The sequence below is a fragment of the Trachemys scripta genome, chromosome 8, assembly GCF_013100865.1.
Source record: "Trachemys scripta elegans isolate TJP31775 chromosome 8, CAS_Tse_1.0, whole genome shotgun sequence".
Classification (NCBI taxonomy): Eukaryota; Metazoa; Chordata; order Testudines; family Emydidae; genus Trachemys; species Trachemys scripta.
This window is the reverse complement of record NC_048305.1, coordinates 57,913,099-58,057,277: the sequence shown is the minus strand read 5'-3', so window position 1 is coordinate 58,057,277 and position 144,179 is coordinate 57,913,099. Positions and strand designations below refer to the sequence as shown.

At 42.4% G+C, this 144,179-nt stretch overlaps 2 pseudogenes; one reads left to right on the top strand and one right to left on the bottom strand.

Moving 5' to 3' along the window:
• Positions 1-62,121: 62,121 nt before the first annotated feature.
• On the bottom strand, positions 62,122-63,111 carry LOC117882087 (annotated as a pseudogene).
• A 6,739-nt stretch (positions 63,112-69,850) lies between these two features.
• On the top strand, positions 69,851-138,538 carry LOC117882086 (annotated as a pseudogene).
• Positions 138,539-144,179: the final 5,641 nt, after the last annotated feature.

The following is a 144,179-nucleotide window of genomic DNA, read 5'->3' as shown; positions in this document are numbered from 1 at the left end:
TAGAATTAATAACCAGGCCTATCACAGTTAATTTTGTTTCTAGTTCATCTATCTGTAAGGTTAACATGTTTAGCTTTATTACACAGGTCTGTGGCTAAGGGCATGTCAACATTGCAGCTGGGAGGTGTGACGCCCAATGTCGATAGACAGATTTACACTAGCTCATATCAAGCTAGTCTGCTAAAAATAGTAATGTGGACATTGAGGCACTGGCAGTATCTTTGGCTAGCCACCTAAGCCCATGCCTGACCAACCTCTTGGCTCTGAGCCCAGGTGGCTAACCTGAGCCACCACCAATGCTGGAATATACACATGGCTATTTGTAATGTGCTAGAGTGAGCTCAGCTAACATGGGTCTTTCTACCTGCACTGGGAACCACACCTCCCAGCTGGAGTGTAGATATACCCACAGTGGCCTACTGTCTCACCATGCAGCTTGTTTCCTATAAAGAATAGGTCTTTCCCAAATTACACTTTTGCCTGCATCACAGTATTCCTAATGGTTCTAAAATGACATTGTCTAGTAGTTTTAAGTCCCTCATATGCTCCCCCTGGAAGGATTGTAGATCACCATTGCCTTTATGTCTGCCACATATCACAAAGTGGAAATCTCACACCCTCCGATTTCTTTGTAATACCACATGATTCCAGGAAAGCTGGGAATTGCTACAACCCCCTCCTCCAATTCTCTGCCAGGTTCTCTTCCGAAATGAGAGATTCAAAAGTTTTCATTTGTCAAAGATTTAGTTTACTTCTTACACCATGTAATAAAAGCAAGACACACATGGGGTATTGGTAAGGGACAGATTGATTTTAATTTCCTGATCATACTCAAATGGCATGGGTCAGGGTTACCAAATGTTTATAACTTTATCTCATGACGATGGTCCATATCCAAAAAGTTATTACAGAGTTGGCTTTCTCCATTGGAAAAGATCAGAAAACTTGGCTCTGTTCATCATAAATTTGAAAGCTAACTGCTGGTCATTTGTATTCCTCTGATTTCATTTTATTTTCTTATTTCATTGAAATACTTAGAATTTGCTTTTGTTACGTGTTTCAAACAGTGAAATTAGGCAGAGGCAAGCTTTTTTCACAGTAAATATATAAGCCAGTGTCTGGGTAGCTCTGATATAATGTTGAGACAATGAAGCAGAAAATGAACAATGTGGAGAGTACTTCAATGTTAATATTTTGCCTGAGAGCAAAAGGCCTATATTAACCAATATTTCATAATAGAGTTTAATTTCATATTTATAGTACCTATAATTTTTGCCTGATCCATGACGTTGTCAGGGTTCCCCAGGACTCTTCCATCTCAGTTAACCAAGAACTCAGTTTGATTCCAGTTCCATTGCTCAGGTTCCTTTATTGGCACACAATCAAACTATATTTGAGTTGTTAGGGCTCAAATGTAGGGGGTGGGTACAGAGCATACCACACATGCAAAATTATACAGCAACCTCTTCCTTTATATACACTAATACATTACAATGCATTTACTATACATTGCATCACACATTTTGGAGTTTGCTTGGTAACTTTGGCACCTTAGAGACTAACAAATTTATTTGAGCATAAACTTTCGTGGGCTACAGCCCACTTCTTCGGATGCATAGAATGGAACATATATTAAGGAGATATATATACACATATTGAGAGCATGAAAAGGTGGGAGATGTCTTACCAACTCTGAGAGGCCAATTAAGTAAGAGAAAAGAAATTTTGAAGTGATAATCAAGATAGCCCAGTACAGACATTTTGATAAGAAGTGTGAGAATACTTACAAGGGGAGATAGATTCAATGTTTGTAATGGCTCAGCCATTCCCAGTCCCTATTCAAGCCTAAGTTGATTGTATCTAGTTTGCATATCAATTCCAGCTCAGCAGTTTCTCGTTGGAGTCTGTTTTTGATGCTTTTCTGTTGCAAAATTGCCACCCGCAGGTTATTGAATGAGCAGACAGGTTGAAGTGTTCTCCTACTGGTTTTTGAGTGTTATGATTCCTGATGTCCTATTTGTGTCCATTAATTCTTTTGCATAGAATGGACACAAATCTGACATCAGGTAAACAAACCGGCCCGGACCGCCAGGGGCTTTCCCTGCACAAGTGGCGGAACAAGTTTGGGAACCACTGCTGTATGTGTATCAATGCACTGTCAATGTAGGACTTACTCTTACTCATCTTTATGTTCCCTATTTACCTCATCCATTGTTCTTAGATAATGGTTCCCCAGGTGTTTCCCCTCCTAGCTAAAAGGCAGAATGTCTGAGCTAGGTAAGATTACTGTCCCATTTACTTAGCATAAATATTTTTTTTCAGCCTGCTGATCTAGTTACCTCCCTAATCCTGTTGTCCAAGAAACGAACCCCCCTCCCGCCCCCCCCCCACACATTTAATGACTTATGTCAAGACAGGCCTACAGATGGTTAGGCCTGACAAAAGGAAAATTTGTTAACTTATCTCCTTTATAATGCTCACTATAGTCAGGCGCAATTATCTTCCTCATTGTCCCAATATAAGGCCAAAGCAATCTTGCAATGATATGGAAGTTGATGCTTGCCATTTAATTTCTTAATGGCTTAACTTTTGCCACAATTCATGCAGAAATACATTCAAATCTAACTTCAGAAAGGAACACATTTCATCAAATATTATTGCTATACACCAACTTAATTCATTCATTTTTGGCAATTTTGTGCAGTTAATCTGATAAGTGTCCATTTTGTCATTCTTTTTCAAAAGATTATTATTATTATTATTTGGGTTTAGGGATCTTTTAGGTGATGGTAAATAGTGGCATGACGAATAATATAAAAACCCACACAGTCCTACCTTTTAGCATTAAATTTGTGTACACAATATGTATGTACACATGCATGATATTTTAGATACAATGTATGTGATTTTTTTCTGGAATACAAATATCAGCAATGTAGGTTGTGTTTGATATATCACATAGATCAAATTCAGCAGTGGTGTAGCTCTTCTGACTTCAATGGAATGGCTACAAGGATGAATTTGGCATTAAGGCCAGACCCTCAGCTGGCAGAGATTGGCATCACTTCTTTGATTTAATTGGAGCTAAACTGATTTATACAAGCTGATGTCCCTTTGTTTTAATACAAACAATTATAACATATACTATATATGTCTCTATCCATATACACTTTTTATATAGTGTTTGCATAGTACTATCAGTATTGTTTTACATGGGAAAATACAGGTATTATATTGGGGGCGGGTGTAATTGATTGCATTGAAATTTGCAGCAAAGCCTGGATTCAGGTCCAATAATTTCTGATTACTCTAGTTGGATATACTCCCCCTATTTCACACACTGAAACCAGGGCCGACTCTGGCTTTTTTGCTGCCCTAGGAAAAAAAGCCACCCGCCGCCCTCCCTTCCCCCACCCCCGCCGCGCGGCAGGGGAGGGCGCCGAGCCCGGCCGCTGGCCCGCAATCCCCGACTGGGCCGAAGCGCTGGGGGGAGGGCGGTGAGCCCAGCCGGGGCTCTCCGCTCTCCCCGGCGGCCAGAGCGCCGGGAGCAGGGCGGAGAGCCCGGCCAGGGCTCCGCTGTCCCCGGCAGCCAGAGCGTCGGGAGGAGCGGCGAGCCTGGCCGGGGCTCTCCGCTCTCCTTGGTGGCCAGAGTGCCGGGGGGAGGGCGGCGAGCCCGGCCGGGGCCCCGCTCTCCCCGAGCGCCTGGGGGGAGGGCGGCGAGCCTGCTGCAGCTCCGCTCTCCCCGGTGGCCGGAGCGTCGCAGGGAGGGCGGTGAGCCCAGTCGCAGTCCTGCTCTTGGGCCGGAGCGCCCCGCCGCGCCACCCCCCTCCAGGCGCCGCCCCAAGCACATGCTTGGTGGGCTGGTGCCTGGAGCCGGCCCTGACTGAAACCACACATTTTCAACACAGTTCAGCTTCTTTTGCTCAGTACAATTCCCTATGAAATACTACTGTTGTTTAAACAAGTGCACATACCAATAATCTAAACAGTAGGAAACCAAGACAACCAGATAGGTCGACCCTTACTCTTTCCACATGACATATTCATCTCACCTTGCCTTTCTCCCACACTAAACCCCTTTATCATGTAAGCCCTTTTCCCCAAATTCAAATAGCAGTTGTGCAACCCTTTGCTTCCACCCCATATACAATCAAGAACCTCTGTCAAATTCATTTCAACACCATTCTTTCTCCACACATGCAACGGAACTTGTATACATAATCCACATAATATTGTATTGTGTGTCCATATTGGCAGTTCTACTTAGGGTTAGTTGGCCTGTCTAGAACAATAGTTCTACACCCCATACGTATTTCTATATTGATATTTGCTTTATAAATCTTGCAGCTTCTTCCTAGGGGAACACTAACATGTATAATAGAAAAAATGTTAGCTTTGACATACTGGCTTGTTAACTACATCAAACTGTCAAAACTGAGAAAATAATGTCTGCTTACAGCAGCAACATTTGTTAGTGTGTTTCTTTCTGAATCTTCATTGATATATACACTGAGGATGCATGTGTGCATAAATTTGTTGTTCTAGGAAAAGGTTGAATACTATTAATTAGAATAACTGCTCCTAAAGATTCAGTGCTCATGTTGTTAATAGTCTTAAAAGATTACTTTTAAAGTCTGAGAATAATATAAATGTTCTATTGTCTAACTAAAGTTTAAAAGGTTTTAAACATTGATAATAGTGGTCAAAATATGAGCTGTATAAAATATCAGGGATAGTGCATCTGTGAATTAGAACTGTTCATACGGCAACTTGACTGGCTTTCAAAATATGATGGAAATGTTTCTTTCCTTTCATTTATGTTGCAAGCAGTTGTGTTGCTAGCTGTACTTTTAGTCAAATATTAATATCCTTCAATATAACATAAAAATCAATGTGAGGAAAAATCCCCCTATTTTTAGAAATATGAAATTCGGGCAGAAAATTGCTTGATCTACTGTATAAGCAATTTAGGCCAGATTCTGCACTGTGATAAACATGGTTGGACCGCTGAGCCAATATGGAGCTGCACTGATTTAATTGACCAGTGGGCATCCTGGAAACCTATACACTGAAATTGATATGTTTCTCAGATAAACTTATATACATTCTTGAGATATCACTGCATTTTTTGTTCTTCTTTTGCATTTTTGGACAGTAGTTTGAATGTAATATTTTTTCTCTTTCATAATAATTGGCAAACCTTTTTGAAAGAAGAACTAGTACAAAAATGGCCTTCCTTTGAAAAGGAAATTATTTATTTTTTTTTATTCTCAATTTTTAACACTTGAGTTAGGTAACGTAATAATGACCCCAGCTGAAGTGTAGACAAAGATGAGGTGTGTTCAGAATCCTGTCAGTAAGTCAAAGGCAAATCTTGGTCCCAGTATGGTGCGAACTACGGCTAGCCAAGCAAGACTCTTCCTTGTCTACACTCAGCACCTATCAGCTTATCATCTGACTCCTCTTTAAACATGATTCACTTTACCAGTGAAGACAAGACCCTAGAAGTACATTTTAAATATTGTCCATAAATCACTACATGTGTTAGAGGAAGCTGAAAAATGTGGATATAGATTTTGTTTTCCTGTCTCTGTCCCACCAAGCCCTGTGGTTCTGGCATGATCAGATTTTTGGGATTGATTAAAGCTTGTGGTATCTCACTATGCTTCACCATTATAACCAAGCTTTGACCATCCTTGTGACCTGTGTACATATGGGCTATGGACAAAGCTGCAAGTTAGAGTTGCCAGAGTCTACTTTATACTTTTTTTTTTCATTTCACTTTTATTTTCCATTATAAATACAGGGCTAGGTTGTGATTTGGCTATGTACCTGCACTAGGGAGTAAGAGAAAATTAGAACTCCCTTTATGCCTTAATATGGGCTACCTGGAAGCTGGATCTAAGCCTATAGTAGTAAGTGGAAGTACTCTTCTTAGTCCTTCTCTAGAGCAAGTGTCCAGGGAGTGCGTGGTGCCTTGGCTCCATCCCTGGCTATTCACTTGCTGGAGTTGATGAGCCAGTGTGGAGTGAGTAGCAATTTGCTGAAGTAAGCTGTTTCCCCCTTTTCCCTGAGAGGCAGCAGAGAAGGAATTGTTTTTCAGAATTGTGCCTATAAGCCACAATGGAAAATGGAGGGGTCTTACACCATACCACCCAGAATCAACAAACCAGCACTCTCAACCCATCCTACCATTGATGGTCATTCACTCTTCTAATGAAATGCTCACAAGATACATAAATCTACTTCTGGTTTTATGTTGTGGTCTGATACGTATCTTCTCCTTGTTCTGAATTCACCCTGACGTTGCTGGTTTTATTTGTTATTTTCCCCAAGTTAATACTATTGAAAACCCTGTGGCTACTTTCTGAGGTGACTGCTGACAGGCCCACCCAAATCTGAGCAGGGGATGTAGTGCTGCCCCTGCCCAGCCCAGTCACGGGCCTGGGCGCCTGGCCTGGCTCCCCTCCAGCTCCAGTGCTAGTCCTGCCCCCATGAAACCAGGGCAGCAGCACACAATTCTGGGAAGCACACAGCCGGGCGGTTGCCAGGCGGGTGGAGAGGAGTTCAAAAGAGAGATAGCAACCTGGCGTGGGGTGGTGGGACAGTGCACACTGGATAGAGGAGTCTCCTCCCAGAGCTGAGGGTTCAGGCGATCCCTGGCCAGAGCTTCCATCACCCCCTCGCAAGGCCAGATGCTGAGCCCCACTTGCCTCCAGTAAAGGACGGAGGGAGGTGATGGGAAGAGGTCACTCCATGATCCCTCCTGCACATCCTGTCATTGCCCGCCATCCTGAAAGTCAGGGCCCACCCAAATTTGCAATCCTAGCTACACCACTGTCACAAGCTCCACAGGCCCCCCTCGGGGGAAATCAGACTGTAAAAGATTTTTTTAAGGGAAGCCTCTAGGTCTTTTCCTTGCAAAGATAGCCTTGAAAGTTTAAAATGATATGAACTGATCACTAGTGTTAAAAGGAAAAAGCTGCAAGCTTCTACTTCTTTGGTGGTTGGCTGGAGGAGGAGCTACGCATCCTTGCTAGCAATGTGTTTTATGTAAAATGAGTTACTAATGTATTCCAATGAATCATCCTCCTAACCTGTTCTAAAGTACTCAGGCCATCTCAATGCATACTGGTGAAAGCAGTGTAAATGAAACTGATAATGGGTTCTTTTGGGTATCCTTTGTTTGTTTGGTTTGGGGCGGGGGGTTGGAGAAAGGAGGAGACATTTTGTTTTGCCTGCCCCCACAAATGCATTAAAGCCACTTCTGGTCATAAGTTCAATTCCTGATTCTGACTTGTTGTGTGACCTTGGGCAAGTCGATTAATGACTCAGTTCTTCAGTTTCCCTTTATGTAAAACAGAGTTAATAATGTGCCATTGTAAAATGTTTAGAGATCTATGGGTGAAAAATGTTTTATAAATTTAAAAAATAGTATATATATCATCAAAGCTTCTTTCTGAAAACTAGATTGGAAATCTCACAAGTACTTGCTGAATGTCAGCAGACTAGAAATATTCAGAAAATAACCTTTTTTATGACATTTTAGTATTTGCACTTCTGATCCCAACTGAAGCCAGAAAATTCACAGGGATATGAACATTAATAAATAGAGATATAAATTGAGAGTGTTTAACAACTCAAAATAGTAGCGTGCATTTTATTTTGGATTAAGTTCTCTTTATTTCTTCTCCTATCCGAACCATTTCTTTCTGTTTATTTACCGTTTTTATGTGCCCATCAAGATTTTCTTGGCAAGTTTACATGTCATGTGTTTTGTTTTAAAATTATATAGAGACCTATGGTTTCTTGAAGCAGGCAGCCTAAGCTAAATCAACCACATTTTCAACCTTTGCACCTCAGGCCCCAACCCAGCAAAGTATTTAAACTCTAAAGTTAAGCACATGATTCGGTGCTTTGGTGGATTGGGGGCTTCAATCAAACACAAAGGAAAACAGAAATGGTTTGACACTATGCCATCAAAATCAACAAACCCACACACTGTCAGACCATCCTAAATTTATGGTCATTCATTCTTAAAGTGCAATACTCACGAGGCAAATAAACCTGTTTCTGGTTTTATGCTGGTCTAGCAAATATCTTCTCTTGTTCTGAATTCACGTTGACATTGCTTGTTTTATTTGTCATTTTTCCCAAGTCAATACACCTGAAAATTCTATTACATGTATGATTCTTTTCATATAAAAGTATAATACCTGTTTTTGATACTCCTATCATCAGCTAGGCCGGCAACACAATGTAGATAATTATATCTATTGATATGAAAACATCAAAAGTTCGGTGTTTCAAAACCAGAATTGAGAGAGATGGTGCTGAACAAAAACACCACTGGCATAAGAGCTAACGTGTACCCCATAGGTAACCCGGAGCCAAATGATAACATAGGATTATTAGAAATATATCCCCAAGAACAACAGAAGGACTAAAGTAAGCAATTGTCACAAGATGACTTCCATCTGTATTTTGTCGGTATTAGTATAATATGCAAAAAGAATAATAAAGGAACTGTGGGATATAAACATTTTATGTTAAGGAAATAAGATTCAGCCAATTCAAAGATAAACTCCCACCTGAATGCATACAGAGTGTTTTGTTAAAATATCACATGGAGAACATGTTTCTGAATAGGAGGGTGAATCAAAGAGAATGCCTTTGAAGAAGAAACAAATACATAGCAGGCAAAATCTCAGCTACCACCAACCAATGAAAACAAGCCTAAGCCACAGGTCATAAAGTAAATATGGAACCTGGAAAAGCTACCAACTGGGTAAAACCTGAATTTGAATGAGAGATTTATGTCAAAGCATATCTGAGATGAGTAGCATGCTGAACAAAACCAATTATGCACAACCATAGGAGTTTCTCATGTTCTACTGTGGCCAATGCCCAGCAAAAGTTTTCCAGTGTGTTTTGAACTGGTTTCTTTCAAAGTCATTTCCACTTAGGTTCAATAGAATGCCATGATGATTCAAGGAGCTTATATGTGAGTCAGGTGCCTACTGTAGGTAGCCTTACAATAGCCAAAGGAAATAAGGAAGTTAGAGAAAACAATTTGCCAGTTTAGTCCTCTGTGTTCAGCTACGTTACAAGATGTTTCCCACAGAACACTTGCTGGATTTATTTTTTTATGCATTTGTTAGCCACAGATTTCCATTTTATATTTGCAAGGACTCTAATCTTATGCAACCATTGTAGATCTTCAAAGAATGCCAACCACTAAAAGAAATATGGTTCATTGGGCTACCAACATAATTATGACTACAGTAGGAATACACTGGTACTAAGTTACTGTAACGCCTATCAGATCTGTCAAGCAAATCAGAGCTCCCCAGTCAAAGTGATAATATACAGTATCTGTGTTAGAAGACACAAAGTATCCCTCCATGTATGTTCCAGTCCTCCAAGTTAGGAATTTTTCAGTAGCTGCATATCATATGCAACTCTGGACTAAAGTGTGGGAGAAAGGTTGAGGTTGGTCCCTAAAAATATTTAATTTAATTTAATATTATTTTGCCTCATTGTTTTCAGCTTCAAAATCTGGTTGAAAGGTAGGCAGTATCAGCTGCAAAGGATAATTCACTCATGATGATATTTACACAGTAGGCAGATAGCTTTGCTTCTAAAGACTTGGTGAAGCAGATTGTCATTTCAATGGATTATTAATCTTACAGTGAATTATACATGCAGGGCACTTGGGATATGTGGCAAGTGGCAAGTTGGAAGACTATTTCCAGAAAACATTGCTCTCTCTGAGTACTGGAGGCTTTTCGTTTCCAGATGTAAGGTGTAAATTGCCTTTGATCCTATAGTACTTACTGAACCTATTGAAAAAGGCAGTAGTGCCTAGGGAAGGAGCCCGTCATCTATATCCAGATACAAAACCTCTGTTCCACATCAGCTATAGCCCAGAACTATGCATGTTGAAGACCATAACCTTCTGTGGTTTATCCAAGTTTAGTCTGAACAGTTCCACAGGCTGTGAAAACCACAGCAATAATATTTCTTAGCTTCTCAGGGACAATATGGCAAACATTATTCTGAGAAATAAAGACTTTGGAGACATTATATCACTGAAAGTTTCAATGGGCTGGATTCTTCTTGTGTAAAAGTGTAAATCAAGAATATCCAATGAAGTCAATGGTCCTGCACCTGATCAATTTATCTTCCCCACATACCACTACCACCGAATGGCCCAGTACTGAGATGGGATCAGCTCATGGATGAAGCTGATTGAAATGAAATCTGAACAAGAGTGTGTGTATGTTGAAAAGGAAAGCACCTCTGAAGAATTTGCAGCCACATCGCTGTCCCTTTGGCTGAAGGCACACACCCACAATTGGTCAATTCAGTCCATAATTTAAGAGAGCTCTTGAACTTCTTCCTGATGCTAAGCTCTCACATAGCATCATCCATGAATAATGTTTTCTATTGTCTCCACTTGGCTAGGAGATTCCATCCCATCCTGAAAGACAGTGACCTGACTTCAGTTACACATACTCTTGTCACCTCTTGTCTGGATTTCAGCAATGCAATATACACTTGAATGAAGCCATTCGCCTTCAGGAAACTCCATGTAGCACATCTCCTCAGAAGTACCCTTGACATCTGCATGGCTGTGTGGTTTACATTCACTTACACAGTCTTTACATGAGTGTAAATGACCACAGGATATCCAAGATAGCGGAGAATGAGAAATATTGACCATTTTATGGTGACCATTCCATCATAAAAATGCTTATGATATTGACATAAAGTTATGAGGCCAGGTGGCCTAGAAAATAGGGCCCTGGAGTGGGACTCAGATTTTGGTTCTATTCCTAGCTCTGCCTCTGGCCTCCTGGGTGACCAAATCTATTCACTTCTCTGTACCTCAGTTTCCCCATCTGTAAAATAGGTATAATGATATGTATCTGCTTTGTAAAGCTCTATAAGATCCACTGAAGAAAAGAGCTATTATAAGAGTTCGGCATTACTATTATAAGAGTTCGGCATTATTATTAACATCCCAGTTTCCCACATTGTGGTAGTAAATGCTTTGAACTGAACCAATCTGCTGCACATTCTAAATGAAGTGATTTAATGGAAGTCCTGGATGGAAACAGCCATAACTATCAGTAGGATCAGTAACTCAGTAGTGAACATTATTCACTTTCAATGAGACTAAACTCCTAAATCACTTAGGGACAGATTTTTTAAAGGTATTTTTTAAAAAGTGCAAATAAGTGGGGAGTGCCTAGGCACTTCTGAAAACTCTTACTAGATGTCTCCCCCGGAGTCCGACCTATACCTCATCACGGTGGAGAGGTGTAACATCTGAAGTAGGGGATCTCTCATTGAGTTATGCCATCAGCGATGAAGGCTTGTCCGAAATATCACCTTGGGCATTATGCAAGGTGGATAGGTCCAACAAGAATCCTGAAAATGATGGCTAACACAGGTGGCGAAGATGCAGTGCAGCAGCTGCATCTAGCTACCCGAGGTGAAGGAAGTTGCTGAGAAAGACTCAATGGCTCGGGTCACATAGCATGAAGCCAGTACTGGTAGACCAGGAAGAGGGTTGTGTTGCTGTGCCTCCATCTCATCTCAGTGGGACTAGGTATTTTTTTGGAACAATCGTTTGCTCTTGCTTTTGACCATGAATAACTTAGCACTCTGCACCAGGGTTAAAGCCCCTGCCTTATTCTCAGATGTAGATGCCTTGCCAGTGCCAACTTCCCTCAGCACAAATATGATGGGCTCGTGCCATAGATACTCTAGGGATGCGCATCCTCTGATGTTGGCAGGCATGTCTGCAGTATACTGTATACGATGACAATGCATCCAATTGTATCTGGGATCTCCACCTGTCCATCAAAATTGCAACCTGGAATGTTGAAACTCTTCACAGGCGTGGTCATCAGGTCACTTTCTCATGTGAAATGGACTGTCTTGGCATATCAATCACAGGCCTAACAGAAGCAAGGCTGATAGATCACGGACGTCATAAGGTGGAAGATTCCTCACTTCTGTATTCTGGCAATCTCAACCACTGACATGGGGTAGCTCTGCTATTGTGAGGCAAGGCCAAGTCCTCGTTGATAACCTGAATGCCCATGTCTTCTCGATTAGACATTGGCACGGTTACCTCGCTATCATACTAGTCTATGCACTGACACAGGAATCTGTTGATTCAGTTAAAGATCATTTTTATGATCAAGATCAAATGGAATCTCTAGTATGCACAGTCCCTCCATATGATAATCTCATGATCCTGGGCGACCTAAATGCAGTTACTGGCTCCCTGTGAATTGGGTTTGAAGAGGTCATTGGTCATTATGGTTCAGGTATACCCAATGATAACTCTTGCTGCTTGCTCACATTCTGTGCCTCTCAGAATCTTTCCATTCTTGGGCCATGGTTCAAGCGGTGACGCGTACATCAGATGTCATTGATCGCTCACAATCGCGTCACTCAGATGGAGTTGGACCATATCATCACACGTGACAGGCGTCTCTTCACCTTCTGTAGAGTATATTGTTGTGCAGAATGTGCAGCAAACACAGATCACCACCTACTGGTTGTCCATATGGTGTTGATGCTCCAACGAGGAAGTAAACCCTCTGCAATGATGAAGAAGTTTGACATTGATGCACTTCGCATGCCAGGTTTAGCTAACGGGTTTTGTATCGATGTCAGCAATAGATTCTCGGCTCTAGCCAACCTGCCGAATGACACGGACGTTGCCTGGTCTCTTTTCACTTCCATGCTCCACCAATCCATTGAGCAGACAATTGACTATAGGCGTCCAGCACGCTGACCCTTGCTATCGGAGGAGGCCTTCCAGATAATTAAATTGAAGGCCACAGTCCACCAGCATGGCAATAAGAGCACTCACAAGCAGCTGAAGTGAAAATTTTACACCTTGGCATTCCGTGATCGCGAGGAATATTATAACCAAGTGGTGGACAATGTTGAATTTGGCTTAGCCAGGGGCAACTTAAAACCAGAATTTTGCACAATCCGTAACCTCAGCGGTCAAAAGGTAGTCACTATGAATGGCATCCTGGTCGACAGCTAAGGCCATCCATGTAAATTGAACAAAGACATCCTCTCATGCTGGGTGGAACATTATCATAGTGTCTTGAACTACTCTCCAGCTGCTGCTTGCTCAGAGCGGAATAATCTGGCAACCACTGTGGTTCCGAACCCAGACACTTGTACTGATGCACCAACACTGGATGAAGTGAAGCACGTCATCTATAAACTGAACAATGGTCACGCAGCCAGTGCTGATGGCTTCCCCCCCGAGTTGTTAAAATGTGCTGTTGACCTATAGCAGAATCACTTCTGGGCATTTTTCATCTGGGGTGGAGAACTGGAACTTTGTCAGCCACCTGGAAGGATGGTATTGTGATCTCACCTTCTAAGGGCAAGGGACCGCACAGTGAATGTAAGAGCTATAGGCCAATCACCTTGCTGTCCATTCCAGGGAAGGTATTTGCACATGTTCTGCTGTGTGCTTGGAGCCTCTGTTATATCAGAAGCATCGCCCTCAACAGTCAGGCTTTACAAGGAACAGGTGCACCTTTTGGCGCTCCGTTTGTTGTCGGAGACACACCGTGAGTTCAGGAAGCCCTTGCATGTAGTGAACATTGATCTTAAGGCTGCATTTGATTCAGTTGACTATGTCATGCTATGAAGGCTGTCATAAACAAATAGTTAAGGGTTAATGCATCTTTTACCTGTAAACGGTTAAGAAGTTCACTAGCCTAGCTGACACCTGACCAGATGAACCAATGGGGGGACAAGGTGGTTCAAAAGGAAGGGGGGAAGTTCCCTTTGTTTAGTTTCAGTTTAAGTTTTGACCGGAGTGGGAAAGCTCCAGAATTCAGCCTCTTATCAAGTAGTGAGTATTAGTGAAGGAAATAAATAGGTTTATATTTGTTTCTTTGTAACTTGTCTTGGGCATTAGGGAATAATCAAATTGGGTATTTTTTGTGGAACTAAATTTTTGCCCGGGGGACATCCTCTGTGTTTTGAATCTTCTGTCTGTGAGAGTAGCTAGTATGCTAATCTCTCCCAGAGGGTTTTCTTTTACCTTTCTTTTCTTTAATTAAAAGCCTTCTTTTTAAGAACCTGATTGATTTTTCCTTGTTTTAAGATCCAAGGGGGTTGGATCTGGGCTCACCAGGAATTGGTGGGGGAAAGGAGGGGGGATGGTTAAATTCTCCTTGCATTAAGGTCCAAGGGTTTGGATCGGTGTTCACCAGGAAATTGGTGAAGAAGTCTCTCAAGGCTACCCAGGGAAAGGAGTTAGAACTTGGGAGTGGTGGCAGCAAAACCAGATCTAAGTTGGTAATTCAGTTTAGAGGTTCACATGCAGGTCCCCATATCTGTACTCTAAAGTCCAGAGTGGGGGTAAAACCTATAACAAAGGCCTTAAAGAGCATAGGTGTCCCTACCACACTGCTGGACTTCATTAGAGAGCTGTATAATGGAACCACTGACCATGTAAGGCTGGGGAATCAGATGTCAGCACACTTAAAATCTGTATCTGGTGTCAGGCAAGGCTCCGTCTTGGCCCCTCCACTTTTTTGTCAGGCAATGGATTTCATAATGCAGCATTCCGTCAAGTCCATAGGCATTAAGATTGGTGATTTCTCGCTCTCAAACTTTTACTACGCAGATGACATTGTTAGTTTATACACAGCCCTGACGGGTTTCACGAGGCACTCCAGGAAATGGGTTCAAGAAGTCTGTTCGGATGTTGGACTCTTGTGGGCCATCAAGTCCTTGCAACTGCGCAGGAATGGACCAAATGGCGAATGATCGCTACGTCCGACTGTTCGGCTAAGTGTTGAAGATGACTAGATGCCTGTCTGTGTCTTTAGGCACCAAAATACCCTAAAAAAAATCCAACCCTTGGGTCTTGCAACACCAAGACAAGCAACACCTAAATCTCATTTAAAATTTCTGAGCCTTAGGTGCTTTTGAAAACTCCACCAGAAATCTGCAGAAGGCACCACATCTCAGCACACATGCACAGCAGACTAGTTGCCTATAAGAGCAGGTTTGTGAATTTCATCTCTATGATGCCCAAGCACACATCTTACTATCCCTAAACTTTGTCTGGCATTGATATTGTGGGTCTGTGTGAAGCAAAGGTCAACACTGAGAACTTGTTTGATAATTAAATCATAACCTAATCAGAATGAGGTGTTCTGAATCTTTTCCTATAACATCTTACTTTATATGAGGTTTAAAAAAAAAAAAGTGCTACAAAAAAGGGATATTTTATTGCAACCTTTAAATTAGCACCATGGATTACACCCAACAAAGCAGTATATGGTGATACTATTACTAAAACAAAAAGGTGCCAAATTCACGATGAAAGGAATGCAAGGATTTAATATGTGTACAAGGCAATTTGAAACAAATTGCTCTAATGGACATTACTGAATAAAAGAAAGGGTGATTTCACCTTCTGTGCAGCATAGCTTTAGCACTTACATACCCCTTTGACTGACACAGTTGAAATGTTTTATTATTTTAGTTACATTTGTGCCCATCAGTCATAATAAATATATAATTTTTAAGGTGATGTTTTTGTAAGTCCTTAGGAACTCTGGTATGATTATACTTTAAGGAATTTTGAAAAAGAAAATTAAAAACATCCATTATTAAAGTAAATGCTGAAGCTATATATGTAGTAATAATAATGTACATATTCTTATATAGCCCTTTTCATCAGTAGATCTCAAAGAAAATAATCATCATCTACATTTTAAAGATGGGGAAACTGAGGCATAGAACAGTGAAGTGACTTGCCCAAGATCACACAGCAGCTCTGTAGCTAAGCCCAGAATAGAACCCAGATCCTCCAGTCTGTTATCCCAGTGTGTTATCCACTAAACCCCACTGCTTAACTACAGGGAGAAAATTTCAAAAGCTTCTAAGGGATTTCAAAGTACAAGTCCCAATGACATTCTACAGGACTAGATATTTTGGAAAACCTACCTCATAACTGGTATTAGAGTCTATTACCATTCCATCAATACCATTGTTTCAAACAGAGATTTGCCAGATGCAACCAGGTTTGCATAGCTCCTGATATGGAATGCCACTGAGGGTTACAACGTTACATTAGCTAGGTTGTAAGAAGGCATTGTGACTCTGGCCTGGTCTACACTACGGGTTTAGGTCGACTTTAACAGCGTTAAACCGAATTAAGCCTGGACACGTCCACACAACAAAGCCCTTTCTTTCGACTTAAAGGGTCCTTTAAACCGGTTTCTTTACACCACCTCCGACGAGGGGATTAGCGATAAAACCGGCCTTTGCGGGTCGGAATTGGGGTAGTGTGGACGGAATTCGACGTTATTGGCCTCCGGGAGCTATCCCACAGTGCTTCATTGTGACCGCTCTGGACAGCACTCTCAACTCAGATGCACTGACCAGGTAGACAGGAAAAGACCCGCGAATGTTTGAATTTCATTTCCTTTTTGCTCAGCGTGGAGAGCACAGGTAACCACGCAGAGCTCATCAGCACAGGTAACCGTGATGGAGTCCCAGGATCGCAAAAGAGCTCCAGCATGGACCGAACGGGAGGTACAGGATCTGCTCGCCATATGGGGAGATGAAGCAGTGATAGCTGAACTCCGTAGCAGTAAAAGAAAGGGAAAAGTATTAGAAAAGATCTTCAAGGCCATGAAGGACCGAGGCCATAACAGGGACACACAGCAGTGCCGCGTGAAAATTAAGGAGCTACGGCAAGCTTACCACAAAGCCAGAGAAGCAAAAGGAAGGTCCGGGGCAGAGCCGCAAACTTGCCACTACTACGCGGAGCTGCATGCGATCCTAGGGGGTGCAGCCACCACTACCCCAACCGTGTGCTATGACTCTCTCACTGGAGAAACACACAGGGAAGACGGTTCGGGGAACAAGGAAGATGAGGATGGAGGTACTGTAGGTAGCTCACAGCAGCAAGGAAGCAGAGAAACCGGTTTCCCCAACAGCCAGGATATGTTTGTGACCCTGGACCTGGAACCAGTAACCCCCGAACTCACCCAAGACCCTCAGGGCACACAGGAGACCTCTGGTGAGTGTACCTTTGTAAATATTTGTAAACATTACACATGGTTTAAAAGCAAGCGTGTTTAATGATTAATTTGCCCTGGCAATCGCGGCCAGTACATCTACTGGAAAAGTCTGTTAACGTGTATGGGGATGGAGCGGAAATCCTCCAGGGACATCTCCAGAAAGCTCTCCTTTATGTACTCCCAAAGCGTTTGCAAAAGGTTTCTGGGGAGGGCTGCCTTATCCCGTCCGCCATGGTAGGACACTTTACCACGCCAGGCCAGTAGCACGTAGTCTGGAATAATTGCATAACAAAGCATGGCAGTGTATGGTCCCGGTGTTTGCTGGCATGCAGACAATATCCATTCCTTATCTCTCTTTGTTATCCTCAGGAGAGTGATATCATTCACGGTCACCTGGCTGAAATGGGGTGATTTTATTAAGGGGACATTCAGAGGAGCCCGTTCCTGCTCTTCTGAACAGAAATGTTCCCCGCTGTTAACCACGCGGTGGAGGGGAGGGGTGAAGTGATCATCCCAGAGAATCGTGTGTGTGGGGGGGGTGGTTTACTTGTTTGTGCCGCATGTTAACCGGGAAACCGCAGCCTCTGGTTTTATATTGAAAACCCATTTTAAATGTACAACCCAATTCATCCTTGATATGGGAAATGCGCTGCTGTTTGCAACCTTTCCTGCATGTTAAGAAGGTTAAAAAAGCCAAAACACTGTGGCCTACCATGGCTGCCTGCAAGCCGAAATATGTGACCTTGTAATGAAAGAGTGTACCCATTGTTCTCTAAAATGTGTCTTTCTTAACCACCTCTCCCTTCTCCTCCACCAGCTGCAAATGTTTCTCCTTCGCAGAGGCTAGTGAACATTAGAAAGAGAAAACGCAGGACGAGGGACGATATGTTCACGGAGCTGCAGATGTCCTCCCACGCTGATAGAGCACAGCAGAATGCGTGGAGGCAGTCAATGTCGGACATGAGAAAAGCACAATATGAACGAGAGGAGAGGTGGCGGGCTGAATGGCGGGATGAAAAGAGCAAGTGGCGGGCTGAAGACGATAGGTGCGTCAGCTTGCAGACAGATGGCAAGAGTCAATGCTCCGTCTGCTGGAGCATCAAACTGATATGCTCGAGCGTATGGTTGAGCTGCAGGAAAGGCAGCAGGAGCAGAGACCGCCGCTACAGCCCCTGTGTAACCAACAGCCCTCCTCCCCAAGTTCCATAGCCTCCTCACCCAGACGCCCAAGAACACAGGGGGGGCCTCCGGCCACCCAGTCACTCCACCCCAGATGATCGCCCAAGCATCAGAAGGCTAGCCTTCAATAAGAGTTAAAGTTTTAAAATGCAGTGTGTCCTTTTCCATCCCTCCTCCCCCACCCATCCCAGGCTACCTTGGCAATTATCCCCCTACTTCTGTGAGGAACTAATAAAGAATGCATGAATGTGAAAAAACAATGACTTTACTGCCTCTGCAAGCGGGAGGGGAGGGTGAGGTGGGGTGGTTGGTTTACAGGGAAGTAGAGTGAACTGGGTCGGGGGGTGGGTTGGAGGGTTCATCAAGGAGAAACAAACAGAAGTTTCACACAGTAGCCTGGCCACTCACAAAACTCGTTTTCAAAGCTTCTCTGATGCGCACCGCGCCCTGCTGTGCTCCTCTAACCGCCCTGGTGTCTGGCTGCGCGTAATCAGCGGCCAGGCGAGTTGCCTCAACCTCCCACCCCACCATAAAGGTCTCCCCCTTACTCTCACAGATATTGTGGAGCGCAGAGCAAGCAGCAATAACAATGGGGATATTCTTTTCGCTGAGGTCTGAGCGAGTCAGTAAGCTGCGCCAGCGCGCTTTTAAACATCCAAATGCACATTCCACCACCATTCGGCACTTGCTCAGCCTGTAGTTGAACAGGTCCTGACTACTGTCCAGGCTGCCTGTGTACGGCTTCATGAGCCATGGCATTAAGGAGTAGGCTGGGTCCCCAAGGATCACGATAGGCATTTCAACATCCCCAACGGTCACTTTCTGGTCCGGGAAGAAAGTCCCTTCCTCCAGCTTTCGAAACAGAGCAGAGTTCCTGAAGACGCGAGCATCATGTACCTTTCCTGGCCATCCCACGTTGATGTTGGTGAAACGTCCCTTGTGATCCACCAGGGCTTGCAGCAGCATTGAAAAGTACCCCTTGCAGTTTACGAAGTCGGTGGCTTGGTGCTCCGGTGACAAGATAGGGATATGGGTTCCGTCTATGGCCCCGCCACAGTTTGGGAATCCCATTTCAGCAAAACCATCCACTATTGACTGCACGTTGCCCAGAGTCACTACCCTTGCTATCACCAGGTCTTTCATTGCCCTGGCAAATTGGATCACAGCAGCCCCCACCATAGATTTGCCCACTCCAAATTGATTCCCGACTGACCGGTAGCTGTCTGGCGTTGCAAGCTTCCACAGGGCTATCGCCACTCGCTTCTCAACTGTGAGGGCTGCTCTCATCTTGGTATCCTGGCGTTTCAGGGCAGGGGAAAGCAAATCACAAAGTTCCATGAAAGTGCCCTTACGCATGCGAAAGTTTCGCAGCCACTGGGAATCGTCCCATACCTGCAGCACGATGCGATCCCACCAGTCTGTGCTTGTTTCCCTGGCCCAGAATCAGCGTTCCACGGCATGAACCTGCCCCAGTGACACCATGATTTTCACATTGCTGGGGCCTGTGCCTTGTGAGAGGTCTATGTCCATGTCAATTTCCTCATCACTCTCTTCGCCGCACTGCAATCGCCTCCTCAGCTGGTCCGGGTTTCGCCTTGGCATGTCCTGGCTCTGCATATACTCCAGGACAATGTGCGTGGTGTTCATAGTGCTCAGAATTGCCGCGGTGATCTGAGCGGGCTCCATGATCCCAGTGCTAGCTATGGCGCCTGGTCAGAAAAAAGGCGCGAAAGTAGTATCTGATGGACCAGGAGAAGGAGGGAGGGCGTGAGGGAGGGAGGGCCGAGTGACGACATGGCGTACTGGTACAGGAACAGGGAATTAAAATCAAGAAAGGTGGCTGTGCATCAGGGAGAAACACAAACAACTGTCACACAGAATAGTCCCCCCAAAGATTAAACTGAAAACCCTGGGCTTAGCAGGCCGTTGATTTCACGGAGGAAGGGGAAGCAAATGAATACAGAACAAATCTATTTTTTACATCTTAAGCTGGCAGCCGACGGTGCAGCATGAGTGATAGCCTCTCCAGTATGATGATGACGGATACCAGTCATAATATACCATCATCTGCCAAAAGGCAAGGGGCTGCTGCTGTGTAGCAATGCAGCCCCACGTCTGCCAGCCCCACGTCCGCCAGCACCCAGCATCGCCCTCGGCCTCTTCTGGGTGCTTAGCAGACAATACTGGGCAATTGGCAGAAAATAGTATATTACGGTTGGTAGCCATCATCATCGAAACAGTAGCATGTCTGCCCAGGTGGCCATGATTGACAGCCACTCCAGTACGACGACGATGGGTACCAATCATAATATACTATCGCCTACCAAAGGGCAAGGGGCTGGTGCAATGCAGCCCTACGGCTGCCAGCCCCACGGCTATCACTCATGCTACACCGTCTACCGCCAAAAGGCAGTTAGCAGCTGCTGCTGTGTAGCAATGCAGTCCCACGTCTGCCGGCACCCAGAGGACATATGGTGACGGTGAGCTCAGCTGAGCTGAGCGGGCTCCATGTTGTCTGCACAGGTAACCCAGGTAAAAAGGCGTGAATCTATTGTCTGCCGTTGCTGTTACGGGTGGGGGAGGGGCCTGACGACATGTACCCAGAACCTCCCGCGACACTGTTTTGCATCATCCGGGCATTGGGATCTCAACCCAGAATTCCAAGGGGCGGCCGAGACTGCGGGAACTGTGGGATAGCTGTGGGATAGCTACCCATAGTGCAATGCTCCGGAAGTCGACGCTAGCCTCGTACTGTGGACGCGGTCCGCCGACTAGAACACCTCGAGCATTTTATGTGTGGACACACACAATTGGCTGTATACAACCGATTTCAATAAAACCGGCTTCTATAAATTCGAACTAATTTCGTAGTGTAGACATACCCTCTGATATATGCTCCTCAGAGGCTTAGCTAGTCTGACCAACAGGCGGAGGCTTAGGTAGTCTGTCCAGCATTTTTTTTTCCCAACTGAAATTGGTTTTTTGACTAAATTAATATTTTTACAGAAAGCATCTACTTTTGTTGAATTTTAAATTTGTCAGAAGACAACAAAAAACATTTTTCTGTTGCTGAAAAAAACAAATAAAAATAGTTTACTAGCCAAAAAAAAGGAAGAAATATATATGTTATATTTCTGCCCTATATAAATTTGAGTGAATTAGCAAATTTGGAGACAACATCACTAAGTGAACAACAGGGCAAAGGTAATAATTATGGACAATTTTTTTTAAGCTGCTCATTCGAATATGAGCACTTAGAGCTGGTTAGAAAATGGAAGTTACATTCCACAGGAAATTCCAACATTTCAAAATTTGTTTTTGTTACAAATGAGTATAAAAAGAAAGTTCAGGTATGATTAATGTTCAGCCAGGCAGAATGCATTTCTTTCTCCATTAGTTTCTTGCCTTGTTGCTCTTTGATCAACTTCTACAAGTATTTTAGCTGTGAAGAAGGAAATCAGGGCCAACGAGTCAAAATGGCATCAATGATTGATTTTTAATGGTGCTCTCAACCTGCCGTGGGGAGCAATTTTGAATGATGGAACTGACAAAGAATAGGTCAGATTGTAGTGGGAAATCTGAAGAATGATGCTTGAAGAAAAGAATGAGCTAGGGAAGCAAAGTTATGCAGAGGTCCCCAATTCAGCAAAGCAGTTACTACATCCTTAACTCCTATTGACTTCAGTGAATAAACAGGTTGGGAAAGAAGAGGAGGACTGAAAGAAAGAAACAAGTCACATAGCAAAGAATATCTATAAACAGCCAAAGCCTAAAAGGATTTCAAATACAGAGGCCTGGCAACTCTAAGATTTTGTGTTTGTTTCTTTCTTTTATTTACGCCATGTGACACAAAGTACTCTGTTTTAGTTCTACAACATCTGTTTCACTGCATTTTTAGTACTTTGCAGCCCAATAAAAACAATGATTTCATTTTAAAACATGTTTTGTTTTCCGGGATGCATTTAGTCTACCTTAATACTTAGAAGCTTTTAAGTTTTTCCTACTTTCCTCCCCACAAGAAATAAAGCAATGTGAATACCTAGGAGAAAACTCATCTGGTGGCCCTCATTTTCCTCTTACTTACACTAGGGGAAGCTAGGTGTAATTAGATAAAACCACTGTAAATTAAAGGACAATTGGCCTTATGTTGTGTGGAGCATGTTATATTATTCACCTGTTTTGTGCATGCTGCCACTTTAAGGGTTAGCCTACAATGGCAACGCAGCAGCGCTTTAACGTGGCAACGCAGCAGCACTTTATCGTGGCTTGTGTAGTCACAGCAGAGCACTGGGAGAGCTCCACGAGGGGCATGGCCTACACTGGTGCTTTACAGTGCTGAAACTTGCTGCACTGAAGTGGTGTTTTGTCACTGAAGCCAGTTGCTATTTTGTGTTCAGCAAGGCTGTCGCTGGACAGGGGAGATTGGCCAGAACAGTCTAGGGTTACCATACGTCCGGATTTTCCTGGACATGTCCGGCTTTTTGGGCTCCAAATCCCCGTCCGGGGGGAAATCCCAAAAAGCCGGACATGTCTGGGAAAATCGGGATATGCGGTGCCGGGCCGGCGGAGCGGGGCCGGGCCGGGGGCTCCGGGGCCGGGCCGGCGGTGCGGTGCCGGGGGCTCGGGGGCTCCGGAGTCCGGGGGCTCGGGGGACAGGCCGGGGGCCGGGCTGGGGACCGGCGGTGCGGTGCCGGGGGTGGGCCACACCTCCTCCCCCCATGCTCCCCCTTACCTGCTTCAGGCTTCCCGCGACTCAAATGTTCGCGGGAAGCAGGGGAGGGGGCGGAGACTTTGGGAAGGGGGCGGAGTTGGGGCGGGGGCGGGGCTGGGGGTGGGGCCGGGGCCCCGTGGAGTGTCCTCCTTTTGGAGGCACTAAATATGGTAACCCTAGAACAGTCATCCCAGGACCTGGTTTGGAGGGGGATCAAGAGCAGGTCTGTGGCTCAGAGCATCTGCGGCAGCAGAAGCAGTTCTGATTGGCTTCTAATACTGTTGAGAGCGGTCAAATGAGTTCCCCATACCAGGAGATGTGCTGAAGATTCCCCCAACATCCACCCACTCACACTCACACATGGGGAATTGTCAGGAAACCAGTCATGCCTGAGAGAGGCAGATACAAACAGCTGGGCTGAACTAGGCGAATTAAATGTGTTCCATAGTTAAACAATAAAAACATTGAAAGATTGCACCAAAAAGATTGCCGAAAACTGTGGGGTTTTGCTCTGTATGCAAGTATTTTTAATTTCCAAAGTTATAAAATCTCAGAGAATGGGAAGCAAGATACTAACATCACAAATGACACTTTTAAGTGTTTTTATTCAATATGTATTCAAAACTTCATGTATGTCATAGAATGTGCACATGCATTCTGACTTTGGAGCTGGGGATACTCCTGCCTGCCACTTTCCCCGGACAACCCCTCACTTTAAAGCAGGGCAGAGCAACAAGGCAGCACACTTTACTATTGCTGCTACCTCTGCCAAGGAGCAGTAGATGTCAGGGCCTTCAGATCAACCTCCTGCTGGAGGAAAAATCTTACTGTAGTCCATTACATTATGTACACCAGTCCTTAAACAGATGTGGTTACAAACAGCATGCAGACAAACCTGGCTTTTAGAAATCTCAGCCAAAACACAAATACCTCATTCCCAGTGTTGATAAATTGTTTAGTCAGTTTCTTGACCACACTTTGATTCATTATGAAATATATTCAAAAGGCCAAATAACCAATGTCAGTCAGGTTTATTGCTCTAAGCCAATACTATAGTACCAAAAAAAAAAATAAATAAAAAGGTTCTATATATTACCAGTCTCCAGGAAGCATCTTGTGCAGCGATGTTACATTCACCTTATGCAGAACCTTATGTGCTCCCCAAAGTTATATACCTAAAGACATCTTTTTATACCCTACCTGTTCACAAGTAAAAGGTACTGTAAATGTCATTTGAAACTAGGTTTAACCAATCAGCTTTCTACCTTATTTTTCTGGTACCATGGTGTACTCCTTATGTCTTTATTCTGGATACATGCATTTCAGATACCAAAAGGCATGACAACACCTTCTAGGTTTGTGCTAGGATAGAACAATCATGTGTCTTGTCCTCTTTCTTTGGATTATTCCGGTACAGACCTGTGAAAGTAACTTCCTTTCTGTTGCTATAGTAAAAGCACTAAGCACTCATCTGTCCTGATCTTGACAGCTTGCCTATTTGCTCAAGCCAAAACTTACTTCAGTAAATGCCTAGGGGTTATGGGATACTTAACATAAGTGATCAGGGTTATACAAAAATCAGACCAATTTAGGCTATATTATATCTATATCTATATGGTGTGGATAATACATATTAATACGCTATGTATATATGCTAGCCAGCATATAGAGTCAACATCAGGAAGCAACTCTATACCAAGAAATTGACTAGTAAGGCAGAGAAAGAGCAAACTTTCTTGCTGTTTTAAGAAGCCACAGCACAAAACACAAACAATACAGCATTTCTTCAAGGACTGTACACTACTTGCATGCTAAGAAAAAGAATTTACAAGCCTTTGTGTAACACAGCCACTTGTTGATTCCTGCCATAACAATGCAATGCAGTCAGAGGAGCTTCCATGAAACGGGGGAAAGTGGTGCATGGCAAAGAGGTGCAATTCTCCTGGGTCCTCTCCACACAAATATATGGAGGGAAACATGAGGGTCTAATTAAACTAAATGGTAACTACTGGAATAGTAAACACCTGTGTCTTAACCAGTTCTTCAAGTTGCAGAGGATATGTAACAACTAGCAAACAACTCATGGTCACTTTACAGAAACAAATTCTATTGTCCCGTAGCTAACTCAGTGCCAATAAATCCAAGTATGATATGGACCTTTGGCAAGGTGTCCAGATATCCCCTTTATTTTCTTTTTACACTGGCACCCAATCTTCCGCATGCCTCAGTGGGATGTTAAAACACTGTAGCTTAGCTCTGACAGCAATACCCTTTTCTTTATTGCCAGCTGTTAATTTACACAAAAGTAAATGCAGGAAAGGTTGAGTTGACCTCTGAAATGATTGACTGTCATGATGGGAAATTCCCTGACACAGAGAATCTTTATGGGACAATATTTTAATTATTTAGACAGAAATCTCAGCTGAGCATACTGTGTAGCACATGTTCTCAGTCTAGCTTTAGACAGAAATGTTCCTCGACTTAGCTTGCTGGATTATGTAAGTGTACAATGGATTTTTTAAAAAAAGCACTGCTCTAGGGGGGTCAATCAACTGGAGATAGAATACAAAACTTCTGGCATAAACTCAATATGTTTTTTTCTTTTTTTCCCTCTTACCTGACACTGAGAATCCAAATTTGATTTGTTATCGTTCAAATCGTCCATGAAATTGCTCAGTAAAGATCACAGTAATGGAGATAAGTGAAACAGGCCCTAATACTTGGAACACTTGTTTAATATGGTATCTCCCCCCCCCCCCAAAAAAAAGGTTACTTTCTAAAAACAGGCTGTGGAACAAATACATTATATTTGCAAAGACTGATGATGATGCTGACCAATAAACAAAGACTGAACAAGGAAGAAGCTTATAAATTACATTGTAACAATATTGTGGGAGGCAGTGTGTCTATTCCTGACTCTCAGGCTAGCTTTATGCAAGTTATGAATCCTCCGTGTCTCAGTTTCCCTATCTACAAACTGGAAATAATAATCCCCATCTCCTGCTGTGAGTAGAACTGATCTGAACTTTAAACAACATTTGTTTCCAATGCATATGTTTGGAATATAGAAAACACCTGTGAAATTGGAGATTTTGGCAAAAACAATTTTGTTTACTTACAAGTTGTTTTGAAGGGAACATTGGAACCATTCTCTTTCTAACCTAACTTGTCTCCCAGGACTAAAACTCCCTGAGTTCACTCATGAACCTTCTGGGCTGACTAAACATGCCTCACAATCACTATTGGGGAAGAGGAACAGCTCCTGCTGCATCTGTGTTGGTCCTATACGGCCCCCATCTCTGAAGTATTGGAGTGCCTCCCAGCAGCAAAATGTAACAAAATAATGTATGTCTCCTGCCACTGGGCACACTTAGGCACCTGTTTAGAAAATGCTGGGCTTTGAGGCAAGTCAAGTGGGATGTCTTTCCTTAAACAAGAGAGCAAGCAGAAGGTTGGGTGACTCTCAGATTTCTGGACGATGGGATAATAGGGACAAAATGGATCTAGTCCTTTCCTGGAGGGGACATTGCAGCATGTTCTTCTCTAAGGGTACGTCTACAGTACAAAATTAACTCAAACTTATTCTATTCAAATTTTCAGAAGCGATTTTATACATTCGGTGATGTGTGTCCCCGCTAAAGTGCATGAATTCGGCGGAGTGCATCCACAGTACCGAGGCTAGCATCGAATGTCGGAGCGGTACACTGTGGGAAGCTATCCCACAGTTCCTACAGTCCCCACCACCCATTGGAATTCTGGGTTAAGCTCCCAGTGCATGATGGGGCAAAAACATTCTCGCGAGTGTTTCTGGGTGTGTGCTGTCACTCACTCCTCCCTCTGTGAAAGCTACGGTGGATGCTATACTGCCAGCAAATGGTGCACCACCTGTCTCCTGATACTATGAATCCACCCCACATGTCCTCTCGTCTTTCTATCTACTCTTTTATCTAACCATTTCCCGCCTTTTTTCGGCTACCGTGAACCAACCAGCACAGCTTCCGCCGCAAACTCTGCTCTTCTGCTCTTGCATCGCTAGCTATTTTTTCCATATTGTCGGTCCTGGGATCCCGTGGAAGCTACAGAAGACAACCATTTCCCGCCTTTTATTGGCCATCTTGAACCAAATGGTTCTCCGACGTTTCGCACCCTTTTTCCAGGATTACCCATGCAGGCGCCATAGCGCAGCAAGCATGGAGCCCACTCAGATCTCCGCTGCAGTTTTGACCATTATAAATACCTCATGCATTATCCAGCAGTATGTGCAGTACTTGCAAAACTGGGTGAGGAAGCACAACAGTGCGATTACTATACTGATGAGGACATGGACCCAGACATTCCTAGAAGCACGGCATGTGGCAATTGGGAAATCATGGTGGCATTGGGCCAGATTCATGCCGTGCAATACCGATTCTGGGCCCGGGAAACAAGCACAGACTGGTGGGACCGCATAGTGTTGCAGGTCTGGGATGATTCCCAGTGTCTGCGAAACTTTCGTATGCATAGGGTCTCTTTCATAGAACTTTGTGACTTCTGTCCCCTGCCCTGAAGCGCAAAGACACCAAAATGAGAGCAGCCCTCACAGTTGAGAAGCGAGTGGCCATAGCACTGTGGAAGCTTGCAATGCCCAACAGCTACTGGTCAGTCGGGAATTAGTTTGGAGTGGGAAAATCTACTGTAGGGGCTGCTGTGCTGCAAGTAGCCAACACGATCATTGACCAGCTGCTATCAAGGGTAGTGACTTTGGGAAATGTCCAGACCATTGTGGATGGCTTTATTGCGCTGGGGTTCCCTAAATTTCGGTGGGGCGATAGACGGAATGCATATCCCTATCTTGGCCCTGGCACACCAGGGTGGCCAGTACATAAACCGCAAGGGGTACTTTTCCATGATGCTGCAAGCACTGGTGGATCACAAGGGATGTTTCACCGACATCAACGTGGGATGTCCGGGAAAGGTGCATGACACTCGCATCTTCAGGAACTCTGGTCTGTTTGAACAGCTGCAGGAAGGGACTTACTTCCCAGACCAGAACATTACTGTTGGGGATGTTGAAATGCCTATAGTTATCCTCGGGGACCCAGCCTACCCCTTAATGCCATGTTTCATGAAGCCGTATACAGGCACCCTGGACAGTAGTAAGGAGCAGTTCAACTATAGGCTAAGCAAGTGCAGAATGGTAGTAGAATGTGCTTTTGGACGTTTGAAAGTGCGCTGGCACAGTTTACTGACTCAGTTAGATCTCAGCACAACCAATATTCCAATTGTAATTGCTGCTTGTTGTGTGCTCCACAATATCTGTGAGAGTAAGGGGGAGACGTTTATGGCGGGGTGGGAGGTTGAGGCAACTCACCTGGTGGCCAATTTCACTCAGCCAGACAACAGGGCAATTAGAAGAGCACAGCAGGGCGCGTTGTGCATCAGAGAAGCTTTGAAAGCCAGTTTCATGATTGGCCAGGGTACGGTGTGACAGTTGTGTTTGTTTCTCTTGAAGTTACCCACCCCCTATATATATGAAAGGAAATAAAGTCAAAATTGTTTAAAAACTGTTCTTTATTATTTGTTGCACAACACATTGAGAGAAATCAGAAAATAGACCGGGGGCGGGAGGTGGGCGGTATTGGGTTAGGACAAGTCCAGAAACCAAATCATAAGTTCGCATATGCCAGCTTTCTGCTGCTTGGGCGATCCTCTGGGGTTGAGTGTGTGGGTCCCCGTAGCCTCCCCGCTCATGTTCTTGGGCATCTGGGTGAGGAGGCTATGGAACTTGGGGAGGAGGGACGGTGATTATACAGGCATTGCAGCGGCAGTCTGTGGTCTTTCTGCCTTTCCCGCATTAGATCCACCATACAGCAGAGCATGTCAGTTTGCTCCCCCATAAGCTTGACCATAGCGTCCTGCCTGTTCTCATTGCATGCGTCCCTCCTCTCTTAGTGTTCCTGTAATGCTTTACGGGACTCCGCAATTGTTTGCCTCCACGCATTCAGCTGGGCCCTATCAGTGCGGGAGGACTGCATGAGCTCAGGCCTAAGAGAAAGCAGGTTTCCTCACTGCAGGGCACAAAAAGCATGCACTGCAGATGCATGAGCAGGCATAGCTAGCAGGAAATTGAGATCCCTGCTCAGCCAGTCAAATCCTCTCTCTCTACTTCACGGTCACCAGAAATATGGGGAGAGCTGTGATCATTTGGGGAAATGTAAATAATCTACAGCTAAGTATTGAGTTAAGATTTTCAAAAAACAGTAGTGGTTTGGGGTGCCCTAATTTTTGACTGGCCAGTTAGAGATATCTCAAAGAAGACTGTTTTTTCAGAAGGCTGGCACTCAAAACTTTTAAAAACGCAGGCCTCTTTAAGACATCTCAAATTGGGCACCCAAATATGGAGACAAAAATAACTAGCCATGTTTAAAAACTTGAACCTTTGAGTGTTTATCTGGACTGAACTTCCAAAGCTCTGATGAGTTTATTAATTTTGACAGAGACTGCATTAATTATTTAACTCTATAGCAAATGAATTAATATCTATATCAATAAATATCGTGAAAAGGAAGGAAAGACTGCTAACTAAAAGTGTATAGTGCTGGCCTAGGAATGGGTCCATCATTTTTTCTGAGGAATTACATTATCTAAACTAAAAGGAAAATATACTTTATACTGCCTTCCCCTCCCCTTTCCCCTGAATTTCTGGTAAATTGTCAATCATGTCAGTGGTTTTATGACCTTTTATGCTGCTTTGGTAGCATTTTCTATACTTAACATCATCACGTCCTATAATTTTACTGCAGTAACATCAATCTAAAATGATCTTATTGCCATAAAACAAGGAATTGTCATTAAGACATCTTTTCAAATCATAAAATTGTTTAAGTAGGGGAAGCGGGCCAAAAAGATAAGTTCCCTCAACACTAAAAGACCTTCACAAAGACAACATAAGGGCTTTGGAAAACTCCAAACTGTTTTCATATGAAGGATAGGTAAAGGATGAAAATTTGAGAGAAGAACCTCTTGCTTCTCTTGTTGTTCCTTCTTTTCTTCTTTCCCAGTCTCATTCTTTTAGTGTTCCAAATACTCAGGACATCTATTTTCACTATGCTTAGTCAGCATTTCAGAAGCAATGCCTTCTACTCAATGCCTCTTTAACCCATAAAGAACATTTGCCTCATTCACCATCACATGCCAAAAACCAAATGGTGGGAGGAAAAGTGCAGTGAAAACCTTGGCATGTTGTGGAGGATCTGGCAAACTCCCATCAGCCTGGATCACTGGAGGCAAGCATGCAGCAGGTCACCCTCTCAACAATAATTCACATGATACAGCCAAAAGATCTAAGCCCTTTAAACTTGTGTCAGTCCTTGGATTGTATGGGAAGACACTCCTGCCACTTCTGGGGGAGAAAAAGCAATCCCCGCCCCTCCTGCATCATACAAGAATTGGAAGGAAACTGCAAGTGAAATTTTATGAGGATTCCCCCGCACAAGGGGTCATGTTAAATAACAGGATGTTACATATGACTTTGCAGTCGGTATAGACAGAGACAAGATATGTTTTACTGAATGTTGTGCCAGCTGGTGGTGGTTAAACCTATGATTCCAGTAGGATATACGGTATGTCTGCAATGCAAAAAAACCAACCACACAGCAGCAAGTCTCAGAACCTGGATCAATAGACTCAGGCTCTGAGACATGCCACTGTGGGGCTTCTTTTGCAGTGTTAGATGCATCATTAACCACAATCAGCTGGCATGATGTTAAACACAGCTTGTCCCTGTTCCCACTAACTGCAAAGTTGTGTTTAGAATGGGTAATGTTGTCAAATTAATTTGATTTGTTTTTACCTAGAATATAATATGTAAATAATAATGGACTGTCTTCCTGGGTCTAGGTGGCCACTCTAGGGATCTAGGATAAGGAAAAACAGCCTGAGCCTGAACACAACTCAAGTTCCCAAGTGAAGATAAAACTCTATATGGGAATTTAACTTGGGCAGGGGAGAATCTGGCCTTCAGGGCCAAGATATAGTCAGCATAGTATATAGTGATGTACTACTGCTCGGTTAACCTAGTCTTTGCAGAAAACATCTCCAGTCAAACAACGCTATCTGTGAGAAGCAAATAGCCCAAAATGGAAGAGTGATTTTTCCCCCCATGGTAACATCTTCACTTCAGAACTCTGTGCTTCTAGCATGATTGGCATCTACCCCACCCCTGTACTCCCTCTAAGAAGGGATATTGTGCAGGTGTAGTGATAAGATGAAATTGGAGCAATGCTCTTAAGGGTGCCATGGTCAGGTGCAGAGAATCAAGCAGTATTATGGAGGGGTTGGCACACACTGAGGCTGGAGCTTTATCTTCCTAGAGAGCCACAAAGACTTTTGAAGGCTGCACTCCCTATCGGCTGTGTGATCCCTTACACTCCTTCACCCACAAGAGAAGGGCAGTGACATTCTCCAGTGTATTTCCAGCATTATCTTACCATGGAAGAGTATAAATAGTATCCCAGGCCCAGTTCTTTGGCATTTCCTGGAAGATGCCGAGTATCCTAAGGTCCCAGTGGTGTCAACAGGAACTGAAGAGAATCAGCACTTCACAGGATCAGGCTGTTAGTCATTCACCAAAGATTTATAGCATGAGGTACAGCAGTTAAATTATCAAAGTAGATAATTCTGCTTCTCATAAACTAAATCAAATTTGGCTTTTAAAGAACTGATCTTTTTAATTGACTACATCTCTGGTCTTGTAAAATTTCAGTTTTCCCAGCAACAGAATCAATAGGCTATTATATCTAGAATCTGTTGAATTATTTAAATGTGCCAAATTATTTGTGCAAATCATTTTAAAAGGCAGATAACTGCACAATCCCTGGTCACAGAAGTTCACAATGTCAGCACAGCTTCCTCTCCAGTTACAGAGTTTTTCCATCGGAGATATGGAAACATTATGATATTGTCAACAAAACAACAGTTGTGTGGGAAATTATTGCATACCAAGCCTATCTGTTACTGAAGTGTACACCTAAAAGAACCATTATTCCATCCAGGAAGAGACAGGAAATATAATCTCACTGAAATGATTTTTAATACAGTGAGGCAGTCTTGGGCATGTATGAATGACCATTATTATTTGCAATTAAATACACTGAATGATGTATTCATAGCAACTTGTATTACAACAAGCACATAAGTACAAATCCTTTTGCATTGAACTGTCCATTCACACTGCATAATATATTTAGCAGTAAACTGTGTGGAGTGCAATGATTTTTTTAGTAGCTTTACTGCAATTCAATTCCATTTTAATTTGATACAATGTATCTTGAAATGTTTGATAGAGAAAACTATGAAAACACTTTTTTGAGCCAGGAGCCACTATTCCCATTTTACAACAGCAAGGCAAATGATGTATGAACATGGCTAGACTAAAAAGAAAATTAATGTGTTTTACATCAGGAATAATAAAACATTCTAATTCTTCTGTTGACATTCCGCATTCCATCGTTAAATGTTTCTGCAAAGAGAATTTATAAAAAAATCATTTCAGAAAGGTGCATACCATTTGACCCAGATCAGGAAATGTGTTTTCTTTGTGGGTTTATTGTTATGAAGTTCATTATTTTGGCAGTAGTTTCACCCTGGTTGAGATATTGAAAGAAAGGCTGGCAAGTGATTGGTTAATTCCCTAGTAGCAGGATTTCTATCCCCCATCTTTTGTCAGTGGAGGATGTCAGAACATATTACTTGAATGAGTTAGAAATTCTAGAGATTTGCAACTTGGAAAGGGGAAAGTATAATAATGTATTTTGTGGTATAACAGGCTCTCTCTTGACCTTTGTTATTGCATTGCACAACAGTGGTGCCACCCCAGAAGGAGCTGCTGGAGGAATTGTGTTTCAAGGAGGTGTAAAACCAGAGCTTCAGAGCATACAGAAGAAATACAGAAACTATGGGTATTTGGTTTTGATTCAGAGCACCAGCCTGGGAGCTAGAAGGTGGAGAGAGTGAGGGAAATGTGGCAGAGAGAGGAGAAGCATTAGAACTATGTCTGCTCCGGCTCAGTGGTTCTCAAACTTCATTGCACTGCGACCCCGTTCTGACAACAAAAATTATTATACAACCCCAGGAGGTGGGACCAAAGCCTGAACCCGCTTGAGCCCCACTATCCCAGGCATGGGGGGCCGAAGCCCAAGGGCTTCAGACCTGGGGCACAGGGCCTTGTAACCTGAGTCGTGCCACCCAGGGCTCAAGTGGAAGCCTGAGCCCCATCACTCTGGGCTGAAACCCTTGGGCTTTGGCCCCAGGCAGCGGGGCTTGGTCTTCGGCTTTAGCCCTAGGCCCCAGCAAGTCTAAAACCAGCCCTGGCAACCCCATTAAAATGGGGTTGCAACCCACTTTGGGAACCCAACCCACAGTTTGAGAACACCTGCTCTAGCTCAACCACATGTTATTGGGCTTGATTCAGGAATCATGGGATGAATTTCTATCATGTGTCATTCAGGAGGTCAAACTAAATGATCATAATAGTCTGCTTCAATTCTGTCAAATCTATGAAGCATGGGGAAGAGATATCCAATTGTAGCATTAACCATAAATATAACACCACCACACACATTCAGATTTCAGTTCTGAAACTTCTACATGAAAATTACAATTATATCAATAATTAATTGTTATAGCAATAACACCACAGACCACTCAACCTCAGAACTTTTCCTAGCTATTAAAAGAAAAAACCCTCAATTCACACCTTTCTGACTTCTACAAACCAATACAAAAGCACATATATGTAATTTCTGAGACATATTTCTGAGAATTTCTGACAGCCACACCAGCACTATGTTAAAATACATGAACTTTATAAATACAGATAGTTTGAAATTTAATATTTTAATTTTAATGTATTTTTATTATTTTGCCAGAAAATGCCAGTTTATCAAAACTTAAACTGTTAATGGGAAAGGGGTCAATTTTGACAAATTTCTTGTTTCTAAATAATCTTGGGGGAAAAGTTTCAAAAGTGTTGAAATGTCACATTTTGACATTTTCAAAATGAAAAATGCTGTTTTTTTTTTGTAATTAAAGCTAATTACAGTAAAATGTTTGAAATAAAGTTGAAATGAAAACTAAACATTACACAATTTTTTTAAAGTTGCAATTGACCCAAACTCCCCCATGCTACCATCACCCCCAGATTGTCTGCTCATGACAATTTTCAGGATTTCAACTTTTCACCCTGAGTCAACATGAACATTTTTTGAAATCTTAAATTTTTTCCTGGGATGGGAAAATCATTCGCTGCTTAACTCTGCTTATAACCAATATACTGGCAGGAAATAAGGCTGCACTTTGGTTGTTGAAAATCGGGATGGAGATACATATGGAAGAGAGGAGTAGCTGACATTGAGAAGTGGAGTATAATGTGATGTCAAATGAGAACTTCTCATTTCCTTTGATCTTATGACATTTGTTAGTGCATTTTAATCACAAGGCTTGAGATATTTTGGATTTTCTTAAATCCATGTGAGACATTCAGCTATCACATTTTTAAAAAATAAATGTCTAGTCTTCATGGTTGCCGAGAAAAGGTTATAAGGGCAAAGCTTGATGGTTCAAAGCTCAGTAGGAAAATAAAATTAACTTAAAAAAATAATTATATAAAGAAAATCTCCTACCCATCGGCAGCTAGCTGGGCGAGGGTGGGTGGAGAAAACCTCTTTGTCAGGCATGGTGGAATTGCATAGCCAGAAACCAAGGGCTGCAGCAGTAGCTATGGCAGCAAGCCATTGCAAGCAAATAGGTCACCTTTATGCAAACAAAGAACCTCCCCCCATTTCCAGTAAGTTCAGGCTTATCCACGGATCCAAAAATATACCAGTCAGTAGGTCTATGGATATCTTGAGACATTTCTGGTCATGCAGTAGTCCACCGACATTATCTCAACCATCTCCTAAAAACAAGGTAAAAATGCAAATATAGCAAAAAGCTGGAACTGAAATCAGGACTACACCAAGCAGACATTCACTCAGTTATGTTCAGAGACAGAGCTCTGTTTTACAGATAGATCTTCCCTTTACATATTGGTACTCAGCAGTCAAGCTGGGCACCCTTTTTTGGGGGCGGGGGACAAATAGTAAATTGACCAAAAAATGCATTTGTGTGCGGGGAGGACATTGTAACTAGTCAGGAATTTGGTTTGAATTTGACAGTTTTTTGGCCAAAAAAAAAAAAAAACCAAATCAAATCACATAAAATCTTTAGAAAACTTTGAAACAAAATGTTTCAATATTTGCAATCAACTATTTTGACATTGTTTTAAAGTGACATTTTCCAATCAAAATGTCATTTCAAATTGTTTTGTTTGACCGAAATGGATTTTTTTCAAGTTTTTGGTTCACAGTAAAACCAAACCAAAAATCAGTTTTGGGGTTTGAAAGATTTTTTTTCCCCTGGATTTTTTGATTCAGCCACTGAACTGAAAAATCAGTTATTCACTCAGCTCTGCTCAGCTGCTCAAATTTGGACAGCATATTTTTGATGCACAAAATCTGGGAGAAAGGTGATACTTTTATTCAATCAAAGGGAAAAAAATCCTCCCTTATTCACAATTTTGGGGCTAAATTTTTACATGCAGTCCTATCTACTTCACCTCAGTTACGCAGCATTAACTGAATTAATCGGATATAACACCATAAATAAGGCCGCTTCTATTACTTTATTAAATGTTATAGCACTCCCTTTTGAAAACAGTGCTCTGAAATATCTTCTTCTGTTAACAAAGGAAACATGATAACTGCAAAGGGAATTCTTGGAAATAATATCTGTTTGGATATTCTATTTAAACAAAAATGTAACCAAAATATACTCAAAGCCTTTTACAAAGGTGGACTGCTGTAAAGCTGGGGATCCAGTCTGTTTTGCAGACCGTTCTGAAAATGTGGGTGTTTGTTTTGAATCAGAATGAAACCAAATTTTGAAATGTCAAAATCCTCCAACACACACAGTTACTATTCTTTTATCCAACTCGAACATGATATCATCTCCCTCATTTTCAGCTATTGATGGGCAAGCCTGTTAAGTGTTTTCAGTGGCAACAAGCCAGAAGCAGAACTTTAAACCTTGACCTTGTCCAATGTCAGTGTGTCTGAGGAGAGTCTGTTAATTCAGATGTAAATAATCTGGAAGTATAATCCTCATTTTCTTTAATATTTATTTTATTTACCGATATTTCCAAGGTGTGCATTACCATAACACATGAATACCTCAATAATTAAAGGTAAACCAAAATTACCTCTAGAAGACAGTTTTTTTCCTTTTAATCCAGTGCTCTGCAGTGTTGACTAATTCTGTTGCAATTCATTACTATATGATTGTCTGGGGAAATACTTTTTCTCCCCTAAATGATACTTCAAGTGCATATGAGAAATGGATGCAGTTACCTTGCAGCAGTGTAGGAATGGTTGGCCAACTGGCATGAATGACTGAGAGCAGCATAGATTACAAGAACTTTCTGACTGACCATTTGACAATTATTCAGTTAATTACTTGCCCTACTATTGATAAGAATCACTTTTCCTATTTTAATAAGAGGCAGGAACATGACTGAGGGGAAAGAAAAGGTAGCTACTTTTGTTTAAGCTTAGGAAACATTTTGTAGAGAGTGAAAGCTTAGCTGAATTCTTTTTGCTCTGACCAGTAAAAGGGGGAGAATGCCTAATCTGTGTAAACATAATATCAAACTTTTGAATAAGGGGATGTCAAAGCTGATTCCCCACTCTGGCACTTCAAGTGCAGAAGGTGGGGGCCCGCAAGGATTTTAAAAATTAATACTGGCCACTCCAGGCTGGTATTAAACTCCCAAGGTCACAGCTTCTCTCTGACCTTGGATCAGTAGATGCTGCCACCACCCAAATGCAAAAAATCAACACCTTTGAACCAGAAAGTCACACTTGGGAATGCCTTCCTGTGGGGTACCCTCAAGCCCTCTCCCCCCCGCCCAGGGAAGAGCTGAGAAAGAAAAACAGAGGAAATCAGCTGTTGCCACCAGCTAATTAAACATATGCACAAACCTCTTAGGACACCAATAATCCAATCCTGTTCTTAAAAAAAGGTAAATTTTATTTAAAAAGAAAATAAAATACATCTGGAACTTGTTGCCAGATTTTAAAAAAAACACTTACAAAATTTAAACATCAAGAATAACCTTGAGGTCCAGCTTAAAGGTTACAAGCAAAACAAAAGCATTTGGGATTAGCACAGAGGAGTCCACTAGCCAATAAAAAAATAAAAGAAATAACTCTAATTGCGTCTTCCTAGACATTCCATAATTTACTTACATTTCTGAGGTTTCAGATAAGCAATCTTTAGGTATGATCTGACAGTTTTTCATACCTGGCTTAAAGCTTCTTACAGCATAATTGCTCCCTATTACCCTCTTTCCTGGAGAACCACAACACATAGACAAAGGGAAGCTTGTTCCCAATTTTAAAAAAGTTCTAGCCCTCCTTTCCTTTGGGGAAAAGGAAATTGTATCTATCCATCCAAGTATTTATGTTGCCCTCATCATCATACCTTTTCCCCCTCCTTTCTTCATACCAAAACAAAGCCTTCCTGCAAAAAGTAAATGCATTCCATACAGCAAAGTGGACCCTGGCAAACGCATGACATTGCTGAATTGTCTCTTGGATGTTCCCAATTTTGCATATTCTTTATAATGATATTTATTGTGGCAGAAACCTGCTATATTTCTTCATGTTTGTTTATACTAGCTGTTAACATGACCCTCAAACACTCTTGGTAGTTTGGACCCCAATTCTTTTTACACATTGCTGGTGTACTAAAGATTTTTGGCTCTTTCAACTTTATTAATAATTTATTATTTGTATTGCAGTAGAATGTAGGAGCCCTAGTCATGGACCAGGACCCCATTGTGCTAGGCACTGTACAAAATGTATGCACCTCAGAAGAATTTGCTTCTTCCAACTTTCTTCCTTCTTTTTTTCACTCCCACTTCCTCCAACCCATCTTCCCTACTGGAGCTCCAGCTTAAATGAAACCATTTGTATATGGTTTCCCTGCCACACATATTGAAAATCCAACATATACGAGAGGCTAGATTTATAGCCGTGGTAATTTAGCTTTAATGCTGGAAGAATTTACCCCTGGATCTCATTATTATATACATTAAATTAATGATCACAATGACCTGAGGCTACTTTCTGTTCCTGTTTGAGAAATTCATTAAAAGATTGAAAACTGGGACTGTCATCTGTCAGATAGTTAAACCAATTTTAGCTGTTTCACACAACCATATTTTGTGTACTACATAGCCACAAAGACCAGTCATGCTGAAGCAGATCACCTACTTTAAGAACAAAACAAACAAAAAAAAAAGAGTTAGAGGATGCTTTATAAAAGGAATCATTTGATGTGTTCAGGTAGACACAAAGATGCTCTTGGAGGATCTATAAAAGGTCAGTTTTAAGGTCTGTCAATCAGTTTTGAGGATTATAAAATAGCTAAGGAAGATAGGATCATGCTATGTAAGCAAGCTGGATGGTTTACTTAGAAAAAGCATACAGGGCTGAATTCTCTGCTGGCATAATGCCAGTGTGATCTAATTGGATTCACTGGAGATACTCTTCAGCATGAGCAAGGTTATTAGAGGTCATGGCAATACACTAGCAAAGAATTTGACCATACAACTCCAGTACTGAGGAACCTTTTTTTCATATGCACTAAGGCCACTCTATAGCACTCTGGTCATATAAAGGCTCCTCAAAGTGGCAATAATTTTCATTTAAGTTCACTTTAAGGCCCTTTTACACTGCCAGTGTGGTGTAATGGAACCCTTATGTGAATGAAAATCAGGCCCAGTGTGTCCATTTCACAGCTGACATGATTGGTCTCTCAGCTTCATGGCAATGACTAAGCTTCAAGTCAGTTCAGATTTTAGACAATCAGTTCCCGGCTTTGTTTTATGACATTTTAGGGAGTATCTGTGCTTGCACTTCAGGCTGTTAAAGAATTCCACTTTTCTCATGTTTGAGCATATATCTGAAGCATTTGTCATCAGTTTCTTTATAAAACTTGTTTGAAACTCTTGCATTTTCTTTGACATATATCAGATCTAAAAAAAGACAGGAAGAGGAAAAAGAAGCAGCAGCAACAAATCAGAACTCTGTGGTTAACACAATCAGTGTTTTTTCTACACAAACTTTAGCTTCTCTTGACAATACAGAAGCTGGATCTAGCTCTAGAATATGGATGTTGATCCAGTGTCAGAGAGAAAAAGAAAGATTTTTGAAAAAACAAACAAAAAAACAGAAGGCTTTTTCAAGATTGGAAGAAATGTTACTCATGCTATTGTACGGTTGAAAAAGCTCCCCCAATCTCCAAATTGTTACGGAAAAAGCACAGTATCACACCATGATAACACATAAAACACTAGTCTAATTTTAATTCTACCCAGCCGTGAGCCATCCGCTGTTCTATACAAGATAAATGAATCACACTCTAATTGCCTTTCACATGCCTCACTCTATTCGGAGTCTGAAAGTTATGAGAATCTAATGTCAAAGCACTTTTGGCCAAATCTTAGGCAACTAGACCCATCAAATATAGTAATACTTTGGGAGGAATATTAATTATGCAGGATATGAAGACTTCAATCTGTTCTCTGGTTTAAGTAGCATACAATGCTTAACCATCAATTTGAGCAACATAAATCATGAACAAGGTAGGTCAGCATGATGTTAACTCTTCCCTGTGTGAAAGCAGTGTGATCGCACACTAAATAGTCGAATCAGTTCATACTTTACATAAATCACCTATCTTCAGCAGACAGGCCTCTAGCACACTATTGTAGAAGCTCAGTGTGCTGCATCCCTGCATGCACTCTATTTCAGAGGATCTCTTTATCAGGTTGGATTAAACTCAATTACTTTGCTACCATTAACCATTAAACTGGAGCAGCCTCTCCTGCATAGGATTACAATTTAGAGACGGCAATATTCCGCTCAAGGTCCAAATGCTCAATTGCTAATTGAGAAAGGAGGATGCATCTGGTACATCTCCTGACTGCCCTGCAGAAGCAGAGTTCAGATGATATTTTTTCTAGTGGACTTGGTTTGTTTTTATTGCAAATTCATATCCTCTCTGAAGAATCTATAGGGCCAGATCCTGGAATGTGGGGTGACGGCGTTAGATTCATAGATTCATAGATTATAGGACTGGAAGGGACCTCGAGAGGTCATCGAGTCCAGTCCCCTGCCCGCATGGCAGGACCAAATACTGTCTAGACCATCCCTGATAGACATTTATCTAACCTACTCTTAAATATCTCCAGAGACGGAGATTCCACAACCTCCCTAGGCAATTTGTTCCAGTGTTTAACCACCCTGACAGTTAGGAACTTTTTCCTAATGTCCAACCTAGACCTCCCTTGCTGCAGTTTAAACCCATTGTTTCTGGTTCTATCCTTAGAGGCTAAGGTGAACAAGTTCTCTCCCTCCTCCTTATGACACCCTTTTAGATACCTGAAAACTGCCATCATGTCCCCTCTCAGTCTTCTCTTTTCCAAACTAAACAAACCCAGTTCTTTCAGCCTTCCTTCATAGGTCATGTTCTCAAATACTAGGCAATACTATCTGCAGATTTTGGCTGTAGAGAGCCTGCACAGATGTATTTATGTTCCTCCCTCTACTGCTGGTGCGGAGGTATGGCTAGAGGAAAGAGGGAATGGCTTCAATGTCTACACTGCACTGATCCCAGCACACAATACCTCATGCCTGTTAACAGTCAGTTTAAATTAATACCGCCCTTAGCTGCTCCAATTTACATCCAGAGACCCCTATGTCCACAGGATTGGCAAAGTGCAAAGCTGAACTTTGTCACATTTGCACACACGTGCATACATACGCAGAGTGCATTGAATTTTTCTGGTCTTTTGCTGTAGATATGGTCATAGAGTTATGTTTAAGAAGTGTAAAGCAACAACTCCTTGTTGTTTTTCCAATGAAACAGGATGCTTCTTTCAATATTTTGTCTATACTATATGTATGATCATATATTGTGGAATAGCTACATTTTAGCAGGTCTACTTTGTCATATAGGTAAATGCAGTAGAATATTAAAAAAAAGTGCTTGACAGTATGTGCTATATTGATTGTATTAATTTGACCAGAAGGACTCCAGAGAGTGAATTGCACTGCCTGTTCATGATTAATTTACTGTACTTCTGCTAGCAAGTAGCATGTGAGAAGCCCCTTAAAGAAGTAATGATAAATGGAACTCAAGCTTCAGAAGATTCACTTCTGTCTGGAAGTTTGAGAATCTCTGTCTTCAAGTGAAGTCAAAATTTCCCCAAATAAGTTGCTACTTTCCATATATTGAGGTACTTTTAAATATTTTGCAAGATCTACAAGGCAATGAACATGTCTCACACTCTAAAGGACTGTAAGTTTACAGTGGTGCTAATGATTTTTGGTTATATGGTCATTCCTCTTTTAGTACAGTGTTTTTAACTGGAGAAGAACTGCAATATTCATTTGAATGAATGCAAGATAAGATTTTTAACACTGGAGGGACTGAAAGTCATGGTAGTGACCTCAAAACAAATTAGAGAAAGACCACACAATTGCTAGAGATACATGATGGAAAACCTGTGGATTTCCCTTTCATCACCAAGCATTTAGACTGCGATTTCAGAGAGTTTTAAGAGAATTAGGAACCCAAATCACATTGAAAGTGAATGAGTCAGATGCATAAATCACTTAAGTTCCTTTGAAAATCTGAGTCTTATTTGCCCCTTGATTTTTAGAAGATCTGTATGGAGTTATAGTGATATGATACATGCAGTTCTCTGGGAAGAGGGTTAATAGCTAAGCTAAAGAAGACATGTGTGGGTTTACTTGTCACCTCTGTACCAGTTCAGAGCTCCCTAGGAAAATTTCATAAAAAACTGAAAATAGACTTTTGGGGTGAAATATTTATATTTAATGATTTACATTTTTGGATTAAAAACAGTAAAACCGTTAATGAGAATAAGTGTTGGTCAGGTCTAGCCTTGACTTTTTTTCTCTTTTGTTTATTTAGAGTTATTTTAAGGACATGTTTCCCTCTATTTTTTTTAAAAAGTTGCAATTATTCTGCATCCCAAGTGCAAAGCTGAGCAACTGCCACTTTTCATTGCTCTTGAATTGAATCAAGCAGCATTTTCTATTCAGCTATTATAGGTGAAAACTTTAGATTTAAAAATGTAAATATAGGATATTTGTGTGCTCTTTGGACAGGATCTTCCATCCTGGGCACTATCTTAATGTGAAATTAATAATCAGGAAAAGCTCTTGGGCACAAGGAAGGATTAAATTAAAGGCTCTCTAGCACTGTGCATAGGGAACCAGATCCTGCAGCCATGTGGTAAAACTTCAGCTTTCCATGAATATAAAAAAGGCTTGAAAATATGACCCAGGTGTAGCCACTGCCTACTTCAGGCTGCAGCCTAAAATCAATAGTTCCAAGAGATTTGAACTGCCCCAAACATCTTCCCTCAGAAATCTACCGCCACTCCAAGGAGACCATTGTGACCGCTCTGGACAGCAATCTGAACTTGGATGCACTGGCCAGTAGAAAGGAAAAGCCCCGTGAACTTCTGAATTTCATTTCCTGTTTGCCCAGTGTGGAGAGCACAGGTGACCACACAGAGCTCATCAGCACAGGTAACCATGCAGTCCGAGAATCGAAAAAGAGCACCATCGTGGACCGTATGGGAGGTACTGGATCTGATCGCTGTATTGGGAGATGATTCCGTGCTATCAGAACTATATTCCAAAAGACGAAATGCCAATACATTTGAAAAAATCTCCAAGGGCATGATGGAGAGAGGTCACAATAGAAACTCACTACAGTGCCGCGTGAAAGTTAAGGAGCCCAGACAAGCGTACCAGAAAACCAAAGAAGCAAACGGAAGGTCCGGGGCAGAGCCGCAGACATGCCGCTTCTACACTGAGCTGCATGCAATTCTAGGGGGAGCCGTCACCACTACCCCACCCTTGACCGTGGATTCCGAGGAGGGGGTAATCTCAGCCATGCCTGAGGATTCTGTGGACAGGGAATTTGAGGAGGAGGAGGACAAGCTTGCAGAGAGCACACAGCACTCTGTTCTCCCCAACAGCCAGGAGCTTTTTCTGACTGAAGTAGCCTCCCAACCTTCCCAAGGTGGTATCCCAGACCATGAAGCCATGGAAGGGACCTCTGGTGAGTGTACCTTTGTAAATATAAAACATGGTTTAAAAGCAAGTGTTTTTTAATGATTAATCTGCCCTGAGGACTTGTGATGCGTTCGCGGCCAGTACAGCTACTGGAAAAGTCTGTTAACGTGTCTGGGGATGAAGCGGAAATCCTCCAGGGACATCTTCATGAAGCTCTCCTGGAGGTACTCCAAAAGCCTTTGCAGAAGGTTTCTGGGCAGTGCAGCCTTATTCCATATTCCATGGTAGGACACTTTACCATGCCATGCTAGTAGCAAGTAATCTGGTATCATTGCCTGACAAAGCCTGGCAGCATATGGTCCCGGTGTTTGCTGGCATTCAAGCAACATCCGTTCTTTATCTCGCTGTGTTATCCTCAGGAGAGATATCGTTCATGGTAACCTGGTTGAAATACGGGAATTTAATTAAGGGGACAGAGGTGGCCGTTCCTACTGGGCTGTTTGCCAGTGGCTGAAAAGAAATCCTTCCCTGCAGTTAGCCAAGCCATGGGAGGGGGAGGGGGAAATCATTGGCACTGAGCTTTTTGCGTTTGGCTAGCAGGGATCTTCCCTGATACCAGTCATGCAGTTGGGGGAGGGATAAAGCGATCATCCCAGAGAATTGGATGTCGGGGGGGGGGAGGGGTTAGTTTGGTTTCTGCTGCTGCACGTTAACAGAAAAAACGTAGCACTCAATGGGCTTTGGTTGGTATGTGGGAAAGAAGGGCGCTGCTTTTATGAAGGTTGCAGAAGCCGAAAGACTATGGCTTACCATGGCTGCATGCAAGCCAAATTCTGTTGCCCAGACCTGCGTCTGTGATCTCTAACGCCAAAGCCGCAGGCACTCAATATAAAATGCAAAATGCAACCTTGTACCGAAATCACATGTGCTATGTAATGTGATTGTAATGTAGTGTTGTTCACTGTGAAAGAGTATAAGCATTGTTCTGTAAAATGTATTTTTTCCCTCCCGCAGCTGCAAATTTTTCAAGCCTCCCTCCTCCGTCCCGAAGGAGATCTCAGATAAGGTGGTGAAAAAAAATACACTAAACAAAATGTTCTCTGAAATCATGGAATCGACCCGCAGTGAAAGAGCTCATCTGAATGAGTGGAAGGACACAGTATCACAGTACAGGAAAGCTGCCAGTGAATATGAGGCCAGGAGGGATGAACATGAGGCCAGAAGGGGGACGCTCGAGATGAGAGGTGGCGGGATGCAATGCTAGGGCTGCTGCATGATCAAACAGACATGCTCCGGCGTCTAGTGGAGCTTCAGGAACGGCAGCAGGATCACAGAGTGCCACTGCAGCCGCTATATAACCTCCCTCCCCCCTCACCATATTCCATATCCTCCTCACCCAGACATATAAGAACGCGGGGGGGGGGGGGAGAGGGAGGCTCCGTGCACCCTGCCACTCCACCCCAGTGGACAGCCCAAGCAAAAGGCTGTCATTATTTTGAACTTTTGAAGTGGCCTTTTCCTTCCCTCCTCCCAAACCCCACCCGGGCTACCTTGTCACTTCTCTCCCTCTTTTTATAATTAACAAATAATACATGATTTTTAAATGATAGTGACTTTACTTCCTTTGAAAGCAAGCTATGATCGAAGTGGGCGGGTGGGTTGCTTACAGGGAATGAGTCAATCAATGGGGCGGGTTTTCATCAAGGAGAAACAAACAGAACTTTCACACCGTAGCCTGGCCAGTCATGAAACTGGTTTTCAAAGCTTCTCTGATGCGCAGCGCTTCCTGGTGTGCTCTTCTAATCGCCCTGGTGTCTGGCTGCACGTAATCTGTGGCCTGGCGATTTGCCTCAGCCTCCCACCCTGCCATAAAGGTGCCTCCCTCTTACTCTCATAGAGATTGTGGAGCACACAGCAAGCAGCAATAACAATGGAAATATTGATTTGGCTGAGGTCTGAACGAGTCAGTAAAGTGTGCCAGTGACCCTTTGCACTTGCTCAGCCTTTAGTTGAACAGCTCCTGACTACTATCCAGGCTGCCTGTGTATGGCTTCATGAGCCATGGCATTAAGGGGTAGGCTGGGCCCCCAAGGATAACTATAGGCATTTCAACATCCCCAATGGTTATTTTCTGGTCTGGGAAGTAAATCCCTTGCTGCAGCCATTTAAACAGATTAGTGTTCCTGAAGACGTGAGCGTCATGAACCCTTCCCGGCCATCCCACGTTGATGTTGGTGAAATGTCCCTTGTGATCCACCAGTGCTTGCAGCACCATTGAAAAGTACCCCTAGCGGTTTATGTACTCGCTGCCCTGGTGCTCCGGTGCCAAGATAGGGATATGGGTTCCATCTATCGCCCCACCACAGTTAGGGAATCCCATTGCAGCAAAGTCATCCACTATGACTGCACATTTCCAAGAGTGACTACCTTTGGTAGCAGCAGCTCAGTGATTGTTTTGGCTACTTGCAGCACAGCAGCCCCCACAGTAGATTTGCCCACTGCAAATTGATTCCCGACTAACCGGTAGCTGTCTGGGGTTGCAAGCTTCCACAGGGCTATCGCCACTCACTTCTCAACTGTGAAGGCTGCTCTTATCTTAGTATTCTGGCACTTCAGGGCAGGGGAAAGCAAGTCACAAAGTTCCATGAAAGTGCCCTTACGCATGCGAAAGTTTCGCAGCCACTGGGAATCATCCCAGACCTGCAACACTATGCGGTCCCACCAGTCTGTGCTTGTTTCCCGGGCCTAGAATCAGCATTCCACAGCTATAACCTGCCCCATTAACACATGATCTCCAAAGCCCCGGGGCCCGCGGTTTGAGAGAATTCTGTGTCCATGTCCTCATTACTCTCGTCACTGTGCTGCTGTCGCAGCCTCCTCCTCGCTTGGTTTTTCAGGTTCTGGTTCAGCATAAACTGCACGATAATGCGCGAGGTGTTTACAATGTTCATGACTGCTGCGTTGAGCTGAGCGGGCTCCATGCTTGCCGTGGTATGGCATCTGCACAGTTCACCCAGGAAAAAAGGCACGAAACAGTTGTCTGCCGTTGCTTTCACGGAGGGAGGGGTGAGGCTGTACCCAGAACCACCAGCAACAATGTTTTTTGCCCCATCAGGCATTGGGATCTCAACCCAGAATTCCAATGGGTCGGGGAGACTGCGGGAACTATGGGATAGCTACCCACAGTGCAACACTCTGGAAGTCGACGCTAGCCTCGGTACATGGATGCACACCACAGAATTAATGTGCTTAGTGTGGCCGCATGCACTCGACTTTATACAATCGGTTGCCCAAAATCGAATTCTGTAAATTCGGAGTAATCCCGTAGTGTAGACATACCCTTTGTCTTCACACACACACACACACACCCTGCCAGCTCCTTTCCCACCCTTTGTTACACTCTAGTCTAGTATAGCATGGATGTAAGCTCAGAAGGCTGTTCTAATTTATACTAGTTGCCAATGACCCTCCTTAACTGCTCACTATGCTTCCCTATATATAGTCCCTCTCACCAGTTTCTGTTCAAATATCTTCCTACTCTTTGTGCAGCACCTGTCAGAATTGGGGCCTAATCCAGACTGGAGCCTCAATGTATTACTATAATACAACTATTGAATGACTCACTGGAAATAATAGAACTAACTCAGTGATAGGAGTAAACCTTACAAGGTATGAGAGTCATTTATTGGATATCTGATTGCCTTTTATCACTATCATGGTTATCAAAGCCTTTCATTATTACAGCCTTGATTTTGACATGAATCTAAAACATTGGTGAGGAGTTCCAAAAAAAAAAAAAAATCACTAACTAGAGGAGCCTCACAGAAGGAGGCATGAAAGCTAGAACTCAGATGTTCTATGGCTTCCTGAGAGAGCTGCGTATTTAGGAATCCCATCTTTAGTCCAGTCGTGAGGTCCACATTTGCAGTAGGGACCAACACATCCTCATTGCTCCTGGGTGAATTTTGTGCCATTGTTCATGCACATAATGTGCCACACATATTTTAATTGTTTTTTTGTTGTTGTTGTTGTTTGTTGTTTTTTTGCAGCAAATAGCTTTGGCTGGAGAGTTACTGCAGTTCCACCTTTTGCCCATCAGAGAGCACTGTGGGGCTAGAACAGAGCAGCCACTCGAGCTAGGGAAGAGAAAGAGCATGCAGTGCCTCCTTCATAGCACCTGCCAGGCCAGGTCACGAGACGGGGGTCTGGGGAGACAGATAGTGTGGGACTGCTGGGTGTCAGATAGGGGCTCATAAGGGCTAGTGGTGAAGGTCAGATTGGGGCAGGGGATGCAAGTCCACATGAGGGAAGGGGGATGGCTGAGTGGGAGCATAGAGGCACACAAGGGCAGGGGAGGGGGTGCAGGGACACATTGGGATGAGGTGAGGGTGCTGGCTGAGGGGGTGCAGGCCTACATGGGGGGGAAGACAGATGGCTGGGTGGGGGCTCAGAGACATAGGGAGAGGGGAAGGGAGTACAGGGACACATACAGACAGGGTATGTGGGTGGAGGGACACAGGGGGACGGGGTGCAAGGACACATGGGGCTGCATGGATACATGGGGATGGGGGCAGATATGCCTGACTAAATGGGAGAGGGTAAGGGTCAGCCAAGGTCTACATGGAAAAAGCTCCTTAACAATCCCTCTCCCCAAAAACAAACAAACAAAAACCACAATGTTCCATACTTTTCCACCCATACTCAACAACCCTCCAACCTCACACTCAGGCTCCTTCCCAGCGTTACTTCCCTTTCCCTTAGTGCCTCTGTTACCCTGACTCCCCCAACCCTTTGCACTGCTTCTGAGGGGTGCAGGAAATACGTTGCTGTATTGTAGTTTAAATGAATTATTACAGAACTGAGTATTAATATGCCTAGTAAGGAATATATTTGTCAAAAAACATTTCCTGAATCTTTTTTGTTGTCTGTATTGTTACAGACATACTTGCTGACATTTATTCTGAAATAAATTACCAAAATAACTGAAACTGGTATGGTTATATTGTGTTATAAATAAAATATGCAGAATTTTAAAATATTGTGCATATAATTTTTAGGTGCAGAATTCCCCCAGGATTACCTCATGAAGTTGATTGTTGAGCAGTTTGCGGCAGCAGCAAGATTAGATAAACCTACTCTAGGCTAGAAACACTTGCCAAACCTTCACAAGCATCCACTGGGTTGAGACATGCAAACTCATCTGATTTTAAACCCAAGGCTCTGTGGGGAGAAGATGATTGTAAATCTTTCACATGGCTCTATTCATGAATATTTAAGCTTAGTCGATTACCTTGCTAAGTGTTAGGCAGTGTAACCAATGAGAAAATGCATTCTGTGCTGTTTGCATGTAGTAAATGTTTAGCTGTTGAGGAGAATGCCTTCTTTATTAACCATTAATTGTAATGAACACAGTAAATACAAGCCACATTTAGAAACAGAAACGGTATAATTAAATCCTTTTCCCTTCTGGATGCCATTTAATATTTAAGAGAAAACAGCACATTTGTGAGTCCCCTTCTGAATGGCAGCAGATTTAAAATTTCTTGGGAAGCCACTTTACTGAGTTATCTAAAGCCACATCTGAATTATATTAATGAATATCGAAGCAGATAGTATGTGGTATACTTTAAGGTGCTGCAGTATTCTCAAAAGTGTAATCAGTGATCACAGCAATCCCCAGGTTTGTTTCTCCCACTGTTGATTCTTGTATTACAGTATAGCTATTTATCACAGTAAGCATAAGAAAATGAACTCTACATCTAGATCAGTCTGACACTGTTTTAAATGAAAATGATGTCTTCTTATTATAATCTCTTAGGATCATAATGTAAAGGTAATGGCATATAAATCTGAAGGAAACAAGAGTTGTTAGATTCAACAACCATTTAAAACATCAGACATGTTATAAACAGGCTTCATTACTCTCTGATCAATAAGGCCAAAATTAATGAACTCATTTTCCTCAGTGATATCAGGTTTGGTTTCATAGAAGCAGTGCTGTAGATTTATGCTGCTGGAAAGACAGACAACATTCCTTCTTGAACATGAACTTTTAGCAAGTAATCATGACATATTGAAAGATCACTTTATTTCTTTTATAAAAGATTTTGAAACAATCTTGCTTAGATGTAAATCTATTATTTTTATATATATGAAAACAAAGTTTGCTAGTCAGTTTTGTAAATATATTTAAATGTTCTTTAGAGATATCAGACATTAACAAACTAGCCTAAAATTCAATGACATTTTCTGTTTTGTTCATTTAGAGATTTTATTTTATGTAGGAATTCTTTCCAGGTTCTTTCACACTGTAGGTTAGAGTAAAAATATACTAAAACTGGGATTTTCCAAAGGGTCTAAGAGAGTTAGGTTTCTAACACCCATTGGCTTTAAATAGGATTTTGGGACTATCACAGGGCATCCCTTTATGCACCCTATGAATACTGCCACCTAGTTTGTTCTCATAATCTCCTTGTCACAAACACAGAGAGACCGTTTCTTTTTTCCCTATGTGTGCTTTTAATCTTCAGTTTCAACCCATAAGAAGGATATATTTGGGAGGGATACAGCAAGAGGAAACTTCCATACAGGTTCCTCTCTAGTCCCGTGCTCCCTCTCTGAGGCCCCTCTTATTTTGCTGCTCCTCCCAAATATATCCTCCCAATTACTAAGCTAATTGCCTCATAGCCCAGCAATTGCCACCAACTGTCACTAATCCCCAACAAGCTGGTTAATTAACTTCAGTTGTGTCTGCAACCTTTCCAGTGCTGCAGCAACCTCAGTGCCCAAAATGCTACAAATAGTGCCTTGAGACAGGCACCTAATTCCACTGGGTTCTTCTGAAAATCCCAACCCAAAGTCCCTGAATTCTGGTAGCATTAGTGCTCATTTACAAATATTGTGCTTCCTATTTAATGCACCTGAATAATTTTACCTAAGTCTAGATGGAAAATCCGTCCCCCCATAGTTTGGGTCTGTGTATTCCTCTCCATCCCACTGTGCACTAATACGTTACGGAACAAATCAATGGAGTAAAAACTAAAAGGCTGTTTTATTTGGGTAGATTTTCAAAAGCATTTACATGATTTAGGAGCATAAGTCCTACTAGCATTCAAAGTGGACTTTTGCTTGTAATAGAGATGCTTTTAAAGCCATGATAGCGATTAAAAATAAGACTTTCAAAAAGTCTTTCATTATTATGGTCTTGATTTATACATGAACCTAATCACTGCTGGGTGTCACTGCAGCAGAACAAAATGTTGTTCATTTGAAATGTCAACATTCCACAGCAGACATATCTGGTATATAAGGGACTGCTGATGCGTATTTTGCCCCCACAGGGAGCTTTAGCAATACTTAAGGAGATAATTTGTATTGAATATACTAAATAGTGTATATTTTACAGTGTAAATGGACAGTGCCATCAGATGGAGGAGTAGGAAGCAGAAAGAAAATGCAAGCAAGGGTGAGACTTTTTCAACTTAAGCAAGATAGAAATCAAAGAACATAATGTTCAAACTGGAGTCCCTGAAGCGAGGCATGTAAATATTTAAGTGTATAAATAAGGAACTGATTTGATCTTCAGAGTGGTGATCACCTGGTGCTTCTATTGATTTCATTGGGAGCTGCAATCATAGCTCAAATCCTGATCTGTGCCCTAGAAGCACTCAGCATAGTTCAGGAGGAGGTAGATTTAAGGCATCTCTGTGCTCATCTGTCCTTGGGCATCCAGGTGCTGGTCTGGTTCCAAACACAAATTAGAACAGCCTACAAATGATAGCAACCAAAAGGCTGTCCTGATTTATGCCAGTTGTCAGTGATCCTCCCTAACAACTCCATTTACTCCCCGCTGGAGTCCCCCTGACCCTCTCACAGGCTTCTGTTAAACTTAAGGAGCTTTTAGTTTGTGTGCCTTTGGCTATTTGCTTTTCAAATTCCCTTATAGCCCAGCTAATTTCCATCTAATGTTTTAGATGACATAGTTTATATTCTTTTAAAGTATCTTCATTAGGTTTGTACTTCTGACTTTTGAAGGATTTTCAAAATATTAACATTGATAGGTAAAATAATGCATCCATTTGCTTGGTCAAGAAACTTTCCCATGGGGGGAACAACAGTATTTAATGTGGTACGCAGAACTATTTCATTAATATATAAAAGATAGATAATAGCCTTTAAATTGTTTCAAAATAGCAAATGTTCTTTCTACATGAATATTGGCACTATTTTTAAGAGTGTAGAATAATTGGATGCCTGGGTGAAATCAGAACCCAGACAACTGTAATAGAGTATAGGGTATATATATAAAAAAAATAGCTTTTATGTGGGTTGTAAAAATCTGCTACCATCGAGTGTCACTTTATCATGGAACCATTAAAGCAATTAAATGCTACTCTGAGATGTGCAGAAATGGGTAAGGATAAACTAAACAGTGTGTGAAATTATATTTCCCAGTAATTTTCATTAATGTTCATTAAAGCTATTTTCAAGTATAATGGAAGAAATTCTTCTCTGAAGTGCATGGATTTTACAGTTAGCAACTGCCTAACTATACACACACTTTTATAGCTTTGGGCTATGTCAATGCACACAATTATGTGTGTGTGCAAGTAAAATAATTATAAGATTGGCAAATGATTATGGTTTGGATGAGTCTGTTCTGAAATATTGTGCTTCCTATTTAATGCAATACAATTTGTTGTAGTTAATATATAATGTGTGTGTGTTTGTGTGTGAGAGATATAGATATATATATCTATATCTCACACATGAGATATAGATATATATATCTATATCTCACACACACAAACAATAAGTCTGTACTGGTAAGAACATAAAAGTCGAGAAATGGACACAGTAAAGTTGTATGGACAATCTTAACTCTAACCTCCTTCTACACTAACATTGTGTAGTAAACACACCCCCACCCACCAAGAAATGTCCGTGTTAAATTTACATGTAGAGCTGGGTGAATTAATGATTTTTCAGTTCACTGGCTAAAATGGAAAAAAAAAAAAACATATTGAAAACAAACAAAAAAATCAAATTTTTCAGTGAACTGAAAAAAGTAAAAGATTCATTTTGGGTCGCATTTGGGTCATTATTACCTCTTTAAAAAAATTGAAGGAAGTGTCAAAAACAGACCGTTTAGGGGTGGGGAGGAGGAAGAAGGGAGGGACTGAAACAATTTGGTAAATTCAACATAAACTCACAAAATATTTCAATTGACCCAAATCTGCATTTTTTAGCTGAAATAAAGTTCTGGACAAAAGAAAAAAATGCCCAGCTGTATTTGCATGTACATCCACTGTACACCATAAGACCACTGCCATACACTAATACCAGGATCCTTTAAGGTGCTGAAAGCCTTCAACTACCATTTAAACAAAGCAGGGGGTTAAACTCAAGTACATGTGGAAGTTATTTTCCAAACTGGAACACATATGTGGAAGGGGCTTGTAACAGGACACAGGTGGGCCCCTCTATCTTCAGCCACTTCTGCATCCACAAACCAGCCAGAGTACCTCTGCTTTGGTACAATCAGTCGTGCTCTTTATTTACTATACAAGTTCCCACCACCTTGTAGCTAGACAGCATCAGGCTCACAGCCTCAGGGACTGCTAGCTTCTGCAGCCAGCAGGGGAGAGTAGTCTCTAACTCCCTGGCTCCTTTTGTTCTTCTACCCTGACTTCCTTCCTGCCAGCCTTTATGTAGCCCCTGGCTAACAAGGCTGGCAGCTGTTCCCTGTTTGCCACTTATGCTTGGGCTTACTCAGCCAGCTCCAATACACCTTTTCTGATTGGAGCGGGCATGAGAAAGATCTGGCCCTGGATTTCCTAATGAGCACCCTGTCACACACCTCCCCCCCTTATGAGCCTCCAGGTTCGTGCTTCCTCAGCCTCTCTGCCCCTGTTCAGTGGGTTTCTTCCAGGGAAACCTCACCCCGTCTTTCAGGAGATTACCTGCATCATCTCCTGGGGGTTCCTTCATCCCCCACCGGCAAAAAATACACAGGTTGGGGAGTGGATGTCTCCATAGCTCTGCTGCCACCCACAGGTCCTCACACATATTGCACCCCTTGGGCATCCTTTCCACTTTATCCCCTTTCCCTCCGGTAAGGGGTCGAGGTCAATCCTGACCTCCTGCTGGACACCCCGGACCTCGGGTTCTCCCAATCCACTAAGCAGGCTCCCCGTTTCTTCTCTGGGAGGTGCGTTGTGGAGAGTTCCAGTTGCCCCTTTTCTCCCTTTAAGGGGCTTGGGCTGGCCATCTACCCCATACCTCCTTCCCTCTGTCTACCCTATCCGGGCTCTGTTGTCTAAGGTTCTAATGTTCATTACCCCGAGAACCTTGCTCCTCTTCTTCCCCCAGGGGCTTCTCAGAATAAGGGTCCCCACACCCTTCTTCAGGAACCATTCCTTCTCCCTCAAGGGCGGGGGTGGGGGATAGTCTGTACCTAACACAGTGGGGTATGGTAACCCCTCTACCACCCCAACCTGCTTCCATTTAAAGCTGTCCCACACTTCTAGGGGCACCTGGGCCACCAGGCAGTATCTACTATCCCTCTGGATATACTCCAGGGCCATCCGTGCACCTGGAATTATCCAGTGCGGTTTTATCAGCCACCTCTGGACGAGCAAGCAGGCTGAAGCCATATCCACCAAGCCCCTATGGCGTTTCCTCCCCCTTCCACCCTCCCACTGGGATGGCAGACAGCCTCTGCCTCCTTGTCCACCCTCCAGCATTAGTCCAGCCACAAAATTCAGCCGACCCACATTCCATATCTGGAAGTCCCTCTTTTTATGTCCAGGCTTCCCACGCTGCCAGCAAACAATAACACCTGCTCTACTGGGAGCTCCTTGGGGTTCATCCTTCCACTTGGGGCCTTTCCCAGGGAGGGGTTCCTTCAGCTTCTTCCCCAACTCTGTCTTTATAGGGTCAGCCCTCCCTTCGGGGGAAAATCTGCCACTGCATACTCCTCGGTCAGCTTGACTGCTGCATCGACCATACTTGGCTGATGTAACCTAACCCAGACTCTGATATTCAAGGGGAGGCTCTGTAGCAATTGTTGTAGGACAAAGACATCCATTATCTCCCCTACCATTTGCATCTCGGGCCTCAGCCAATGGGTGGCCCAGTCTATAAGGCTCTGGGCAAATGCCCAGGGCCACACAGCCCCCATCCATTGGGCTGATGGGAACTTTTAGCAGTATTTCTCTGCCGACAGGCCTGCCCAGTCTAGGATGGCCACCTTCACCGTCTCATAATTCCAAGCCTGTTCCTCACTGAAGGCAATGTAGGCCACTTGAGCATCTCCCACCAGGTAGGGAGCCAACCATAGGGCCCAGGTTGCCCTATCCCATCCAGCACCTATGGCTACATGCTCAAACCTACCAAAAAAGACATCTGGCTCATCTGCCAGGATCATTTTACAGAGTCCCAAGCCTGGTGGTGAGGTGCCATCCCCTACTGCAGGACTCACCATTCATTGCAGGAGTTGCTGCTGCACACTGGCCTGCTCTCTTACAAAGTCCTGTAGGCTTCTCTGCTGGTCTGCTTACTAGGTTAGCAAGGCCAGTCTCTCAGCCTGGTGGGACTGCTGGAAGCCTTGCAGCGCCTTCTGCATCTGCTCCTGATGTTTGATGAGCCATTGCAGGGTCTCGTCCATCTCTGGGCTGCCAACCATGTCTGTTGGCTCAGAATACCAGACAAGCCCCCACATGTAACAGGGTGCAGGTGGGCACCCCTCTATGTTTGGCCACTTCTGCACCCACAATCCAGCCAGAGACCTCTGCTTTGGTGCAATAACGCATGCTCTTTATTTACAGTACAAGTTCCCACCATTCTCTCAGGGACTGAGAGCGTCTGCAGCCAGCAGGAGAGAGCAGCCTCTAACTCCCTAGTGCCTCCCTTTCCTCTCCTAGTGGCTTCCTTCCTACCAGCCTTTATGTAGCCCTGGCTAACGAGGTCAGAAGCTGTTCCCCATTTACCACTTAGGCCTGGGCTTACTCATCCAGCTCCAATAACCCTTTTCTGATTGGAGCTGTCCTGATAGAGGTTTGGCTCAGGCTTTTCTAGCCAGCACTCTGTCACATCCGGCAGCTCCTTTGTCTCCATCCAAGAGGTCTTCAGCGAGACCTCTCCAGGCTGCTGATCTTCTACCAGGACCTCCCCTGAAAACTGTTCTCAGCGACTAGGTCCGTGGCGGCCACCGTGAGGGCAGATCTCCTCATGGAGCCCCTACTACACAACCCCCAGCTACGTGTGCAGGTGGCGGAGTCCCCCTCAGTGTGCCAGAGGTTGGTCCTGGCAGAAGTCACCAGAATTGGAGACCTCCTGTACTACGACCGGGAGACTGGCTGGACCCCCTGACGCTCGCTTGGCGCATGGGGCTCTCCAGGCCTTGTACTCCCCGGCACGTACTCCAGGAGGTCAGGGCCGCTTTACCACCCGCTGCTCGAGTCTACCTCGATGGGATTCTGTGAGAGGGCATGCCCAGTCCACCCTCCACCCTGGACCCTCCGGACCTTTTCATCAGGCCCTTCCCCATGGACCCAACCAGCCTCCCCATCGTCCCTTCACCATGAGCCAGCTGCACGATTTGCAGCCGGTTCGTTTCCAGACCGTGCCAAGGAAACATCTATACACGCTCGTGCTCCACACCCTCCACTTCCTCACCATCGCGTCCCACCCCGACACAAAGTAGTGGGACCTCCTGCCACCTTTGAAGGGTGCTTAGCCCCGGTGGGCCAGCCTATATTCCACCCTAGTCCCGAATCCCACCAGAGATATCAGTTGGCAGCTCCTTCATGGAACCGTGAGCACGGGCGTGTACTTGGTGCGGTTCACCCCCGTCCCGGACACCTGCCCCTTCTGTGGCATGAGGGAAGACCGTGGCGCATGTTTACATGGAGTGCACCAGGTTGCAGGCCCTATTCCGGCTCCTTTCGGATATCTGTTTATGGTTTTGGTTGCACTTTTCCCCCTCACCTTCTTCTCTATGCACTCCCCATCCGTGGCTCCACAAAGTCACAAGACCTCCTGGTCAACCTCCTCCTAGCTCTGGCTAAAATGGCTATCTATATAACCAGGGAGAGGAGGTTGGCCGATGGGGGTCTCCTGTGACGCCGAGGCCTGAGCAGGGGGCGGGGCTTGGCTGATCAAGGGGCCCATAAAAGCGGCCGCCCAGCCAGGCAGCGGTACAGCTGCGAGCAGCGGCAGCCAACAGGGGAGTTTGAGAGGGAGTTCTCATTGGAGGAGAAGGTACCTGTATTTGCATCTGTCCTGGGTGTTCCTGGGTGTTCTTGTGTGTTTGTTTGTTTTGGTTTGTAGGGGCCGGCAGGGGCTGGGTGCTGGGACGGACGCCGAGGCCTGAGCAGGGGGCGGGGCTTGGCTGATCAAGGGGCCCATAAAAGCGGCCGCCCAGCCAGGCAGCGGTACAGCTGCGAGCAGCGGCAGCCAACAGGGGAGTTTGAGAGGGAGTTTGCAGGGGGAGGCAGGAGGGCGGGGCGTGTCGTGTGCTCCGTGGCCCCAGGTGCTGTGGGCAGAAACTGCAGCAGCCATGAGCCAAGCAGCAGCAGCAGACAGAATGCAGATGGCTGCATGTGGAAGCTGTGGTATGTATATAGTCCTAGCAGGAGACCCGGAACAAAGGTATGTGTGTATGAAGTGTCGCCTTATAGTGTTACTGGAGGAAAAAATTAAGGGGCTGGAGATGCAGGTAGAGACCCTGGTGGAGTTTAGGCGGGGGTTTGAGCAGCTGATGGAGGATGGGCAAGGCGGGGCTGAAGAGGAAGGCTCTAGGGTGCAGGAGGAGGCAGTAGTAGATGACAGCGAGAGGGGAATGGAAGGAGGAGATCCAGGGAAGTGGAGGCATGTGACTGTGAGAAGTAGGCCAAGGAAAAGGAGGGCCAGTGAGGGGGGAATAGAACTCAGGAATAGGTTTGAGTGTTTGGAGAACGAGGTAGAGGGGCAGCAGGTGATGACTGAAGGTGGGAGGGTGAGGAAGAAGAGAAGAGCGGCTAGTCCGAGAGAGAGGGGGGAGGAGTTGATGGAGACAGCACCAATTATGGGCCACCAGAGGATACAGGAAGGCATAAGGGGGAGCATAAGGGAAGATAGGAGCAGACACAGGTCAGGACTAGAGGGATCGGAGACTAGATTACTAGATCGCACTGTTGCCAGGCGACGGCAGGTGTATGTAATTGGAGACTCTTTACTGAGGAGATTGGACAGGCCTGTGACCAGGGCGGACCCGGAGAACAGAAGGGTGTGCTGTCTACCGGGTGCAAAGATACGCGATGTGGACCTGCGGTTGAAAAGGATCCTGAAAGGAGCAGGTAAGAACCCCTTGATAATCCTTCATGTGGGAACGAATGACACGGCTAGGTTCTCGTTAGAGAGAATCAAGGGAGATTATGCCAGGCTGGGGAAGACTCTCAAGGAGATAGAGGCTCAGGTTATCTTTAGTGGGATTCTGCCTGTTCCGAGGGAAGGGCACCAAAGGGCTGATAGGATTGCGAGGATAAATAGTTGGCTAAGGGAGTGGTGCTATAAGGAGGGCTTTGGGATGTATGGCCACTGGGAGGCTTTCGGGGACAGACACCTGTTCTCGCGGGATGGGCTTCACCTGAGTAGGGAAGGAAATAGACTTCTGGGAGGGAGGCTGGCTCATCTTATCAAAAGAGCTTTAAACTAGGAAGTTTGGGGAGATGGTTGGGAGATGCACAGTTAATCTCCACGCCAGTTTCCGGTATTGAAAAGCTGAGTGTAATAAGAGGAGACATAGCCGGGGAAATGAGATTGGACATAGGAGGGACAGGGGGGACGAACACAAAGAGGAGCGCAACATACAGTGCTAGTAATGGGAGACAGGCTAAACGACATATATTAGGCTGTTTGTACACCAATGCGAGAAGCCTAGGTAATAAAATGGAGGAATTGTAGCTCTTGGTCCGAGAATTGAAACCGGATATCGTAGGAATAACTGAAACATGGTGGAATGGCAGTCACGACTGGAACACAGGTATGGAGGGGTATGCGCTGTTTAGGAAAGACCGGGATAAAGGTAAAGGGGGGGGGGGGGTGGCATTGTATGTCAATAGTGAAATAAGCTGTAAAGAAATAATAGTGGATGGAATAGATAATACAGAGTCCGTCTGGGCAATACTCAAGCTGGGTAAAAGTACTACTAGAGCCTCTCCGGGGATAGTGCTTGGGGTGTGCTATAGACCGCCGGGATCGACCCAGGATATGGATAAGGAATTGTTTAATGTATTAAGGGAGGTAAATACTAATAGAAACTGTGTAATTATGGGGGACTTTAACTTCCCGGATATAGATTGGGGAACAAACGCTAGTAGCAATAATAGGGCTCAGATGTTCCTAGATGTGCTTGCGGATCAATTCCTTTATCAAGTGGTAGCTGAGCCGACGAGGGGGGAGGCCATTTTAGATTTGATTCTGGTAAGTAGTGAGGACCTTGTTGAGGAAGTGGTAGTGGGGGACAACTTGGGCTCCAGTGATCATGAGCTAATTCGCTTTAAACTAAATGGAAAGAGTACCAGAATTAAGTCAAAGACTAGGGTTTATAATTTTAAAAAGGCCAATTTTAACAAATTAAGGGGACTGGTAAGGGAAGTGGATTGGGCAAACGTATTAAGGGACCTAAAGGCAGAAGAAGCCTGGGATTACTTTAAGTTAAAGATGCAAGAGCTGTCAGAGGCCTGTATCCCCAAAAAGGGAAAAAGATTACTAAGCAAGAGACTTAGACCGAGCTGGATGAGCGACCGGCTGAAAGGGGCGATTAGGAAAAAACAGAAAGCGTACAAAGAGTGGAAGAGGGGAGGGATCAGTAAGGAAACTTACCTTAGCGAAGTCAGAGAATGTAGAGATAGAGTGAGAAAGGCCAAAGGCCGGGAAGAGTTGGACTTAGCGAGGGGAATTAAAAGTAATAGTAAGAGGTTTTACAGCCATATAAATAGGAAGAAAGCAAAGAAAGAAGAAGTGGGACCGCTGAAGACTATAGCCGGAGAGGAGATTAAAGATAATCTAGGCATGGCGCAATATCTCAATGAATATTTTGCATCGGTGTTTAATGAGGCCAATGAAGGTATTAGGGATACTAGCACCGTTACAGAGGGGCATACGGGATGGGGGATTACCGCATCCGAGGTAGAAACAAAACTAGAACGCCTTAATGGGACTAAGTCGGGTGGACCAGACGATCTTCATCCGAGAATATTGAAGGAATTGGCGCGGGAAACAGCAGGCCCATTAGCGACTATATTTAATGAATCTGTAAACTCGGGGGTAGTCCCGTTAGACTGGAGAATAGCCAATGTGGTTCCTATTTTCAAGAAAGGGAAAAAAAGTGACCCGGGTAACTATAGGCCTGTTAGTTTAACATCAGTAGTGTGCAAGGTGCTGGAGAAGATTCTGAAAGAGAAACTAGTTGAGGACCTTGAGGTTAATGGCAAATGCGATAAATTACAGCATGGTTTTACGAAGGGCAGATCGTGCCAAACGAATCTGATCTCCTTCTTTGAGAAAGTAACGGACTTATTAGATAAGGGAAATGCGGTGGACCTAATTTACCTGGATTTCAGTAAAGCATTTGATACAGTACCCCATGAGGAACTATTGGTTAAAATGAAAAACATGGGGATCGATATGAAAATCCAGAGGTGGATAGGGAATTGGTTAATGGGGAGAATGCAGCGGGTCGTATTAAAGGGTGAATTGTCGGGTTGGAGGGAGGTTACTAGTGGAGTGCCTCAAGGTTCGGTTTTGGGACCCATCTTATTTAATCTATTTATAACTGACCTCGGGACAGATTGCAAGAGTGGGCTGATAAAGTTTGCGGATGATACGAAGGTGGGAGGAGTTGCAAACTCGGAGGAGGATAGGGATACTCTGCAGGGAGACTTGAATGAGCTTGTGAATTGGAGTATTAGAAATAGGATGAAATTTAATAGTAAAAAGTGTAAGGTTATGCACTTGGGGACGAATAATAACAATTTTAGTTACAAGATGGGGACGCATTGGTTAGAAGTAACGGAAGAGGAGAAGGACCTAGGGGTCCTTGTGGACCGCAGGATGACTATGAGTCGGCAATGTGACGTGGCGGTGAAAAAAGCCAATGCGGTCTTGGGATGTATTAGGCGAGGTATATCTAGTAGAGATAGGGAGGTCCTGCTTCCGTTGTATAAGGCACTGGTGAGACCTCATTTGGAGTACTGTGTGCAGTTCTGGTCTCCAATGTTTAAAAAAGATGAACTCAAACTGGAACGGGTGCAGAGAAGGGCGACTAAGATGATCAGAGGAATGGAAAACCTGTCGTATGAAAAGAGATTAGAGGAGCTTGGGTTGTTTAGTCTGACAAAGCGAAGGCTGAGGGGGGATATGATTGCTATCTTTAAATATATCAGAGGGGTTAATACAAGGGAGGGAGAGGAATTATTCCAGTTTAGTACTAATGTGGACACGAGAACGAATGGATACAAACTGGCCGGGGGGAAGTTTAGGCTAGAAATTAGACGAAGGTTTCTGACCGTCAGAGGGGTGAAATATTGGAACGGCCTTCCGAGGGAAACGGTGGGGGCGACGGACCTGTCTGGTTTTAAGATTAAGTTGGATAAGTTTATGGAGGGAATGGTTTAATGATAAAACATAGTAGTCAAGGAAAACCAAGCAATGGTACATGAACAACATAATGGCCAACAAGGGTCAGGCTAGAGACTCTTGCCTATATGCTCGGGGTATTACTGATCGCCATATTTGGGGTCGGGAAGGAATTTTCCTCCAGGGTAGATTGGCCGAGCCTCTGGAGGTTTTTCGCCTTCCTCCGCAGCATGGGGCAGGGATCACTAGCAGGAGGGTCTCAGCCGATTGAAGTCACTAAAACACAGGACTGGGGACTTCAACGGTAGAGTACAGGGAAGGGTCTTGCGGCCTGCGGCATGCAGGGGGTCAGACCAGATGATCATAATGGTCCCTTCTGACCTTAATGTCTATGAGTCTATGACTGTAGGGCCTATTTCCAATCCTCCATCCGCTCATGCATCCGGGCAGAGTTCCTCTGGGCGGTGTCTGCTGGCTCCCTTGATGCCTTTAAGGAGAAGTGGGTGCTGTCCGGGGTTCTCTGCTCGGTGTCCCCATCAGGTTCCCTTCGTTTGACCCTTTGACCTCACTCCCGTCCCTGTTATCTCATTAGTTGTCCCCCGGAATCATTTGGTTTTCAGTCCTGTGGATCTTCCCCTTAGGCTGGGGGAGGTCCTTTAGTAGCACTTCCTGGCTACCAATAGGAGCACCCTGTCACGTGGCTCTTAACTTCATGGAGGACAATGCTGAACTCATATAAAGACATGGTATTATGGCAGCCTCCTCAGGCCACTGTAGGGCCACACCGCTACCTGGAACCTTCACGCTGCTGCTGTTTTGTTGTGTTTTTTTGACCATAGATTGTTCAGTATCTATTAATGCATAACATATGCAACAAAACTGATCTGCAATTTCTTGCATAAACATTCAGGCTGAGGCAAAACACTTTGCAATACAGTCCTTTTCTGTACAAAATTTTAGGCAAAACTACACATTTACTCTATGAAATTCAGCCCTTCCAACATTTGAAACCCCAGGATTTTCTTTGCTGAAAATTGTCACATCAGAACTCAGTAATTGCTTCCCTCACCCATTCACGTCATATGAAATCAAGACAGGAGAGTAGTCTGTGCTGAAATAAGCTGAAGAAGAGGTTCCAATAATTTGAGCATGACAACAGTGGTTTAATACATTTGGAACAGTGGAATATTGTGAGTATCTTATGTGCATATCCTATAGCTTCATTTATTAGTGCACTGGTTCCCATCCCTAAAGTCATTGCACAGCAAATTTAAATGGAATGAGAGAGCAAGCTTTATAGTCTCACACATTAAATTTAGGCTCTGGCTGATTTCTTCTCTGGCAGTTCTTTCTTAGGATCCTATTTCAACTTGTAATCTGTCAAGGCAACGTTGATTTCATCTTTTGCCAGCATAGAGCAGAGTAGTTTAACTGGAGAACTGCAGAGTTCTTTAGCAATATCAAAATTTCTGATAGTCAAGTCTTTACCAACAGTTTTTCCTTTAATCCACTCCATGGCCAGTGAGCTTGAGGCAGTTGTCTATCCACAGCCAAATGTTTTGAATCTTGTATCAAATTTTTTTCCATTTTTGTCCACTTCAGCCTGTAGTTTCATCACATCTCCCCAGGCAGGAGCACCCACTTATCAAGTACCAAAGATTCTTACCAGTCTTATCAAGGGAGCCCATATTTCTAGGATTCCCCTAGAGATCCACTACTTCCTCATGATACCCCATTGTAGAACCTGCCAGCTCTAGAGGTGCCAACCCACTCCAGTGCTCAGCGCCACCATCTTGTTTCGGAGGAGCCAGTGTGCTGTTTTGCAGCCTCACCCTTCACCCGCCTCTCCTTCACCCGGTCTCCAGCATACCCCCTACACCAGGACTGTGAGGGGGGTCCTTAGGAGGCAGCTTTATGGCTATCTTCTACAGTGACTGCCAGGGAGATCTTCCTACACCTGGATACAGGGCTTTCAGGACCCCTTTACATTGCTCTGACCCTTTTCCTTGGCATATGGGGACAGGATCAGAGTCTTACCCAGTCTACCTGTCCTATAGATCTTAGGGTAATGAGTTTACAGGTGGCGAAAGTTTACAGGCCTAAGAGACACAAAGAGTCTTCAGATAAACTTTCAAACTTGTGCGTCCTTATCCAAACCTGAACTCCTTTTGAGGTTAAGTCATGATTATTCACCATGGACCTATCCAAAGCCTACTAAAGTCAATGTAAAGACTCCCTCTGACTTCAATGGGCTTTGTATCAGGCCCTGTACAATTAAATCCAACATGACATCAATTACAAGCATAGCCATGGAGAGCAAACCTTTCTGTCTTCATTTGTCTTTCCCTAATGTTATCTGTTCCATATTGCAATACTTCAGGTCATTGATCCCCATTCTGTAGGCTTCAATGGAATGTGTGATATAGCATCTCGCAGTGAATTGGTTCCTCTTGATTAAAAAAAAAAAAAGTTAACACTTTTTAAATGTCTGGTAGTTTTACCTTTATTACTTGTTTGGTTCAAACCCTGGTACAAGCACATTGAAGTGATATTTTTTGTCTTAGCTGGCCTACACAGTAAGTTATTTGTATGTTCAGGATACAAAAATCAAAAGAAAAAAATGTAGTCCTTTCACTGTAGCTATTTAAAACACCCCCAAGCAGAGAGTTAAATAATGATCTGACCATATATGATGGATGTTACATTAGTATAGAAATCTGAGTTTCAGCTATAGTCCTACTCTCTATCATTTTTTAAAAACTCCCTGTGGCAATCTCTTTGAAAGTGGCTGACAAGTTTTTGTTCTTTATAGATCTCATATTAGCACAGAATTAGACAACTATGAGCCTGTGTCTGCCACTCTTACCCTGAGTTGGTATGAGTACAACATGAGTACACTTTCCCACCTCCAACCCCTCATGAAAAATGTCTGCTTTCTACAGAGGATTTTACCTTCTCACCAACAAACATCAAACTCAGAAAATAAAAAGTTTAACCAGAAATTGAAAACAATTTCACTCAAATTTTTCAATCAAAAGTTAAGGAAAAAAATATTCTGAATAGCTCTAAAACATTAACGATTATGAAGTGCTCAGATGCTAGCTTGATTATCACTTCAAAAGTTTTTTTTCTCTTAATTAATTGGCCTCTCAGAGTTGGTAAGACAACTCCCACCTGTTTATGCTCTCTGTATGTGTGTATATAGATCTCCTCATTATATGTTCCATTCTATATGCATCCGAAGAAGTGGGCTGTAGTCCACGAAAGCTTATGCTCTAATAAATTTGTTAGTCTCTAAGGTGCCACAAGTACTCCTGTTCTTCTTTTTGCGGATACAGACTAACACGGCTGTTACTCTGAAACTTGTCAGATGTAATGGTGGAGACAGAGGGGGGTTCATAGAAGTACTTAGATAGGGGTGTGTGTGTGTGTGTGTGTGTGTATATATATACACACACCTATGATACAGTACATGCGCCCTGTTCTACTTTTGCTTGGGCAATGGCTGCATTCGGTTATGTTCCTCTCCTATATCAGTGGTAGAGTAGATTTAGGGCTCTGGAATCAAGAAAGCCAACTTCCGGCATGTTTTCAAACAGGCTTTCTGGTATGCACCTCTGGGTATAACCAGTCAGAATTTGACCCATTGAGTATAATACAGTAGTTTTCTGTACCTTTATATTTGGTAATGGGTTTCACACTTCAGATGTATCCGAAACAAAGTGGAAAGGCTGGTTTCTTTCTACTATATTCCTTCCCCCCGCCCCATAGCTGTTTGGGTTACCTGGGAAACAGCTGCAAAATGAAATTGAATTGGTTGTCAGATTGACAGCAGTAGGTAGAATTTTTAAGACACAAGATGCACAAAAAGGGAATACATGTCAATGAAATTATTGTAATATTTTATTTGAAATATGAAACAAACGGTACTCAATCTTAGGTAGGCTATACTTTTGAAAAGTTTCCAGCCAATTGATCCTGTTGTAGTAGCATGTTAATTTTTGTTGAATTGGGGAAACAGTTTCAATTGCTTTAGAGTTGTTGTTTTTTAAAAGAAGAGATTTAGGTTGAGCATATTGTATAAATACATTTTTACCATTGTCAAAAATAAACTTCAGTACATAAAAGCTGTTGCTGTTTTATCATCTCCTGCAGTGTATGTATTTGTTCATATATAAATGCATTTGGCTTGCATTTGTAAAGTAAATGAAAGAAAGAAAGAAAGCTTCCAGTTACTTAACAAAAAGGGTACAAGTGCTAGATACCATTAGCATTTTTCTAAAAGAATCTATATTCCTACAATAGAAGCTAACAGCAAAGATGCACAGACTAAAGCAACTAACAACACACTCCTGAAGCCCAGTGGTAAAAATGAGATGTCTGAGTAGAACTTTTTATTAAAGGAATAAAAAAATAAAACTTGAAGAAAATACTCAAAACAACTTGGGGAAAATGTTTTAAACTCCACTGATTCTGGGTTTTTGTTTTTGTATTTATTTTTGTTCACCTGAAAGTATCTTTTGTGACCTTTCTAAGGTAAAATTGAGTACCCAAGTCTCATTGAAATTCTAGGGGATTCTCTGGTTATGATATGCAATATGAGTCAAAGAATTTCTTCAGTGATCTTGTTTTCTATACAGTTAATGATAGTTAATATTTAGCTTCTCCCAAAGAAGACATTACTCAAGCATTCTGGTGTCATCTTGACAATACCAAATACGTATATACAGAACACATTTCCAAAAGCTGGCTGTAAAGTAATTGACAGAAATTACTATGCCCTCTGGAAATATTCAGAATGACAGGTGATGATCATTTCCCCATACATGTTTAAAACATGAACAATGCAATGAAAGCTATTAATATGAACTTACCACTACTAATACAGGAGATAGAATGTGAGTTCAGAATGTTTATCTGATTTATATTCTTTATAGTAATACTCTGGTTTCTCTTCAAATCATATAATTTTTTCCCTGGGATTTGCAATCATCCATGCAGGGGCGGGGGGAATCATCTTATTCAAGATGAGCCACACAGTGTGGTTTGACTCTCCTGTTTTGATGTATTACTTCTATTGATCCTTCCTGATGTAGAGAAGGGCAGAGCTGGGGGTTGACTATTTCAGAACAGTCTACCAAGAAAGCAGTTGTTTTTTTGCTCATCAAGAGTAGAGTGGGGTGGGAGAAAGCACATTTTAGCCTCAGAGAATCCAAAGCAGTAACTCCCCTTCTGCATAAAGTAGCTATTTTTCCAAGCTTTCAAACGGGTGTGCTTTCATTTATTTAATATGAAGGAATCTTAATATATACCTTGTGACTGAAGCCAGTGAATCAAAAAACAGAATCAAAAATACCATCAACCAATCTCACCCTCACCACATTTTTATACAACAAAAAGCAGAATAAGTTGGAGCTTGAAAATTCACCATTATATCCTCTCTCCCATCTGATTCGTCCATGGTCTATGTTCATTTCTAATGATAAGGCCAAGTTACAAAGTTTGAATCAGATCGAAAGTCTCCCAAAGTTCAGGAGTGTTTGATTTAGGGGCAGTGGTTCAAGCCATGATGCAGAACAGTTAACTGAGAAGTTTGGATCCTGATCTGAACTTCCTCAATATGTGGTGGCATTGAGATTCAGGGGGTTGGTTCATGTCCATCACTAGCTGTTACATGTCATAGCTGAAGAGCTAAAAGGACTTTACTAGGTGATTGTATCAGAAAGTGATGGCCATGACAGAAATTGTCAATTTCTGACTATTTATTCAATCACATTCTCATTCCCTCTCTGCAACAGTCGCCTGTCTGCTTTATTTACTGAATTCATACACCTAATATTTATAGTAAAAGATGGTTACTCACCTTTGTAACTGTTGTTCTTCGAGATGTGTTGCTCATATCCATCCCAATTAGGTGTGCGCGCGCCGCGTGCACGATCGTCGGAAGATTTTTACCCTAGCAACTCTCGGTGGGTTGGCTGAGGCGCCCCCTGGAATGGTGCCCTTATGGGGCTGGATATATGCCCCTGCCGACCCACCGCCCCCTCAGTTCCTTCTTGCCGGCTACTCCAACAGTGGGGAAGGAGGGTGGGTTTGGAATGGATATGAGCAACACATCTCGAAGAACAACAGTTACAAAGGTGAGTAACCATCTTTTCTTCTTCGAGTGCTTGCTCATATTGATTCCAATTAGGTGACTTACAAGCCTTACCTAGGCAGTGGGGTCGGAGTTAGATGTCGCAGAGTGAAGGACCGCTGAACCAAATGCTGCATCATCCCTGGACTGCTGCACTATGGCATAGTGGGAAGCGAAGGTATGCACAGATGACCAAGTTGCTGTCCTGCAGATCTCCTATATAGGCACATGAGCCAGAAAGGCGGAGGATGAAGCTTGAGCCCGAGTGGAATGGGCAGTGAGTCGTGTAGCTGGGACACCAGCCAAGTCATAACATGCACGGATGCATGAGGTAATCCAAGACGAGATTCGCTGCGAAGAGACCAGGAGGCCTTTCATCCAGTCTGCCACTGCTACGAACAGTCGGGACGTCTTTCTGAACGGCTTCGTTCGTTCAATGTAAAAGGCAAGAGCCCTGCGGACATCTAGGGAATGTAGCTATTGTTCCCGTCGCGAAGCGTGTGACTTCGGGAAGAAGACCGGGAGGAAGATGTCTTGGTTGACATGGAAGGCAGACACCACCTTAGGGAGGAAGGCGGGGTGTAGTCGCAGCTGTACCTTGTCCTTATGGAACACTGTATACGGTGGGTCCAATGTGAGGGCCCAAAGTTCCGAGTCTTGCCGATGTGATAGCGATGAGGAAAGCTGTTTTCCAGGACAGGTACAGAAGTGAGCAGGTGGCCATCGGTTCGAAAGGGGCACCCATGAGTCTAAATAGGACTAGGTTGAGGTCAAACATAGGGGCCGGATGACGAATTTGCGGGTACAGGCATTCCAAACCCTTGAGGAACCTGCTGACCATGGGACTGGAGAAGACCGAGCGCCCGTTCTCACCCAGGTGGAAGGCTGAAATCGCTGCTAGGTGTACTCTGATAGATGAGACAGCTAGGCCTTGCTGTTTCAGGGACCACAGATAGTCTAGGATGGTAGTTACTGGCACCTCCAGAGGGATAGTATTACTCAGAGCACACCAGCGGGGAGAAGCGCTTCCATTTGGCCAGGTATGTGGACCTAGTGGAGGGCTTTCTGCTCCCCAAAAGCACTTGCTGCACGGAACTGGAGCAACGCCATTCAGATTGAGTCAGCAATGCAGCATCCACGCTGTGAGGTGGAGGAACTGCAGGTCCGAATGACATAACCTGCCGTATTCCTGAGCGATCAGGTCTGGCCACAATGGTAGAGGAATTGGTTCAGTCACCGACAGATCGAGGAATGTGGTGTACCGGTGTTGTCTGGGCCACGCTGGAGCGATCAAGATTAAGCGGGCCTTGTCTCTGCGTAACTTCAGAAGGACCTTGTGGACCAATGGAAATGGAGGGAAGGCATAGAGCAGGTGGTCTTCCCACGGCATCAGGAAGGCGTCCGACAGGGAGCCCGGGGAGCAACCCTGGAGAGAACAGAACATCTGGCACTTCCGATTCTCGTGAGAGGCGAAAAGGTCTATGTGAGGAAATCCCCACCTCCAGAAAACAGAATGGATAATGTCCAGACGTAACAACCACTCGTGAGCCAGGCAGGACCTGCTGAGGCGATCTGCCAAGGTGTTCTGGACTCCTGGGAGAAACGACGCCACCAGGTCGATTGAGTGGGCTATACAAAATTCCCAGAGATGTAAGGCTTCCTGACAGAGAAGGGTCGACTGCGCTCTGCCTTGCTTGTTGATGTAAAACATAGCCGTTGCATTGTCTGTAAAGATCATGACAACAGCCCTGCAGATGTTCGCGAAATACCTGACATGCCAGTCGAACTGCTCTCAGCTCTCTGATGTTGATGTGCAGGGTTATTTCTTGCACAGACCAAAGACCTTGAGTGCGAAGGTCCGCAAGGTGAGCACCCCAGCCAAGAGATGATGCGTCCGTGGTGAGGACTAGAGAGGGCTGTGGGGCATGGAATGGCATTTCCCCGCAAACAAGGCTGGGGTTTAGCCACCAACCCAGAGAGAATAAGATCTCCGTCGGTATCGTGAGAACTGTGTCGAAACTGTCCCGGCCTGGACGGTACACTGACGAGAGTCAGGTCTGAAACGGGCGGAGGCATAGTCTGGCATGTCTGGTCATGAAGGTGCACGAGGGCATGTGGACGACTGAGGCACGTGCGTGCTGTCGAGGTCGGGAAGCTTTGGAGGCCGTGGATAATGGTCATCATGGACTGGAAGCGGGTCTGCGGTAGGCACGCCCTGGCAAGATTCAAGTCCAGGACTGCCCCAATGAAGTCTATTCTTTGGGTTGGCTCCAAAGTGGACTTTTCGCCGTTGAGCAGCAGGCCCAGTTGCCTGAAGCAGTTCATGACGAACCAAACATGAGACCTGTAGCTTGGACCGACCCCGAATGAGCCAGTCGTCGAGGTACGGAAACACTTGGATTTGATGTTTGCGGAGCCAGGCCGCTATGACAGCCATACACTTTGTGAAGACCCTTGGTGCTGTGGACAGGCCGAAGGGAAGGACGGTAAATTGGAAATGCTGCTGGTTGACCACAAAGCGAAGGAATCACCTGTGTGGCGGGTAAATTGCTATGTGGAAGTACGCGTCCTTCATGTCGAGGGTGGCGTACCAGTCTCCAGGATCCAGGGAAGGGATAATGGTCCCCAGGGAAATCATGCGGAACTTCAACTTTACCATGAATTTGTTGAGTCCGCGCAGGTCCAGGATGGGCCGTAGTCCCCCCTTTGCCTTGCGAATTAGAAAGTAATGGGAGTAAAACCCCTGCCCCTCAAATCCTTTGGGATCTCTTCCACTGCTCCGATAGACAGGAGTGCCTGTACCTCCTATAAGAGGAGTTGCTCGTGAGAGTGGTCCCTGAAGAGAGACGGGGAGGGTGGGTGGGAAGGGGGGGGTGAAATAAACTGGAGATGCTATCCAGTTTCCACCATGCGTAGGACCCAGCGGTCCGACATTATGCAGGACCACGCAGGGATGAAAGAGGAGAGGCAGTTGGAGAAAGGTAGGGAAGGATCCTGGGAGGAGACTGGTGCTCCGTCCTCGAGCGCAGCTTCAAAAGTTTTGTCTGGGCCCCACTGATGGTCTAGGGGGCCCTTGATTCTGGCCTGCTTGCGGACCAGATTGTTGCCGCCTATTGCCATGACCACGCCTTCTTGAGAAGTCCTGTCGTGGTCGAGGGTTAGGGTAAGTGCACTGTGGCTGGGGTCAGAAGGGCCTGCATTGTGTTACCGGGGTATGCATGCCCAAAGAGTGCATGGTGGCCCGGCTATCCTTCAGACTTTGCAGTCTGGGATCAGTTTTATCTGAAAAGAGCCCTTGGCCCTCAAAAGGTATGTCCTGAATAGTTTGCTGCAGTTCTGGTGGAAGGCCAGACATTTGCAGCCAGGAGATGCGTTGCATAGCTACTTCCGAGGCTAGAGTTCTAGCTGCCAAGTCAGCTGCATCTAAAGACACCTGCAGGGATGTCCTTGCCACCTTCTTGCCCTCTTCAAGCAAGGCCCCAAACTCATCCCTGGACTCCTGGGGAACCAACTCCTTGAATTTCCCCATTGAGTTCCAGGTGTTATAGTTATAACGACTCAGGAGAGCCTGCTGATTAGCTACCCTGAGCTATAGGCCACCAGTTGAGTAGACTTTACGCCCGAAGAGATCCAGGCGCCTAGCGTCCTTGGACTTAGGGGCGGGGGCTTGTTGGCCATGCCTCTCCGTCTCGTTTACGGACTGTACAACGAGGGAGCAAGGTTGGGGGTGCACATACAAGTACTCATAATCTTTAGAGGGCACCATGTATTTCCTTTCCACCCCTCTGGATGTTGGAGGGATGGACGCTGGGGACTGCCAGATAGTGTTGGCATTAGACTGAATGGTCTTGATGAAGGGCAAAGCTACCCGCATGGGGGCATCAGCCAACAAGACGTCCACCACCGGGTCCTCAACTTCCGCTACCTCCTCCACCTGCAGATTCATATTCTGTGCCGCCCTACGAAGTAGGTCCTGGTGAGCATGAAGATCTATAGGTGGAGGGCCGGAGTAGGACGTGCCTGCCACTGCCTCGTCAGGCGAGGATGAGGAGGACAATCCCTGGACTAGTGGGTCCTGAGGAAGGTCAGGTTGAGGAGGGTCCAATTGCCCTAGGTCTACATCCGTAGGGGCATCAGCCTGTTGAGGCGGTAGGGTGGTTGTCTCAGAGGGTATTGGGGGAGAACAGCTAACAGTTGCCTCAGGCACCCGAGGCTCCGAATGAGCCGAGCGAGAAGCTCCTGAGGGGCCACCTTGGGCTTGGTGGTATGCCCAGGGGGTCCAGAAGGACCATTGTGGGGGACCCTGGTCGGGATCCTGGCCTTCATCCGGTCCCTGGCTAGCGACATCCGCATCCTGGCCATGGACCTCATAGGCACTCGCCACTTAGGATGACGCCGAATTCTGACGAGAAGTCCAAGGCTGTGCCGAATGCACTTGTTGCGTCGAAGCGTCGCGGTCTACTGGTCCGCGCCTGGGAACTGGGGACCAGTGCCGGTGTCCGAGCGGTACCACAATAGGGATCAGGACCGACAGTCATAATGGTGCCGGGAGGTTGATCTAGATCTAGACGAGGACCAATGGTGGAGGCAGTGCCGTGACCGGCTGCGCGACGAGCGGTGCCGGGATTGGTGCCGGGAGGTGGGTCAGTACCGATCGTACCGGGAATGAGACCTTCGGGAGGTGGAACGGTGCCGCGAGTACGACCGGCGCCGAGATGGAGATCGGTGCCAGGACTGAGAGCGGCGCCTCGACCAGGACCATCTGCAGGACCGAGACTGTGACCGAGACCGGGATTGAGAGCGGTGCCGAGTTGTTTCACCCTGCGATGGAGGTCGCATGAAGGTGAGCTTCCCTATGGATGGGACAGTCCGCACCGGCGGTGCCGGAGGGTGAAATGGTCCAGGTTCACTCAGAGCTATCAAGTCGCGAGCAGTGGAGAAGGTATCTGGAGTGGACAGTAGGCCCAGCTCAACCATGGTGTGCACTGGGGAGCTCATCTGCACCGGACTCAACAGCGCTTGGGGCACTCGAATCAACGGTGCCAGAGTTGGCACCTTCATATGGTCCAGCATGGACCATTGCTCCACTGAGGCCACAGACGGTACTTGCAACTGCGAAGGAGCAGCAGGTGGTTTGTGCTGCTTCTTGGGCCGTGGGGACAGCGAGCGGTGCCGTGTCTGTATCGGTGCTGGAGACGTCCGGTGCCGAGGGACCTTGCTGGTGCTGGGTCGCTCTGGTGCCGGAGGCACGCTTCGGACCGACGGTGCCTAGTCTGCGCGCGGTGCTGAGGGCACTGGACTAAGTGCTGCCTCCATCAGGAGCTGTTTTAGACGGAAGTCCCCCTCCTTTTTTGTCCGAGGCTTGAAAGCCTTGCAAATGCGGCACTTATCAGGCTGATGAGATTCCCCTAGGCACTTCAAACAGGAGTCGTGGGGATCTCCAATAGGCATCGGCTTGAGACTGGCCGAGCAAGGTTTGTAACCCGGAGACTTGGGCGTGAGCCCTGGTATCGGGGGAAGGAATGGGGATAAACCCCGTTTCCTCAACTTATATATACTATATACACTATATCTCCAAAAACTGATAAACTACACTAAAGAACTATCTATACTACAACGAGTAAGCTAGGGATGTGGAGGTCAGCTATGCCGCTCCCACAGTTCCAATGACTGTCACGGACGGTAAGAGGGAACTGAGGAGGCGCTGGGTCGGCAGGGGCATATATCCGGCGCCATAAGGGCGCCACTCCAGGGGGCGCCTCAGCCGACCCACCGACAGTTGCTAGGGTAAAAATCTTCCGACGATTGTGCATGCAGCGCGCGCACACCTAATTGGAATCGATATGAGCAAGCACTCGAAGAAGAATAGCAATTTTCAATAGCGTCTAATCTTTATTTACACAGACCACATTGTACAATCTTAGAATGCCAGGTCCTGTAGGGTTGTTAACAAATTACATCATTTTGTAAAGAGGAACAACAGAATAAACCGAAGTCTTAACTACAGAAGTATTCTCTTCCTTAGAGATTGATTCCTCATGCTTGGATCCTTATCTGTGTTCTACTACCTACGTGTAAATGTACAGCTCATGGGCCCAACATTCTTGGCAATGGTTCTGATGCCAGTGGCAGATTATATAGTTTGAAATTATTTTAAGCAATGTTCACTAAGCAATGTTTATACCTGCATACTATCAAGCAATTGCAAAAAGCTCTTTATCAAAGGCTGGTGAGCATTCTATTCCACACTGATTGTGAAACTGTGCCATTAGTATCTCAGCTTTTCTCCAGTGAACAGAAAAGGTCTGTACAAGAAAGAATTCAAAGGATATACCCTTCACAGTTAGACTATGAAATGGTGAGTATCTGAAAGAGTTCTGTGTAAATCACCCGCACTACAAGAGGAGTATCTATGGGACCATGGGTTCATATCCCATTCTACTACCAGAATATGCAAGCATGGAAATAACACAGTCTTACCTTCTGATTAACACCAAGATTTTCTTATCAGATGAAGAGCTTACATACAGGAGACAGTCATCCAGCAAGCACAGGAGTTGAATTTTTGTGTGTGTGTGTGTGTGTTGAAAAGCAAAAGACAGGTTGCCTGATACACCACTCCCTTATTCCAATATAGCTCCAGTGACTTCAGTGAGCTACATCACTGTAAAACCTTTGTAACAGAGTAAAGGATCAGGTCCAGGATCTAAAAGTGCTATGAGTAGTTCCTTTCTCTCTCTTTTATGTTACTGGCAAGATATCACTGGACTGTTCTCTCTCCTAAATGTTAGTACCTGTAGCATCCACTCCTAGTAAATCTTCCATTGCTAGAAATGCTTCCCCCTCCCCCGCTTTAAAATTATCATCCTTCATGTGCACTATCAGCCAGGTGGATTCTCAAAAGATCTCAGCTTCCATTTCAGCACCAAAATAAGTGACCAGATTTTCAATAGATTTAAGGATATTGGATGCTGAACTCCTTTGAAAAATCTGGCTGTTAAGTGTCACAATGGGAGCTGCTGAATGCGGAGTTATTTGGGGAAAAATGGTCCTTATTAAAGTTTACTAAATAAAAGGTGAATTCTTTTGAAATTTTGGCCCCAGTTGTAGATGCTAAGCATTTGAAAACCTGGCCTTTTGAAACCAAATTGTCACATATATAATTTACATCTAAAATCCCCAGTCCAACAGCTAATATATCATACTTATCTATAAAAGATACGGAAAAATCCAAGGTGTTCCTAACTATCATGCAAGTGAAATAGGTCATATCATTAGTGGATTTCCAAACTGTTTAGGCAGTTTACTTTTTGTCATTAGGGTGTTAACTATGAACCAGAAATCATGCTTTGTAATTGCCTGTAGAGCTCAAGTATCTATGGATGGGAAAGATTTAACTGATTCAGAAGCAATCCATAAAATAGGAGATATGAAGTATACAAATAGATCATTGGTTTCAGAGTAGCAGACGTATTAGTCTGTATCCGCCAAAAGAACAGGAGTACTTGTGGCACCTTAGAGACTAACACATTTATTTGAGCATAAGCTTTCGTGGGCTACAGCCTACTTCATCGGATGCATAGAATGGAACATATAGTAAGGATATATATATATATATATATATAGTGTGTATATATATATATATATATATATATACACACACATACATACACACACACACACACACACACACACACAGAGAACATGCGAAGGTGGGAGTTGTTCTACCAACTCTACGAGGCTAATTAATTAAGATGAGCAATTACCAACAGGAGAAAAAAAAACAAAAAACTTTCGTAGTGATAATCAAGATGACCCATTTCAGACAGTTTGACAAGAAGGTGTGAGGATACTTAACATGGGGAAATAGATTCAATGTGTGTAATAGCTCAGCCATTCCCAGTCTCTATTCAAGCCTAAATTGATGGTATCTAGTTTGCATATTAATTCAAGTTTTTTTTCCTCCTGCTGATAATTGCTCAGCTTAATTAATTAGCCTCTTAGAGTTGGTAGGGCAACTCCCACCTTTTCATGTTCTCTGTGTGTGTATATATATCTCCTCACTATATGTTCCATTCTATGCATCCGATGAAGTAGGCTGTAGCCCACAAAAGCTTATGCTCAAATACATTTGTTAGTCTCTAAGGTGCCATAAGTACTCCTGTTTTTTATATAGATCATTGCTGTCTAGGGAATCGTGAAGTAAAGTGCTGCCAATAGAAAACTTTACAGGGTTGGAGGGAAGTTTTTCTTTCTTTCTGAATTAACTGATGTAGGTCCCTTTGAATTACAGGTTCTCATAGCTAGCAGGAATTCCAGCTTGGAAAGGTTGTTCATATCTTGAGGATGCATTGCTAAATGGAGGTTTCTTTGTAAAAGGATTGCTATGGGGGAGGGAGGAAGGCATGTATAGAACTCTTTTGCAACAGGGCCCTAGCACTACTTCCTCACCAGTGGAAGCAGGAGGTATGATGATCCCCTGACTGACTGCTCTTGTGAGATCTCATTGCTAAGTTTGTAAGCTCCTGGCATTCAGATAGGCATCCAAACTTTTGAGGACATCTCCAGGCGTGGCAAGTGTTATGCAAATCACATGACACATGCATCTGTTTCCTTTAGCCCTGATATTGCACATCCCCACCAGAATCTTGCAGGCATCAGGGATACAGTGAAGTGATGGGCTTTCCCCTGTAAATTGTCCACTAGACAGCCAGGAAGCCAACTGCCTCTCCTCTCCGCAATGGAGCCATTGTGGGGAAGAAGAGAGAGAGAGAGAGAGAGAGAGAGCGCGCGCAATATAGAAATTTTGGGAGTGAGGCAGGGGACTCTATGGAAGAAAACCTCTAAACTTGGGAGAAAAATTTTGGGTACAGCCAGGTGTAAAGGTGAGATGGATGAAAGACAACACTAAGACAAGTTGAAGAGGAATTACAGTCAGGGAGGAAGATTTTTGGCCAATTCTGGGAGGGCCAATACAGAGGAAGAGCTGAAGGGTCCCTATGTACATCAGAGTTAGGCACAAGAAAGTGTTTGTGTGTGAAAGAGGATTCCTGTGAAAGGAAATAGACCAGCTGGGGATTGCTGGAGGGCATGCCCCCAGCTGACCACTTGATCACTCACATCCATGAAGAGTTTCACAATGGGAAGTACACTGTTCTTTGCAATTCTGTGCATCTAAGCCTGTGAGTTTTCCCTACAAATCTTGAGGTGGGAAAATTAACAGCTCCTGTGTTAAATTATCAGGAAACTGTGAGCAACATATGTGCAACAAGGGCCCTGTGCTTTGGGGTTCATTTTACCTCACTGGTCCAACAAAATTCAAGTTTGTTGATTTTTAAGCACGCTGCAAGGTCTGTCCATTCAGAGGCTTTTGCTTGGGGTAGGGTTTGGGATTCTTTTCTGGGATGAAGATTTAGAGCCCTTTCATTGATTGAGTCAGTTCTCTTTTATTTAATTAATCTATTCATAGCCTTAATACACACTTTTAGCATTTCATCAGCACATTTTATAAGTAAATCATTTACTTATTATATACTATGTTTCCTGCAAGAAAATCTTAAACTAAAGTCCTGAATATTCTCCAATTCAGCAAAGGTTGAAGCAAATACTGGAAGTAAAAAGCAGCCAAACCCTCAGCTAGAGGAAATGAATTACTTCAAAGCTAATCAGACAATAGAAGGCTGGGATTTATTTGAGAGATTGAGATTACAATAATTGATTGTACTAAAAATCAAGCCCCTTAAGTAAAGTTCACAAAAGGGTTTTCTTTAGTTTAAACTTTATAACGTTATCATTATATTGCAAACACTTGGTTTTATATATTCTGATCATTATAGAAATTCAAATTCTAAATATCTGCAGTGCCCTGAGCACTGACTTTGCATAACAAGAAAATAATAATAAAACAATTATACATATGCTGGAGTTCTTGCTCAGTTCACATTAGTCCATTTTATACATACCTCAGATTATCATGTTTTGCAGGATCATCATATGTCAGATTATTAAACTGCAGATAATGCACTCATAGTTCAACCTCCTTTTAAAAACATTTAAATCTATTTGAAAATAGCAGACACACATCTAAAAATTCTGACATGTCTCCATGCCTCAAACTCTTCTAGAAAAGATACTGGAATTCTTGGGAATTTAGTACAATAGTATCAAAGACCTGGTCTCAGTTCCCAGCTTTTCCATAGAGTTCCTTCTACTTATACCTTTAAAAACCGATGTCCTCTGTGATCATGGGCAAGTTACTTGGGCCAGATTTTTCAATGGTTATCACTTGAGACCCCCACCCCCTTGGGTCTGATTTAAAGAACTCTAGATCACCTATTTGGTGATACGTGATTAGTGTGGAAAATGCATATTGTGCTGTAAGACCTGATTCTGCCATCTTGGCTTTCAGAAGTACTGAGCACCTACTATTTCCCTTGATTCCAATNAGCATGTATACCACCATTATCAGTGTACGGTGTGTGCTTACTTGGTGATACGTGATTAGTGTGGAAAATGCATATTGTGCTGTAAGACCTGATTCTGCCATCTTGGCTTTCAGAAGTACTGAGCACCTACTATTTCCCTTGATTCCAATTAGAATCAAGGGAAATAGTAGGTGCTCAGTACTTCTGAAAGCCAAGATGGCAGAATCAGGTCTTACAGCACAATATGCATTTTCCACACTAATCACGTATCACCAAGTAAGCACACACCGTACACTGATAATGGTGGTATACATGCTTAGATATTGTATAGAGGTATGACATCCAGGAGTGCTAGTAAGAAACTGGTATTTTCTGACCCCAGTCACACAAAATGGTTCAAGTTTACAAAAGAGTACATCTTCTATTATATGTTTGCAGGCCTTTTTTGCTCACTTATAATATAAAAATAAAAATAAATCCCAAAATTAAAAATCAAAACATTTCATTCTGAAACTATCAAAATGGAATGCTTTAGCATTGTCAGAACATTTTCCTAATTTTCTTCTGAACAAAATTCCAGTGAAAATCAACTCAATCTTAAGTGTTTTAATTTAGATAGAAATTCATATTCCAACAGAAAACAGTTCCATAGAAATTTCTTCACCGAGCTCTAAATCCAATTTCCCAATACAGACCCAAATCCTGTTTTTTATTGATAAAATAAAATAGTTGAGTATATCATTTTAATAAATTAGTGCCTAATATTTAATGATATTTTAATTGCACTTTAGACAATCCTTTTCAGTGAACAAGCCATTTTTAAAGAAGTTTTTTTTAACTTAAATGTTACAAGTGTAAGGGCAAGGATTAAAGCTTTTAAGAACAGTCCTAATTAATGCATTAGGATTTGTGAACAATTTCTAGGTTTAAGGGGAAATACACATTGCAATAGAGAAATCAATACAGCATTTAAAATAAATTTCCTATTGCTGAACTTCAATGAAGCCTGATATTGATTCTGCATTATTTATATGAATTCTCTTATACATTAAAATATGAAACAAACAATGTACAGTAAAAAACCCAGAGAATAAGGATATTTGGTAGAACTTTTATGACCTAATTCCAGTAGTTGCACTGCAACAGTTGAACTACTTGAGCATTTAAAGTTAAGCATATGCTGTATTGGATTCTACACCAGTGTGTTGATTTGAGGCCAGATCCAGGAACCTTTGCTCATGCAAATAGCCCCATGACTCCCTGTGAAATAAATGGGCTGCTCATGTGAGTACAGAATGTGTATGTGTATGTGCACGTGAGCGTATGCGCAAAATTGGGCCCCTGTATTTTAGGATGGAGACAAAATGGATAAAACTATTTAAAGGAAGGCTCTAGGAGGATGAGATGTGTGACAGAATCCCCAGGGTGCAGACTGGGACTGTGGGACTGCTGTACCCCCTTAACTCTCTCCAGCCTGGGCTGTCTCTCACAATGCCTTGCTAGTGACCAGCAGCAAACCCCTCCAGGCGCTGTTATCACTCAGCACAACTGCATGTGGAGCTCCACACCCAGATAGACTGCATGAATGCTCCCAGAGCCACTCAGGAATCACACAGGGAAAGGCACCAGACAAATCCCCCCAGCTACCAGCCTTGCACCTCATGAATATACAGTCTTACACTGCTCAAGATGAGCAATGCAGATTCATTAATTGGTTCACCACTTCATCAATTGAAAGTGGATATACACCAGCCTTTGCAAGACCTGAACAGATTTACCACACACTTCAAGCAAGCTCACTGGTAAAGATAAACAGATAAACAATTTTATTGACTACAAATGATAGATTTTAAGTGATATTAAGCAATTGACTTTTTGCCTGAGTTAGTTACCAAAAAGAAAATATAAGCATGCAGTCTAAATTCTCAACCCTATTAAACTGGGCAATATCTAGAGTGAGCAGTTTTTCTCACCTCACTGGATATTGCAGTTCATAGTGCATCAATTTCATCCTTGTAATCTGGGCCAATCCCCTCAGTTGGAGTCTTCAGAGTGTCCTTGTTGCCTGAAGTGTAGGTGGGTGAAGGAGAAAAGCCCAGCATGTGGCCACTGTATCGGTTTTATATTCTCAGTCCTATGTGCCTGGGGAGCATAAGTCCAGGCATGTCTGGGGGCATTACTGAGTCTCCAGGCAAGGTCAAGCAATTCTCCTGGTGTGGCCTCATGCAGGTGAGTCACTGAATTGTAGCTCCCTTGCTGGACAATGGTTGTTGATGGGTTGTTTGACACCCCGCCTGGGTGTTGGTTACTTTCCTTGCTGCTGCCTCTTGGGAGCTAATATCTGGCTGATCCCCCAACTTACAGCATGTTTCAGTGACCATCATACAGCACAATTCTCATAACTTCATATGCATTAATGATATACATATATGTACAGAGAAATGGCTTTTAGCAGAGCATAACCTTTTCCCTGGTACATATAAAGCATGCCTTGTAAGGTAAGATCACAATTATATTAAAAAATGAGGAATATAGAGGTTACAAGACATTCCCCCAAGGTATAGTATGTCACAGGATGATTCAAGGAACTGGATGAAATGTTGATATCTCACCTCCATATAACCAAATCCAGTGCTGACTGTTTAGTAGTCTCAGTCCAGTTCTAAAGATACTTCTGGCACAAACTTGCTTATACCTCAGTGTCTCTGAGCTTGACAGGAATCAGACAGATAAATACTACTTAACTGTGGATCTATATGTAGAGAGTATAGAACTATACGTCATGAGTGACATTCAGACTCCACTGAAATCAACAGGAGCTTTGCTACTGATATCAGTGGGACCAGGACTTCAATCCCAAGGCTGTTAGGTTCTGTACTTGGCTCTCCATTCACTCACACACTGGCCTTGGACACATCACTTAGGAACAGATTTTAAAAGGTTTAGGCATCCACTCAATGTGCAGCGGCAGTCAAAAAGAATGTTGGGAATCATTAAGAAAGGGATAGATAAGACAGAAAAGATCATATTGCTTATGTAAATCCATGGTACGCTAACATCTTGAATACTGGATGCAGATGTGGTCACACCATCCCCCCAAAAATATATGTTGGAACTGGAAAAGGCTCAGAAAATGGCAACAAAAATGATTAGGGGTATGGAACAGCTTCCGTATGAGGAGAGACTAATAAGACTGGGACTTTTCAGGTTGGAAAAAGAGATGACTAAGGGGGAATATGATACAGGTCTATAAAATCATGACTGGTGTGGAGAAAGTAAATAAGGAAGTGTTATTTACTCATTCTCATCACACAAGAACTAGGGGTCACCAAATGAAATTAATAGGTAGCAGCTTTAAAACAAACAAAAGGAAGTATTTCTTCACACAGCGCACAGGGAACCCGTGAAACTCCTCGCCAGAGGATATTGTGAAGGTCAAGACTATAAGAGATCTCAAAAGGGAACTAGATAAATTCATGGAGGATAGGTCCAGGAATGGCGTCCCCAGCCTCTGTTTGCCAGAAGCTGGGAATGAGCAACATGGAATGGGTCACTTGACGATTACCCTTTGGGGCACCTGGCATTGGCCACTGTCAGAAGACAGGATACTAGGCTAGATAGGCTTTTGGTCTCACACAGTATGGCTGTTCTTATCTTCTTATGCTGCAATCAGTGTTTCAATGGCTAACTGATAAGGAGCCTAAATTTAATTTCAAAGAAGATTTAGGCACTTGAGACAAAATCCCATTGGGATTTAGGCTTCTAAGTGCCCAGATAACTTCTGAAAATGAGGCTTAGTCTCCTAAATCAGTTAGGTGTTGCAACACTGAGCACATCAATGCCTTAATCTTTTTATTCCGCACTTACACATCCATAGTGCATATAATAATGTTTACCATTAAGAAGTCAACATTTACCCAGTTTCCATACTTCTAGATTTATGGTTTTAAACTGATGAACACCATACATTTCCCAGCAGAATGTTGTAAGTTCATTTAGTGTATTTAAAGTGCTTTGAGAGCCTGGGATGAAAAGCTGTATTGGGGTAAGTCTTGGCCAAGAAGGGGAAAATATATTTGTATATTTGGATTTAAATTGTAGAATTTGCACAATTCAAATATAGCTGATATTATAAACTTAATATTTGGCTTCCATATTGAAGTCTTCACTTGACAAAGGAGAAACTCTTTAAGTTTGAAGAAAATCTGTTTAGTGTTCTAACGTTGGAATTTACATTGTTTGCACAGCCCTCTTTGAATATTCTCTCACTCTCACCCCTCCTCCAGAACATTTTACTCTATTGATCATGAACGGGTGTCACTTATTTATTGTACTATTCAGATTCAGAAAACAAATATGCCCAGAAGTTGAGAAATTCAAAGCCAGCTTCTGTGGAGTTACATCCAGTTAGTGTGGGCTAAATATGCTGGTGCCCAGTCTACAATAATGTTAACTTATACATGTTGACTGTAAAGTGTAACCTTATGTGGTACTTTCTATTCCTGCTTTCCTTGTATAATATATCTTTAGCATATTCATTTGTGCTGTTAAATGTATGCAGAAAATTTACATAGTTTGATTTAATATTTCCATAGAAATCTTAGCTTTTTTAGGAATTTCCTGTATTTTTATGCTTAATTTTCTAACCTTAATTCTACACTGAATTTGGATTTTGAATTGAGTTATAACCACTTAATGCATTGATTTCTAATTATCATATATATCTTGGTAATAATGAGCTGTATGTTATTGGAATGACACAATATTGACCATTTGTGGATTTTTCTTGGCTTTATTTTTCTTCCCATTGTAGAAGAATATTTGCAATACCTAGGCAATCATCTGTGAGCAGAGAGCAAAGCAGAAATCTTCCTTATGAATGTTCTCTCTTTCCTGAGTTTAAATCCTTTAACATTACTTTAACATAGTTTGTGTGTACGTTAATCATATCATTAATGTAATGACTGACAGATAGAAGTTAGTTTAATGGAGAGTTCAGGGTTCTTAAATCAAGACAGGCCTTTGGGTTCTCATGATTAATAGACCAATACCCAAGCCACATATGCTCTAACTAAAAAGCAAGAAGGCTAATGAGTTCATGCATCCGTTAAAAGAATTTTAAAATATGTGATGGCTTCCATTACAACGATCGCACACTAAGCTAGAATTAATATATGACAATGTGTTCATATTCAACATTCAAGAAAAAAAGCAGAGTCTAAGCAGGGATAGTCACAATTCAGTCTTTAGGGCATCCAAAAAGTTCAAGGAGATCTTAAAAAAAAAAAAAAAAAGAGTGGGGGGAAGGGAAGGGACCAGAAGCTTAATTTGGATCCCTGCTCAGAATCTCAGACATGAAAGACTGTTTTTGGGTACTCAACAAAAAACTATGGTCCAGTATGGAAACTAGCAAAGTATAACTATTCTCATATGGAAAGCGGAAAAGCTATACCAGCCTAAAGCACATTTATACCAATATAACTGTGTCCATACATTATATTAGTTTAAAAAATTTCAGACCCCAGACCAAAATAAGATATGCCAGCCAGTACAAAACAACAACAACAACAACAACACACTACTTCAGCAACACTATTTATGTGGGTTAAGTTAGACACATTCATCAGGTTTGTAGGATCAAAAGTTAAGGAGTGGAGTTAGGAACCTAACTAGCTTTATGAACCCCCTGTACAGTCTACAAATTCTAAGAATGGAGAGGAATTTTGGATGACACAAGAATGTTTAATTAACAGTAACAAGATGAGATTGACAGAGCAAATGTTGGCTGAATATCAGGAAGATTTTCCTGATAATGAACCCCAGGAAAATTGTGAAAGTGCCATAATCTATCTTTATATATTGAATTATAAAATTGGCAATAGGAAAGGGAACAACTGATTAGCTGATACAGTTTCAGCTGATAGTAGCTAGGGTTACCATATTTAAAAAATAAAAAAGAGGACACTCCATGGGGCCCTGGCCCCGCCCCTTTCCCATCCCGGCCCCGCCCCAACTCCGCCCCTTCCCTGCCCAACTCCGCCCCTTCCCCATAGTCACGCTCTAACTCCCCCTCCTCCCTCCCAGCCACGCGAAAAGGGCTGCCCCCTCCTACTGGCTTCACGGTTTGCCAGGCAGCCCCCAGACCCTGCGCCCCCGGCCGGTGCTTCCCCAGTGCAGCTGAAGCCCGGGAGGGGAAGCGCCCAGCCAGGGGCACAGAGTCTGGAGGCTGCCCGGCAAACCATGAAGCCAGTAGCGCTCAGGCTTCGGGCAGCCCCCATGCCTCCGGACCCTGTGCCCCCGGCCGGGCACTTCCCCTCCCGGGCTCCGGGGGCTGTGCTCCTCCCCTGACTCTTCGGCTCTGTTTAAGAGCTGAGCTGCCCGAGTGCTACCGGCTTTGGGCAGCCCCCATGCCTCTGGACCCTGCGCCCCCCAGAGTCCGGGAGGGGAAGTGCCCAGCCAGCGGCTCAGGGTCTGGATACATGGGGTGCTGCCCGAAGCCGGTAGTGCTCGGGCAGCTCAGCTCTTAAACAGAGCCGAAGAGTCAGGGGAGGAGCACAGCAGCCGCGGGAGGGGAAGTGCCCGGCCGGTGGTATTTTTCTTGGACATGTTCGGCTTTTTGGCAATTCCCCCCGGATGGAGGTTTGATTACCAAAAAGCCGGACATGTCCGGGAAAAAACGGACGTATGGTAACCCTAAGAGTAACTAACCACAAACCTTTTTCCATTACCTTGTTATGTTTTATTGTTTGCTTGTTTATTGAAATATAGTCCAATTCCAGATTTTACTAGGTTCATAATTATGTAATAAATGTCAATATTAGGACTCCATTGGCAGTTACAAAAAGAAATTCTAGCTGCCAGGAGATTAAATGAATAAGGGCAAAAGCGTAAAACAGAAATTACTTAAAATTCAACCCTGATTCAAGAAAGTATCTTTTTTCAGGAAAACATTTAGGTATTTGCTTAACTTTAAGCATATGCTTAACTCCCATAGAAGTTGAATATGACTTAAGCATGTCCTTAAAATTAAGGTCACGCATATGTGCTTTTCTGAATTAGGACATATTAAAGAGAGGGAGGAGAATATTATACTATCTATCAAATATTTAGGTATTTACTTAAAATCTTTTTTAAATAAATCAGGAGAATTATAATAGAAAGAAATTACTCCACATTAATTGGTAAGAAATAAACGCTGTTTATTCCACACCACATTAGATTTATTCAAACAAATGTTTCATGTTGCAAAGAAAAAAAAAATCAAGTATCAAACCTCAATCTTTGCAACAAATATTGAGAACAATTACTCTTTGTGCAAAACTAGCAAAGTGTATAAATTAATTTACTGCACCAATGCCTGTAATTAATGTTTTCTCACTCCTCTCAGATTATATATATAGTACATTACACCTGTAATTTTCCCAGCGGTCATTTGTAATACATTACTGCAGTGATACTAGAAATGCACATGTTCTTATATTTGCTTCCTCTAAAAGAAAAGATTGTTTGTGCAATCTCAGGACTTGTTTCCCTGGTGGGGAGGGGGGAAGAGGGAAGATATATTCTTCAAAGTCTGTATGGACTTGGTAAAGAATTAACCAAACAAATACAAAAATGAAAGGGAGTGAGGAGTGTATTAGAAGGACATTCGCTACCTTCCCCACACTGCCAGGTAGATCCTGAGAGCCAACAAACTCAAAAGATGACAAGCATGTGGGAGGACCCTACAACCTTCTTGTAATCATTAGTCTTAGCAGATGCATACATGTCCCCTTGTGCAGTTCTCAGTGCAGGGTGAAAGCCAAAAACTTTAACTGGGGGATAAAATATGTTACTGGTTTGGCTAATGCAGTTTTAAAAATTGATTGGAGCTGTTGTGTAGACTGGGTTCAGGCAGCCATTTTAAAATAATCAGTTACAATACCATCTTAAGGTCTATTCCAGCCAGTTTTAAAACTCAATTGATTATTAAAAAAACAATTATAATTTGGGAAATTTCCTTAGTGTAGACAGGCCTCGTGAGTCCTTATAATGGCTTTATACCTCATCACGATCCACACTACCTTCTTGATCTGAACGATCACTTCATTCTTTATGTTCAGATTCCTCTTTGATATACATGGGTGCTCTCTCTCATGCATGCACACAGCCACACTTTCACACCCTGAAAAAATAAAAAGGCTAAATAGCCTGGGAGGTCTCCCAGCTAAGAAAAACAAAAGACAAGAACAAGTGAAAGAAAAGTCAGAGGCATAAGATAATAGGGAGATTGCAAACTCTTCAGCTCTCACCATCTTCTGTATTCTTGCAGAGCAGGAGCTGGCCCTGCAGTCAGGGAGCCAGATGGTGATGTTCTGCTGGCACACGATTTCTTGCTGGCAGGCTCCCTTCGGGTGCAAGGTAAGGCTGATGAAAATGGCCTGATGGTTGGCCACTCCCCAATGAGATCAGGCTTGGAGCTTTCAAAACACCAGTCTTCTTCCCTAAGGTGGCTTTTTAATCCAAAAACGAGGCTTCTCAGCCTTGTCCTTGATTCTTTTGGTTTGCAAATTTTTCTTACTATGTCTTGCAGTGTCTCCCTCCAAGGCTTTCATACAAATCAAATGTGAGGCCTACCTTGAAGTCATTCAATTTGGTTCAATCCGGTTTGAGTTAAATCACCCTTAGCTAGTACCAATTTTGAGAAAAGTCCCATTAAAAACAGCAGTTTCAAAGTACTAGTATTCAGTATTTTACATACCACAGAGACTATAAGATTGTGACCTTTTTCCACATACCCTTCCAAAAATAAAAATAATAAAGTAGACACTAGACCACTTTTGAGGAAGGTGACATTAGTCTGGGTGAGAAGTTTTTGCAATGACATCATTTTGCCAGTTTACGGAAAATTCCATAATAATAATCTATAAAAATATCTGATTGCTAGGGTTCTCTTTCAACAGCCAGTCACTCTGCATTCTTCCATCAGCAAGATTAAAAATAAGTTCAAACTTATCAATTTAATCACTTCAAGTTTCTTCTCTGCTTAGGGTGACCAGATATCCCGTTTTTAAAGGGACAGTCCCGTTAGGGTGACCAGATGTCCCGATTTTATAGGGACAGTCCCGATTTTGGGGTCTTTTTCTTATATAGGCGCCTATTACCCCTCCCCCCGTCCTGATTTCTCACATTTGCTGTCTGGTCACGCTAAGTCCCGTATTTAAGCCCTCCTGCAGGTATCCTGACTTTTTCCTTTAAAATAGGCAAATTGTCCCATATTTCCTATCCCTTCCCCCCATACCCCATCAGTACTGGTAGGTCCTGCTGCTGGCTGGATCCCTGCTCACCAGCTGCCCACCCACCAGTGGTGGCGAGGCAGTCCAGTGGCCGATGATGGGGGTGGGTGTGACAGACAGGTGAAGGGGCAAAGATGCAGTGTGTGAGGATGGCTAATCCCCCTGCTGGTCTGTCAGTGCAGCCCCTGCCGCATGCTGGCTCTCAGCCAGCTGGGCTCTGCTCCTCGTCCCATTTACAGCCAGTGGTGGCTGCACACTGTGGTGGCTGGTGAGTGTGGGCAGGCGCCAGTCAGTGGCCAGTTATGTGTCGCCTCTGCTACCCACCCATCGGCCCTTTACGTGCTCTTGGGATAGGGGTTTAGCACCCTCTTCACACCCCTGCCCTGGGTCCTGCCCCCAGGAAGCGTGGGGCTGCTCCATCCCCAAGGCACCCTCCCCTGCTGAGAAACCTCTGGCCGGGTTCCTGGAAGCCTGTGCAATCAGGTTCCCTGGGCCCTGGTGCACAGTGCATCCTTAGGGCTAAACCCCTTCCTACCCACACTGTAGCTGGAGGCAGCTGGGTTATGTGGGTGGCCAGTAGGAGCTTGGAGGTGTTAGCTGCTTTTTGACACTGTGCAGGAAGGCAGGGACAAGCTGCTTCCAGACACACAGGGGATAGCGGGGTGGCAGGAAGCTCTGCTAAGTCATGGGCCAGGTCATCCCTTCTCCCCCCGCCCGCCCCTCCTCTGTGGCTGGAAGCAGGGCCGGCTCCAAGCAAAGCACATGCTTGGGGCGGCACCTGGTAAGGGGCGGCGGGGGGAGCGCGGCGCGGCATTCGGGGGGGTGCTCCGGCGGCACGGCGCTGGGGGGGGGGGTTCGGCGGGGCGCGGGGGGGGGGGGGGGGCCCGGGGGGGGGGGGTGGCGCGGCATGGTGCTCGGCGGGGGCTTGGGGGCGGGCGGCACTTTTTTTTGCTGCTTGGGGCAGCAAAAAAGTTAGAGCCGGCCCTGGCTGGAAGTAGCTCCGTCCCTTCCCTCCTGCACAGTACTGAAAGGCTGCTGCTGGCCACATTCTGATGTGAACCCTGGCAGAAACCTGGGGAGGCGGACCTTGTGACCCTGTTAATCCCCCTTCAGCCCCCCCACATGTTGCTTCTGGCACCACGTACTAGAAGAGCTGGTTTGTCCCGGGGGCCCATCCAGAGAGCACCAGGTAGGTCAGTCACCAGTCACCCCCCACTGTGTGTGTGTGTATGTATGTATGTATGTGTGTGAAGGTAAATAAAAAGAATCCAACTATGCAGTATTTCTTTTTAACAGGGGCTCAGTCAACTTGATGTTAATTTGGATGTTTGTACTGCATAGTTCTGATTGATTGCCATTGAACTTGCTGAAATATGAGTATTTTTTACCAGGTGTCCTGTATTCAGCATAGGAAATATGGTCACTCTATCTCTACTAATCCAAAAACAGACAAATGGTCTTTCTGAATCTAGGCCATAGGTCAAACAGCTTCTGGAATCTTTATCTTGCTAGAAAAAAGGTTACTTAGAAACCTATCAGAATGAAACCCCTCTAAAACATGCTCCCTCCCATTCCTCCCCCGCAGTTTTATATAAAGTTTGCAATCCCATAAAAGTTATGGACCTCACAGAAAGCACTTTCTGAAACCCAGGTCTCACACTTCATCTATTCCATGAAACCACAACTTACCTCACAACTAAAATTCCACAATTTCATCTCAGGTTATTGCTGAGATATTGCCTTTTCAATTTTTGACCTATACAGTTAGATGTCAAGCATTCAATTATATCCTCACATCACAAAGTTCTCCCAGGGATTGATTGAATTATTCTGAAGTGAATTTTTGCTGAGACACACCAAAATCTCTTATAAAGCTATTTCAGGTTGCACTGTATAACACCATTTCACAAAATCTACCTATTAAATGCAGCTGGCTGTAAAACAAACAGGTTAGCTTCCAAAAATGACCTTAGAGAGAGATTGTTTGAATACTGAACTCTCTCTGTATTTTATTTCTATAGGTTCCAGGAATATGCTAGTCTGTATTTTTATTATGGCAGAAGTTCTATAAAGTTTATGGAACGAATAACTTTGTTGAATTTTTATGCCAGTTTATAGAAGGTTGAGGCTATTATTCCATAGAACACGGGATAGGTTTCAGAGTAATTTGTACAGAACCCAATTGGTGTCATCACTATTACATTCCATAGACTGTATCGGCAACACAGAAGGCACTCTGTACTGGTCTGTCTATATAAAATCCCAATCATTCATAATATCTGAGATGTTTAAAAGTTAGTTCAGAAGAGACACTATACTACTCAAATGGAATTTGAATGCTAGGAAATAAGGGATGCTCCTAAATGATGTGAACACTGTGAGAGCTTTTATCTTGATTCACCATGTTGCAGGTTTCGCCAAAAACAAACAAAAAATACATACATATTATTTTTATTTATTTATTTCCAGAGACTTAGGTTGAGCACAATGAACAAATATTAAAAGCATATTCAAGAATTTGTAGTGAAAACATTTCCCCCCTCTTATTAAGATGCATGGAATATGCTTATAATCTAGTGACTGGTTTTGGTTACATAATAGAAACAAAACCTTGGATTTTTTTTAATTTTTTTTAATTAAGGTTAAGCACACACATCAGGAAATGCAAATGTTAATTTTGAATAGATAACCTTAACTCTGTCCACTCTACATAGGGATTATGATAAAGTGTTACTTACGTAGTCAATACACTTTCTCAAATAATCTTTTCCTTTCCACTGTAGTTGCACATGTGTATTTAAGTGAACCTCTGATCACTCTTTCTTGATGAGACTAGCACCACCACACCATTCTCTATTCTGCCAGCTAAGTATATGGCATAATCCTGAAATCCCTGGGTAAATTCTGCAGTACTCACGCAAGAAAAAAATCATTTTTAAAGTCAATAGAAATTTTGCATAAGAACTGCAAAATGTTGTCCTCTGCTTTTAGGGAGATCAGTTTCTCTCAACCCTTGCTAGACAAAATGTTAAAGATGTTTCCTTTGAAAATGATTTGGCCTAAGCAATCTGCACATTTCTCATTCCTAGCTATCAGCTCTGATTCTTCAGTGAATGTCAGGTTGCAATTTCACTCTAATAGCTGCCTTCTACAGCTTTGTTCTGTGCTGGGTAGGAATGGTTATCATTGACCTTTGCTCAGGTTTGTATGCAAATTTTCATTAGACAGCGAAAACAAAAGACTTACACAAAGAATGAAATACTTGATCACACTCTAATGTTTTCTTTGCCTTTTCTTTTTTTACAGCCTAGAAAACTACATTGTTTGGGGAACAGCTTGACAGAGTGGAAGCAGATCATAAGTTTGAGCTTTGCTGCCCTCAGCAAAACACAGGATTCACTGAAATTGGATGCTTGGAGATGTGAATGGTGTACACACACAAACCCACCACACCATACAAGATACATATGACTTTTTCATTCCCCAGTACAGAGGACTACTTTATTTTGTCTAAGAGGGTTATTTGGAAAGTCTGGGGGACAGCTAGCTCATGGGGGAGGGATAGCTCAGTGGTTTGAGCATTGGCCTGCTAAATCTAGGGTTAAGAGTTCAATCCTTGAGGGGGCCATTAAAGGATTGGGGCAAAATCAGTACTTGGTCTTGCTAGTAAAGGCAGGGGGCTGGACTCAATGACCTTTTGGGGTCCCTTCTAGTTCTAGGAGACAGGATATCTCCATATATTATTATTATGAGACCAATGTGCTTCTCCCCCACCTACTACTAGCTGATGATCACAGTTTCTCCTATCCAAGAAGTAAGGTAGTTATAAAGTCACTCTGGCTCATAATGGATAGTCTACAATAGCCATTTATCATAACAGGCTAGTATTTTTTTTAATTAACCGTAAAAATTAAAGACATCATCTTTTGTTTTAAATACTATATCAAAATATGTTTTTATTTATTTATTCCAAAGAAATCCATATAGCCCGGACGAATCCTCTCTGGATTTCAGAATGGCAGACAGTTTCTGCTCCAAGCACTTCCAGCAATTGTTGGCATCTTTTTGAGGTTGTCTGGATAGAATTTATTAACATATGCAACCAAAGCTCTCTCCTTATTGAAAGACCATAAAACACACATTCCTTGACAGATTAAAGAAAGCTGTATCATACATTGTGCAGATTGAGCCCCTCTTACCCGGCTTATCCTAATCATACCTCTGCCATTTGCTTCTCATGACAGGATAAAAATAAAAGTCCCATAAAACTAAAACAAAATAGACAGTCTGCCATTCCTCCCTTACAAAACATTTGTCAGAATCCCTTCAAAAATAATTGGAAAGAAAATGTGCTGAATTCTATAATCCATTGAGTCATTTTTAAAGCTCGTCTGGGGATATGTTAAAAGGCGGTATTCTTTATGATCAGCCAGCTTGGGAAGGGATGTATTTTACATTGTCAAAGGCCTTTCACAGTTTGAGCTTTTTTTTTTTTTTAAACAATACATTTTCACTGACTTCAAACTTATATATTTATACAGCGAGCAAAGAATTTAGGTTCACTTACTGTTCAGCATATATAACCCTCAATGTTCTAAGCCATTCTTATTCCTGTAAATTTTTACAGCATTATGATTTATATTTTCTGCTTTTGAACTTTATGCTGTTTAATAAATGCGCTATTGAAAAGCCACATTTTGCCATATATGAGAAGCAGCTCACCAGTATGTCCCCCAACCCCATCCTCAAATCCTATGGCTAATAAAGGACCAAATCAAACTAGAATGTTTGTGGTGCTGCATATGGAAAGAGCTGATGTTGGCATCTTAGGTGAGGACTGTAGCTTCTCTCTCTTTCAAAGGCAGCTCCTTGGTAGCGAGAAGATGGGCTACATTTCCAAAAGAGCAAATTTGCAGGTGCACTTACATATGCAGAGGCCAACATGTGGGGGTGCACTGATGTACCATCAACTTAGAGAAAGGCAAAAATGTTTGAAAACAAGTCGCACCTTCCAGACAGTGTGGTGGCAGATTACACACACAAGTGGAAGTGAATGTTTCTTTCCTCTGCAATGAACTGTGCAAGTGTCATTTTCAAACACACCCCTTCTAACAAGATAGTATGAGACAAGTTCAGTTATTGGCTGCAGATTTCTGCAGAATGGTGAGGATGAACTCACTATGGAACGCCTGGCCACACTAGCTCTAAGCAACAGCTGCTGTAACATACTTCTCATTGCCACCAGAACGGAAACGTTCAATATAGCACAATATAGCGACAAAGTAAACACCCTGGGAAGGAAAGATCAGGGAACACTCCGCTAAGACAAATACCTGGGAATGCTTATTGAAAGGAACACCCCAGGGAGCAGATGGGCACTACACTGTCTAATGAACTCACACAGAAAAATTATAAAAGACAAAAAACACGCTACTGCCTGTAGATGGACACTTTTCATCAAACAATCGTTCTATATCTGACCTCTCAGTCCTCTGTCCTGAAAGGAAGCCTGCACAACACCTTCAAAAGGGCCTGGGAGCTTAAATTCATAACTTTGCTAGATTAAAAAAACCATAAAGACATTAGATTTATGGCTTATCACAACAATCTGTAACCCATTATCCCTCCCCCCCCCCTTTTTGTCCTATTACCACAAAGGTCACTTCACTTTGAAGTGTCTCTGACAATATGTGTTAACTACTTACCTTAGACAATCTGTTCCATCTTGTATTTAACTAGGTCATTCTGAGTACCTGTCACAGACCTGAAGAAGAGCTCTGTGTAGCTCAAAAGCTTGTCTCTCTCACCAACAGAAAGTTGGGCCCATAAAAGATACTACCTCTCTGTAATGGAGTCACACTCACCTCTAGCAAATGCCCCCTGGCCAAATGCATATGCCTGCACTCGCTCTCTGTTTGTGGTAGGTCTTCAGTGACTCAGCCCTCTGACCAAGTCATACACAGTCTGTCTATGAAATAAAAGCAAAGCATACCTCTTTCGGGGTACAAGTCCAAAAGAGGCCTCTCTCTCAGTGCAGCTCTATAATGTCTCCCTCAAGTTTTCCCTGGTCCGGAATAGAGCAGTGTCCCAGGGCTCCTTCCCTGGAGGCAATGTCTTCGCCCTCTCAGGGAATTTTTAGTCCCAGCTCTTCAGCTAGGCTACTACAGTTCATTTCCCCTCCTGGGGTACCACAAAGTCCAGGCCACTTTCCCAGTTGCTGGTGGGGGAAGGGAAGGACCCAGGCCCAGCCTCTACTCCAGGTCCCAGCCCAGGGACCCCATAGTTAGCAGCCATCTGCAATGTCCCTTTAAATAAACTATGTTGCTGCTCTAATTCCCTAGGCCACTTCCCTGTGGCTCCAGCACATTTTTTGTCCTTACTTCACCCAGCAGCCAGCCCAGAGCACCAGCCGTTCTCCTCCAGCTCACGCAAGGAACTGACACTCTCACCCTGCAGCTCTTCTGATACTCATCTGCTGGGCCCTGATTGGCTGCTTCCCACACTGCTGCTCTAGGTAGCTTGGAGGACCTCTCTACTGCCCTTTTCTGGGGTGGGGTAAGGTAGAACCACAAGGCCTCCAACAGAGGGCCTAGTCCACCCCAGCACACTCACCCACTTTATCTCTCTAAATAAGTATCAAGAAGTTTCAGCAGAGGCAGAAGTATCCCCCACCAGCGCTGCCCCCTGCATAGGTTCCAGCTTCAGCCCTCAATGGAATCCTCTGTAATAGAGATCTTCAGGTAGATACCCAGAACCCAGAAATCCATAGATTCACAGGTTTCATTGATTTGTGACTATTACCACCAGAAGGCACTATTATGATCATCTAGCCTGACCTCCTGCATAACTCAGGACACAGAATTTCATCTACTGATTCATAAGAATGGCCATACTGGTTCAGACCAATGGTCTGTCTAGCTCAGTATCCTGTCTTCCAACAGCACCCAGTGCCAGATGCTTCAGAAGGAATAAACAGAATAGGATAATTTATTGAGTGATTCTGTTGTTCAGTCCCAGCTTCTAACAATCAGAGGTTTAGAAACACACAAAGCTTGTGTTTGCATCCCTGACTATCTTGGGTAATAGCCACTGATGGACCTAGCCTCCATGAATTTATCTAATTATTTTTTGAACCCAGTTATACTATTGGCCTTCACAATATCCCCTGGCAGTGAGTTTCATAAGTTGACTGTGAGTTGTGTAAAGAAGTACTTCCTTATGTTTGTTTTAATTTCAGCGAGTAACCTGGCTAAGCCTCATTCTTGTGTTTAAAACCATTCATCATTTTATAGACCTCTATTGTATCAGCCCATGGACATCTCTTTTCCAAGCTGAAAAGTCCCAGTCTTGTTCATCTCTCCTCATATGGAAGCTGTTCTGTACCCCTAATCATTTGTTGCCCTTCTCTGTATTTTTTCCCCAATTTTAATATATCTTTTTTGAGATGGGGTGACAAGAACTGCACACAATATTCAAGGTATGCGCATACCATGGATTTGTTGGGGTTACTATGCCTGCCTGAGAGTTCTTCCATGTTTAAACTGTCCTTCCATGTTTAACTCTGATCGACCTTAACAGCCAAGGACAGGAATTGGAATGTGTAAACAGCTAGTTAGCAATTACGACCTTGTTCATTTTAGGTACCAAACAATAATGATGAGGTTTGCATGTTTCTAGCTGGGGAAGGGGTAATAAACTAAGGGTAAACAGGACCAAATAACTGTTTAGAGAGAAGTTACTAACAAGCTAGATTTATAACCCTAGAATGATTTAGTTGCTTAAATGTATAAACATGCCTTTGGTAGAGAGGGGAGGGGGAGTAGAGGGGGGGTGGTAGGAAGGGGGAGAGAGGGGGGGCTTAGTTGTAAAATGTATAAAGAAGAGAGAAACTGTTTTTGCTGGTGTGCTCTATTTGAGACTTGCCTGTCTCCTTGCACCACTTTGAGATCTCAAATAAACTTTGATTGTTTCTCCACCCCGGTATGTTTATTGGCGCGAAGCACTCCGGGCAACGAACCTCACTGTTGCTGTCCTCGGGCCCCTGTGCCGGCAACAGATTTATATAGTGGCATTATATTTTTTCTTACTATCTATCCCTTTATTAATGGTTCCTACAAAATATCTTGTATAAATCCCACATTGATTGAATTAGAGTGTATCTTTTAGAAATATATATTAATCCTGATTTAAAGATTTCAGAGAATGGAGAATCCACCATATCTTTTGGCAAATTATTCCAGTATTAAATATCCTCAATGTTTAAAAAAACTGCACCTTATTTCTTGTTTGCATTTGTCAAGCTTAAACTTGTAGGCATTTGTTTGTATGCCTTTATCTGCAAGTTTAAAGAATCCTCTGCTAACAGAAATGTTCTCCCCAGATACAAAATAAACACTCAATAGTATATATAGGAAAATACAAGAGATAAATGGCAACAAAATAGAAATAGAAAAGAGTGTATGAAGTTTTTGCAAATATTTCTATTTTTAAAAGTCACACAACTGTAGAAGTACAGATTTTTTGCAGGTGCATGCAAATCAGAAGGGAACATCTAGTTGAGTGAAGTTATTGTCATAGACTTTAAGGTCAGAAGGGACCATCGTGATCATCTATTCTGACCTCCTGCATATTGAAGGCCACAGAACCTCACCCACACACTCCTAAAATAAATGCCTAACCTGGGGCTCAGTTACAGGTGTCCTCAAATCATGGCTTAAAGACTTCAAGTTACAGAGAATTCACCATTTACACTAGTTTGAACCTGCAAATGGCCCATGCCCCATGCTGCAAAGGAAGGTGAAAAAAAAACCCAGGGTCTCTGCCAATCTGACCTGGGGGAAAATTCCTTCCCAACTCCAAATATGGCAGTCAGTTAGACCCTGAGCTTGTGGGCATTCAGATACCTGGGAAGAATTCTCTGTATTAACTCAGCCCTCCCCATCTAGTGTACCATCTCTGGCCATTGGACATTTTTGCTACTGGCAGTTGTCGATGGGCCACATGCTATTGTAGGCAGTCCCATCATACCATCCCCTCCATGAACTTATCAAGCTCAGTCTTGAAGCCAGTTAAGTTTTTTGTCCTGACTGTTCTCCTTTGAAGGCTGTTCCTGAGCTTCACTCCTCTGATGGTTAGAAATCTTCACCTAATTTCAAGCCTAAACTTGTTGATGGCCAGTTTATAGCCATTTGTTCTTGTGTCCACATTGGTGCTTAACTTAAATAACTCATCTCCCTCCCTGGTATTTATCCCTCTGATATATTTATAGAGAGCAATCTTATCTCCCCTGATCCTTCTTTTGGTTAGGCTAAACAAGTCAAGCTCTTTGAGGATCCTATCATAAGGCATGTTTTCCATTCCTCAGATCATCCTAGTAGCCCTTTTCTGCACCTGTTCCAGTTTGAATTCACCTTTTTTAAACATGGGAGATCAGAATTGAATACAGTATTCCAGATGAGGTCTCACCAGTGCCACGTATAATGGAACTAACACTTCTCTGTCTCTACTGGAAATACCTTACCTGATGCATGCTAGGACGGCATCACATTGATGGCTCATAGTCATCCTGTGATCAACCAATACATGCAAGTCTTTGTCCTCCTCTCTTGGTTCCAACTGATAAGTCCCCATCTTATAGCAAAAATTCTTGTTAGTCCCTAAATGCATGACTTTTCATTTTGCACTACTAAATTTCATCCCATTTCTATTACTCTAGTTTACAAGGTTACAATTCTAGTGCCTGGCTTTTCAAATGTTGGCCTTCTTTGTCAACTGAGTTACACTTTGGGTTTGGTTTACTCTGGGCTACATTCAGGCCTTGAGGGACTCAGATTTCATCAAAGAGGCCATTACCATGTAACCACTAACATAGGATTGTTTCCAGTATTCACTCAACTAAGGTTACACTGTATATGAATACCAACAATATGGTCTTGTGTGTGTGTGTATATATTATATATATATATAATATCTTGGTAAATTAAGAGAAAGTCCTCAGATCCTTGAAATCCAGATCATAGCCTGGAAAAAGCCTTCCAATTTGCAGCAGCTGATCCACAGATGATGATTATCAGTATGCTGCCAGTGCAATGTGCAGGATCTAATGTGCAGAAGAGTAGAAGGACATTATGTGCCTTAATGACACTTTCAGGTTATATCACCTGATGTTTTTGACACACCTGAAGGAAAAGTTTCAGAACAGGAAGGTAAAATATTAGGATTCATACTGCCTATGGCTCAAGGAATTTGACCAGCAGGGGCTTCATACATAAACACAAGCTCCCCTTTCCCATAATACAGGTCAAATCCTCTGTCGTGTCTATGTGATGCTCTGGGTCTTTGACCAATAAGTGTAGAGTGGGCAAGGGAAAGGTATATTTCCAACTGTATCTGACCCCCGCCATCAGGAAGGTGATACGGGAAAGGTAGAAAGCTGTTGGTTTGGCTCTCCAGGCCATAGTGAAATAGTTGATCAGGGAGGGTGTTGCCTCTGGAATGTGTGCTCCTGAAGGATAAGATATCAGCTACATCGAAAGAGAGTGGAGTTTCTGGCATGTCTGATAAATTATTCACTAGGACTATTTGTATACAGTATGCAGTTGGAATAGTGGGATCCAAATGCAGATGGATGTCAGCAGTATCTAGCCTGTATCTGGGGAATGGGCAGATTTAAAGCTAGTGTTGATTTGCTTAAGCGGGAAAACATCAATAGAAGACTGAGGATTAGAACTTTGAAAATTCCAGGCATCCTGCCTAAACTCAGTCCTTTAGTCCACCCTACCATGTTCTGGTTGTTTTGCTCTCCTACAGTCTCTTCCTCCTTTTCAGTCCGTGCAGAGTTTTTGACTTTTGAAAGATTAAAGCCTACATCTTTAATAGTTATATAGCTCACTGAAAATGTGGAACATTGTGGAAATTGAGACTCTTTCTATAATTACTGTGTGGTATTTTATGTATTCAAATCCTATCATATTTATGTTCAAATATTTCAGTTCCTCTGTTCATGACTTCCACTGCATGTGAACATATTGCATATCTATAGAAGAAAATGTCACTAGTTTCATTCCCCTGAAACTGTTTAATGCAAACCAAGTTCAAGTACTATTAGAGCTCCACAAAATCAGCAAAGTAATTGCAGCAGAAAGCAATAAAGCCAGTCTTAATGGTATAGTGTTTCAGTCGGATTTGTCATATCTGATTGGATTAATGTCCCAGTCAATAGCTACAGGCAAGTCAGGTAATTTTAAATGTACATCAATTACGAGATAAAAGGATATCATGCTTGACATACACAAAAACAGTGACAGAATAGGCTTGGATTATAACTACATAGGCTTTTTATTGTGCATCAGAAATTGCAGACGTTACCCAATGACTAAGAAACCAAAGAGATCAAAGACCTGAACCTGGAAGGTGCTGTGTTCCATGAGTACAAAATTGACACCTCCAGTCACCTCTGGTTTCATGAAAAAGACATGATATGCTCAAGTTATAATTTTTTTTTTTACAGCTATAAAATACTAAGACTGTTTATCCCCAGCATTACTCCTCTTTTAAAACCAATGTAACTACTAAAATCAGAAGAGTGACACCATCATAAAACTGGATTCCTGCTCCATTACTCCAGGCCCACTCCATTACTCCAGGCTGCTTGCTGGTCTGGGAGCCCATTCAGACAGACCGACAGACACACACAGACAGACACGCTGCATTTTAATTTCTAATTCTTGTAGTCAACTATGTACATGAGACAGAAAGGGCAAACAAAGAATATGGCTTCTAATAAAAAACAAAATTATATTCAGTGTGTTTATATTCAGTGTCTATTGTAGCATATTAATATATCACAGATTTAGTTCCATAATAATATTCATTGACACACTATGGAGAGCAGGTGTGATTACTCTTCTCAAAAGCATTATCTCAATGGAATTCTATTAAAGCACAAAGTTAGCAATTCAGCCATAAGCTTAAGATATATGTGCCATTGAATTATAATGGACCTCTCCAGAGTTTCCTATGATTGCACTGTTCCCTTTGACAGGCAAGTAAAACCATGCTTATAGGGAAAGTACAGAATATAACAAGGAAGACAAATTTCACATTGGAGTAGCAGAGGCAAGCAGACTCCATTTGCTTATTATGCTGCAGTTTCAATTGAGTCATTCTGAACCTGCCTCAAATAATCAGTTCTTGGCAATGTACCACTTTCTTTTTCTATGGCAGAATTAAGTGCATGATAAGAGTTGTGTGTTCATTGAATTAGTGAAGGGTAAATTTCAGATATAAAGATGGGCTTGAGCTTCAAAGTCCAGATTTAGAGCCAAAAGTTCCTCAGGTTTCAGACCCAGTGTTTTGGTTTGGTCCATTACTGAGACCAGTGCTAGCTCAGAAGTTAGGAATTTGTATCTGGAATTGAACTTCTGCATTTAGGTGGATGCTCCAATATGGTTGGGGTTTGTGTCCTAATATGTTAATGTTCCCCTGAACTGTAGCCCACCATGTTTGTTTTGAACTAGGAATTTCAATGGAGATCATAATTTTTCCTAAGATCTCTGCTTCCTCCTTTCACTTGGCTGAAAAGAATTGCAAGAGCAACAAGATAGAGTGGGTAAAGGTAACAAGTTCCTCAAACTGTAAGAAAATGCTTAGGTTCAGTTTGGTTAAAGTAGGGTGACAAGATGTCCCGATTTTATAGGGACAGTCCCAAATGTGGGGTCTTTCTCTTATATAGACTTCTATTACCCCCCACCCCCGTCCCGATTTTTCACACTTGGCTGTCTGGTCACCCTAGGTTAAAGGCCCAGGTCATTTTCAACTAAAAAAATATCCTCTAGTGGCCCAGTGCACAGGGGTGAAGAGGTATATGCAGCATGCATTATCTGAATGCAGTTGATCCAGGCTATAAAAAGGATCAGTTCTTGAACCACTTTGAGCACAGAGAATTTAACTGTGAAAAGCCTTTTCATGAGCCGTGGAAGTGGGAGAAGTTCTTTGTCCACACACTTCATATACACAACCTCCACAGAAGGGTCCATGACACTCAGTTCCTAAGCATGAAAGAATGGCTGATATGCTTTCAAAATTCAGGACCAGGAAATATGCAGAGATAGGAAGGGCTTTATCCTACCATGTGCTGAGTACTCTTGTGAAGTGTTGAGTCCTCTCACCCCCTACTAAAGTCAACAATTTGAGGGCACTCAGCCTCTGGACAGCCCATATGGGTTCAGTTTTCGATATTTAGAACACATGTATGTCACATGGTTCAGTTTCACATCGTCATAGAGCAGAAGGAGATTTTTTCAAAATGTAATTCAGGAGTGGTAATGAATATTAAATATGAAGTGTAATCTGTGGAATTAGCAAGGAAAGGAAAGGAAATAAAGTCAGTACTTATGATGGATTATACAGTAGTTATTAATTTAACAGAGGGTACTTTAACCACAGCAAATTTAATTCTCAACCGCTAACAATGGAACTTCTTGAAAATCATAATGACAAATATGAAACTGCTTAGATTTAGTACTTTGGAAGGCTTCATATAGTTTTGCTCTGTAATCTTCTACCCATATAAATCCCATTGATTACTAAAGTAAATTACAGACAGAACAGCAATATCATCTGAAATTAGAATATAAACTAAAATTACTTTGGAATCATTTGATTTTTCCTAAATGAGTCAGAGATCAACTGAGCATCATGTTTTAGTGTATCAGATACAGTGTGTTAAATGCTAATGGTTACATTTTAAGGGTTTAATAGCTTACAATATTTTTAATGTAAGAAAAAGTGGTTTTAATGGGTATGTACATACACTCTACTAGACAACTAGTTCCCTGGCTGAAATAAGTATTATATGTATTATCTACCTATATATTTAGATATAGATATAGATACATATAAAATGATCCAATGTGCCTGAGGGGGCATCGTGTTGTAAAGTTAATTGTGTGAATTATTAGGATCCTTTTTGTATTAGCTGAAGTTAAAATGGGAGGACTTGTGCAACTCAGCTTTAGATACATCCTTTTATTTAAAAAGCATAAGGAGGTTCTAGGACATTAAAGCAATTTGCAACATTGCCATGAAGGAAAGTTTTGTGGTTTATTAGAGCTAGTCTATTGATTGACTAAATCGCTGGATCACTATGTGACTAATTAGGTATTGAGTAGAGTTTCTTGGGAATCTTTTGGAAAAAAATCTTTTTCTTTTGGTCAAAAAATGCCAACTCATCATAACTGAAATTGCTCATGAGGCAGAGTCAGTTGTGATAAATTTCCAGACGGAAAAGCATTGAGGGAAAACGTTTTAAAATTGTCAAAGTTTAAAATTGCTTTGACATTTTCTAAACAAATCTCAAGATTGCAAAAAAATTCAGAAATCCAGCTCAGAAATGACTTTTGGTTTTAGGGACAAGGAAGGTGAGGTGATATTTTTTACTGGACCAACTTCTGTTCATGAGAGAGACAAGCTTTCAAGCTTACACAGAGTTCTTCATAATCTCGAAAACTTGTTTCTTTCATCCACAGAAATTGGTCCAATAAGAAGATATTACCTCACCTACCTTGTCTTTCTAATATTCTGGGATCAACATGGCTACAAACATTTTTTTTCTTTTGATGTTTAAGCTAATTAGATGGGGAAAAGGTCAAAATCTAAACAAAATGTTTCTAAATGTTTCAGCTGACCTGAAACAGAACAAAATAAAAAATAAAAAAATTGTAGTTCACCAACATTATCAAGATTGACTTTTTGTACCCATTCAAGACAGGAAAAAAATGTGACTTCCTGAAGATGTTCATGAGACAGGAAAACCTTTTCCCACTCTGCTCTAGCATTGAGACCTGTAAGCACTGTCTTACTATACAATGGACTGTATTTTCCCTTGGAAGGGGGCTAGAATATTCTGATCTAGATGATACACATTTTCTAATTTAGAGTTAGTTTTTCCATGTATTTTTATTCAAACTTTTGAAAATAATTACAAGTATGGATTCTTTCCAAAGCTCAAACGCAGCAGATGAATAAATAGAAGAAGCTTTTAAAGGAGTACATCAAATCATGCTAGAAAAGTAGACAAAAATAATCATTAGGGAGACAGATAAATGTAGGGAGAATGATTCAATGAGGTCAAGATTTTCAAAATACCTACTTATATTAGATGCCTCATCGTTTGGGTACTCAACTCAAAACATCTTAAAGCATCCTGATATTCAGAGGGCAGGTGCTGAACAGTTTCTGATAATCCAGTACCTTTAAAGTGTCATAAATAGGGCACCCAAAATTATTAGTCATTTTGAAAATTATGGCCTAGAGCAGTGTTTCTCAGTGGCCTGTCCCTGAGATCTCCCTGACAAAGTTTAGGAAAGCAGCAAGCGGATCCTGGTGTCAAAAAAGTTGAAAAACACTGGCCTGGAGTTTTTGGGTTGTTTTAAGGTTAGTGAGAGAAGACAGAATTAAAAGGTAATTATAGAGTTAACTTTTAGATATATTAAATAAATGGAGCAAACAGGGAAGTTAAACTCCTGGAAGAGCCACATATTTTTGTATTAATCAACCTCTCTGAAGAAGAGAGCCAACTTGTTGAGAGAATAGTGCATATACAATTAAATCCATAGTATCCGAAACAACAGTAAATAGTACTAATATGCATTTTTAAAGAACTCCTATACATATTGTTATGAATAAATAGGCTTAGGTTTTGTGGTGTGTTATTTAGCCATAGTTAACATCTTAGGCAAAATGGATCTCATTTTTATATGTTTATGGTAATGCCCACTATGCATTGGTGTTTTCCAAACACTCAGAAAGAATGGTCCCTGCTCTGGAGAGTTTTCAATCTATGGACAGACAAGAGGTTAGGTTAATAATCTTCACTTAATGTAGAGTGCATTTGTGTGTCTGTTTTTAAAAAAGCAAACTGAAAAAACAAGTTCTCATGTGGCGTCACATTGACACCCACTTGGGTAATCGGCAGAGTTGGAACTTTAACGTCCACCACACAGATGTCTGCCATTTGAGCTAACAGAGTGATTGATAGAGGTAATGTCATCCTCTATATGGACAAGAACTAGAAGGGGATAGGACATATTTTGCCAGTGGATATCAGATATTTGCAAAAAGCAGAGGAATGGCGAGTCTCTAATCTTTGGTTCCATTCCAGCCTTTCACAGATTCCTCTACTAATTCCTTCCAAGCTTGACACCTTGTATTCCATTCCCTTGAACTTGTCCCTCTCTCAGCCCCATCTCTTCTCTATCCCTGGCTCCTTGCCCACCCAGTTTAATCTCCAGTCCTCAAATCCTCATCCCAGTGCCAGTCCCAGTTCCACACCATGGCTCCTTGTCCAACCTGTCTCTCCCTCCACCCACACTCCTCTGGCTCCTAGTCCTAGTCTCCCTCCCCAGGCTTCTCATCCAATTCCAATTTCCTCCCCTCTCTTTTCCCCAGTCTCCAAGTCCCTGGCTCTTTTGCCCAGCCAGTCCCAGTTGTGTCCCCACACTCCAGTTCCTTGTCAGATCTGTCTCTCCAACACCACCACTACCCTCCCCCATTTCTTAGTCCCAGTCCCCACCCCAGCCAACTGGCTCCCAGTCATACCCCCTTCATTTCCCTCAGAGGCTCCAAGTCTCAATCCTCTCCCAGCTCCCATGCCCAGTCTCTTTGCATAACTAGTCCCAGCCTCCTTTCCTATGCTAGCTCCCAGGCAATATCTCCTCACCATATCCAATTCTGGCCTCTTCTCCCCAACATCTGGCTCCCAGTCTCCCTACCCACCTAGTCCAATTTCTCTCCCCACTCCTTCAGTCCCATCCTCACTAAATTAATCTCAATCTATTCCTTTCTGTTCCCCAGTTCAACTTTTGCCCCCTCTACATTTGAATCAGATGGTTCCCTTCTCCACTTTGCCTGGGTGGCAGCAGGGGTGGTCTGACAGCACAGGAGAGACAGATTCTTTGCTCTCAGTTCTGGTGCCCTACCACGCCTTAGGTGGAGCAACTTAGGGCTGGTCCACACTAAGCCCCCAGTTCGAACTAAGATACGCAACTTCAGCTACGTAAATAACGTAGCTGAAGTCGAAGTATCTTAGTTCGAACTTCAAGGTACTTACCGCAGGTTCCACGCGCAGCAGGCAGGCTCCCCCGTTGACTCCGCCTACTCCTCTCGCGGAGCAGGATTACCAGCGTCGACGGCAAGCACTTCCGGGATCGATTTATTGCGTCTAGACAGATTTATGCTAACTGTGACTTTAAAGGCTTATAACTTGGCTATATTTTGGCGGATTTGCACAAAGTTGCCCTGACACAAATGCCATCCCCTGCTTCCAATGCCAAATTTCAAGTCCCTGCTCCAAAGCCATGGGGCACTAGAATTGTTCAGCAGAAAGATCCCAATTTTTTCAACAAGGAAAAGAGTGAATTTTTCCCCAGCCTCTCTAGAACATTCACATATCAAAAAAACATGGCAGCAAGTCTCAGAGTCCATGTCAACAGACTTGGGCTTGAAGATCGCACACTGCCAGATTAAAAATAGCAGCATAGACATTTTGGGCTCAAATTGGAGCCCTGGCTATGAAACTCAGCAAGGAGGGAAATCTCTTGAACCCCAGGCTCCAGCCCAAGCCAGGTCATCTACATTGCTATTTTTAGCCTCGAAGCATGAGACCCGTGAGCCCAAGTCACTTGACCTGAGTTCTGAGACTCACTGTTATGTTTTGTTTTGCTATGTAGACATACCACTTCTCAGAAGCAGCTGTACCATTTAGGTTGAAATTCCTTTCCCTCTACCCCCCAAAAACCCCACAGCCTGAAGCAGACACCCAGAATGGAAAATTTCAGCCCACATGGTTAAAGTCTGGCAAAGTTGTGAGCAACTGAAAATAGAGTCTTTAATAGGAAGCTTCAAACAACCTCAATAATAGGTGACACTGTCAGGCTTGGTTCACTGAAAGCAGGATGGCAGAAGTGGGTCTTGAAGAAGAATTTAAATGTGGCAGGTTAGGGGCTTTGCAGATGAACTTGGGTTGGTCTTACTATTCACAGAGGGCCACACAAAAGTCACAGTGGTGATTGTGTGAGACAATGACAAACAGGAGGACATGGCTTGGAACATTCGTGGGCAGAGGAGATGAGGAACAAAATGAAGCTTGACAAGGAAAGATAAGAGCTATGTACACCTTTCAATTCAATACAAGGAACAGTTCGGCTCCGTGGTAGGCAGAGACAATAATATTTGCCTTTGGCAGTTTGATGTGTTTCTATGACTGCACTTCTGGATGAGGATGTTTAATTCAATTAAGGTGACAGGATGATGTACTCAGGCCTTCCATTCTTAACACTCCCATAGTAAAATGGCCTCAAAAAAGAGAACTGCCTGTCACTGTGGGAAATAAAGTGTTTCATTAAGGACTCTGTTATCTTATTACCTTCACAAAAGGCTTAGAGGCTAGGTGGCTCTCCGGCCCCTCTTTCAGTTGCAGTCTCCAATAGCATGTCTAGAAGATATCACGTTCAAATCAATGGGAAAGATCTTTTAAACAGCATAGCCCACACCCCAAAGCTAAAGAGAATGTTTACCTGAGTAAGCAGATAACTAAAAAGGCAGTTTCCTAGTATTGCACCTCCATTATTCTGGGGCCTGATCCAAAACCCATTGATATGAAGTCTCGAGACAGACATTGGGCCTGATTCAAAGCCAATGAAAAGATTCCCACTGATTGCAGTGGGCTTTAGATCAGGCCCATCGGCCTTTGACAATGTATTTGAGCATTGCGTTATGTTTTTAGGATAGTATCTATAGCTCTTTTTATCAATTGATCTCAAAGGACTTCACAATCTTTAATGTATTTATCCTCACAACACCCACACGAGGTAGGGCAGTGCTATTAACCCCATTTTACAGATGGAGAACTGATGCTCAGCAAGACTAAGTGATTTGTTAAAGGTTACACGGAAAGTCTGTGGTGGAGGAGGGAACTGAACTCAGATCTCCCAAGTACTTGGCCAGTGCCCTAGCCACCAGACATCCTTCTTCTGAGGATATTAGAATTTTGACACTGATTTAATAGGAACAGCAGTGAGCTTTTATGAGTGAGCTGTTAACAGATATCATTAGTCAAAATGCAATAAGAAATAGTCTCAGGCTGCTTCTCCCAGTCCCAGATTCTTCCTTTCCCCCCAACCCCATTCCTGCTTTTTTATGAGACAAAATTGCTATGCTGGGGAAGGAGCTAGTGGGATGCCATATTGATGGAAGAGTTGAGGTGATTTTCATTCCTCTAATGGAGTCTACCTCTTCCCCCCCACATACTAATTAATCTTTCCTGACAGAGAAGGCTTATTCTTGGGGTCCACAGAAATACTCCTGCAAAGAGAAGTGGTTGTCTATTGCATATCCAAATTGCATAAAATGTCAGATTAAACAAACATCTTATGAAAGGCAGGATTCATATACAGTAAACTTGTTTTCTTTTCTATTCCATTATATTTTTCTTAGGTTGGTAAAATTCCTAGTGAGATTATCTTCACAATTCGTAGACCCATGGATTTTCCTTATCTGCAATATATACATTCATGCACACAATCCAAACTTTGTCCTACTCACTATCAATGGATAATATGTAAGTTTGGTTAAAACCCTATTTCCGCTCCCCCCCCAAGATTTAGATGCCCCCAAACCTTTGGGTCAGTGAGATTATAATCTAGGTTATTACTTTCCTCCCACTATACTCTAGATCAGTGGTTCCCAAACTTTAACAAGCTGTGAACCCCTTTCACTAAAATGTTAAGTCCCACGAATCGCCTCCTAAAAATGAATATTTCCATGGATTTTCTCCTTTACCTGCATATAAATTATAAAAGCAGTTATCTTGGAAATATAATTTTTTTATTACATGATTGTTACACACTATTTATTATTAATTATTATTTATCATTACAGTATTTTTATTACATTATGAAAACAGCAACAATTTTCCAAGATCTCATTTTTGTAGCTTGTATCACTTTGAATAAGTCTGTTATAAGACAAGACTCCTATGTTTCATCAAGGAGTATCAGATCTGAAACAGCATGAAGGTATTTAAGAAGACAACTACTACATAAGCATTCAGGTCTTGAGCAGACCAGGCAAACAACACACATTACAACAAAGCTTAAACTTGTTCTTCATAATAATTTTAAAAGCAATACTAGCTGACTATTTCATTTTAAAAACAGCAAAAAATATCCACCTCCCTTTCCAATTCTTATAAGGAGTCTTGAAGTTTAAATCTCAGTGTGATAGAGATGCTTGCTTTGATCTGCTTAGCTCTTGGAAGTCCAGGGGCTCCGGGCTGCTGGTCCCGTGCTACCCGGGGTCCCTAGGGAAAGCTCTGTCCACCATTAGGGAATTTTTTCCCCCGAGAACCCCTGTAACATTTCGCGAACCCCCAGGGGTTCACGAACCCCAGTTTGGGAACCACTGTTCTAGATCTTTGGTCAAACAAGGGAAAACCAATTTTCTCCTCAAAGAGCAATGATTGGTACAAGAAGTTTCTGTAAATTCGAACTGCAGTTTTGTTACACAAATCCAGTAGATGGATAAAACAATTCTATTAATAAGGAAGTGCCTTTTTTTTTTTTTTTTTTTTACACTTTCAATATAAACAAAAATATTTCCATGGAGAGGTGCCTGAGTCACAGGGTTCAATTCCAGATACATACAAACTTATCCAAAGTTTGGGGTTATTCAGATCCAGGGGCATCTCTAATTTTCATGGAAAAGACAGCATGGAGTTAAAGATATGAACATTCAATAAGGAAATGACTGATTACAGCTAAATATGATAGAAAATATAATTCCCTATTCTTTAGGAGGATCATTATGGTTATGCTAATAAATAGGAAAGGTAGCATGGTCCAAAGGATAGGGCATTTGACTGGGACTCAGAAGACCTGGGCTCTCTTCCCTGCTCTATAATTGACCTTGAGCACCTCTCTCCCATTGTTTCTACTTCCACTCTTTTTCTGTCTCGACTATTTAGATTGTAAGCTCTTCAGGATCAGAACCGTCTTATTTTCACTTTGTATAGCACCTAGCACAACAGGATCACAATTGCAGAGGAAGCCTACAAGTGCTACTATAATACATTAATACAAATAAACTGGCATAGCCAACTCTGTGCGATCTAAGGATCTCCCCTCCACTGGGGAATACTTATCTTCCACTTCAAGGCAGCTCTCAATGACCTTTGCACTGTTGGAGTGAAAGCCAAGGACTTGGTGCTGGATGTTTGGGGCTTCAATGTCAAATCTGAAAATGTTTGGGGTATTTTTTTTTTAAAGTGGTCTCCTAGCCACTCAGACCTGAATTGAAAGCATAAATTCCTTTCAGACAGTCAACCAGACAGCTTGTTGTCCACTGATCTGAATGTGTGTGTGTGTGTGTCTCTCTCTAGAATAGACAAAACAGACAAAATCTAATCACAACGGGCCTGATGGAGTTGTACCATCATGGAGTGGAAATCAGCTGCAATATCTTCCCTGAAAGGAAAAACACCTGATTCTCCATATCTGTAAACTCCATTAACTTCATGAAAATCAACAGGACAGGTCCTCATCTGATGTAAACGAGCACAGCCCCATTGACTTCAGTGGATTACACTGAGCTACACCTGCTGAGGACCTGCCACAACGGAGCCATACTGGCATACAACTAGTGCAATGAAGTGACTCATTGAGTCCCCATATTTTAAGAATCAGGGCTTTTGGCGGGTTTTCTTAGAGGAGATGTGGAGAATGACGCTTCTAAAACAGAAAGGATAATCCATGAAAGTAAAATGTATCCAAATCACAATAAAATACACGTTCAGTGCTTTAAGTGAAACTGTTAGATGTAAAGGTTTAGAGCTTGCACAAGACCTGGGTAAACTATTAAATCAGATGTAAGTACATTAATATTCACTTCACACCCCTCCTAAGTTCTACATGAAAATAAAGTAACAGCTTATAGACTAGTTTCTGGAGGCGTAACAGTATAATATTTGAGGCGAAAGTAAAATATTGCTTTTTTAAATCACTTTTTAAAGTTTAAAGTGGGTTTGTACATTTATGGGTAGCTATTTTTCAGCCCTGTGTCTTGTAGCACATTTTTCAGGCAACTCTTGCATTTTTAACACTACAAAAAAAAATGCAGGACTCCACGAGTAAACTGCCAACTGCCACATTTCTTTTCATATGTGCTGTATTAATCAAAGTTCAGGTGGAATTTAATTCTGCTGCTTTCATCTTTGCAGTAGACAAATTGGACTTTTTGGAAGGCCTACGTCATAGTTTCAGAGAAAGCATCTGCCTTTCTCAGGTCCTGCCCCTGCCGTCCTCTCGCCTTACCTCAGAGCTTTATTCTGCCTGTAAAGCTCAGCAGCCTTTTTCTTACCCCCAGCCATAAACTTCTTGTGCAGGCATCTGAGGGTCCTTGAAAACTCAGGGCCTAATTCTCAACAGCTCTGCTCCATTCTCAGCTGGCTGCATCTGACACAACCTTTGCACTGGTGGAAGCACCTTCCCAAGGTGCAAGGTAACGGAGAATGAAACCCTCAATCAGTACCTATGACACAGTGATTGTCTATGCAATACTGATGCAAATCAGGAGTAATTCCTTGGAAATCAATTTATCCTGTATAAATCAGAGGTGATTCAGGGCTTGAAACGGAACATTCAATGTACCTTAGTGCATTTTCTCAGCTATTTATTTGGCACCATCAGGTACCATGGCGGGGAAGTGGTGGTTTTCCATTGGACCACTTGAAGAATTGCCAATGCCAAGCACTCAAAAATCACGTCAGCCCTCAGAAAAACATGAGATTCTTTAAAAATCTCATGTTTACGGCTAATACACCTCTACCCCGATATAACACAAATTCGGATATAACACGGTAAAGCAGCGCTCCACAGGGGCAGGTCTGCACGCTCCGGTGGATCAAAGCAAGTTCGATATAACTCGGTTTCACCTATAACGCGGTAAGATTTTTTGGCTCCTGAGGACAGTGTTATATCGGGGTAGAGGTGTACCACATTTGGGGTTCTTTCCTTTTGTCCTCTGGTTTCAGAGCTTTTAAGGCCCACTCAGGTCACGTTTCCTATTTTAACTCTGTTAACTATGTTAACCCATGTTAATGATTTTAAAAATTAAAATACAAAATAACTTGTCAAAGTTGAAAGACTCGTGGGAACTCCAACGGAAAGGTTACAGTGAATGTGTGGAATTCTTTGCCAGAGGATGTTGTGAAGGCCAAGACCATAACAGGGTTCAAAAAACTAGATAAATTCATGGAGGATAGGTCCATCAATGGCTATTAGCCAGGATGGGTAGGAATGGTGTCCCTAACCTTTGTTTGCTAGAAGCTGGGAATGAGAGACGGGGATAGATCATTTGATGATTACCTGTTCTATTCATTCCCTCTGGGGCACCTGGCACTGGCCACTGTCAGAAGACAGGATACTGGGCTAGATGGACCTTTGGTCTGACCCATGAGGGCAGTTCTTATGTTCTTATGTTCCTAGCTATGCCCTCAATTCTAGAAGGCTAGAACTCTATTTTTTGTTTTAAATGAAAGCTGAGATCTCATGTCAAAACTTTATTCCAGGACTGCAGCTTTAAGAGAAAACACCAAATGTCATGAGACTTGTAAGGAAATTGCAAGAGTTGGCAACACCAAGAAGCAATAGTGGTGGAGCTTCAAAGTAGGTGCCTCTCAGAGTCGCTAATTTGCTCAACAGTGCCTGAGAATCCACGGATTGTCACTGAACAGTTAAATTCATTTTTTAAGGCAAGGAAAATTCTTGAAAAGACCTTAACTGGCTGGAAAATGGCACTAGCTGGTTGGAAGGAAGAAGATGGTGATGTAGAAGATGGGTGAGGAAACAGGAGTGGGGTTTCCTTTTTTAGCAAAAGACTTTTTTAAAAACCTTATTTAAATAAAAGGAGGAAATGATAAAATTAAAAAAAAAATCCTTTAATCTTTCTTCCAAAGCCATACTCGGGGTGGTTTTTTTTTTTTTAGTTCTTTTGTTTATTAGGGTTGCCAACTTTCTAACTGCAGAAAATCGAACACCCTTGCCCCGCCCCCTGCCCTGCACCATCTCTGAGGCCCTGCCCCCTCTCACTCCATCCTCTCTCCCTCCATCACTCACTCTCCCCCACCCTCACTCACTAGCTCATTTTTACTGGACTGGGGCAGGGGCTGAGGGCTCTGGCTGGGGTTTCAGACTCCGGGGAGTGGCCATAAATTAGGGGTTCAGAGTGTGGGGGGGTGGCTCTGGGCTGGGTCCAAGGGTTCAGAGTGTGGGAGGGGGCTCCAGGCTGGGGCAGGGGGTTAGGTGTGGGAAGGGGTAAGGGCTCTGGCTTGGGGTGCTGGCTCTGTTGTGGGGCTGGGGGTTAGGGCTTTCAGTGCTGAAGGGGGATCTGGTCTGAGGCAGTGGGGTGGGGTGAAGGCTCTGGGAGAGGATGGATTTGGGAGGGGGCGTGGGAGGGGGTTAGGGGTGCAGGCTCCGGGCAGTGCTTACCTCAGGCAGCTTCTGGGAAATGGCCGGCAGGTCCCTCCAGATCCTAAGTGGTGGGGCCAGGGGGCTCTGCACACTACACCTGCCCACAGGTGCCACTCCCATTGGCTGTGGTTCCCGGCAAATGGGAGCTGCAGAGCTGGAGCTTGGGCAGTGCGTGGAGCGCCTGGGGCTGCCCTTATGCTTAGGAGCCGGAGGGACATGCCGGACGCTTCCACAAGCCACATGGAACCAGGCAGGGAGCCTGCCAGCCCCACACCAACTGGACTTTTAATGGCCCAGTCAGTGCTGCTGACTGGAGCCACCAGGGTCCCTTTTCAACCTGGTGTTCTGGTCGAAAACTGGACACCTGGCAACCCTATATTTTGTTACTTACATAGTGCCTGCCCTCCAAAAGATACAGTCTTTTTTGTATCATCCTGGTCCATGCCTGGAGTTTCCAGGTGCTACCACAATACACAGTTTTACGGAATGGATCTTGGTAGTATCCAACTGGAATATGTCACTGTGCAAAGCCATTGGCTAGTGAGAAGGAATCTTAGCTTTTACTAAGGTAACTCTGAAAACTGAAGTTCTAGCAAAACTAGTGAATACTAATTCACATCTGAATATGTCTTCTGGAGTGGTAGGAAAGCATTGTTGCTATAGTATGGAAGGACAAATTATAATCCCTACCTTCATTTTGTTCAAAAATAAATCAGTACAGAAGGAATTCAGAAGTGGCCAAATGTTTAATTGACTTTGCTGCAAACTGTGGTGTTTGCAGTATTCCCTAGTACAGGGAATGCTATGATATCGCAGTAAATGTATCTATTTGAAGAGCCCAAACTGGACAGTTTTTAAAGTGTGAGCACCGTAATCTAGGATTATAAATACTTTTGTTCTAGGGCTGCTCAATCCTGCAGGATATATAACATTTTAAACAGTGGTTATCAACCTCTTTTTCTCACCAATCCCAGATGCAATTGACTTTAATATGAGCTGAATTGGTTCCCAAGAAGGTAGTTCTACCCGATGAAATAGTAATTCGAACCCAATGATAAGACTGGGATATGGAAATGACTGACAGATAGATTCAATATGAACATTTGGCCCCTGACTCTGGACTGTTCTCCAGCCACTGTGCACTGCTCCGTTGGCACAGACTGCTGTTCACTCAGAGGATCCATCATCCAGAGGATCACTCTTGTATAAGGGAAAGTTCTGTGTCATATCCTTTCCTGGATGCTGGTTTAAAGGCCATTAATTAAGGTTAATTCTCTATGCCTCTGTATTGATCCTTTGGGGTCACTGACAGCCAGTACAGAGTACAGCAACTGTTGCATTTGCATTCCCTGCTCTAGCTGAAACTACACCTTAGCTACAGCTGGGGATTTGCCTCTGGGTTTATGAAGTGACGGGAACACAAGTTTTCACATAAAGAGTATATTATGTTTATCAAAGAAAGGTCAGAAGTCAGAAGATTCTAATGGTTCTTAAGTAGATGGGACATTTGGTCAGCCTGGTTCTTTTTGTGCTTTTCTTATCTTGTTTTCTTGTTTTAATCATTTATTTTCAAAAGCTTTAGCTATAACTCCGAAAAGATTTGTGTGTAAGGGCTGACTCTAAAGAAAGAATTGAGAGATTAACAATGAAACAATACATAAATTAGCACCCACAAGTTTAATGTCCCTTTTGCCACTCCGCAATTTGAATTACTCAGACAATTCTAGTGTCACAGTATTTTTGAAGTCTGCATATTAACAGAACATTTCAGCTGCTAAAAAGGCATGTCCCGGGAACTGGATACTCATCTGGGCCGAGCGGCCTACTGGATAGAGGACAAACTCAGGCGAGCCCAGTTTTAGTCCCAGCTCTGCCACTGTATGTGATCTGAGGCAAGCCTGTTCACCTCTCTGCATCTCAGTTTTCCCACCTGTAAACGTCAGATAATGAGGGATGCTTTCCTACTTTGTAAAGTGCTTTGAGATCTATAAATCTAATGCAGCATGTAAGAGCTAGGAAGAAAAGCTTCCTGTACATTGTCATAGTTTCTTTGATTTCAATGGAGCTATGACGATTTACACTAGCAGAGGATCTGCCTCCAGGTACAATTTGTACCTCTCTTTCAGGTTAGTCTACTGTTGATGATATTGTAGTATTTTGTTTGCTTATATACACAACTGAAAACCTTAATTGGCATTTTAAAATTAAATTAACACTTTAACAGGAAAAGATCTAAATTTTAAAAAATGACTGATTTGGGTGCCCAACTTAAGACACTTTCAAGGGATGTGAAGTTCACTAAGTGCTGAACACCTGCTGAGATACTAAGCCGCTCTGTATTCACACCTGACACACACCGTTGTAATAGTCTTTGTACAAAATATGTCTTGAGGTATCATTTGAGAGCCAATTACTCACGGATTATTAAGATTCTTGTGTGATGTATGTACACGGTGAGTGTTAAAAGTTATGGATATATGCTAGAATTATGACTGAAGTGTGTGTAAACCAGGTATGTCAGGGGGAGTTGTTTATAGGTCTGCTCTAAACAAAGGAATGTGTATTTATGTCAATTAACATGGAAGCAGTAAACAAGATCATCAACGCTGCAGGGGGAGAAGATGGCAGGAAACAGAACAATTTGCATTTCAGCAAACACAAAAGTGGGGGTTGAAAGAGCATGGAGTTTCCTTCATCACTGGACACCATGTCTCCTTCCTCACAGCTTGAATAAATTTCACTTTGAGGCGTAATCTTCAAAAGAATCCATTTCAAAGGTTTACTGCTCTATAAAGACAAGAAGGCTGAATCCCAAGTGATAAGCAGTTGAATCAATTGATTGTATACAAGTGCTATTGTATTATAAAAATGCAGAGTGAGTCTTTTCTGAAAGCAAATGACAATTGTGATTAATATCATTGTGAAATGTATGTATTAACACTATATAAGGAAATCTGGATATTTAATGATACCATGATTTAAAGTCTGTGGCCGAACAGGGAGAAACAGGTTCCCTCCCAGACAGGAGAGAAGGCAACTCTTTACCTGTCTCCTATGTAAATTAAGCATGGTGGAATCAAAACAATGGAAGCCCCATTTACATACAGGGGATGGAAAGCCCACAGGAAGGGATGAACAGCATGAGGTCATCCTGCATCTTGAAAGAAACTCATTGAACTTTGGAAGTTATAAGCAAAGACAGAAGCCATCTTTAGCATCCATCACTAGATGAACAAGGGAACAGAGTTCTTGCAAGCTGAGAAAGATGAATCCTTCAACTAATGTGTGTGTGTGTGTTTGTGTGTGTGTGTGTGGTCTGAAGCGTCTGGGAACTAAATATAGGTCACAAACCTGCTTAGGCAAAAACTGTACCTTGCTAGATTAAACTTTAGACTTTTAGATGCATGTTTTCACTTTTATTTGCTTGTAACCCTTTCCAACTTTATCTCTGGTACTTGAACTCACTTAAAATCCTATCTTCTTTTGTTAATAAATTTGTTTTACTGTTAATCTAATGCCAATGCTGTGTTTGAATGAAAGTGAATGTTAACTCCAGTTAATGTGGCAAGCTGATGTGTTGTGTCTCTTTAGAGGAACAAATTAACCTTGTTATTTCACTGAACTGTCCCAGAGAGGACTGGAAATTACAGAGCACACAGTTTTTGGAAAATGTGGAACTGAGATTACATTGGGGTCACCTTGCAACTAGTTCCAAAGGTAGATAGAAACCAGGGAATGTCTCTGGTATGTTACTGGAAGGCTGCTGGGGGGTGTCAGAGTTGCTGGATCAAGGCTGCAGATATACACAGACACTCAGGGTGTGACATGTATGCTTGTTGTTCACTGTGAACGTCCCTGGCAGGGAATCCCTAGCAAAGCATTTGAGGCACCCAGGGTTACAGGGCAAGAGGTGACTCAACCCCTCACTGGTCTGGATTGCACCCAAAACTGCCAAAACATAGCCCTTTGAAAAAATCAGGCTCCTTTATGGAGTCTCAAGTTGGGCACCTAAACACTGAGGCTCACAAAATCACTAGTCACCATCTATTTTATATTTAATATGCAATAGATTATATTACTAATAAGTCCTATTCTCCCATAACTATTGAAGATCCTAATGATCCCAACTTGTAGTATTGTTTTAAGTACTGCTTTGTGCTACTGAAGTTATCACTCATTCAACAAATATAAGCACTAAGTTTATTCTATAAGCTTCAGTGAATGACAGTGTTTATTGGGGGTGAAGTTGTTTTTTGTTTTGGTTTTGGGGGTGGGGGTGGCGAACGTATGTGTCATGTTCAATATCCTGTATAGTAGTAAGCTTTAAACAGCAGAATCAATTCTTCCCTGCAAGATATAGATGGAACCTTCCATCACTTTGAACCAGCCTAGTGGGTTATAAAGAAGGCCACTCAGATGCCCTCGCTTCTGCAAATTGCTTTATACTGTAATAGATGTTTCTTTCACAAAGAAAGAGAGGGAAAATGGTAACTTCAATTCCAGCCACTGACAAGGTAATTTTGATCAGGTTAAAATTTCACAGTCTGCAATATGGAAAAATCATAGACTAGACATGTGCACAAACAATTGGTGCTCTGTTACATACCCTTGCAGTAGAAAAATATTAATTCTGCACAAATGATCTGCTTTATGAATGGTGAATATAAGAGACATTCTTTAAAGTGTCACAATGGATATGTATCATATGCTGGATACAAAATGAAAGCTCCTTGCAGCTGCAGCACATGTGCTCATGACAACAAAGCAGCTATTAGAATTATTTAATAAGGCCAGATTCTGGCCAGCCTCTTCATGAATGCATAATGGATGAAGAAAGACTCAAGGAGCTCCCATCACTACTTGCACATCTCTGCACAGGGGCTTCTGAGATCCCATCATTTCCTTTCTTGCCCCTGAAGATGCTAGGGGTCAGAAATGCAGCTGAGAGAAGGAGGAGAGGGTGAGGCTGTGGCTCTATCCCTACTTCCGAGCAGCCTTGTTCCCAGAAGGGGAACACTGCATTGCTTTGATAGTAGTGCAGCAAATACACAAGTGGGCACTGCCTAGGAGTCCTGAGGAAGGATTCTGGCAACTCAACCAGAATACCTTCTGGGAGCTCCAACAGCAATGCAATCCCGTATGCCACCTCCAACATGCCTGAAGGCACCAAAGACAGAACATCTTGCCTTTTAGGGGCTCCTTTACCACTGGCAGTCAATGGACAATGCAGCACCATGCCTGCTCACTCAGCCATCCACAATGAATTTTATACCTGTCTGGGGCTGATTTAGTCCTCCAAAGTTTATTCAAAAATGGGTTTGCAAACTGTCCAAGCCAGTTCTTACAGGTTTCACTTGTGTTCTCACACACTTGCCTGGTTACATATCCCCTCACTGGAAGTGAGACTATTCGAACTCTCCACATCACCTGATGAGGCAGGTTCTCTTCCTCCTGTTCACCAGATTAGAATGGGCTGGGATTTTGCTGCAGAATGCAGCAATCACATCTTGTTTCCACTTCTGATGGAATCTAGTCTAGGCCACTGTCCACCAGAGTAAGGCAATTAGAGGGTAAGAATTTTCTTTAACTGATTTTTTCCCACTTGGATGAGAAAGTCGTCCCTCTAAAGAACTGAATAAAATGAATTCTGCAGTCTCTCTGGAACACATCAAGGATGCTCACCTACTCAGGGATACTAGAGAAATGCTTTTATGAATTGTCCCATGTGACTTTTCTGGCAAGCAATGTTTCAGCTCAGAATTCTCCAGAGAAAGGAACCCTCAAAATGTTTGTGGATATCCAAATGGAAACAAAAGCATTAACATTGTCAAAGTACTAACTAAGGTTGCAGAAACAATGTAAACAAATCCATGTTTCATGAATTCCATCCAAAGTTGATCCAAGATTGATGTTGATTGTCTGCAAGTTTCAAATCAAATGTTTCATATGCCTTCACTGCTTTCTTCACAGTGAATTCCTATAGATGGAGTATACACATTCATTTTTAAATGGCCATGCTTTTAAAGGCCTAAATTATACTGTTTTGGACTTCCACAGCACTCTCCGTGTTTAGAAATCAAAGCACTTTACAAATTTTCATGAATTAATCTTCCCATTGCTGCTGTAACCTAGATATTACGACCATTATACAGATGGGTGGCAACTGTGTCATGGGGTGGTTAAGTGACTTGCCAAAGGTCATGTGGGAAGATCAGCAGTCAGGGTTAGAACCTATATCACCTAACTGCAAACTCATCTTTCTTTTCTCCAACAGACTCATACAATGTCTTCTTTTCAGAAGGACAAACACACTATATCCTCTAGAGTATAAGCAGCAAAATATGTCCATTACTTTCTCCTCAAAATATCGTCTCATGCTCATGATAGCAGAAGCATGGCACAATAGTCTATGTGGCACCTTAGAGACTAACAAATTTATTAGAGCATAAGCTTTCGTGGACTACAGCCCACTTCTTCGGATGCATATAGAATGGAACATATATTGAGGAGATATATATATACACACATACAGAGAGCATAAACAGGTGGGAGTTGTCTTACCAACTCTGAGAGGCCAATTAATTAAGAGAAAAAAAACTTTTGAAGTGATAATCAAGCTAGGCCAGTACAGACAGTTTGATAATAGGTGTGAGAGTACTTACAAGGGGAGATAGAGTCAATGTTTGTAATGGCTCAGCCATTAGTTAGTTAGTTAGTCTGGATACAGACTAACACGGCTGTTACTCTGAAACAATAGTCTATATTACTCATTCCTTCCTGTTAGCTATAACATGTTCCCATTCTTTCCTATATGCACCATTCACAAACTGGGAATATGGACTTAAATGTGAATTGAGGGCTGCCCTGCTAGTGAACGAAAGATTATTATCCTCAGATTTTTGGATAGGGTTTTGGCTATTAGGAATTGTATGGGTATAGCGATGCATTTATCTTGCTGATGTGGACAATAGCTGCTAAACATTGAAACAAGGCAGCTGACATACCTGACTAAGGCTGGTACTTTGGCAGGAACTTGAAGTCAGAAAAACACAAGTTGGATGGGACTTTGTCAGCCATCAAAACAAAAACAAAACAAAACAAAAGACCACTTTAATAATCTTCATCCATATTAGGTGAAGCTTGTTTGCAAACTTTCTTATGTCTAAAAGTCTAAAGCTTAAATGTTTTTTTAAGTGTAAAACGCTTGTGGTTTGTTTTTGAAAAAGACACTCCCTCTTCCGAGTATTTGACTTTTAGGCTTCCCTAAAAGTCATATATGAGGGATAGATATGCAACATTCATCCATCCTGAAGTAGAGGAGTTGCAGTGATCCCTATGCTGAGGATGCTTTGTATTTTCCCTTATAAAAATTCTCCCAACCATTTTTAAATAGCTCTAACAGCTCGATGGCTTGCACCAGGAATTTGAAATTGGCTGGAGAATAGTTCTGAGGTTAGGTAGAGGCCTTTTCTAGACCAATGAAAGTCATTTCAGATTTGGACAAGTTCTGACAACTTTCACCAATTCATTTCCCTATTAATGTTTTAATCTGCAAGTCTTGTTCCTGGTTTATTGGTTTATTTATTATTAAAACCCAGAACATTCCATTAGCATTCTGGATGCACTAACTTGACATCTCACTTGTTGATAAATTGTATAGCAAACGGACATGCTCCAGCACCTTGTGGATGTTCTGCAGGACCAGAGGCAGGAGGACAGAGCCCCGCTGCAGTCTCTCTAACCGCCCTCCCCCGCCACAAAGTCCCATCCCCCCCTCACCCAAAGTCCCAAGAAGGAGGGGTGGCAGGGGCCGTGAAAACTGTCACTCCACCCCTGCAGACTGCTCAAGTACCACCACCACTCTCCTCCTCTTGGGAGTGGTGGTTGTGGAACCCTCATCCCTAGCACAGTGCATCTTTTGCCTTCCAATCGGTGGAGTCTCCTTCTGCTCCCTTCTCTCAGATGTGTCATCTAGTCCACTCTCTGCATTAGTACCTGTAGAGAGAACATGGAAATGATTGCTCACCTGTATCTCCATTGCTGGTACATGGACGCTCCTCTTTTTCCTTCTGGAGGTCACATGCTGCCAAACTTCTTCACTATCCTTCTGTCCCTGCTGCGCCTGCTCTGAATCTTCAGAACGTTGTGGCCGTAGAAGCATCTCCTGACGTCTGTCCAGGAAATCTTCATTTTCCCTTAGGCAACGCAGAGTCGATACTTGTTTCTGCAGACCTCGAACCTTCTCTTCCAATATGGAGGCCAGCTTGCACTTTGTACAGACAAAGTTGCTTCTGTAACGTGGAAGAAAGACAAACATGGCACAAACTGTGCAGGTTACAATAGCTGATCGCTCACCTTCCATATCACCTTCCTCTTAAGAGCTTCCTCAGCTGTTGTAGCAACTACTCAGAGAAACCCGCAGATGAACGGCTCAGTGAGCTCTCCCCAGGCGAACTCCCAGGCAAACTCCCTCTGTTAGCCTCTGCTGTTCGCCGATCAGCTGGTTCGCTGCTGACTGCCCTTATATACCTTAAAATAGGATTCAAAAACTCGGGAAGGATATATGTTTTAGAAAAGACCAAAATGTCCATATTATAGTCTCTCTGCTGTGCAAATTAGCCTGCTATTCACTCCTACTTATATCATTTGTATGCACAGTCCCATGTAAATCTGGCTTTCCCCACCCCTTTTGCACCAATTTTAGAAGTAGACCCAAGTAGTGAGTGAGGGAGTGTAGGATTGTATCTATGTACCTGTGAAAGTTTGCTCTGTGGAAGAATTAAGTGCCTAAATCCCATTGACCTAATGGAAGCTGAGCACCTACATGAGGCTTTGAAAATCTCCCCATCATAGACCATAATTTGTGGCATCAGTTATTCTTTCATTCACTTCTTTAGATAGGACATTGATTGTTTATTCTGTGCCCAACCATGTATTAGGCATATTGACTTAACCAGCCAAAGGTGCATCTGTCTGTGGTTTATAGGTGCCCTGTTGTCATGAATTTGTTTCCACTAATCCTGCACAGTTGTCTCTAATAATGATATCTTGCATTTAGTAGTGAATTACTGTAAATTTGTCATTGCTGTGTAGCCATGTATTGATTTATTTGCTCTCCTTCTGCTCATTTGCTATATAGCTAAATTGCCTAAGCACCAAAAGCTCTAAATGTAGGGACCTGAAATATTAACAGGTTACATCACCTCATTAAGCAAAAAAAAAAAAAAAAATTCTGTCTTATTCAAAGTCTACATTATATAAGCTTTACATGCTGACACTGCATTTATCCAAGAAATGCTTAATGTCTGCTGAATCTTTAAAACATGAGAGACTGGGTGTGAAGTGTTTTCTCTAGCTCCAATATGAGCTGGCATTCTTAGGACCTGCCTAAATTAACACTTATTTTGCAGCAAGACAGGATGTAAATCTACTCCATACTAGCCTGCCATGAACTAAGTGTGAATTCCACTGCTGCATGCTAAAAGTACCCTAATGCTCACTGTCCTGCTCCCATTTCAAAGTGGAGTAGATAAACATGCATGAAGGAATTTTTACTTTGCCATACAGGGCCAACACTGACAGCTAGTTCATGGCAAACTGAGGTGTAAATCTACCCCACACTAATTCATATAGACAAGCCCTTATTTCACAGGTAACTACAATTTCCCTTATTAGGGCCAGAACTTCTGAAGAGAAATGGATAAAGTTCATTAGGGAGAGAAAAATCATATTATAGTAATTACTGGATTTATTTATTATAGTAGTTACTATTCGGAGGGTTTTTTTTTTTTTAATTTTTATTGATCTCTTCAAATCTACAGCTGGCCTTGGAGCTAAAAGCACAGATTTTCTGCTAATGCAGCAGAGCAGAAAAGTTGTCTGGGAGCTGGTTATGCCTTCTTCATTCTCTGACCCCGCTTATGTTCGAAGAGCCTGGGTTCTAACTTGTACTAGCTGTGATCCCCTAGGGACCATGTGTCAGCTGGGAATTGCTGGTGTACACTGTGCTATGGTCATTTCCCTTTGCACACTTCCTGCCCCAACACGCCCTTTATACTGAAGGCTGCACAGGAACTCACTATGCTGGCTCCAAACCTGTTGAGGAATCCTTCTAACAAGAAGTATCCCCCAGCAAGGTACTTACAGACATTTCCTCTCCCTTCACACAGCCTGAAAACTGCAAAAAGAGTGGATTGGGCCACAGAATCTGCCCAAAGTCTTGAAGGTCTTGAATCAGCCACGCACTAAAAGCTCCCTAGTGTGTATTAATGTAGTACTGTTTGAAATGAAACTACATTAACTCACACCAGGGAACTTTTAGTAAACACCAGCAGGGTCCACGTAGACCAGTTAACGCACAAAGCTACTGCATGCCAGATTTTATATCCCTCTGGTGCATACTAATGGACTATGTAGACAAGCCCTTAGAGGGGATTGGGTCCTTCCTATGATTTTGTTCTGCACCATCTGTTCATTAGTTCTTTCATTTCCCTGCATGGAGCCTTCCTCTTTTCCAGTACACAGATTACTTAGGCCCTTTGTTTTGTTCTTTCTTAGAGCATGGCCTCACTGCCCTATGATATCTCCCCTTGGTACTGTTCAGATTTAAGTGAGACCCACATTCCAGCCTCTACAGTCTCTCCTTCATGCTATGTAATCCAGAGCCATAAAAAGTTGTGATTCAATGTATGGCTCATTTCTCTGCAGTCTGAACTCTCCCTCATTTCCAGCTGAGACAGTCTTACAGATATGACAACCTTAGACCAATTCAATGAAGCTCTGCAATTGATGAAGACAGTCACCATTTCCCCGCTACCCCTACCCCAGTGTGGTGCTCTCTACTCCCTCAGGTGTTTACATCTTTTCTCTGAGAGAGAGAAGCCAGATAAAACTATTTCCTCAGTCCCAGCTGCTCCAGGATTTTGCTGTTGCTCTTTTGGGCATTCATTTTTGTCTCTTTGCTGCCTACGTAGTGTTATATCTTTACAGTGTCTGCCTACTGCGTAACCTATCATTGAAACAGATCTTTTCATATTTAGTAGCAATCAGAAAAATATATTTTTAGTGCATTTTCACCAGGGGAAGTGCTCCATTGTTGAGTGCTTTGGGCCTTAGCTTCTTACTAAATTGACAGTAGCAGGTCCTAGTAGCAGAGCTCCCAGAATTAGTTAAATAAATACAAACCTGTAATTATTATTAATAAGTTGTATTGGAAAAAAATGTGATCGGGACAATGAGCAGCTGCAGGAACAGTTATGGAAATTTAGAAAAGGAAGGATTCAACAGCATGGCATAAATGGAGCAGAGATGTAACTTTAATTTGACCAAAATTGTATCTGAAACCCTGAAAAAAGAGGGGAAAGGTGTATGGGTCTTAGATAAAATTATCTATAAGATATTCAGCCTACTCTGTGCTATTTGAATTTCAATCTGAATACTGAATGCAACTGTCAGAGCATGAATATCTGATCAATGGAACTTTTGCCAGGTCTAAAGATGCACTTTTCCTCACCTACTACTTCCTCTAAAACTGGGTGAAAGTAACTGTTAACAGACTAAGCCATGATTTTCCCAGTACTGACAATAAGCTTATACCTCTAATTATTCAGATCATCAGGCTCTCATTTTTTCCACGTTATTGCCTTTAGCCAGCTATATCCGTCATCGGGTACCTCCTCTTGCTGCCAGACCTTTCTGTATATTTTTTATAATGCTTTGATAGAACTTGTTTCATCAGCTTTTAGCAGCTCAGCTTGTCTTTAAAAAGTAATAACAAGCAAGAATGGGGATTAAAAATGTTTGCTGTTTTCATCGATTTCATGAAGGCATTTGATACTTTGCAGTGAAAGTAGTAAAATCATATGCATTATGGAAAGTAGTAAAATCATATGGCCTTACAGATAATTGCAGTTGTAAAAGCTATTTATGAAGCCTCCTGCACTTCTGTAAAAATTGGTGGGAAATTAAGTAACTGGTTCAAGTCAGAGTTTGGTGTAAGACAAGGGGTAGAATCACCATCACTTATGTTTTTAAACTGGACATTAAAAATGTTAGATGAGTTGGAGTGCATGACAGTGGATGAGCTAGATTGGAGCTCCTGAGCTCATGCAGAAGACATCGTACAGATGTCAGACATTTCAAATTAACGATGACACGCTTTGCTAAGTCAGAGAATGGTGTCGTTAACTTGGACTTGTAAGAAATGCCAAGAAGATGAAGTACATCTTAGAAAAGGGACAATAGATACAGTGTTGAAATGCAGCAGGGAAGTTGTAGAATAAGTAAAAATCTTGTGTATCTAACAAGCTTGATCCATGCTGGCAATTCCATCAAGGATGAGGTTAAAAGGAGATGGGCCTTGGCTACATATGCTGCTCAGAAATTAATGATAGATTTTGGATTATTAGAGCTGGGAATGTAGGTCAGTGAATGGCTTTAGGCTGCAGGAAGATGAAAAGGACAAACTGGAGGGAGAAGGGATTTTGTGGTAAGATCATTAACATCATATCGTCTTCCCATCTCGATAAAGTGCAAAACCATGAAACACAATACTGGTAGAGATGACGGGACAGACCATAGTCAGTCTGTCTTGTGAGGTCCTGTGCAGAGACCTGGGATTGTTTTAAAATTTGTGGTGCTTTCTCTCCTGCTGAGCATTTGAATCTCAGTTTAAGGATCTGTGCTTGTTTCCCCCTTCTTTCTCCAAAGTCCATGTGTCAAATCATATCCCAAGAGTAATTATAAACAAGATTAGACAATTGGTGTTTCAGTGTAAAAGTTAATGTCACAAAATATAAGCTAAAGGTTTATCTTCTACTTAACTTTGTAAACAAAATGTAAAACAATTTACCCTGATATTTGTGTCATCTGCTTGACTTTACTGAGTAAGAATTCTTACTATATAAAAGTCACTTAAGTTTGATTTTAGGGTTTTTTTGTTCACTGATATTTACATTTTTTCAAAGCACAGATAGTGAGCGTCACAAGTTCTGCCATAGATTCTGTTCCTTTGTAGTATTGGATAGAACTAAGTTTGGAAGTGTCAGAGTTCTAGACCTACCATTTGAAATAACGGGACTTGTGGAGTGGTAGGGGATGGGCAGTCTGTTTTGAAAGAGAGGGTCAAACAAGATGCTGGTGATGAGTTAGCGAGATGTACCATGAGGGCAGCTGATTCTGAATAGCGGGATTATGGAAAAACATCCAAAGAGAACAAAACTCATTCTTAAAAATAAAAATTGCAATTGGTTCCCACTAATTTCTCCAGATTCTCTAACTACCACTGAGTGCATCCAACTCCCACTTCTGCAAGGTGAGAAATATAAGCTTTTCCCTTCTCCTGTACCCTTGCTACTAAAGGAGGAAATAAATGACTGTGATGGGAAATGTCACATTTGGAGCTACACAAAACCTGGCAGCTAGGGAATGGTAATTTTCACCACCTGTGGGTTCTAAGTCTGGCATCTAAGCAGCAATAACAATTTGCGAGGTGAGGTGTTTACCACTTCTCTCCTACTCCACTCCGTTTCACTACTGGCTTCTGTATTGGGCATTGAGTCCCCATAGGGTCCAAGGATCCACTGTGAATCCCCTTGACTGTCTCCTATCCTTGCTTCCATCTTTCCCTCTCCCATTAATCATTCTAGCTCCCATCAACCTTCCTTCCTCTCTACTTTACCCCCTTCCCATCTCCATGCACTCCATATTTATTTTCCCTGATTTCTCCCCTTCCTCTGCTCTGTCCTCCATGAAGGTGAACCTAAATTTAAACAAGACTGGGAACAAAGGTTTGCTCCTTGTTTGCTCTACTGTTTATAGTTATGTTCATTAATACATCTGAAAACTCAAGTAGAAGTAGCACATATGCTCTTGGGGAATCTCCTTCTCAGCCTTGCTGATAGTAAAAAGGAGTACAGGGCTGTGTAGAGTACAGGAACACATTTTCATTTATTTCATGTAGCATAACATGCTGAGGGAGAGCTCATTTTCTCCACAGAAGCAATAGGAAGTTATTTTTCTGAGCTCTTGACATGTGAAAGGAAAGCTCAATATTTGGTTTTTTTTTTGTTTTTTGTTTTTTTAAATCTAGCCAAACGGAGTAATAATTGCTTATAGAAGTGTAGCTTGCGGAAACTATAAATCTAATCCCTAACCCAGCCTTAGAGAAATGCAGACTTTAAATAAGAGAAAACTAATAAAAGCTCAGGCTGTTCAAAAGAAACGCATGGATTTCTGATTTCCCAGGTTGAGACACTTTGGATTAGTTTATAAATTTCTAAGCCTTTATTAATTAGTCTGAACTTTGCCATGAAAACCACAAACATTTTTGGAGATAGACACACTGTAAATGCCAAAGAAGAATCAAAAGTTTATGAACAAGTGTTACAAAGAACTGGGGGGAAGTTATGCTCTCTGGGATTTTATTAGTCTTACAGCTTGTATGACAGGTTAAGATTCTATATTGTGGTCTGTATAATTACACCTGGATTCAATGAAATGGGTGGAGTTAATAACTGCTTACCCAATGGCTGAAATACTACAGGAGGTCTAATCTATTAATTGACAGTGATTGTATTAGAAAGCATGTCATAAACTGTGGAATTGTTTGGTCAGTATGTGGAGTCAAAAGACATTTTATATAAAGCTCTTAAGATGATATTTATTGGAGGAAATTGTGTGTTGTTGTAGTAAAACATGTTTATAATAAATCATGTGAAGCACAAAGCATTATTCATCTCAGTTAACAAGATCAGATTGAAAAAGAATGGCACTTTTGTACACTGATTTCCTCCCCAGTAACATTCATAATCAATCAACATATGTTCACAATAATGGAAGTGGCAATTCACACACTAGGATCCATCGAAGCTATTTGAGAATTTAATTCTACTTGACTCTAAACTGGATTTCACTGTAAATGAAATTCACTGTATTTATGGACACACTGTTCATAGGTGCCTTGGGGCTTTACAGTAGCCATTTGAACCCAGTTTTCATAGTACATACCTTGGAAGGGAACTATATTTTATCTGACTAGGTAGCAAAGAGTCACATTCAAGGACAAGCTCAAATTCAGTTGGAGCTCTCCTTTTGCCTAGATTCAGGCTTGGGTATCTGAAACTTGATGAACTAGTTAGCTTCTGCCCTGTCCACACACTTTTGAACAGAGTGTCATTCATTACTCAAAGATGGAAAATGAACCAGGTTTCAGATGTCTTATTGTCGAGCCAGGCAAAGTTATGGGCCAGAATGGAAACCATACGCATGGATAACATTTTGGAGTATAGTATATTACCCTTTAGTAGAAAATTGCAGTAACTACAAAGTAAGCAATAAAATAGAATGTGGCTAGAGCAAGGTGCCTGCCTACCTAGATATGTATGCCACACTCATCAATGTGGATCTAAGCACCATAGAGCCACACAGCAACTTTAGTACTGTCTGTATGAGATTATGAGCCTATTTCCATCCATAAGATTTTTCTTTTTTAAATCAAAGTAACTTTCAGACATTGGATTCTCTGCTTCCTGGAATGCCATAACATTGAGCATATATATGCATCGCAGTATCGGGGTTTGATTTTGCTTAGTGGGTTGGTTTACCTCTACCAGAGATTAAGAAATTCCTGCAACAAGGCACTCTGACTACATGGACTGATAAATAATGATGAAATAGTGCATGTTTTCTATATCAGACTGAACAGTGGCAACTCAAGTTGTGTTTCAGTGGAGCTCCTATAATTTGTGATTTCTTTTATGATCACCCTTTGTTTCAAAGAGGAATGTTTTCTCCTCTATACTTAGAGCCTAGTCTCTGCCACCCCTACTCATTCAACAGGACTATTCATGGCAGTAACCGCTCACCAAAACAAGTGACAGTTGCACAGTCTAGCCTTTGTTCTCTCTTCCACTGCAGATCAGTCTGAATGCGGGGGGGGAACAACAATGAGTTCTAGAAAATATGAGTCTTTTTCAGAATGAACAAAACACAGCCCCAAACAAGATTGTTCTCTTCCTAGAGAGGATTTTTTCCATGACAACAGAACTCAGACCCATACACTACTAATTTAACAGCAGGTGTTTTACCTTCCTTGGAAATCTTAATATAGGAACTGCCATAGTAGATAAGACCAGTGGGTCAATTAACCCAGTATCCTGAGACTACCAGTAGCCTGACCAAATGCTTCAGAGGAAGACGCAAAAAAAAAAAAAAAAAGTCTACAACAGTTGGCTGAGGAATTACTGTCCATGAGAAATGTTTGTCTTATGCCCTGAAACATGATAGTCAGAAGGGATATAAACTATTTTTAAAAAGTCATTAGTATTCTAAATCTGGATGTTCTCTTTATTATACTTCTCCTAATTACTGATTGAATAAACTCAAGAACTCTAGATACTGAACACATGCAATACCTCTCCTATGATATATGATAAAAATATTCAAAATATTATATAATGTATTACAGCACAGTGTTTCTCTTATTATCAGGAACAAAGCATCCTCGCTTACTAATTATATTTTAGAGTGCATACATTGTACTGTATTCAAATTAATAGAAAACTTGCCATTATTCAGACTTAGCAGTGTCTCACAGTGTTATTTCAGATGACTTAAGTTCCTACAGTTTTGCAGACTTTTATTAGCAGCATGAATAACAAACAAGAAATGAGACGTTTTCTTCCTTTCGACCCTCTTAAGCATATTTTTGCATTAGTCCAAGCAAATTTTCTCTCTCATAAAGCAAGTCAACTTTAATAACAAATATATTTTTCCCCAAAGGAATGGACTGTTTAGTTTCCTAACATGTTGCAGTTTACTCTGATTTACTGTCAGAGTGCTTTTTAAACCCACTTTCTATACGATTTAGAAAGGCACTTTTTGCATGTGCAGTAAGTGAATGGAATACAGAGAGATGAACTCTCAGATCAGAGTGTTCAATTACATATCAAACAAGGCAAGTCATAAAGTACCCATTTTTATTAAAATCTAAAATATCGGTTCTCAGAAGGCATTTGACCTATAATTAATGGGCTAGCATACTATGTGTACACACACACAGAGTGATTAATTCATCATGGCATTGAAAGTGTAGGCTCAGATGACTAAGTAAGAACTACATTACCACCAGAGGTCAATCCATATTGACCAATGAAATGAATTAACCTCAACCAGTGATATACATCCACCCATCAGGAAAAACAAAAGTCACAATTGCCAGAAATAGACATTAAGGGTGGTCCAAAGCAGGGTGATGGGAGGGAGCTTACATTGTTGCCACCTGCATTATACCTATTCTGTGTAGAAACAATTGGACTTTAGAGGGCTAGAGTCTCAGATGCTTAAGAGAAAGTTGTAGAATCCCATAATGGATAGTAGTACTGGATAGATCCATGGTGGGAATTATTCCTCAGAGGCTGGCTTGTGTGTTTATATTATAAATGTTCCCTCCTTGCTTATCTAATTGTTGATTATATTTTTATTCATTTAGTTAGATTCCCAAAGGGCTAGACAAGCTCTTTCCCTCAATATGGTTTTAAGGCAGTGAGTTCCACCAATTAATTTATGTATTCCGCTAAAATGCCACTTATGATCAGTTTAAAATGACTCCCTGATGTTGCCTCTTTTTAACAAAGTAGAAACTTGTCTCCAAGAATCACTGTTCATCTTCTCTCCCACATGATACTTTCCTCTAGCAACTCCCATTGTATTCTAAAATGCAGTTCCTGGAACCCATCTTTGTATTTCAGAAATAAGAACTTCCCAAACAAAGGAATGTGATGTATTTAAAAATCTAGGCTAAGCTGAACTTTGAAACACACATGCTTGGAAATATTTTTAATTAGAAATGTAAATGGTATGGATAACCAGCATTAAATGCCACCTGCAATTATAAGACTGGTTGTGTATTATTTTTTTTAAATGAGCAAATTATGAATTGCGTGTCATTCCTTAAGAGTTATTTGTTTTTGATAAAGAATCAATGGAAGTTATTTTTAAAACTCCAAATATGTTTATCTTAATGTGACCGGTTTATGATATTAAATTGACTGCACAAAGCTTTAAAATCATTCCTTATTAAAAGATCTGAAGGAATTATATTTTTTTCTCCCACAGTCCTGGTTCCATCAAATCCCTTCCATTTAAGGTGGATTTTAGCCAAAGGCACTCTGACAAAATATTCAGATAAGTCTACAGCAGTTACACTTTCACCTGGCAAATAATCTTCCTCCCTGAAAAGATTTGCTTTAACCAAAGTAATATCTACTGCAGTGTCCCTTCATGCCATACACCTTATTCCATTAACTTCTGCACTGCTAATAAACTCTGTACTATTGTTCCCATATTTAGTTTTAATATGAGTTTTAAGGTCAAGCCCTTAAGGGAGAACTGTAACAACATTTGCACACAAGGCATTAGTGCTGGGCTCTATTTGTATGTTTAGAATAACTGGATTAGCATTTACCGGGTTTGCTGGTTTATTTTTTACATTTAGACACACTGGTTTGATGTGTTCAGATGTACCACACAAATAACATACTACTTGTCTTCCCTTAGAGTATGAGTTTTTCTGTTCTGGGCTCCCATGAGCTTTTCTAACAGAAGTGTGGCTGGTCCCACTCTTAAACCCTTCTCTTCTTTTAGATTGGGGAGAATAGTGATTATTCTTTCCCAAGGGCTTATTTCTTTCATGACTTCAAATCTGCAATTTCAGCAACATGCAAAACAGAACTGGGCTTTCTATCACATATAGCAACCCGGACCTTATCTGGCACCAAATTTGACATCTGTTCAAGTGTAATTAATTGCATTAATTGTTCAAAATTACCCAAATCTTTCCCACAGTATCTTTATATTTTACATAATTCAAAGCTTCATCCATACCCATTTCATTGAAGACTTACCTAGCTTTCCCAGTCAGTCAATCTGGTTAGCAAGACAAGCACACGCTGCACCTCTGGGATATGGTGAATTTCACATAGATGCTCAAAGGTAGATAGAACTCCCTCCATGTCTTCAGTATCTTTGTAAATGGGACGAATCCTTTCCCAGTTCTTGTTGTCAGGAGGAGATGGATCTCCAGGCTGTGGCAGCTTTTTCTGCTGTTTCAAGACTTGGGGCTCAAGTCTGGCAGATTCCTGTTGCATCTGCCTTCTCCTCAGCAGCTTGCCGTTCCATCTTCCTTAGATGGACAACTCTCTCTCTTTCAGCAGCTTCTTGTTCTATTTTAGCGATCCTTTCTCTAGCTTCTCTTTCCATATCAGCTATCTTTTGCTTTTTCTGCAATCGAAGATCTATCAGCCTTTGTTCATGTTCCAATTGCTGCTAGTTTCTCACTGCAAGCATTTTTGCTGGGTCTGCTTCCTGATCGTTGGCCATAAACAGATTTTTCAGTTCTTGCTCTGGGAATTTTTTCTTAAAAGTGAACCCCCTCTGTGAGGACAATTCTTCAAGGGTTTTTCTGTCAAGATCTTCATAGGATTGTGGGTCATTCATTGTAACTGATTTTAACCCTTAAACTCTCTAATATCAAATTTTATTTTTTTGACAAACGTGTGGTTCTAATCCAAAACCCAATTAACTTGTGGTAATGTGTATCCTAGCCAGACTACGCCACTGTGACCGGGGTCCCAAGGAAGCCAACTGAGGTCACTCAATTAGGGTGAACTGCAAAGAATGGGGCAGACAATCCCCAAAGTTGGTGGACATTCCAATACTTAGATTTACCAAGACAGCACAAAACAGCTTCTATAATACCTCACTAGTTATCCATAATGAAGCCAACACAGTTCCCTTGAAGTAACCCAGCCTTAGGCCTCCACCTAAGTCAAATATGATGAGGATTACTGAAAATCTTATTCATCATATAAGGAAGTTCTACCAATCCCAAAGGATCGGACATGTTACCTCCCAGGTTAATGAATATTCCAGCTCTTACCCAAATACGTGCTTATAGCCAATTCTTATTAACTAAACTAAAATTTATTAAAAAACAAAAGAGAGAGAGTATTGGTTAAAAGGTCAGTATACATACAGACATGGGTACAATTCTTGAGATTAAATTCATAGCAGAGATGGTGAGCTTTGTAGTTGCAAAGAGTTCTTTCAGAAAGAATTCATAGGTCAGGGATCGGCAACCTTTGGCACTCGCCTGCCAGGGTAAGCACCTTGGCGGGCCGGGCCAGGCCGTTTACCTGCCGTGTCCACAGGTTTGGCCGATCGTGGCTCCCATTGGCCTGGAACGGTGAACTGCCAGTGGCAGCTGTGATCGGCCGAACCTGCAGATGCAGCAGGTAAACAAACCATCCCTGCCTGCTGGGGTGCTTACCCTGGTGGGTCGCATGCCAAAGGTTGCTGATCCCTGTCATAGGTTATAGTCCAAATGTGTATATTCAGGGTGGTCAAGTCAGGACTGGGATCTCAGTCTTGTGGCTTAAGTTTTCCCTGCAGGAAGCATCAAGCAGATCTGAGGTGACAAGATCAGGACCCAAGGGTCTTTTATACAGTTTCAGGCTTTCTTGTGACAGCTCGGAGTCCTTAGGTGAACAATAGGCACTCATTTCCTAAGCATTGGTAATTATCTACACAAATTAGCATAAGGCAATTGTCTGTTTTTCATCATTCTCAGGTGATTTGTTATACATTTCAAAGAGAGATGAAAACAGCGATAGCCTATGTTTACGATTCATTTAAATGTTAATATTCCCTTTTTGATCTCTGAATCAATAGCTATAGTTACAGACAGGAACTGTCTGCTTACATGGCGAACATTTGACAAGATATAAGTGCACACATACAATTAACATTATCTCCAACAATACAGGTTTGCATTTCACAGTTCTAGCCTATCTAGCATGGAGTGGCCCTAATTACCATTCACACACTTTTCTAACATGTCTCTAATGACTGACTCTGGGTCAATTAGCCTGCAAGCTGCTTAACCCTTTCTGGCTATGTGTCACACCAATTTCCTAGTACAGGGAACTAATTAACTGAGTTTGAAATTCCTTTTTGGGCAATGGGCAATCTCCAAGAGAAAACCGATAGACTTAAAAGTATATAATGATGTATTGGCAACTGGCAACGAGAACTATTTCCCTACTGACATTCATAAACTCTTACCCTTTCTGATTAATCTCAGAGAGGTGGCACTGGCAGCATGTGGGTTTCACTTTCCATTAGTTATTAAGAGTGGAGTAATTTGTATAACACCATTTAATCCTCCCCCTCCCCCCCGTTTTTAGTTTTGCCACACCAGAAGGAAGCAATGCAAAGGTCTTTAAGGTAAAGGCCAATATAAAACAACTAAATTACCAGAATGTATGCAATATATACATCCTGATAGAACAGAGTTGTTTATTTCTATTATGGTAGTACCCCAGGGCCCCCAACCAAAATATGGATTATGATCATAATCTCATGATTTCCTAGATGAACTTGCTCAGTTAAGGCCTTATCCAAAAATCTATGCAGCTCAGTAGGAGTCTTTTCTATTGACTTCAGTAGATCAGGCTGGAAAGATATGTAAAAAAACCAGTAAGAGCTGAGATTTTTCAATATGCCTAAGGGTCTTGGGTACCCAATTCCCCTTAAATGTTAATGGTAATTGGGCATCTAAGTGCCTTAAGCAGAGCTGGGTAATTTTTGTTTGTTTGGGCAAATAGTAAATGTGAACCTAAACTGTTCATCAATATGACATGAAATGCCTGAATAGTTCTCACCCACACACTTTTTCTGAGAGGGAAAATTAGGCACTATCAAATAGCCAGAAGAGAGAGAAGATGGTGATGCTTCTATCACCTGGAATATAGGAGATCCACATTCAATTCTGCCCTCTGACTGATTGATGGAGACGGGAATTTGAACTTGTTCTCCCACTTACTAGACAAGTGCTGTAATCACCAGAAAGTCATTCTCTTTGTCCAAATGACTAGCTATTTATTCACAGAGGAATAGTTTCAACAGGACAAACTGAGATACCCGTATCAGAACATCCCATCACCCAGTGGCTAGGGACCTGTTTTTAGGACGTAGGGACTTAAATTCATATCCTCTCTCTAAATTAGGTAGAGGGGGAACTGAAATTGGATTTCCCCGCTTCCCACGTAGATGTCCTAATCACCTCCCATGTTGTTAATGGAGTCCTTAGAAATGCCCAGAAATGGACTATTTGACTATTTTCAGAATTTTAAGTTTTTTTGACCTACACTCCCACCCCTGGATTTTTCAGAACTGCAGGGAAGTTGTTTTTTCTCTCTGGTTTATGCAGCTTTGAAAGTGTCAGCCTAGAAAGTTATACTGTAACTGGCTTGAAGGTGAACCAGACAAACATAGCTCCACAGCCGATTTCTGTGATTCCAAATGATTTTTTTGTAATTTTTGTACAACATATTCATATTTGATGTGTATTTGTTTATATTACAACATACTTTGTTCAGCATGAAACAAGAGATCCCAGCACAAGATGTCACATACAGAAGTTTTAATTCAGGTCAAGATTTTAAATAAAGAAATAAATATTCAAGCAAGCTAGTGCCCCTCCAACATTTATAAAGAACGTACTGTGCATAAGAGATTCCATTTAAACAGGAAGGATTGCTGGGTTGTTGGCTGGCAGTGTGTAATAGGGAACTCATCTAGTATAGACAGGAGCTGCTTTTGCAATTATAACCAACCTTGGGAATACCATTTTTCTTCTAATGCTATTATTAATCCGGTAATTATGGTATTATAGTACAGACTTTATATGGTGGATAAGGTAAGCTTGACCCATATCTTTTAAATATAATTAGAGATATGTGCATTTTACATCTAAGAGTAAGAGTTATCCATTTAGACTCTTGGACAGTTTCCCAGATGTAGAAGTGCCCTATGTGAAAAATATTTTACCTTTGAAGAATATGCCTCACCTCAATGTCACAACCACAGGGGTTTAGTGTGTGTGTGGGGAGGGTCGGAGAAACAAGGGAACATGCCTACCTGGGTCTCCTGATTTTCTTGATCCAGTGTAGCATTCAGCTGTGCTAGCTGTTTTCTCTACCTGCTCCAAGAGCTCTCAATTTAACTATTTGCTCCCCTCCCATTATAATATATGGAGATATACCTATCTCATAGAACTGGAAGGGACCCCGAAAGGTCATTGAGTCCATCCCCCTGCCTTCACTAGCAGGACCAAGTACTGATTTGGCCCCAGAACCCTCAAGGATTGAACTCACAACCCTGAGTTTAGCAGGCCAATGCTCAAACCACTGAGCTATCTATCCCCCCATACTGAGCTATCCCTCCTCATGTAGCCACACTGCTGCAGAAGCAGGAAGCCCGGTAGGGATAAGAAAATCCCAAAGGGAGGGAATAACAGAAGAAGGAGATGGATAGGGACAGTCTCTTGGTATGTGTTTGTACATTACCTATCACAATGACATCCTGATCTCAGCTGGAGAGGGATGGGTGCAGTGACAGGAGGCAGAAAGGGATGGAATGAGGGAGAAGAGAACTCAATGAGGGTGGGAGTGAGAAGAAGCTATGGCAGAGTGGTATCTGGTGATATGCTGCCATTGTCTAAATGTGGGGCACTCATGAGTGCTTGTATGGGTTAGGTATCAGAGGGGTAGCCGTGTTAGTCTGAATCTGTAAAAAGCAACAGAGGGTCCTGTGGCACCTTTGAGACTAACAGAAGTACTGGGAGCATAAGCTTTCGTGGGTAAGAACCTCACTTCTTCAGATGCAAGTAATGGAAATCTCCAGAGGCAGGTATATATCAGTGTGGAGATAACGAGGTTAGTTCAATCAGGGAGGGTGAGGTGCTCTGCTAGCAGTTGAGGTGTGAACACCAAGGGAGGAGAAACTGTTTCTGTAGTTGGATAGCCATTCACAGTCTTTGTTTAATCCTGATCTGATGGTGTCAAATTTGCAAATGAACTGGAGCTCAGCAGTTTCTCTTTGGAGTCTGGTCCTGAAGTTTTTTTTGCTGTAAGATGGCAACCTTTACATCTGCTATTGTGTGGCCAGGGAGGTTGAAGTGTTCTCCTACAGGTTTTTGTATATTGCCATTCCTGATATCTGACTTGTGTCCATTTATCCTCTTGCGTAGTGACTGTCCAGTTTGGCCAATGTACATAGCAGAGGACGTATCTCCTGGACGCCCCATCATCTCAGGCATTGGCACCCTAACATCAGGCTTGTCTGGTTATGTGGACTCTCTCCTCAGACCCTACGCTACCAGCACTCCCAGTTATCTTCGAGACACCACTTACTTCCTGAGGAAACTACAATCCATCGGTGATCTTCCAGAAAACACCATCCTGGCCACTATGGACGTAGAAGCCCTCTACACCAATATTCCACACAAAGATGGACTACAAGCTATCAGGAACAGTATCCCCAATAACGTCACAGCTAACCTGGTGGCTGAACTTTGTGACTTTGTCCTCACCCACAGCTATTTCACATTTGGGGACAATATATACCTTCAAGTCAGCGGCACTGCTATGGGTACCCGCATGGCCCCACAATATGCCAACATTTTTATGGCTGACTTAGAACAACGCTTCCTTAGCTCTCGTCCCCTAACGCCCCTACTCTACTTGCGCTACATTGATGACATCTTCATCATCTGGACCCATGGAAAAGAAGCCCTTGAGGAATTTCACCATGATTTCAATAATTTCGATCCCACCATCAACCTCAGCCTAGATCAATCCACACAAGCCGTCCATTTCCTGGACACTACTGTGCTAATAAGCGATGGTCACATAAATACCACCCTATACCGGAAACCTACTGACCGCTACACTTACCTACATGACTCCAGCTTCCATCCAGAACACACCACACGATCCATTGTCTACAGCCAAGCTCTAAGATATAACCGCATTTGCTCCAATCCCTCAGATAGAGACAAGCACCTACAAGATCTCTATCAAGCATTCTTAAAACTACAATACCCACCTGCTGAAGTGAAAAAACAGATTGACAGAGCCAGACGAGTACCCAGAAGTCACCTCCTACAAGACAGGCCCAACAAAGAAAATAACAGAACATCACTAGCTGTCACCTTCAGCCCCCAACTAAAACCTCTCCAGCGCATCATCAGAGATCTACAACCTATCCTGAAAGATGATCCTTTACTCTCACAGATCTTGGGAGACAGACCTGTCCTCGCTTACAGACAACCCCCCAACCTAAAGCAAATACTCACCGGCAACCACACATCACTGAACAAAACCACTGACCCAGGAACCCTATCCTTGTAACAAAGCCCGATGCCAACTCTGTCCAAATATCTATTCAAGTGACATCATCATAAGACCTAATCACATCAGCCATACCATCAGGGGCTCGTTCACCTGCACATCTACCAATGTGATATATGCCATCATGTGCCAGCAATGCCCCTCTGCCATGTACATTGGCCAAACCGGACAGTCTCTATGCAAAAGAATTAATGGACACAAATCTGACATCAGGAATCATAATACTCAAAAACCAGTGGGAGAACACTTTAACCTTTCTGGTCATTCAATGTCAGACCTGCGGGTGGCTATCTTACAACAGAAAAACTTCAAAAACAGACTCCAACGAGAGACTGCTGAGCTGGAATTGATATGCAAACTAGAAACAATCAACTCAGGATTGAATAAGGACTGGGAAAGGCTGAGCCATTACAAACATTGAATATATCTCCCCTTGTAAGTATTCTCACACTTCTTATCAAACTGTCTGTACTGGGCTATCTTGATTATCACTTCAAAAGTTTTTTTCTCTTACTTAATTGGCCTCTCAGAGTTGGTAAGACAACTCCCACCTGTTTATGCTCTCTGTATGTATGTATATATATCTCCTCAATATTTATTCCACTCTATATGCATCTGAAGAAATGGGCTGTAGTCCATGAAAGCTTATGCTCTAATAAATTTGTTAGTCTCTAAGGTGCCACAAGTACTCCTGTTCTTTTTGAGGTAATGTATCTTATCTTTCATCCTATACGTGTAATGAATGTATAACACTGATGGCTTCAAATGTGACCTCAAATATTATTAAAGAAGTAAAAGAAGCCAAATATTTCTCGATAAGCGTTGATTCAACTCCCGACATATCTCATGTTGATCAATTGGCTTTTATACTGAGATATGTAAACGATGTTGGCATACCAGTAGAGAGGTTTCTTTGTTTTTTACCAAATACTGGCCACAAATCAGAACAGATAGCTGATGCTGTACTTTCAACTTTGAATTGTTATGGATTAGATATTGCAAACTGCCGTGGCCAGTCGTATGACAATGCCACTAACATGTCTGGTGTATATAGCAGGTTGTAAGCAAGAATTAAGAATATAAATCCTACTCACCGGTGGGAGATTTTACTATCTAATTTGAAGCCAGGCAGTAAAGTCATAAAAAGACTTTCTGAGACTCGCTGGTCATCTTGAGTGGAAGCTTGTCATAATTTGAGTGAAAACTGGAATGCTATCATTAAAGCCTTAAATACAATAAAGGAAGATGCTACTGAGAAACCTGTTACACGTAATGAAGCTGCAGGCCTGCAGCGAAAACTCGATCGACTTGAAGCAGCTTTTATGGCTGTATTTTGGAGCTCACTCTTGGAAAGATTTCATATCACTAGACAAAAACTGCAAAATGTTTATATTGATATACAGACAGTTGTAGAACTCTACAACTCACTAATAGGATACATTAACTCTATATGGGACTTGTTTGATATGTACAAAGAGAAAGCCAAAGAAAAATCTGAAATTGAAGACTACGAAATTGACACAACGCGAAAAAGAAAGCGTAAACTGCAAGCTGAGGAGACATGTGAAGTTGAAGTGGAAATGTGTGGTAGAGATAAATTTAAAGTAGATACCTTTTTAACAATACTAGACCTTGTATGTTCCGAACTGAAACATAGAAGTAATGCATATCAAGAAATGTATGGCAGATTTCAGTTTCTATCTAACATTACCAATACTTCAACAGCAGATATAACAGTTCATGCTAAAAAATTACAGCTAGGTTACCAAGGAGATTTAGAAGAATCATTCGTGAATGACTGTCTACATTTTCGATTGTATCTGGAAGGTGTCGAAATTCCTGAAAATGAAAAGAAGTCAATTATAAGATATTGCAGTCTGCTTCGAAATCGAAACATTCATTCAGTATATCCAAATCTTGATATTGCCTTCTGAATGTTTGTTTGCACACCTGCTACAAACTGTTCAGCAGAATGATCATTTTCGGCATTAAAAAGCGTGAAAAACTATTTGAAGGCTAATCTCAGTGAAGAAAAATTAAACTCCCTTTCTCTCCTGACAATTGAAAAGGATCTAATAACTTCTCTGGATTATACAGAATTAATTAATAAGTTTGCCGCTTAAAGGTGTTGGTGTAAACAAATGTAATTACTTACTACTCAAATACTTTTATTTCTTCTGTTGTATCTACATAAAATAAAAAATAAATATTTGATATAAAACCGGACCCCCGCTTGAATGCGGCGTTTTGGATCCATGTGCGGTCCCGCACTATAACCGAAATCACACTATACAGACTAAAACTAAAACAACTAAAACAAGTTCATATGGGGCCAGCCGCCGGGGGCGGCAATTATTTCAGGGCCTAGGGGTGGCAAAATCATTAATCTGCCACTGTTGGGAGGAGTTCCTTATAAACATCCCAGGACTAATGCATTACCCTCCTTCAGGTGTCTCCTTAAGACTCTTTTTTACCATGATGTCTACAAAAAACTTAACAATGGCAAGGCTGGTGATATTCGGAGGGAGCTGTCTACCATGCTGACCACTATTGTCTCATGGTTCCCTGGTACTCCATCTGTCTGTATCAGAGGTTTCTTGTCTTATATTTAGATTGCAAGCTTTGACCCAGGGACAGTCTTTTTATTCTGTATATGATTAGGGCTTCTAGGCACTATGGTAATAAGACAGTCAACTTTTTCACTTTTCTAATACTCAGTTCACATACTCTGTCATGAGAGTAAAAACTTGTGTAGCCCAACAGAATTTCATAAGTGCAATTCAATATTTTTCTTGGTTTGTTTTAAAAAATAACATTAACTCCAAATTTGAATGCCAATACTATACCTCACATATATAGCTGTGGATTTGTTTGTTTTTTAAAACTTTTTTCAAAGTACAGAATCTAATGTATGATAAATCCATATTTTATTTCAAAACAATTTCACCTAGGATTTAGCCACTGGCTAATTATTAATAAAGGATTTTTCAAGTTAATCTTTCTCTTAAAATACTCTTATGAGGGACCATAACTGGTGTTTACTCCAGAGTCTTTTGAAATGTAAATCATTTATGCAAACTTCAGCAAATCCCAAAACTCAGTTTGGATTCATTTGTAAGTATTTAAAGATCAAAGCCATTGTTAAGTATTCTGCACCAGAAAAGCAACACAAACAAACAATAAAAGCTGTTTTCCAAAGTGTCTGATTTTTCTTGCAAACTGTTGCAGAAATATTTTGTCTAGTAAATGTTATTGGCAGTTGCTACATAGTCTTGCAGTTATCTTATCTTGTAAAAATGCTGCAGATTTTGGCCAGAAAGCTTCCTACACATCCAATAATCTGTAAATATACTTTTCCCTACTGCATCACCTATAGCAGTGGTTCTCAACCTTTTTATCATTCTGGGCCACATATGCAGATCTCTGTGTTATGTGGGCTACATCCATACAATGTATATAAACTACCTGTGTGGTCTTGAGGATGTCAAATGGGCTGCAACTGTGTGCTGATTGGGCCACAAGCGGCCCGCATGTTGAGAACCACTGACCTATATATGACCTACTTTGAACCTGTATGTGTGTCAGCTAATGACAACATAACTTCTACATGCAACTTGGTTATCCTGAGATATGTATTTATATATGTAGTTCTCTCCTTCTGGGATAATGGTTCTCAGCCTTTTCAATAGCAGGATCCTACCTCCCATGTAACTGGGATCTTGCTACCTCATCCATTTAGATGTAGTAAGGGCAAAATGGTCATAATCCTGACACCAGGTTTGTAAGCCCCTGTCCTGGCGAGCTATTTGCTGTGTTCACCTTAAGAGCTAGAAAGAAGGCAAGTTTCCCTTGGACCTAATTTGAAAATTTGGCCCATAATTTAAAACGAAAAACAAAACAAAACACAGGAGCCTAAAGTTAGACACACATAAATACTTGGGCAGCAAATGAAATCAATGGGAGTGCCACACCTCTGAAAATCAGTCAATTTTTATTCAGACTTCACTATTTGAAATTTCCAGGTTGGCCTTTGTTTTAATGTCCAAATTTACCAATAATTCCACTCTCAGATTCTCGTACCCCTTGTTTGTGTAGAGACTGTCTGGTTTGGCTAATGTGCATGGCAGAGGGGCATTGCTGGCACATGATGGCATATATCACATTGGTAGATGTGCAGGTGAACGAGCCCCTGATGGCATGGCTGATGTGATTAGGTCCTATGATGATGTCACTTGAATAGATATGTGGACAGAGTTGGCATCGGGCTTTGTTGCAAGGATAGGTTCCTGGGTCAGTGTGTTTGTTCAGTGGTGTGTGGTTGCGGGTGAGTATTTGCTTCAGGTTGGGGGGTTGTCTGTTAGCGAGTACAGGAAGCAAATACTCTATGCAAAAGAATAAATGGACACAAATCTGACATCAGGAATCATAACATTCAAAAACCAGTAGAACACTTTAACCTGTCTGGTCACTCAATAACAGACCTGAGGGTGGCAATTTTGCAACAGAAAAGCGTCAAAAACAGACTCCAACAAGAAACTGCTGAGCTGGAATTGATATGCAAACTAGATACAATCAACTTAGGCTTGAATAGAGACTGGGAATGGCTGAGCCATTACAAACATTGAATCTATCTCCCCTTGTAAGTATTCTCACACTTCTTATCAAACTGTCTGTACTGAGCTATCCTGATTATCACTTCAAAAGTTTTATCTCTTACTTAATTGGCCTCTCAGAATTGGTAAGACAACTCCCACCTGTTCATGCTCTCTGTATGTATATATATAGATCCTCAATATATGTTCCATTCTATGCATCCAAAGAAGTGGGCTGTAGCCCACGAAAGCTTATGCTCAAATAAATTTGTTAGTCTCTAAGATGCCACAAGTACTCCTGTTCTTTTTGCATTTTTCTGATGTAATCACCAGTGCCATTGCCAGACCTGTAAATTTTCCCCACTGAGAGACCTAATGTGGAAGGGTATGAAATACTGTGACACTGATCTTACCATAAGCTGAGCTACAAAGCAATAGGAGCCCCCTCTGACTTCAATATTGTTCTGAGTGAACATAGAGGTATGCCCCTTAAGACCTCATGGAAGGATTGGGGCCCACAATATTAACACTTATGCCAGCATCACAGTTTACATGCATGATGTACATGAATTGGATGAGGAATTCCTTTCCAGTCTTCATGATACCAGAACTCAGTGCCAGGAACATGTCTTACCTGGAGGCCAATACCAAGCCTTGATTTCAGATAACAATTAGAAAAAAAACCACATTAACATTAAAAGGGGAGGCAGTGTGGTACAGTGGAGAGGGTATAAGACAGACAAAGGAGACCTGGTGTGCCACATAGCCCCAGTGGTGGTTCACTACTCTGTCAGGCCTGACATATTCACTACACCTAATACACTATTGTCATATATATATACACCTAAAAGGTGTTATATAAGATATCACTGGAAAACTAATAAGTTGCTTATCATTAATATTATTCTGTGATGTATGTACAGGGTGTGTACAATGAGTTGTGGAGATGTGTGAGAATTATGTTCTTAAAATGTGTTTGGCAAGCAATCCATAAGCCCAGTCACTCCCACACCAAATATTGTATGTATTTGCTTGGCTGACCAGCCTGTTCATCAGGCAGAGACAATGAAGGTATATTTACGTAAAACGTATAAGCCATCTAGCTAACAAGGGGAGGAGGTAATGACTCAATCATCACCAGAAGGTTGGGGGGGATGGGCAGCCTGAGATCTTCATTAGACCTCAGGTTTTCACTCTTTCCCAGAAGGAGAAAAGGAACTTCATCTGAAAATATATTTCCGTGGTTCCCTGGACAATAAAGACAGGAAGTCTGAACCTCAAATAAGTAATTGAATCAACTGATTATATACAATATTACTGTATTACAAAAGTGCATCAGGTAAGGTCTTTTCTGAAAGCCAGTGACACACTGGTGATCATCATCCCTGTGACAAGTACATATTAACACTATGTAAAGAAATCTGGATATTCAGTGCTATTATGCTTTAAAGTCTGTGACCAAACACAGGGATAAATAGTCTCTCTCAGACTGGAGGGAAGGTTGCATTGTGGAACTCAAACAATAGAAGCCTCATTTACATACAAATCAGCATGGGGATGGGAAGTCCACAGGAAGGGATGAACAGCTTGAGATCATCCTGAGTCTAGCGACAACAACAGAAAGTATGGGAAGATAAGGAGAGAGAGGCCATCTTGGCATCCATCACTGAACAGACACAAGAGGCCAGAGCTCTTGCAAGCTGAAAAAGATGGCTCTTTCAACCAATAGGTTTGAAGTCTCTGGGAACTGAATTTAAGTGAGAAACCTGCTTAGGCAAAGATGTTTCACCCAAGAAGACAAAGTAAACTAGCATCTTGTTCTACTGCAGAAGGGCCTGACTGAGAGAAAGTCAGCCACGGCAGCAAAGGAAAAGATGGGTGAGAAATCTACCTTGAACTCAGTCTATAGCTTGTTAAGTGTTAGCCATTAGAAAGTGTATTTTACTTTTTATTTGCTTGTAATCATTTTGTCTTTATCTCTTCTACCTGAACTCACTTAAACCTCTCTCTTTTGTTCATAAACTTGTTTTACTTTTAGTCTAAACCAACTCAGTGCTGCATTTGAATTGAAGTGATTGTTAACTCCAGTTAAGGTAACAAGCTGCTGTGCTTTTGTTTCTTTAAAGGAGCAATTAACCTAATTAATTCTGAGAATTCCAGGAGAGTGCTGGGCACTTTAGGGCAGGTGGTTTGGGGGAAAAGTTGGGACTGGGGGTGTGTTGAGGTCACCCTGCAAGTAGTAACCAAGGCTGATGGAGACCAAGATGGGGTTGTTGTATTATAGGCTGGCTGCTGGAGTCAGAGTGCTGAACTAGGGTTGCACAGCACACAGATACTCAAGGAATTGCATGCTTGTCTGCTGGCTGTTAGTGTCCAGGCTGTGAGCCACAGCACCAGACTATTTAAGATACCCTGGGTTAGAAGGCAGGCAGACAACCCCAAAAATATGAAACCTGGATTCATAAATTCCAATGCGAGAAGGGACCATAGTGTTTATCTAGTCTGACCTGCATAGGCCACAGAATGTCCCCAAAATAATTCCTAGGACATATATAAAAGAAAAACATCCAATCTGGATTTAAAAATTAAAAATAATGGAGAATTCACCACAACCTTTAGTAAAGTGTTTAACAGGTTAATTACTCTCACCTTTAAAAAAAAAGATTTACACCGTATTGCCAGTTTGTCTAGTTTCAAATTCCAGCTATTGGATGATGTTATACCTTTCTCTGCTAGACTGAAGAGCCATTATTAAATATTTGTTCCCCATGTAAATTCTTATATACTGCAATCAAGTCACCCTTTATTTTATTTTCTTTAAGCTAAATAGATTGAGCTCCTTAAGTCTGTCACTCATATTTTCTAATCCATTAATAATTCCTGTGGCTCTTCTCTGAAGAGTCTCCAGCTTATCAACATCCTTCTTGAAGTATGGGCACCAGAACAGGACACAGTAGTCCAGCAGCTGTCACAACAGTGCCAAAACCAGAGGTAAAATAACCTCTCTATTCCTATTTGTGATTCCCCTATTTATGCATCCAAGGATCACATTAGCCATTTTGGTCACATTATCACACTGGGAGCTCATGTTCTTCACAATACCCAAATCTTTTCCAGAGTCAGGGTTGTGTTCCTGGCTGTGCCACTGATCTGCTGGGTGACCTTGGCTAGT